Genomic DNA, 144,179 nt, shown 5'->3' with positions numbered 1-144,179 from the left:
ATTCAGAGATTTAGACACACTCTGAAGGGGAGGAATAGGTATTAAAAGCAGATCGAGCGACAGAGTAGAAAAACTACCTTGGCACNTCTTATGTCACACTTTAGAAAGGTCTCTCTCTCTGGCAAACACGATCTATGCCAAGCGTCCTTCTTCATTTCTAGAAATGAAGGTCCTTCCTGCGGCGAAGTTCCCTTGAAGATTAAGTCAGCCGGATTCATCGCGGTCGGGACATAATGCCAACCTTGCGCCAACTTGTGACGTAGTTTCGGCCTGCGTATGCTCACCGCTCCGGGTTCACAGAAATTTGTAGTTTTCTGGACGTGGTAGCTGAAAGAGAATAAAAGAAAATCCTTTGGTTCAAGAATAAGGCTACGGTTAAGCGGTAAAACCGGTAGTATTTACTGTTATTAGGGTTACAGAGTTGGATATTGCACAGGGCCTGGTCTGATGTCTTCATTCGGGGTCGTCCTTCGGATTTGGCTACTCGGCCGCACGTGGCTGTTTGGTTCGTGCTGCGAGGAACACGGAGTGGGTTTTTGCACCAAGAATGCGGAGGACAGTCCCGCTTAGTTTGGCGATGCGGTGGTTTGCTCACACTCCGGGAAGAAGTTGTGATGCGGAGGTATAGATACATTCCGAGAAGAAGTTTCAGTGCGGAGGTTTAGACACTCCGGACAGGTTTTCAAGGTTTGAACACACCCAGGGAGGAGATTTACAGTTTGGCACACTCTGGAGTGGATTACGGGGTTTGGACCCACTCGGGGAGGACATTCAGAGATTTAGACACACTCTGAAGGGGAGGAATAGGTATTAAAAGCAGATCGAGCGACAGAGTAGAAAAACTACCTTGGCACAAAATTTGGGTGTTTATTACTAGGCTATCATCCTTTTATTTCCGTCAATCTGCTGTTGGCGATCCGGATAGCCTAACGCGTTTCTGGTGTGGCAGAGCCACGCCGTTATAAGTGTATGCGTTTTTTTAAATTTTAATATGCTTATTTGATAGGGAACTTAGGAACTTCTGTTGGTTTAATCTCTTCAGCTTTGTCGCCGGCGCACAAGCTGCTTTGTGGCAGCCACTCTATTGGCAACGAGTACGTTAAACTTCGAGGGCTCTTCTTTCATCCATGCGGACACAACCGATGAATCAGACCTGCAATAGAATTTGCAATCTAGTACCTCCATCCTCGAAACCTCGCTAACCAAGTGAGCAAGAAGAGAAGAACAGAGCTCTAGATTTGGAATGTCTATCGTGCTCAGAGGTGCCAGATAAGATTTCGAATAAAGTAGACGTGTATCAACTCCATACGCAGCGAGACTGGCGTCACAAAAAGCATGCATTTCGAAACTGGCGCCAGCTTGAAAAACGTAGGGAGGAAACTCACCGCGGTCATCATCCGCAACTTCTTGGCAGAATTCAGTTTCGTCCCAGTCAAACATGCTTCTCCACATCTTTTGAAGAATAATCTTAGTCCTTGTCAATTTTGGTCAGATTAAACCAAGAGAATCTTAAAATCTTGCGATCACTGCTAGCACAGTCCGCTTTGGGTTTGCCAAGACTGATGTTGAACTTATCCCTGAGCAGATCCCATGCTAGTCCAATAGTCTTTGTACCATCGTTTCCGTCGTCAAACCTTCGAAGTGTTTCCTTGTCAATTTTAGGGACATCGCGAAGCGCCTCGACAGAGCTAGAACACCACTTCCTAAGGCGAAAGTTGCCACGAGGAAGCAGTAGTGTTGTTTGATCCATGACCTTCCGAAGTTTTTTAATGGTATTGCTTCCTGATATCATTTCATCAACATAAAAATCTCGAAAAACGACTTTAGATCATAATGGATATGGCGAAGGCTCATCCATAGCAAACTGATTCATTGCACAAATGGCCAAAAATGCAAGTACAAATCGCCTTACATACTTGCATCACACTTTATCGGCAACCTAACGGAATATTCCGCCGAGGGCAGCTTGCTATGGTGCTGCTTGAAGTGCTCTTCACAGTGAAGCTCTTCTACGGACCTTGAGATTGGCTCAAAGACATGTTCCACCTCCCAAAACTGACGAGCCAACTCATCTTACTGGAAAGCAGGGGTAGACGCAGACGAGGGTTGTTCTTTGTTGCAATGGTAATCCCAAAGCTAAATGGATTTGGCCAACGCACAGTATTTTGAAAAAGAGATCTGCTCCGAAAAGAAAATCAACTAGCTGTGGCACGACGGTACACTCCAACACTCAACGTTGAAGGACTGTTGATGCTGCTGGTCTATTATCGTCGGAACTACAACGTAACTCATGCCCTCAACGGAAGATTGATTCATTGACTGAGCAGGCTGAGTAGATACGGGAGATGGTATATAGTGAAACAGCGTATGGCGCTTTGATTGGCAGGTACAGCAGGGTCCTGATCGCCAATCTAGCGTCTAATGGCCCTTATGCAAACAGTTAATGCGCAGCGGCAATCGCTTGGCCTCCTTATGTCGAGCTCGAGGGGCCTTCTTTTCAAAACTTTTACAGTGCTCAATCATATGTTCTTGTGTATGGCATGAAACACACGATTTTTTGGGGTACGTATTCACGGCCTTTACTGGCTTCTCGACCTGACTGGTCCACATTTTCGAGAGTTTGAAATATTTGTTCAGAAGGGCAGACAGTTTCAGATCCTGGTTCGACTAGCCTTCTTCCCACTTGGATTGAGTCGCCCTGTCCAACTTCTGTATGACTGCGTGGAGGATTAACCAACCCACTATTTCCTCCTTTGTTGCCAGCGCTTCCAACGTGCAAAAGATATGCGGTAACGGTGTCCGTAACCGCCCGGCTTGCCAACCGGGTTAGCCTGGGTCATCTCCCACGAAATTATGGTGTCCAACGCTGCGCCGCTCAAACATGCCCGCAAGTTTTGCAACTTCTCAATAGAAGTCAGATCAGTTTCACTATCAATGACGGCGACGTACTTGAAATAAAAGACGGATCACTCTTTCTACACTCCGCTGAACTTGGGCAGTTACAGCTGCGGCAAGCGCGATCGAGTGTTTGCCCAACTCACGCTGTAAAAATCGCTAGGCGGGTATCCAGCACAGCGGAAAAAAAATTTCTGCCAAATATCATGTAAAAACGAGAAGGGACGTACCCGGTACTCAGTCAGTGTACCTGTCATTATTGTTTCTTTTTACGATACATACCCGGTACTCCAGGAATAAATAGGGTATATTGTATTTGTGTGAATAACGGTTGTATGGAACGCACAGAAGGAAGCGTTTCCGACCCCATAAAGATATATACTTAATCAGCATCAATAGCCGAGTCGATAGAGCCATGTCTGTCTGTCCGTCCGTCTGTCCGTCCGTCTTGTTTGTCGGCTAGTTCTCAGAGACTATAAGAGCTAGAGCCACCAAATGTTGGCTCCGGACTGCTTTATGCTCACACTGAAACCAGTGTATTTAAAAAATTAGACCCTCTTCCGACTCAGCAAAAGGGCGAAAACCTTCCAAACATACAGTTTTGAAGATAAAAGAAAACTTAGAGCGCCTTTCCGTAGGGAATGACCATATCTATCAGATCACCAAATTGGAATCTGATTGGATCATTATTGTAGCCAGAATGAAGAAAATAATTTGCAGTGGCTAAACCCACCCTGTCCCGCAGCTTTTGTTGTTCTTTTCACATTCTCTCATTCACACTCTGCTTCTGCTTCACTCGGCCCCTGCCTCTGGGCTCCCCCTGCCAATGCCTCTTCCGACTTTTAATCCACCCCGTCCCGCAGCTTTTATTTGTTTGGTTTTTTTGTGTGCGGACGGTGATCTGCCTCTGCCTCGAGTCTGCAGTGTGTGAGTCTAGGGAAGGGCGGCGAGCTTGTGTAAAATGTAAAATTGGACAAATAACCGTAAGGTGCATATTTAGTACTGAGTGCCGGGTATAAAAGTTGTGACGCGAAAGAAGCGTGTCCCACGCCCTTCTCGTTCGAATTTAACATTTGACATTTTACAGTTTTTCTTCATCTGTCATCTTTTAGCTCGCCCCCTCGCCAAGAGCCGTACACTGCACGAAGCAGAGTGTGGAATGAGAGAATGTGAAGAAATAAAACAAGATGGACAGACAGACAGACATGGCTCTATCGACTCGGCTATTGAAGCCGATCAAGAATATACTGTGCGCAAAAGCGTAAAAGAGAGTCGAAATAGATTGTCGGAGTCAAAAAAATGCTTCTCCCATGACATGATTGAAAATTAAATCATTTTACTGAAATTAATAAATAAATTATTTATTATTTGTGCTCTTTTGGCAATAATGGTCGTTTGGCAAACCATATGCATTATTGGCATACTATGCAGGGGAGCTTTTCACAAAAAAATTAATAAAGCGAGCTACAGAAACACGAATCATGCTCTTAATCATCAACAACCCAACCAATTGTACCTTTCAACCGAACTTCGACGAAAAATACAAAATAAAAGGAATCTGCGAAAACGCTGGCAAGAAACTCACTACCCTGCTGACAAAAGATTATACAAGAAGGCTGCATCTGAGCTTAGACAACTGCCGTCGAACTTCCGCAATGAATCTCTAGCTGCGTATCTGAGAATCCTAAAACCTAATTCCTGCAACAATGAATACAACCTATGGAGGGCGAAAAAAAACCTAAAGAAACCAGCTAAAAGAAACATAAATATTCGCAAAAGCAATGGAACTTGGTGTAGGTCTAATAATGAACAAGCGGAAGCATTTGCACAACATCTGCACTCTGTGTTTCAGCCAAACGATATAAATAATTATATAACAGAGATTGATGTAGAAAAATTCCTTGAGTCACCCTGCCAAATGAGCTTGCCTATTAAAAGAAATCAAATTATTGAACAATAAAAAAGCACCAGGCCCTGATAAAATAGACGGCATCACCCAAAAAAGTTTACCACCAAAATGCATTCGGTTCTCACTCTTGTATTAAACGAGATTCTCAGACTAGATCACTTTCCAAGTCAATGGAAATGTGTGGAGATCATTATGATCCTAAAGTAGTCTGTTGTCAATATTCTCGACAGTGTTTAAAAAAATACTATTGAAGAGGAGAGGTCACGGGACCACTGTGCAATGTCACAGGGTCATTAATGATATAGTTTCTGCATTTGAAAACAAAAAATACTGCACTGCTCCATTTCTTGATGTTCAACAAGCGTTCGATCGAGTCTGGCACAATGGTTTATTGTACAAGATGAAGAAATGGCTACATGGTCCGTACTATCAAATCATATCTGACTCGATAGATATCGATATCGATAGATCAACACTACTTGTCATCAACGCAGGTGTCCCACAACGAAGCGCATTTGGACCAATTCTCTACGCAATAATCTACATACAACTCCACTGTTGAAACATATTCTGATGATACAGCCGTTTTAGCCACAAGCACATCTATAAATGAAGCATCCGAACTCCTGCAGTGCGAGCTAAGCCTAATTGAAGACTGGTTCCTTCAAAGGAAAATTAGAATTAGCTCCCTTAAATCCGTCCAAATAACTTTTTCATTAAGACCAGGTAGCTGCCCAAATGTTACACTTAACGGCACACCAATTCCACATAGTACCTAGGTGAAGTGGAAAAACCACATTAAAGCAAAATGTCAACAACTCAGAATTAAAACACTAAAAATGTCCTGGTGGATAAGTCCAAAATCAGAAACCACTTTGGAAAACAAAATTCGCCTCTACAAATCCATACTGAAGCTTGTTTGGACCTACGCTGTACAGCTCTGGGGAACTGCTAGCAACTGAAATATTGAGATAATTTAGCGTTACCAACGCAGACTCGTGGCAGAGGCAGAGGCAGCGCACGCACACAAAAAAAAAACAAATTTAGGCTGCGGGACGGGGTGAGTTAAAAATCGGCAGAGGGACGGCAGAGGCAGAAGCCGAGTGAAGCAGAAGCAGAGTGTGAATGTGAGAGAGAGAATGTGAAAAGAACAACAAAAGCTGCGGGACAGGGTGGGTTTAGCCACTGGAAATTAATTTCTTCATTCTGGCTATAATAATGATCCAATCGGATCCCAATTTGGTGATATGATAGATATGGCCATTCTTTTATCTTTAAAATTGTAGTTTTTTTGGTTTGGGGTGTTTTGGCCCTTTTGCGGTGCGGGGCTCATTTTTTAAATACACTTGTAACAGTCTGAGCATACAGAAGCCTGGATGCAAAATTTTATGGTCCCTGAGTACTAGGCGCTCACCAGAACGGACAGACAGACATGGCTCAATCGACACGGCCATTGATTCTGATCAAGAATATATATACTTTATGGGGTCGGAAACGTTTCCTTCTGTGCGTTACGTACATCCACTTTGTGCAAAAATAAAATATACCCTATTAAATCTTTGAGTACCGGGCATAAAAACTGAACCAGAAATTTGTCTTTTCGTTTGTTTAGGATCCAGCAACGTAAACGAAATACACAGATTCTTATCGGCATATCGATACGAAGAGCGTGTGTGGACTGAGAGAACATCTGGTGCACAGGCCCGAAATATATGGTTAACAATTATTCCGGGGGCTGTGCGTTTTGACCATTCACTTATGCGCACCTAGATAGACCCACATGACCGCATGTCACCACCACACACATTCTGTCAGTATTATTAAAATAGTTGTTAACTGATTAAATAAAGATATTCTAAAATCAACTTAAACTAAAGAAAAAAGCATTAAAAAAGAAAAAAAGGAAAATCTCAATCTCAATCTTTTCTCTCATTATACCCAGTACTCGAAGAGTAAATAGGGTATATTGTATTTGTGCGAATAACGGTTGTATGTAACGCACTGAAGGAAGCGTTAAGGAACATTATTATAGACACAATGAAAAAATTAATTTGCAATGGCTTGGTTTCTTGCACATTCTCTCATTCACACTCTGCTTCGCGCAGTGTGCGGCCGCTGCCTCTGCCCCTGCCGTGAGACTGCAGTATGTGGGGCTAGGGAAGGGGGCGAGATAAAGGAGCGTGTTGGTTTGAGCAGTGTTGTAGATGTGACAGATGAAGAAAAAATATAAAATTTGACTAAGGTACAGATGTAGTACTGAGTACCGGTTATAAAAGCTGTGACGCATAAGAAGCGTCTCACACGTCCCTTCTCGTTTTATATGAATTTTGGCAGACATTTTTTGTTTTTGTCGTGCTGGATACCAGCATTAAAATAAAACTAAAAACGTCATTCAGTAGGTAAGAACCATATCTTTTAGATCACCAAGCTGGGATCATTATTATAGCCAGAATGGAGAATTTAATTTGCAGTGGCTAAACCCACCCTGTCCAGCAGCTTTTTTTTTGTTTTTTGCACATTCTCTCATCTACACTTTGCTTCTGCAAAGTAACTCTCTCATCTACACTTTGCTTCTGCAGTGTGCGGCCTCTGCCTCTGCAGTGTGAGTCTCTAGGCGAGGGGGGCGAGCTAAAATAGCGTGATGGCGTGAGAAGTGATGTAGATTTAGATGACAGATGAAGAAAAAATCTAAAAATGTCAAATGTAAAATTCGAAAAAGAAACAATAAGGTACTGACTGAGTACCGGGTACGTCCCTTCTCGTTTTTACATGATATTTTTTTTCCGCGGTGCTGGTACCCTCCTGATCTGACTTTTATCGAGAAGTTGCAAAACTTGCGGGGAGATGACCCAGGCTAACCCGGTTGGCAAGCCGGGCGGTTACGGACACCGTTACCGCATATCTTTGCTCGTTGGAAGCGCTGGCAACAAAGGAGGAAATAGTGGGTTGCTTAATCCTCCACGCAGTCATACAGAAGTTGGACAGGGCGACTCAATCCAAGTGGGAAGAAGGCTAGTCGAACCAGGATCTGAAACTGTCTGCCCTTCTGAACAAATATTTCAAACTCTCGAAAATGTGGACCAGTCAGGTCGAGAAGCCAGTAAAGGCCGTGAATACGTTACCCAAAAAATCGTGTGTTTCATGCCATACACAAGAACATATGATTGAGCACTGTAAAAGTTTTGAAAAGAAGGCCCCTCGAGCTCGACATAAGGAGGCCAAGCGATTGCCGCTGCGCATTAACTGTTTGCATAAGGGCCATTAGACGCTAGATTGGCGATCAGGACCCTGCCGTACCTGCCAATCAAAGCGCCATACGCTGTTTCACTATATACCATCTCCCGTATCTACTCAGCCTGCTCAGTCAATGAATCAATCTTCCGTTGAGGGCATGAGTTACGTTGTAGTTCCGACGATAATAGACCAGCAGCATCAACAGTCCTTCAACGTTGAGTGTTGGAGTGTACCGTCGTGCCACAGCTAGTTGATTTTCTTTTCGGAGCAGATCTCTTTTTCAAAATACTGTGCGTTGGCCAAATCCATTTAGTTTTGGGATTACCATTGCAACAAAGAACAACCCTCGTCTGCGCCTACCCCTGCTTTCCAGTAAGATGAGTTGGCTCGTCAGTTTTGGGAGGTGGAACATGTCTTTGAGCCAATCTCAAGGTCCGTAGAAGAGCTTCACTGTGAAGAGCACTTCAAGCAGCACCATAGCAAGCTGCCCTCGGCGGAATATTCCGTTAGGTTGCCGATAAAGTGTGATGCAAGTATGTAAGGCGATTTGTACTTGCATTTTTGGCCATTTGTGCAATGAATCAGTTTGCTATGGATGAGCCTTCGCCATATCCATTATGATCTAAAGTCGTTTTTCGAGATTTTTATGTTGATGAAATGATATCAGGAAGCAATACCATTAAAAAACTTCGGAAGGTCATGGATCAAACAACACTACTGCTTCCTCGTGGCAACTTTCGCCTTAGGAAGTGGTGTTCTAGCTCTGTCGAGGCGCTTCGCGATGTCCCTAAAATTGACAAGGAAACACTTCGAAGGTTTGACGACGGAAACGATGGTACAAAGACTATTGGACTAGCATGGGATCTGCTCAGGGATAAGTTCAACATCAGTCTTGGCAAACCCAAAGCGGACTGTGCTAGCAGTGATCGCAAGATTTTAAGATTCTCTTGGTTTAATCTGACCAAAATTGACAAGGACTAAGATTATTCTTCAAAAGATGTGGAGAAGCATGTTTGACTGGGACGAAACTGAATTCTGCCAAGAAGTTGCGGATGATGACCGCGGTGAGTTTCCTCCCTACGTTTTTCAAGCTGGCGCCAGTTTCGAAATGCATGCTTTTTGTGACGCCAGTCTCGCTGCGTATGGAGTTGATACACGTCTACTTTATTCGAAATCTTATCTGGCACCTCTGAGCACGATAGACATTCCAAATCTAGAGCTCTGTTCTTCTCTTCTTGCTCACTTGGTTAGCGAGGTTTCGAGGATGGAGGTACTAGATTGCAAATTCTATTGCAGGTCTGATTCATCGGTTGTGTCCGCATGGATGAAAGAAGAGCCCTCGAAGTTTAACGTACTCGTTGCCAATAGAGTGGCTGCCACAAAGCAGCTTGTGCGCCGGCGACAAAGCTGAAGAGATTAAACCAACAGAAGTTCCTAAGTTCCCTATCAAATAAGCATATTAAAATTTAAAAAAACGCATACACTTATAACGGCGTGGCTCTGCCACACCAGAAACGCGTTAGGCTATCCGGATCGCCAACAGCAGATTGACGGAAATAAAAGGATGATAGCCTAGTAATAAACACCCAAATTTTGTGCCAAGGTAGTTTTTCTACTCTGTCGCTCGATCTGCTTTTAATACCTATTCCTCCCCTTCAGAGTGTGTCTAAATCTCTGAATGTCCTCCCCGAGTGGGTCCAAACCCCGTAATCCACTCCAGAGTGTGCCAAACTGTAAATCTCCTCCCTGGGTGTGTTCAAACCTTGAAAACCTGTCCGGAGTGTCTAAACCTCCGCACTGAAACTTCTTCTCGGAATGTATCTATACCTCCGCATCACAACTTCTTCCCGGAGTGTGAGCAAACCACCGCATCGCCAAACTAAGCGGGACTGTCCTCCGCATTCTTGGTGCAAAAACCCACTCCGTGTTCCTCGCAGCACGAACCAAACAGCCACGTGCGGCCGAGTAGCCAAATCCGAAGGACGACCCCGAATGAAGACATCAGACCAGGCCCTGTGCAATATCCAACTCTGTAACCCTAATAACAGTAAATACTACCGGTTTTACCGCTTAACCCTAGCCTTATTCTTGAACCAAAGGATTTTCTTTTATTATCTTTCAGCTACCATGTCCAGAAATCTACAAATTTCTGTGAACCCGGCGCGGTGAGCATACGCCGGCCGAAACAACGTCACAAGTTGACGCAAGGTGTGGAATTTTTGGTTATGTGTTAAGGTTCATCAAAGGAATTAGGTCACGAAAATGACACTAGAGGATATTCGTGAAGGAACCCAATATAATTCCCCGAATATAATGCTTTGACTAATGGAAAGAGAATTTATCCTTCAAAAAGCATTGCATTGCNACCCAAATTTTGTGCCAAGGTAGTTTTTCTACTCTGTCGCTCGATCTGCTTTTAATACCTATTCCTCCCCTTCAGAGTGTGTCTAAATCTCTGAATGTCCTCCCCGAGTGGGTCCAAACCCCGTAATCCACTCCAGAGTGTGCCAAACTGTAAATCTCCTCCCTGGGTGTGTTCAAACCTTGAAAACCTGTCCGGAGTGTCTAAACCTCCGCACTGAAACTTCTTCTCGGAATGTATCTATACCTCCGCATCACAACTTCTTCCCGGAGTGTGAGCAAACCACCGCATCGCCAAACTAAGCGGGACTGTCCTCCGCATTCTTGGTGCAAAAACCCACTCCGTGTTCCTCGCAGCACGAACCAAACAGCCACGTGCGGCCGAGTAGCCAAATCCGAAGGACGACCCCGAATGAAGACATCAGACCAGGCCCTGTGCAATATCCAACTCTGTAACCCTAATAACAGTAAATACTACCGGTTTTACCGCTTAACCGTAGCCTTATTCTTGAACCAAAGGATTTTCTTTTATTCTCTTTCAGCTACCACGTCCAGAAAACTACAAATTTCTGTGAACCCGGAGCGGTGAGCATACGCAGGCCGAAACTACGTCACAAGTTGGCGCAAGGTTGGCATTATGTCCCGACCGCGATGAATCCGGCTGACTTAATCTTCAAGGGAACTTCGCCGCAGGAAGGACCTTCATTTCTAGAAATGAAGAAGGACGCTTGGCATAGATCGTGTTTGCCAGAGAGAGAGACCTTTCTAAAGTGTGACATAAGACTCTGCTTACCTCGACTCGGGTGATCATTTCGCGTACTTTCAAGTACGTCAGATCGTTAGGAACGATTCAGCGAATTGGTTATGTGTTTAAGTTCATCAAGGGAATTAGGTCACGAAAATGACACTAGAGGATATTCGTGAAGGAACCGACATGGTTATTCGTATCGTTCAATCAGACTCGTTGTTCCCCGAATATAATGCTTTGACTAATGGAAAGAGAATTGATTCTTCAAAAAGCATTGCATTGCTACCTTCTGTTCTGGACTTGGTTGGACTAGTTCGCATAGGTGGACAGCTTAATTCCTCCCATTATTTTGCCGAAGGATCATCCGTTGACATGTGCCATCGTTGAGCACTTTCATCGAAAGCATCATCATACAGGCCCTCAGCCGCTGCTCGGCTTGATTCGATTCAAGGATTGGCAAAAATGCATAATCGGTATCAAAGGATCGAGTGGAGAATTCACCTGCATTCACTGCGAACGGAATAAACTACTGTGGATCTTTCTACTACAAGATGGTTTTACGCAACAAAGCCCCACAGAAGTGCTACATATTCGTTATAATTTGATTTGCCAGGATTCCAGGTAGTATGGCTGGAGCTGGTAAAGGATATGACGATAGCTTCGTTATTGGCAGCCCCCAACCATTTCTCGGCCACAAGAGGAGTTCCTACATGCATTTGGTGGGACAGTGAGACCAAAAAGGAAAGGAGCTAAAACGCCTGTTTTTCAGCCAGAAGCACATCGACGACGAGCATGCGCACTGCCTGAACAGTGGTTTCGATTGGCGCTTCATCAAAATGAAGCTGCACCTGTATAGTTCAGTCGGAACGGCATCCTTACTTATGAGTTTCGGACCTTGGTAGGCCAAATACAGGTAATATTTAATTCTCGTCCCCTAGTTCGCCTTTCAAAAATCCTGATCATCTTCGCGTTCTTACTCCAGGTCACTTTCTCATTGGTCGGCCCCTTGCATCATTTTTGGAGCCGAACCTATCGACTTCCCGCATTCAGCTGATGTTCTGGAGAAGGTGGAGCGAGGAGTTCTTGACTCTGCTTCAAAGGTGCACGTAATGGCGGTTCATGGAGCCGTCTGTCAAGATAAACGATCTCATCTGTCAGGGAAGAAGGGCTGCGAGTCGTCGACGTAAGTGTTGGGTCGTTACTGAACGAACAAACCAAAAAAAACTATTAGCTCAAGGGGACGAACTGAATAAGTTCATCTCAATCGATCTTTTTCGTTCGTTCTTTTTTACTCGTTATTTTTCGTTCGTTCCTTTTATACCCGGTACTCGAAGACTAAACAGGGTATCTTGTATTTGTGCGAATGTGGATGTGTGTAACGCAGAGAAGGAACCGTTTCCGACCCCATAAAGTATATATATTCTTATATAAAAGCTAGAGCTAGACCCAATTTTTCACCCAGATGCTCACACTGTTACAAGTGTATTTCAAAATTTCGGCCCGCCCCTTTCCGCCACAGAAAATCTTGAAAATCTGCTGTATTCACAATTGTGAAAATAAAAGAAAACTAAAAACGCCATTCGGTAGGGAAAGACCATGTCTATCAGATCACTGAAGGAATTAATTTGCAGTGGTTAAACCCACCCCGTGCAGCAGTTTATTTTTATTTTTTGCACACTCTTTCTCACTTTGCTTCGTGTAGTATGTGGCGCTCGGCGAAGGCGGTGGGGGGGCGAGATAAAAGAGCGTGTTGGCGTAAGAAGTGATGTAGACGTTGATGTAAATGACAAATTTAGAAAAAATATAAAATTTTAAAAAATAACCACTGAGGTACAGATGTACTATTGAGTACCGGGTATAAAAGTTGTGCCGCGTAAGAAGCGGCTCACAAGTCCCTTCTCGTTTATTGGTTATATTTGGTTTTCCTTTTTTTATGTTTCTTAGCTTATTTTTGTTGCTCTTGTTTGTGCCATGTTAGCGCTTATTGTTTTTCAGCACCGACCATCTGTATGCAACATCGAAGAACATTTAATTCAATCGGTTGGTTGTGTCTCAACGAAATCAAGTATAAATAAAAATAAATACTCGGAGTTAGGTTATTTTAGGTTGAGGCGGTTGTCGGGATTTTGCAATACCGACACACTTAGGCAGGTTTCGGCCCGTTGTGATTCCGCTTGGATCTAATTCCTCTTCTCCTCCTGTTTGTCACGGTGTATGCAGTTCTCCCATCCAGATGCTCTCACAAAGTTTGCTATCTTCCTGGGCCCTACAGTAGACATTTCTGAAATGTCGTTAAGAAAAGGTGAGCCTAGATATCCTAGTCTCCTTCTACTGAGAGCCGGACAAGAGCAGAACAGATGTTCTACTGTTTCCTCCTCATCCTCGTCTCTACAGCTGCGACAGAAGTCGTTATAGGGGGCACCCAGCCTATTTGCGTGGTTGCCTATCAGCCAATGCCCTGTGAGAGAGCGAATGACTACGCTGCACATATGTCTGCTGAGTTTGCATAGTTCAGTGGTGCGTTTTTTCGATATGTCTGGCCACGTTTGTCGGGTGATGCGACATCTTGGGATCATTTGCCCTCTGTTGTTTGTTTGCAGGGTATAGTACTCTTTTATTTTGAGCTTGCAAATGGCCATTGGCATACGTATTTCCTCCTTATCTTCATTAAGGGGGAATGTAGTGCCGGATCTGGCAAACTCGTCTGCTATGCAGTTGCCTTCAATGGCCTGGTGTCCCGTGGACCCATATTAGGCTAATAGCACATTGCATTTCCATCTTATGTAGAGATTTGTGACAATTTGCCACTTTGGTCGAATTCGACGAAATCGCGTTTAGTGATTTCAGTGCCGCCTGGCTGTCACCATAGATATTTAAGTGAGTTGCCGGGACGGAGATCTCTTGAAGGCACCTCAGCGCCTCATCTATCGCAATGACTTCCGCTTGGAAGACACTGCAGTGATCTGGAAGTCGGAATGAATGCCTCATATTTAATTGCCCGGAGTAAATTCCTCCGCCAACTTTGTTATAAAGTTTGGATCCAACTGTGAAGATGTGTATGGCCTCCTTTTGGCCAGGTGTGCCCTCGAGCCATTCCTCTCTACTGGGGATTATAGCCTCGAAGGGGTTGGCTGTGTACTCTCTGAAAACGCAATAGTCAGTTCTATGAGGTACTATGTTAGTGTCACTAAAGATCGCCGAGTGACCATAGGGTCGTGACGTCCATTGTTCCGAGTCTCGCAGACGTATTGCTGCCCTTGCTGCCTGTTCTTTCCCTGCAAGGTCTATAGGATGGCTTTAGCACATCATATGGTGTGGTGCGGAGAGCGCCACTGAAGCAAAGAGTGATTGTTTTTTTTTTTTTTTTTGACAGAGCCGGCTATTGTGGCCTTTCTTACTCTTTCTTTCGTGTTTGTGTTCCAATTTAACTTCCTGTCTATTACCAACCCAAGGTAACTGGCACTGTCGCTAAAGGTTAACCTACATTTGTTTAATGTTGGCGGAGCTTTGTACTTGTTAGTAAATAGTACAAGTTCCGCTTTCGAGGCATTTACACCCAATCCGCACGATCTTGTCCATTCTGACAGTCGCGCTAGTTTTGTGGTCATAAGATCACAGAGTGTTTGGGGAAATTTCACCGTGAACATTAGGACAACGTCGTCTGCATATGCCACTACTTTGCAGATATTCTGTTTCGTGAGGAGGTGCCCCATCGAGATGGCTGGGTTCGGTGGTTGTGCATCCTGGAAAGTGGGTATCGAGTAGGATATGTAGGGACTCCTTGCTGAAGTTGGTCCACGTACCATATGTACTCTTGATGTATCTCACAGAGGTATTCGTTTTAAAAAGGATCTTGCGCAGCCTTGCGGCTTCTGTAGTCTCCTCGTTTTCAGTACAGAATTTTTGCCAGGAGGCTCTTTTCGCTCTCATAGTTTCTTTTTTGTATAGGGCAAGGCTGGTCTTGTAGTTTGCCCATAGTTCGTTCTCGTTGCTGTTTTTGGCTTTATTAAAATTTGCCCTGCAGCTTCAACGTACGACATCAATGTTCTTAGACCACCAAGGGAGTTGCTTTTTCCCTCTCGGTTTTATGGAGGGACACGCAGCCTTGAAGGCTTTGTTGCATGCCTCCGTGAACCTATTTAAAAGACTGTTAAGGTCGTCTTGTGTATCACGGCATGTTGGTGCTGTTGGGGGAAGAAGTTCTTCTAGAGTTTTAGAGTATATCTCCCAGTTGGCTTTCCTGGGGTTGATATAGCTATTAGATATTGGGCATTCGAGAGATGGATTCGTCTCTATGTACCTATGGTCGGAGAAGGACTGCTATGGGACACTAGGGTAAGGTCTATGACCTCCTGTCGGTTCTTTATAATGAAGGTAGGGTCATTTCCCTGAGCTCACCTTTGGCTGCCTCTACCGGGGGCAGCGACTCCTTGTTTTTTACGACAACAGCTTGGTTAGTGGGGCCCAGCGCCGCTTCAACTTTAACAACCTTCCAATCTGCTGTTGGAAGGTACGGGTTGCATCGCTGCAACATTCGCAGGATGCGTTCTGGCTCTTTCATCGAGGCCGGCACCGAAATTCTCGCCCTCGGTCTACTGGGCACTTCGCTCCAGTCGACTGCGACTAGTTTCGCCCCTGGGTATACTTCCCCAACTTGCGCTATCGCTGCTTTGTACAGCTGCACGGAGCGTTCTTCTTCGCAGGCTATGATCTTGGTATTACCCTGGAACCGTCCCATGTCTGCGCAGACTGGAGGTGGCCTCTCCAAGGCGTCAGTATTGGGGGGTGCTGTGCCACCCACCCCAGGATTGGAGTAGGGTCCCAACGGACTCGCACCCTCGCTTTCCGCCGAGCAGGTCTTTCCTGTTGAGGAGCGGGTTAGGCCAGGCCTTTGGGCCGCTGCCTTCCCCTGCTTGGGATTTCTCCCTGTAGACGTTTGGGAAGTGTCTGTCTTATTTTTTTGTTATTATTATTATTTTTTTATTTGTATTTATCTGCTCCATATTTTTCACACGAGATGCAGAGAAGGGGAACGGTCAGCCCAGGCAGAGATCCACGTTGCCCGGGTAAGGCATCATTAGAACAGGGGCTGCCATTTCCCTGAGCTCTCCGTTCACGAGTTGGGTAGTTTTTATACCGGGTCCCCAGCCAGACTGACTCTCGGCACGGGTCGAATGACACCTTAGTCCGGCCCGGTTTGAGGTGTGTGGGTGGGATGTTGGTAGGTGTTGTGTGGGGAGGGGAAGTGTGTGAGCTATTTGTACGAGGCGGAACCACAAGCGCATCGTCAGTGTTGCTACTTCGCGAACACCCGCTGGATGTCCGGGGCTGATTATTTCATTACTTTCCCTCAGAGACCGTGTCAACTGTGTTGACATTCTTTGGGATGCCCGCTTATTCACAGCTGACCTACCTAACAAGGTAGGCCGTTCGATATCCGAAACCTGCGACCCGTCCGGTGGCCTCAGCTAGGCCCCCTTGAGCCACCTCACGCTCTTTGGATTCTTCGGACATACTCGAAGTTAAAAAGCCTATAAATTATATTACATTATATACACATGGTTTTACAAATCGAAATCAGAGCTTAAACTGACCAAGAAACACAAAAGTCTGAACAAGAACAGTAACGAAGAAAAAGAACTTAAAAAAAAGAAAGAGCAAATGGATCGAACGGAAAAGAATGATTAACATAAACAACAACTTAGATGAGCAAAAAAGAACAAACTAAGAGAACGGCTTAGTCATGAAGCAATCATATAAGGAGGTCTTGTCGGAAAAATTTCTTTCCTAACAATGCTGTCAATAAGTTCGAGTGAAACGACAATGGAGTGTGCTGATTAACATGAAGTTTAATGGACTCAGTGCACTGAATAAAAAATTAACGAATGAACTTGTTCAGTCAATTGAACGATGTGTACCCAAAGATAGTGGTCGCTATCCCAGTCAAGATGCAACTATTCAAAGTGGTCAAGTGCGATTGAAAGAGCTCTGCGTAGCCAGTGTGAGTGAAACGTCAGTAGAGTGTGATGTTTAAGCCTTTGATGGCATGGAAAATATTAGTTTAAGTTTTTTATTTTAATTTTATTTTTCAATAAGATACTACTTGAAAGTAGTCGTTATTATTGTTTTTCTGTAGATTTTAGAACCGAACGCCGACGATTCGGCAACCGACGAGACCACCTTGTATAGTTGCATTATGATCTCAGGATCATACAGATCAGAACAAACAGAATGTTCAAACATTAAAACTGAAAACAACTTTCAAATAAATAATAATGAACCTACATATATTGGTAACATGGAACGTTCCTAGCACTATAATAAATCAAAAGTGCATAGCCAAATAAATTGCCATAAAAGGGAATAATAATAACCTAATAAAATTCTATGGCTGCTTCATTCAGCTAAACGAATTTGTCATAACTAATTTAATGTTAGATTTTAAGCAAACATTTTACGTTAGTAATAACATAACTATAATATAACCCTTGTCCTATGTGCACATGAAGGAAACAGTAACAGAACATTCGAAATATAATAAACCAACAAAAGTTGGTTTGAGGTGCGTGATTGCATGTTGATTTTTCTGATTGAATGTGGATTATGATCTTATTTTAATTTTTGTATAGGACCGGCTTGGTTGGTATGCCTGGCCGAAGCCCGAATCCTGGAACATTTGAATTCCATCTTCTTGTTTTACATGACTTGACAAAAATACCCATAAAAAGTGCTGTTCAATGAAAGAGTAGTGAATTTTTTAAATATCTAAAAAAAAACCGAAACTTTAGTTAATACCTATTTTTCAGGCTCTACATGTTTCTTGAAGTTTAATATTTAGTTTTCAATTATGATTTAATTACTTCCTTGATCCCGCCTGGAATAAATCAATAAGTTCCTGCCCAAGCTTCAATAGGATTTTAGCCAATTATTTTTTAAACACTGACTGACTTACTTTGCTCTGGTTGACGGAATTGCATTTATTATAATGCATTTAGCATTTTCCCATAAGATTTTGATGACATCCAGATCCAGGGAATGATTTAAACATGGAAAAACGCCGATCTTTTCAGGTGAAACCCAATTTCTGGCGAGCTTTCTTAAGGATTTCGGATAATTTTCTTGTTGAAAGATCCTTTTAAAAGGTGTTTTTCAACTGGAAAATGAATGTAATGTATGAAAAAGTATGTTGACTCACACAATTTTGTGAAATACTTCAACGAAAGGATAAGAAGTAGCACTTCATATGGGCTGGAACTCATAGGGCTCAACCCAACATTCCCATTACTTTTTTTTTCAAGAATTTGTGCACTAATCTGATGTCTGTGAACTCCAAACATATTCTCTTTGTTATTTTTTTCATATTATACAACTTAACGCTCATCAGTCAAAAAAATATTTTTCTTATCACTGTGACACAGCTTAGATACATGAGTTCTTGTGAACTTTAGCCGTACACCCCTATACCTTTAGAACCAAACGGTTAGCTTTCTGGGACTTCTTGCAATTAAATAATGTCAGTCAGTCGTATACTAACAGTCATAACACTTACAGAGGACAGATAACAGATAACACATAACTTTTGAGGATATTGAAGACCTTGAACTTGACTTCGACCATCTTCGACCAACCAAAAGATAAGTTTTTCGCATAAAAGATCAGTTTTCAGGGATCTTCTTCAAGTTGAAATGATTAATTGCAATAGTAATAGCACATTCAATTTAGTTTTCAATTCCATTATACCTCTTGGCTTTAGTTTTTAGACAAAATCTTAGGTATCCTCTACTCGAGCAAAACAATGATTTTTTCAAAGCTCCAAAAACAAAAATACAGACATGTCCAAACATTTCTTTCATCAAAATATTCAATATAATAGATATTGATGGTTTATTAATGGTGACTTTTGGTATCCGTCAAAAGTTATGAAAAACAAGCTTATATTGTATTTGTGCACAAAGTATGTAACACACAGAAGGAAACGTTTTCGACCCCATAAAGTATATATATTCTTGATCAGCATCAATAGCCGAGTCGATAGAGCCATGTCTGTCTGTCCGTCCGTCTGTCCATCCGTCTTGTTGAGCGCCTGGATCTCAGAGACCATAAAAGGTAGAGCCACCAAATTTTGCATCCACACTTCTGTATGCTCACACTGTTATAAGTGCATTTCAATAATGAGCCACGCCCCCCTCCGCCCCCGCAAAAGGGCGAAAACCTCCCAAATCTACAGGTTTGAAGATAAAAGACAACTAAAAACGCCATTCCGTAGGAAATGGCCATATCTATCAGATCACCAAATTGGGATCCGATTGGATCATTATTATAGCCACAATGAAGAAATTAATTTCCAGTGGCTAAAACCCACCCTGTCCAGCAGCTTTTGTTGTTCTTTTTACATTCTCTCATTCACACTCTGCTTCTGCTTCACTCGGCCCCTGCCTCTGCCCTCCCCCTGCCAATGACTCTTCCGACTTTCAACCCACCCCGTCCCACAGCTTTTACTTGTTTGTTTTTTTTGTGCGGACGGTGATCTGCCTCTGCCTCGAGTCTGTAGTGTGTGGGTCTAGGGAAGGGCGGCGAGCTTACAGAGCGTGTTGGTGTGAGAAGTGTTGTAGATGTAGATGCTGTCATCTGTCATGAAGAAAAAATTTAAAATTTGACAAAACACCGCTAAGGTGCAGATGTAGTACTGAGTGCCGGGTATAAAAGTTGTGACGCGTAAAAAGCGTCTCACACTTCCCTTCTCGTTTTTTTTGGCTTGCTTGAGGCGTTAAGGCGTCTTGACCCAAACACATTGTGGGTTTAGCGTACGTTTTGAAAACTATTAAGCTTTGAAGTTATTTATTGAGTTAGTTATTAGTTTTTAGTTTTTATTGTTAATATTAGTTATTGAGTTATTTTTTACGAAATTTCCACTTTAAAAACTCAGGAAAAATCTAAAAAATTAAATCCTGTGCTCTTATGTTTTGTGTATAGGTGCATCAATTCGGAGTCGTTTAAAGTACTGCTCATCAAAAGCTTTGGAGAGTCGGCTGATGGATGCATTTATTAGCTTTATAGATTTACTTAGTTCATTAAAACCAGATGTAAGATCTATAATTTATGTGGAAAAGAAAATGGCACCTCTAACAAAAGCGTGAAACAAAAATACCAGATTTTAAAAATTGTTAAAAAAATATTCTACGATAGAAAAAGAAAACATAGTTCTTGAGTTCCTTGAGGTTTCGGGTAGTCGAATACTATCTATTCGACCGGAAAATTCCTAGAGTCTATGCATGCAAAGCAATAAGCACGCATTTTGAATTGTTACCTCAGATTGTCCGACGAGCTTGCACGAATTGAATAGAGCCCTGTACCCTTTGAGTAACAGGCATAGTATTCCGCCATTCTAAGTTAGTATTCAAATCTAAAAACAAAACTAGTTGTAATTAAGTCCTTTTTATTCATATTTAATAATATTTTTTTAAATGTTAGCAAAACAATGCAAAAATTATAAGAAACATATTTATAAACTATAATGGTTTGGATTTGTGCTAATTTGATAAAAAAGTGCCTGTTTGATACATTTATTCGTGCTTGCAAATGATGCCTGCCAAGTATTTACGCGTGTAGAGATATCTTCTTTCGAATATTTTAATATATCCCATACATAAATACAAGCAATTGTAATGTTAACATCTCTGCAAACAGGAATTATAGTTACTTAATATTTAAAAATTTTGCTTATTTAATTGATTTTGGGATGGGGTTTCAGCTTCTGCCGATTATTCTTTCACGAAGTTTATGTCCATCACAAAACAATAGTTCAAGGGGCAAGTATGGGCTGATTTCTTGTATGTTCATATGTATGTATGTATGTATGTATGTACATATGTATGTATGTATGTACATATGTATGTATGTATGTACATATGTATGTATGTATGTATTGTTGTCTACTCGACAAAACAAAACTTTTTTTCCTCAATGAACCAAAACGACTTTTCTGACAATTTTACAATTCGGGCATTAACATTTCTTAAAGAAATATGGGTTTCTTGTATGGCAGAACTTTTTTTTACGAATTTTGAATGTTTTGTATTTTTTTGAAGGTTTTTTGACAGGTAGTGGTTTTTTATATCCGGTACTCAAACGGTAAGCACAAAGTGAGTGTATGTAACGCACAGAAGGAAACGTTTCCGACCCCACAAAGTATATATATTCTTGATCAGCATCACTAGCCGAGTCAATAGAGCCATCTCTGTCTGTCCGTCCGTCTGTCCATCCGTCTTGCTGAGCGCCTGGATCTCAGAGACCATAAAAGGTAGAGCCACCAAATTTTGCATCCACACTTCTGTATGCTCACACTGTTATAAGTGCATTTCAAAAATGAGCCACGCCTACAATTTTGAAGATAAAAGAATCTATCAGATCACCAAATTGGGATCCGATCGGATTATTATTATAGCCACAATGGAGAAATTAATTTCCAGTGGCTAAACCCACCCTGTCCCGCAGCTTTTGTTGCTCTTCTTACATTCTCTCATTCACACTCTGCTTCTGCTTCACTCGGCCCCTGCCTCTGCCCTCCCCCTGCCGATGCCTCTTCCGACTTTTAACCTACCCCGTCCCGCAGCTTATATTTGTTTGTGCGGGCGCTGCCTCTGCCGCGAGTCTGCAGTGTGTGGGTCTAGGGAAGGGCGGCGAGCTACAGGAGCGTGTTGGTGTGAGAAGTGTTGTAGATGTAGATGACAGATATAGAAAAAATGTAAAATTTGACAAATNTGCTTGCAAATGATGCCTGCCAAGTATTTACGCGTGTAGAGATATCTTCTTTCGAATATTTTAATATATCCCATACATAAATACAAGCAATTGTAATGTTAACATCTCTGCAAACAGCAATTATAGTTACTTAATATTTAAAATTTTTCTTATTTAATTGATTTTGGGATGGGGTTTCAGCTTCTGCCGATTATTCTTTCACGAAGTTTATGTCCATCACAAGACAAGAGGTCAAGGGGCAAGTAGGGGCGGATTTCTTGTATGTTCATATGAATGTATGTATGTATGTACATATGGATGTATGTATGTACATATGTATGTATGTATGTACATATGTATGTATGTATTTATTATACATATTTATATATATTATTTATATTTATATATTTTATATATATTTATATCTTAACAGTTTCTATTGTTGTCTACTCGACAAAACAAAACTTTTTTTCCTCAATGAACCAAAACGACTTTTCTGACAATTTTACAATTCGGGCATTAACATTTCTTAAAGAAATATGGGTTTCTTGTATGGCAGAACTTTTTTTTACGAATTTTGAATGTTTTGTATTTTTTTGAAGGTTTTTTGACAGGTAGTGGTTTTTTATATCCGGTACTCAAACGGTAAGCACAAAGTGAGTGTATGTAACGCACAGAAGGAAACGTTTCCGACCCCACAAAGTATATATATTCTTGATCAGCATCACTAGCCGAGTCAATAGAGCCATGTCTGAAGATAAAAGAAAACTGAAAACGCCATTCCGTAGGGAATGACCATATCTATCAGATCACCGGGGATCTTATTGGGGAGGGGCGAGCTTTAGGAGCGTGTTGGCGTGAGAAGTGTTGTAGATGTAGATGACAGATGAAGAAAAAATGCAACATTTTACAAAAAAACCGCTAAGGTACAGATGTAGTACTGAGTACCGGGTATAATAGTTGTGACGCGTAATAAGCGTCTCACACGTCCCTTCTCGTTTTGACATAACTTAAGTATCTTAGATCTGGTTGTATTTTAAAATCAGCTAAATGATGCAGCTAAGAAGTGGAACTAAACACTTTGTGGTTTTAGCTTACCGCCTGGAAAATATTTATCTATGAAATTAAAAAATGTTGATTTTAAAAACTCATGAAAAGTCGAATAAAAACGTATTGTGTTCTCTATTTGTTTAGGTGCAGGTGCATTCATCGAGCGTCGTTTAAGGTATTGCTGATCAAAATCGAATCAAAATTACAATTTTTCTTCATCTGTCATCTAAATCACATCTCACGCTCTGTTATCTCGCCCTCCTCCCCTAGAGCCGACACTACACGAAGCAGAGTGTAAATGTGAGAATGTGCAAAAAATCGTATCGGAGTTCGGTGATCAGATACATATGGTCATTCCCTATAGAATGGCGTTTAAGTAGTTCTTGTATCTTCAAAATTGTGGCTGTGTGAGATTCTTGCCCTTTCTGGGGGCGGAGGGGGGCGGCGATCATTTTGGAAATACACTTGTAGCAGTGTGAGCATAAAGAAGTCTGGATGCAAAACTTGGTTGCCCTATCTCTTATGGTCTCTGAGTACTAGGCTCTCATAAGGACGGACAGAAGGACGGACGGACGGACAGACGGACGGACGGACAAACGAACAGACGGACGGACGGACGGACGGACAGACGGACGGACGGACAAACGAACAGACGGACGGACAGACAGAGATGGCTCAATTGACTCTGCTATTGATGCTGATCAAGAATATATATATACTTTATGGGGTCGGAAACGTTTCCTTCTGTGCGTTACAAACATCCGTTATTCCTCACAAGTACAATATACCCTATATACTCTTCATGTACCGGGTATAAAAAAAGGTAGACATGGGAAGCGGGTATTAAGCTAATTCAAAGTGCTGTTGGCCATAACCGATGCCACATCCAAAGGCTATCACAATAGCAGGGAATGTGAAGACTGAATTAGAAAAATAACTAAGGCGGCGCTCTTAGGAACTGCAGTCAATTTTGAAATTAGTTGTCGCAACTGTGTTTGTAACAACTTGTAGGCTTGAAAGGTACATAGCTGATTCTTACTTTGTTTTGTAGTGATTTGAAATTCAAAGACCTTTTAATCCTATTTGACTACATTTTTAAATTTATTCTACTATTGGTTCTTGTATGTTACTTGCTTACGAGTATTTCGTCTCAATTAAATACAAATGTATGTACGTATTCGATCATGTTTGGTTGTATTATTTTTGCGAACTTGTTTCGTAACATTTGGGGGCTATTTGTATAAGTATTCTGCCTAGAAATTCGTTCATACATATGTACACATATACATATGTATCTATGTAAATACATGTAACTTATTTCCATTTTTGTATTTGAATGGCTAGTTCAAATATTTATGTTTTGTAAAATTTGCTAGTGCAAACGCCTTACAATAAAACATAATGCGCTTAACATACATACATACTACTTTATGGTATAGCCCACGTTTCAGAGCGGGAATATATTTAAAAAATTGTTTTGATATACATACATACAGCGTGTAAGTGTTAGGTGTATTTATATATATAAATATTTATTATTTAATTTTTAACTGTAGGCATTGCTTTTATACAATTCTGTGAACTTTTTGTTTTTTTTTTTTTAATTCAAAAGAAATAAAATTGAATTTTTCGATGAAATTAATTTGAGTAAAGTTTGCTCCTTTTAAATTTTGCTTCTGTGTGTGTGGAATTTTGATTTTTATCATTTTTGCATCAAAAAAACTAGACTTCTCAAAACAAAAAGAGAGTATTTTTTGGGTTGAATTGGTGGGTACTTTTGGGTTGTACTTGGGATTACATAATGCTAAAATATTTCGATCTGCCGCAGCTCGAGACAACACATAATACATATCCATGCGTACTTGGTTTCCATCAGAATTCTTTAAATTTACAAAATTGATTTTCTTGGTTGAGTTTATGCTTCATTTGTATTGTCTGCATCTGTATCTGTTTCTGAGCTGCAGTACCTGTTTGATTTTGAATATTCGTGCGTGTCGTATGCTTATCGGTTTAATTACTAAATTCTACATCAGTCGTTTGGCACGCACGTCACGCGAATAGCGTTCATTTCGGAACAACCAAGTGAAAATGGTCACCAGGTGTTTGTGCTGGCAGGAGAATAGGCTGATTTATTTTTGGTTTAGGCTCCAGTTGGCTGCTGCTGCGGGTTTACAGGGCCTTTCCCATTCCAATGCATTGTCGTGTTTATCGTCAAGCTAAACCTCGGTGCCATCCTCGCCCTCGTCGTCAAACAGCTGACTTGTACTGCCCTGCCCCCTGCGCGTCGCCGTCACGGACATCTTCTTCTTGGGCTTCGGTGGTGGCCTTGGTGGTATCTTTGCAATCTTCGGTGAAGCGGAGTTGGCGACGCTGGAGTGAGTGGGGGACCCTGATGCCACCATCGAGGAAGAAAAACAGGTGGAGTTACCCAGGCCAGCTGCACTAATACTGGCACCCGGAATTATAGCAATCCCATGGTTTTTTCCCCCGGATAGAGACTCTGTTTCTGAGGGATACATGTGTGGTTGTTGATGCTGCCGTTGCATATGTTGCTGCTGTTGCTGGATCAGCTCGTGAATGGGTTCGTAGATCTTGGTCCCATTCGCCGCAGAGACCACTGACGTAAGACTGGGAGTGGCGGGAAGGGGACGATCGCGCATCGAGTACAACTGCTGTGCTCCCTGGGCTCCAAGAGCCTTGGGTAGATTCAGCGTGGAGTTCCCCCCGGCAGTGGTGCGTAGCCCTAGGTTGTCATAGACGGGCTCGGCCTGCAGCTCCGCTGTGGTCTCTGTTCCCGTCTNTGTTTCTGAGCTGCAGTACCTGTTTGATTTTGAATATTCGTGCGTGTCGTATGCTTATCGGTTTAATTACTAAATTCTACATCAGTCGTTTGGCACGCACGTCACGCGAATAGCGTTCGTTTCGGAACAACCAAGTGAAAATGGTCACCAGGTGTTTGTGCTGGCAGGAGAATAGGCTGATTTCTTTTTGGTTTAGGCTCCAGTTGGCTGCTGCTGCGGGTTTACAGGGCCTTTCCCATTCCAATGCATTGTCGTGTTTATCGTCAAGCTAAACCTCGGTGCCATCCTCGCCCTCGTCGTCAAACAGCTGACTTGTACTGCCCTGCCCCCTGCGCGTCGCCGTCACGGACATCTTCTTCTTGGGCTTCGGTGGTGGCCTTGGTGGTATCTTTGCAATCTTCGGTGAAGCGGAGTTGGCGACGCTGGAGTGAGTGGGGGACCCTGATGCCACCATCGAGGAAGAAAAACAGGTGGAGTTACCCAGGCCAGCTGCACTAATACTGGCACCCGGAATTATAGCAATCCCATGGTTTTTTCCCCCGGATAGAGACTCTGTTTCTGAGGGATACATGTGTGGTTGTTGATGCTGCCGTTGCATATGTTGCTGCTGTTGCTGGATCAGCTCGTGAATGGGTTCGTAGATCTTGGCCCCATTCGCCGCAGAGACCACTGACGTAAGACTGGGAGTGGCGGGAAGGGGACGATCGCGCATCGAGTACAACTGCTGTGCTCCCTGGGCTCCAAGAGCCTTGGGTAGATTCAGCGTGGAGTTCCCCCCGGCAGTGGTGCGTAGCCCTAGGTTGTCATAGACGGGCTCGGCCTGCAGCTCCGCTGTGGTCTCTGTTCCCGTCTCGCTCGGGTTGGGCGAAGTAGGCGACTGAAAGTCGCTAAGCTGTGTTCCAGGGTATGTTGATGCTCCCGACGTGCTGGGAGCCCAACTGGGAATACGTGGCTTTCGCGGAATGGTCATGTATCCCTGTTTCATTACCACGGCCGTGGTCGGCGAGTATACTACAGGGGCTGGAAGGAACGGGGACGCAGCGGCCTGCTGGTGGTGAAGAGCGGCAGCTATTTGCTGGTGCTGCCGCGAGTTGTTGGAAGCAATTAGCGCCAGGTTACGTGCCTTGGGATGCTGCAGCGTCATGAAGCCGTTTGTGGCCGCCGATATGGTGGTAGTTCCGTAGATGCCGTGCGGCGTCATGTGTGCGTATACGGGGCTAGCTAGTGGTGCCGAGCGTATTCCGTAAAGGAATTGATCCGGTGTGTTGGACTGGGATGACTGCATGGAAGGGGAGGTGGGTGGAACGCGGGCCGGGAAAGATAGCAGATCCGGAGGCAGACTGTTGCCATAGGCGTCGTCTACGTAGGTGTGCCTGGAGCGGGGAGTGGCCGTCTTGTCCGACAATGTCACCGAATGCGTCTCATCTTCTTGCAAACGATTTGATACTAGAAGAATATAGAATATGTTATATTTTTCTTCAGCAGATTTTGTTAATTATTTGAATATCTTATGAGCAACGCGTATTTCATCCTTTTTTCGTAAAACTTTCTCGTAAAACTTGTTTAAGCTTTTTTTTTACCAATTACAAAATAGTTAATTAAGTTAAATACAAAGCTTTTTATACCCGGTATTCTAAGGGAAAATGTGCACAAAGTGGATGTATGTAACACACAGAAGGAAACGTTTCCGACCCCATAAGATATATATATATTCTTGATTAGCCACCAATAGCCGAGTCGATTGAGCCATGTCTGTCTGTCGGTCTGTCCGTCCGTCTTGTTTGTCGGCTAGTTCTCAGAGACTATAAGAGCTAGAGCCAAAAAATTTTGGCTCCAGACTGAATGCTCACACTGAAAATAGTGTATTTCCAAAATTTGCCCGCCCCCTCGCCCTCGCAAAAGGGCGAACCCCTTCCAAACCTATAGTTTTGAAGATAAAAGAAAACTTAGAGAGCCATTCCGTTGGGAATGCCCATATCTATCAGATCACCAATTGGAGTCCGATTGGATCATTATTATAGCCACAATGAAGAAATCAATTTGCAGTGGCTAAACCCACCCTGTCCCTCTGCTTTTGTTGTTTTTTTCACATTCTCTCATTCACACTCTGCTTCTGCAGTGTGTGGCTTCTGCCTCTGCCGCGTCTCTGCTTCTGCCGTGGATCTGCAGTGTGAGGCTCTAGGGGAGGGGGGCTAGCGAAAATATCGTGTTGGCGTGAGAAGTTATGTAGATGTAGATGAAGATGTGAGGCGTAGAAAAAATGTAAAATGTCAAATGTATAATTCGAAAAAAACAATATGGCACAGGTACATTGACTGAGTAACGTCCACCACATGGAACGAACAACAGGCAATGTGTAATGACAGTATTCACCAGCACCAATGCTACTCAAGAGAATAAAATGTCTTTTAAATTTAAAGTTTAATTTTTACATTTAAGCAAACAGTTGTGAATGATGCACAACAATACCGCCAACGCACAGCCGAAAAGAGGTGGCAAGGTGGAATAATTTGTGGGCCCTTTGGATATCAATTGTAAAGAAGCGTACGCTCCCCACATTTTTTTGTAACGGGACTGAGGAGCCACCGACTCCGAAGCTGAGCCGGCAGAGGACCGACGGAGAGAACAGGGAACGCCGGCAGAAAACGAGCAGAACAGAATCCAAGAGACCGGCTGGAAACGGGAGTACAAAAATTGGATGGCGAGAGCAGTAGTAGACGTGAGTAGACGTGTCCGCGGACAAATAAAAGCGAAGGTTAAAAAAGTGCAGTGCACCATGTGTGATCGAGGAACCAAGAGGAAGCAAGCGGAATAAGGCGGCTGGCTATAAGGACTCACAACGGACACATCGAAATCTTGTGTGCGACTACTAACTACTCGTTGTGAAGCTACGTTTGAAGTTTGTCTGACAATTTCGAGACACTTGCCAGTACGCTTAAAGCTTCACTTATGCTGGAAATCGCTGGTATAAGTGGAACCATGCCTCCTCATTCTACGTTTGTTCTAGAAAACACAATAGCTGCTTTTGCCGGTCATGCCTCGTCATAGGCCAGCATAATCTCTACTTCCAATACAGTTGCCAACATTTAGCGGAGGATATGCGGATTGGACCGACTTGTTTACCACTATTATCGACAATCATCCTGACCATGCGAACATAGAGGATCAGCATCTGCGTTATCGTCTGCGTGATACGGCATTAAAGACCAGGGACCGTAATAATTATAAGCTATATTTTAAAAATCATTCAATAATAATTTTGATTAAATGAGTGAGACGCTTCTTAAGCGTCACAACTTTTATACCCGGTACTCAGTACAACACCTTAGCGGTTTTTATAAAATTGTTTCTTTACCTTTTCATCTACATCTACAACACTTCTCACGCCAACACGCTCCTAAAGCTCGCCCCCCCCCCCCCCCCCCCCCCCCCCCCCCCCCCCCCCCCCCCCCCCCCCCCCTCCCAACGAGCCGCACACTGCAGATCCACGGCAGAAGCAGAGTGTGAATGAGGGAATGTGCAAAAAAAAAACAGAAAAAAAATGCTGTGGGAGGGGGTGGGATATTGTATCTATCTTGTATCTTCAAAATTGTAGCTGTGGGAGATTTTCGCCCTTTTGGGCGGAATTGGGGCTAATTTTTGAAATACACTGGTTTCAGTGTGAGCATACAGCCGTCTGGAGGAAATTTGGTGGCACTAGCTCTTATAGTCTTTGAGAACTAGCCGACAAACAAGAAGGACAGACGGACATGGCTCAATCGATTCGGCTATTGATGCTGCAAAGGAATTTATATACTCTATGGGGTCGGAAACGTTTTCTTCTCTGCGTTGCATACATCCACTTTGTGCACAAATACAATATGAGATATTTACTCTTTGAGCACCGGGTATAACGAGAAGGGATGTTTGAGAGTTTTTACCCGTCACAACTTTTATACCCGGTACTCAATAGTACATACATCTGTACCTCAGTGGTTTCTTTTTATACCCAGTACTCAAAGAGTAAATAGGGTATTGTATTTGTGGGGAATAACGGATCCAATCAGATCCCAATTTGGAGATCTGATATATATGGCCATTCCCTACGGAATGGCGTTTTTAGTTTTCTTTTATTTCAAAATTGTAGATTTGGGAGATTTCCGCCATTTGCGGGGGCGGAGCTAATTTTTGGAATACACTGGTTTCAGTGTGAGCATTAATCAGATCAGGGCTCGGCACCCATACAATTAACGAGCCGTTATTGCGTTTGTGTGTGAAGACACACGCAAAACGGAAGATTTCCCTATATTGGTATTGGTAGGAATCACTGTAATACGAGTGTACGTGAGCGGCAGCACAGCAGCAGCGCCTTATCCTAGCCGACAAACAAGACTATTAAAAGTGTATATCAAACATGAGCCCCGCCCCCGCAAAAGGACCAAACCTACAATTTAAAGATTAAAGAAAACTAAACATTCCGTATGGAAGAATCATATCTATCAGATCACCGAATTGGGATCAGATTGGATCATTATTATAGCCAGAATGAAGAAAGTAACTTTCAGTGGCTAAACCCACCCCGTCCCGCAGCTTTAATTTGTTTTTTGCACATTCTCTCATTCCCACTCTGCTTCTGCAATGTGCGGCCTCTGCCTCTGCAGTGTGCAGTTCTAGGGGAGGGGGGCGAGCTAAAGGAGCGTGTTGGCGTGAGAAGTAATGTAGATGTTGCTGAAAGATGTAGAAAAATGTAAAATGTAAAATTTGAAAAAAACCGTTAAGATACAGATGTTCTACTGAGCACCGGGTATTAAAGTTGTGACGCGTAAGAAGCGTCTCACACGTTCCTCTCGTAGTTTGTATACTCGTTCCTGGAAAATTAAATAGGGTATATTGTTTTTGTGGTGGGAGCAATGTGCGTGACTCACAGAAGGAATCGTTTTGCGACACCATGTGTATATTCTTGATCAGCATCAATAGCCGAATCATCCGTCTGTCTTAATGAGCGCCTGGATATCAGAGACTATAAAAGCTACAGCTACAGCAACGAAATCGAGATTGCATCGAGATAGCTGTGATATCACACTGTTGTATTTCAAAATTTCGCCACTGCATCGTGTAGAGTGTGGATCCGGGGGGAGGGTCGAATAATATTGCGTGTTAGCGGGAGGATTGGCGTAGATGCAGATATCAGATGTAGAAAAAATGTAAAATTAAAAACATTAAATTTGTTTGCTTTTAACTGTTCACTTCACAAAAAAAAAGTTCCGACTTCTGTATCCATTTAGCTATTTACGTTTCGGGTACTGGGTATAAAAAGGGTTGTGTTACATGTTACACATTAGCTGCTAGGTTTTTCTTTCATGTTACTTCGTTTGTTTCGTCTACTGATGCGACGTTGCAGCCCTCCGAACTAGTTCGGTAGGGCAACAACATTTTTGCATTTCAAAGCTGAATATTTCCCGAATGGCAAGCTAAAACAATTTGCAACCAGATCTAAGATACTTAAGTTATGTGAAAGAAAGAAAGACTTTAAATAATTCTTTAAAAAAATGTTTTGTCATAAAAATAAACCATAGTGTATTACAAAATTTGTATGCTCGATATCTATCAGAAAAAAAAGTGAGAAAAAAAATTCGATTATTTCGAGTAGTGTTATTAGTTGCTTCTATAATTCTCTAATAACGCGAATTCACAATGCGATAGCGATATGGCATATACAATTGTATAACTCTGTCACAAAATAGTATTTGTACTCACCATAAACTGTTTCGTCGAGAAGAGTCTTCTTGATCTCGTGTCCATCGTCGCCGCCGTCAACGTTCTCGACGTCAGTTCGCCTGGGTGGTTTCTCCACGGGATTTACCTCGTTTAGTAGGCTCTTTTGCATTTCCATAATAACGGAGCCTTCTAGAATAGAGCCGTTGTGGGTCTTGTCCAGCTTTGAGGAAATCAGGCCATCCACACTAATCATGGTGGTGTCCTTTTGGTAGGTTTTAACACGTCGACAGTACCAAAACAGAGTCAGCACAACGATGATTAGCAGAAAGAGCAGAGTGGTTGTGATCAGGCAGATTATCAGAAACACATTGGTCTGGGGATCGCTGGTTGAGGCGCCAATAGCGCCGCTCATGCCTAGACCGCCAAAGCCGTCAGAAGCGGAAGCCGCTCCAACATAGTCGCCATCAACCAGAAGCTGGAACTCGGCCTCCGCCTTTCCACCTTTATTATCAGCAACACAGATATAGGAGCCTTTATCGGATGCACGCACGCCGAAGATGCGCAGCTCGGAAGTCATAACCTGTGATATCTGCTGGAGGGGCAGCTGTTCCAGTGAGTTCAGCACTTGGATTCGGTGATCATTGAGGTTGAGGGGTCGCTTGTTATATATCCAGGTGACGTTTGGGTGCGGGGAGCCCATTATTCGACAGGGCAGAGTTATGTTGTCCTGGTTGGCTTCGAAGAAGGAGCGAATCGTGCCGAGGATGCGAGGCCTGCAGGCGAAGTTTTCTGAGGGCACATCGCTCCACAGTTTTCCGCGTAGCTGAGGCGGATCCAGGCAGTTGGTTGGGGGGGTGTAGAGGCGCTTAGAGATGGCGTAATCGCGAAAAGCCTGCAGCTCGCAACTGCAGTTCCACACGTTGCCCTGCAGTGATAGGTGCATGAGCTTTTGCAGGTCCTTGAAAGTCTCCATGTGCAGATGTGTTAGCTGGTTTTGCTCCAGCGAGATGGCGCTGATTGGTAGGGAACCCACGAAAACGTTAAGCTGCACCTGCTTAAGGCGGTTGTTACGAAACTCGACCCGCGACAGGTAACTAAGGTTGACGAACAAGTGATTTCGCATGACCTCGATCTCGTTATTGTTCATGATCACGTTTCGCAATTTCTCAAGTCCGGCAAAGGTACCAGGATGCAGCTCCCGAATGCGGTTGCTCGAAATGTCTAGCTCGATCAGAATGTGTAGACCCTTGAACGCCTCACGATGCACCTCCTGAATGGTGCAATTGCGCAGGTACACCTTGTGGAGATTCGGAAGCCCCGCCAGAAGAAACTCTTCGCGACGCAGCTCTGGAATTTGGTTGTGGGCGAAGTCCACTACCTGCATTTCGTTGCTCATGTCCTGCGGTATTTTGGCCAGCGACTTATTTTTACAATCGGCGCTTTTCTTACCCGAATTCCAGTGGCAGTGGCAATTGCTGCAACTCTGCATCCAGTCCATGTGTCCCACAGCCTCGTGCGCTAGGGACAGCAGCACCAGGAACAGCGTCATTACTCCTGCGCATATCCTTCCGCATGTCACCGATTGCTGACTTCGCCTTCTCAGTCCTGGGTGATGCCGTTGTCGGACTGTCATTATTGCTGACGACTGGAACTGACCTCAATAATCGCACTTTAATTCCACAGTGTTCTAATTCTTATTTATTCACTTCTCCTCGCTATTAGTGTCAGCGTTTCACGTACTTTATTTAAATGCCACCCTCCCACTCCTGTTAATCGTTCTTTACCTTTCAATACTTTCCAAAAATTGTGTTATGGTTGTTGTTCTAGCGTCTTGCAGTTTCCTCCTGAAAAAAAACACGCAAAAAAGTTCTTTGATTAATAAGGATTTCGAAAGGGATGGGCGGGGGATTCTGTGCTCAAAGGTCGCTTAAAGTGACTCATTAACAAATGGCGGAAGAGCTCTGGCTGAAAGAAAGGTATTATTTTTTCCCGGTTCGAACCAAAACTACTTTTTCTGATAGAGTGAGGGCTTTCAATTTTTTTTAAGATTTTTTTTTTCTATGAAAGATACCTTATACAATGCCTAATTCATGCAGCTATTCAAAAAAAAAACGAGAAGGGACGTGTGAGACGCTTCTTACGCGTCACAACTTTTATACCCGGCACTCAGGACTACATCTAGATGTAGAAGACATCGCCAACCACTAGATATCGTTCACATTACAGAACACGTAGTAAAAAGCCTACTAAATAAAATGCATACAAAAAATTGGATCAGTTAATTTTCCAAGTATTTTCCAATTTATGAGATATTTAAAACAGCAATAAAATTGGTACTTTTCCCCTGCACATTCTGTGCAATAATGACCGCTAGGTTTCACAGCAGATTTTTCGAAAGTGGCGCCATCTATGAACATTTCTTGTACGCAACTTTGATGGTCACTCTTTTTCTAATACAGAGCGTTAAAAACCGTGTCTTGGTGTTAACTTTTAAAAATTAGCTTTTTGCCACTGTTTCCGCAACTCCTCGCAACCAGTTCAGAATCAAAATCTCGAAATAAAAAGCCAAGTGCTGCTGTTCGACCGAGTCGGTATTCAAATCAATTTAATCTCTTCTTCTTTTCAATTTCGATATTCACATATTAAATGCATGTTCTTCCTCTTTCTCTATCGTATTCACATATTACATGTATGTTCTATAGCAACAAACTTCTGTGAGTATGTAGTAAATGCAACAATTCAATAGCTTAATACTACAAATTCATTTTACTTATACAAAATACTAATTGCTCCCGGCCAAAAGCCCTTTGCGCTAATTTGGCGTAAACAGCCACCAAAACTGGTCATTGGGACAATAGTGCATCTGCACCTCAGCGGTGTTTTGTCAAATTTTATATTTTCTCTTCATCTGTCATCTACATCTACAACACTTCTAACACCAACACGCTCGCCGCTCTTCCCTAGACCCACATACTGCTGACTTGCGGCAGAGGCAGCGCCCTCACAAAAAAAAAAACAAATATAAGCTGTGGGACGGGGTGGGTTAAAAGTCGGAAGAGTCATCGCCAGGGGGAGGGCAGAGGCAGGGGCCGAGTGAAGCAGAAGCAGAGTGTGAATAAGAGAATGTAAAAAGAGCAGCAAAAGCTGCGGGACAGGGTGGGTTTAGCCACTGGAAATTAATTTCTCCACTGTGGCTATAATAATGATCCGATCGGATCCCAATTTGATGATCTGATATATATGGCCATTCCCTGCACGAGAATGTCCCTTCCATTCCCAATTCCCATTCCATTTCCCTTCCATTCCCAAAACTGTAGGTTTGGGAGGTTTTCGCCCTTTTGCGGAGGCGGAAGGGGGCGGGGCTAATTTTTGAAATACACTGGTTTCAGTGCGAGCATACAGCAGTCCGGAGCCAAAATTTGGTGACTCTAGCTCTTATAGTCTCTGAAAACTAGCCGACAAACAAGACGGACAGACGGACAGATAGACATGGCTCTATCGACTCGGCTATTGATGCTGATCAAGAATATATATACTTTATGGGGTCGGAAACGCTTCCTTCTGTGCGTTACATACAACCGTAATTCGCACAAATACAATATACCCTATTTACTCTTTGAGTACGGGGTATAAAAACTGAAATACAAAACCATCTTTGTGGCACTCTGCCCATTCTGCGGTTTCAGTAGGAACAACAAGGATGGAGATTGAGATAGGATGTGGCTAAGGTTGCTGGGGGGAAATCCAAGAAGTCCATGCTGGATGCAGGGTCGTTGCCTCAGAGCCTGACTACGTCGAGAAGCTGGGTGGGGAGCACTTGCTCGCCTTTGACGGCTGGGTTTGATTGATCCAAGAAGGCATTGCCTGAGTGGCAGCTGTAGTGCGGCATAGCGGTCAAAGTCAAAGTCAATGCCCATGAAAATTGTGGCTGAATTATTATGCGTTAAGGAAATAGATTTACTCGAAAGGTTGTTGAGTGTTTTAGGTGGGCGATGAGTGTATATATGTATGTTCATATACCCCATTCATTATACCCGGTACTCGAAGAGTGAATGGGGTATATTGTATTTGTGCACAAAAGTGGATGTATGTAACATACAGAAGGAAACGTTTCCGACCTAATAAAGTATATTTATTCTCGATCAGAATCAATAGCCGAGTCGATAGAGCCATGTCTGTCTTTCCATCTGTCTGTCTTGTTGAGCGCCTGGATCTCAGAGACTATAAAAGCTAGAGCCACCAAATTTTGCTTTCAGATGGCTGTATGCTCAGACTGTTACAAGTGTATTTAAAAATTTCGCCACCGCAAATGTCGAAAATCTGCGAAAATAACACTAATCGATAGCTCAGATGCTGGCTGCCCTCTAGCCGCAGCGCTCAAACGTCGTAGATCGCGAGAGTGAGCGAGAGCGCCGAGAGCCAACGCACCCGCTGTTAGCAACAGCCCGCTGCTAACTCTCTGATCACACTGCTGCCACTTTTAACAAAGAGAGAAGGAGCGGGAGCAGCGTACCCATATCAGCTGTCACTCAAATGTCAAACAGTTGAAGCGGAAGTTGGGCAGGACACCACAACCACTACACCACGTGGGAGCGACATAAACTAGACAAGTCAAAAAGTATTCTTTTGATTGATTCGAGTCAATTGAGCTTTGTAAGCGGGTAGAGTCCGTACATTTCGATCACTCTCCGATCATGGGGCATTAAAATGGTCAATAAATTAGCGACTATCTTGGTTATATTCTCTCCGACTGAGCTATAATTTTCTACACATCCTCGATCTTGCTGTCTCGTGCTGCAGTGAGCTTTTAACAGCAGTACGATCGGCTTCTAGCCAAATAGTCTCAATTAAGCGGTTCTAAACTGCTGAGTGAGTCTGCTAGTCGCAAAAAAGTCACTCCGCGGGATCTGCAAGTGCCTAATCAACCGTCTCCGCCCACTCCGATAGTGCAACACCTAATTTGCCACCCCAAGGGCAACGACAGCTGCAGGTGATCCAGTTTCGGCTACAGAATCGATCATATTGGAGAACATGCAGCCATTTACGACTGTAGCGTCTGTTTCCGTCAAATCCACGCCAATGCCTTTATCTTTTCCTTATATTTCGATCCCACCACCCAATAAACGTCCAAAGCCACCGGATATTGCATGACAGGTACCAGATCTGTGAATCCAAAACCACTGGTGGGGGCCCACCAAAGCGGAACATTTTTTTCTCTTGGCTTACCCCTGACCTCACATCAAATGAGTTAACTGCTTTCATACCAAACAAAATAAAATCCGACGGCTTAAGGGTGGAAAAGATTTAAATTCAGGTATGCCAAAGAGGATAGCTTCTTTAAAATGAGCTGTTCGCCGACTCACTTCGAGGCCATGTGCTTTAATTCCCTGGGTCGATTGCTTGATCTGTGCTTTGTCTCGGATCTAACCGTGGCGTTGTTAACACGAGCACTTCCGCTCACTATACCTGAAGATTGCCATAATCCTACTTTCGAAGTGTCGGTAGATATTGGACCTACTCTATCGGATCGGGCAGGTAGGCTATCTGGACGCGCCTACTGCTTCTGCAAAGCCGAGTTTACGAAGCTCAATAATTTAATTATGATTTTGGCACAAACATTTATTACAATGTACTTGTCACAATGTTTGACTTGTGTCTAACTCTCGTGTCCGAATAGATCTGGAAAGCCTCCTCGGTTCACCAAAGAGTTAAAAAATCTCAAGAAGTTGGTTCTCCTTCTCCTCTTTCTAGTTACTTAAGAGCTATGTCAAATTTCTACCTCCTTCGATGCAGGATACGCTTTTCACAGGACCCTAAACAGATTTACAGCTTTGTAAACAGTAAGCAGTAAACAGTAAGAACGTCCGCACATCCATCCTCGTCATCATTTTTGAATATGTCGGCAAACAATGATCAGGCAATCGCCGATCTTTTTGCACCATTTTTTCAAACCACCTATTCCCAGGAAAGCTACTAAGGTCATGTGTATCCATATAGTTTACCAAGGTCGAACGGCATTTTCTACCCTTTGTTAAATGAAAGATCAATACTCCATGATCTTCCATTGGTTAACCCGGTATTTTCCCCGGGTCCTTACGGAGTTCCCGGCTGTGTACTCAGGTTCTGTGCCGAGTCTCTGTGCGGACCCTTGCTTAAACTATTCACTCTACCCACCCATCCTCCTCTCCATAAGAAAGGTAGCAAGTCGCTCTTACTAAAATGTTTGAGGAAATGTTAACTTCGCACTTGCAACATCTCTGCAAATCACTTATATCTATAGCCTAGCACAGATTCATATCAACAACCAATAATCTTTTAGAGTTCACCACCTTTGTCATTAAAGGCTTCCAAGGTAACTTGAAGGCGGGTGTTATTTGCACTGATTTCAATAATGCATTCGATTCTGTAAGCCACTCCCTTTTTGGACAAGCTTAAGATCTTTAAGGGTTTCTGCCAAATCTTTTAAGATGGATATCCAGCTACACACTTTGTTACACTTCTTGATAAAGCCCACTCTTCACGTTCACTTTTGGTTACTTTTTGAGTACCATAGGCCAGCAGAAATTTAGTTCCTTTATCTTTTCACACTCTTAATTAATTACCCCTGCCTTGCACATTAACAAACTCTCGGTGCTCATGTACACATGTATGTATACGGATAATGTTCAGCTCTGGTTTTAGTTTAAGGCAGGGCTCGGCACATTCAATTAACGAGCCGGTTTTTTTTTGTGTTCCGAAGGAATCTTTGCATAGCACATCCGTTTCACGTATTAAGAACCGTTCCATGAGCATGCATAGAACAGAGCTCTTAAAGAAGGCGAAAAGAAACGACATCCATACATACATATGTAAAATATACAAATATATACAAATATACAAATAATATACAAAAAATATACATTTTCAAATGCGTTATTTTTAATATATTAGATAAAATAAAATCATATAGGCATAGCATTTAAATGTAAATGAAACAATACCGTTAGCATGTATAAATGATCTCTTGTTGAGCGCCTGGATCTCAGAGAGGTGGATCTAGAGCCACCAAATTTTGCATCCAGGCTTTTGTATGCTCACACTGTTACATGTGTATTTAAAAAATGAGCCCCGCCCCCTTCCGCCAACGCAAAAGGGCGCACACCTCCCAAACCTATAGTTTTGAAAATAAAAGAAAACTTAGAGAGCCATTCCGTAGGGAATGACCATATCTATCAGAACACCAAATTGGGATCCGATTGGATCATTATTATAGCCAGAATGAATAAATTAGTTTGCAGTGGCTAAACCCACCATGTCCCGCAGCTTTTGTTGTTCTTTTCACATTCTCTCATTCACACTCTGCTTCTGCTTCACTCGGCCCCTGCCTCTGCCCTCCCCCTGCCGATGTCTCTTCCGACTTTTAACCCACCCCGTCACGCAGCTTTTATTTGTTTTTTTGTTGTGTGCGGGCGCTGCCTCTGCCTCTGCCGCGAGTCTGCAGTGTGTGGGTCTAGGGAAGGACGGCGAGCTAACGGAGCGTGTTTGTGTGAGAAGTTTTGTAGATGTAGATGACAGATGAAGAAAAAATGTAAAATTTGACAAAAAAAACTCCNGTTGTTCTTTTCACATAGAGAGTAAGTGTGAGACGAAGACGAAGTGAGCCGGGGACGGAGACGGGAGGGGGACGGCTACAGAGAAGGCTGAAAATTGGGTGGGGCAGTGCGTCGAAAATAAACAAAAAAACAACACACGCCCGCGACGGAGACGGAGACGGCGCTCAGACGTCACACACCCAGATCCCTTCCTGCCGCTCGATTGCCTCGCACAATGTGTGAGAAGTTTTGTAGATGTAGATGACAGATGAAGAAAAAATGTAAAATTTGACAAAAAAAACTCCAAGGTACAGATGTAGTACTGAGTGCCGGGTATAAAAGTTGTGAAGCGTAAGAAGTGCATCTCACACGTCCCTTCTCGTTTTTAATTAATTTGTTATGTTTTTTAACTATTTTGAAAAACTTACACTCAGAACTACTATTTCAATGAACTGCACATTTCAAGGGCATCCGTCAAAAGGTATGAAAAACAAGAAGATGGATTCAAATTTGTAGAGATTTCTTTGGTTTTATAAAGGAATGCGAAGTAGGAATGTGGTACTACAGAAAGGTTCCACTTGTTAAACTTGAAATTCTGGAAGTGTCTCAAAAAAGTTTTTGAATGTGAGGATCCTCTCCCACAAGGATCCCACACAGATCTCACAAAGGAAAGATAACAACTGTTCAAAGTATGCAACACCCAGAACGCCCTCAGCATAACAGGACTGATTTCTGATGCATTTTGCATACCAATTTCTTTTTTTTAGTCATTTTACTGTCACCAATCATCAGCAAACAGGAATATCCTTAATGCATATGCCCATAATCATAGTTATGCTCCCAGGGTATACTGTCCAAGGTTTGGGGGGATAGCGAGACAAAACGGACGAGACGTTGACGCATTTTAAAGTAATTACATTCAAGAAAACTACATATAATAATTAGAGTGATACCCGTAGCTATCATTTACATTCGAAGTCTAATTGTTACATAATCCATGACAGTCAAGTGTCTCCAGTTTTAGCTCCAGCTAAAAGCCGGACTGGGCAACAGTTCCATCCCTGAAAGTGGCTCTCGAAGAGCACAGTTTGAGGGTATGTATCTGCTATGGGGTCTTCCGATAGCTCGGCAAAAATTTGGAGTCGGTTTTACCACAAGAGGCACGGGGTTTTATCTAGTGCGTAACCCTATCCAAAAATGAGGAATTTAGATTTGTGTATGATATCCGACCAGCGAATAGGTAGTACTTGGTCAAAATAGGAGCCACAGGGTCCTCGCTTACGTTCCTTTCTTTACAATGATGTCAGACTAAGTCAATGACAAATAGTGCGAAGTTCTGCGCTGTGTCTGTGTTCCCTTGTCATCTGGGCTTATCCCACTTTATCCTTCATCTCTCCGACAAGGATCCCACACAGATCTCACAAGGGCAAGATATTGATATCAAATCAAATGTTTAAAAATTTGTGCAGAGGTGTTGTCAGAGATTCGGCAAAGTCCGCTAATAAGGCAATTCAGTAGCACAATGAGGTCATTAATAAGGGCAGCGACAGTGGCTCAGTATATTATTCAGGGATAAAATAAAATCTACATTTGCATATTTGTTTTTCATTAAGTAGTTCCATTGAGAATTGGATTTGGATTTGAATTTGTTTTCAGTGTTGTCCCTCATTTACGATATGCACGATTAAGGCTTCATATTTATCTACATAGTTCCACACTTGCCAGGGTGTAGTAATTTCCTGAAATACCTACGAGTACGAGTACGAGTACCCTCGATAGCCCAGACACACATGGTGTAGATTACATTTGACTTGGTAGCGGTCCTGCGACTGTTCCTGTTCTGCCACGAACCACTGCAGCACTGCCACACCCAAAGACGGCCAGAGACTCCTAGACCCATCACCCATCACTGACAACACCAAGCAGAGGGCTACGGTTAAGTGTGGTTTGGAACAGGTGAGGTGAGCGGACACACAGCGAACAGCAACACAAATGCTGGTGTTGATGTAGATGTTGGGCACGTTCAGCCATTGTCTGAGAATTGGAATTCAAATGGGCCGACGAGTCACGGAACAAACATAACGAGCCACTCGCATTTCATTAGCCACATCCAGTAATGGGACAATTATGGAACTTTCCCTCCCAGTGGAACTCTGTGCAAAGTGCTCGACCATTGGGAGGGAGCCGAGGTCACAGATGGAGGAACTGTATCAAGCTCTAAATATAATACTTGTAGTTCTTTCAACTTAGAGAATCTGTATGCAATGTAAATGGGTACTGATATTGAAATATCAAACGAAAAACAGCTTGAAAAACAGCAGTCGCTTTTTATACCCGGTATTCGAAGAATAATAGATAGGGTATATTGTAATTGTGCACAAAGTGGACGTCTTGCTGAGCGCCTGGATCTCAGAATATTTTTTTTATTTTTTTTTGTTTTGAGCCGTGTTTCAACTTTTTTTAAGATTTGTCTTGCGCAGACAATTATTTAATTTCCTCTTTGGGTACTTGGCAAACTTTATTTCAGTTATCTCATCGGTTGTTGAGTCCGAAAATCTTAAGCAGGCTGCTGGACATGCTGTTATGTAATTATCATTACTAGCATTTGAACCACTGACGTTTGTTCGGTTCGGTTTTGGCAGCCAGGTGAGAATTATTAACGCTCAGCCCCATGGCTTGTGCCCCCATACATATAAGTCTTATTCTCGTTATATAGGGGTCATGAATTTCCATGACAACCTCTATATAAACCCAAGCACGGCCATGGACTTATTTATAATGGTAGAAATGTGATCAGAAAAGTTTAACTTGGGGTCTAGTTTAACACTAAGATCATTGTTGTTACCAACTCACCTAACAAAGAGGCAGGGCTTGTGTTATCCGGATATCCAAATCAAAACGAGAAGGGACGTGTGAGATGCTTCTTACGCGTCACAACTTTTATACCCGGCACTCAGGACTACATCTAGATGTAGAAGACATCGCCAACCACTAGATTTCGTTCACATTACAGAACACGTAGTGAAAAGCCTACTAAATAAAATGCATACAAAAAATTGGATCAGTTAATTTTCCAAGTATTTTCCAATTTATGAGATATTTAAAACAGCAATAAAATTGGTACTTTTTCCGTGCACATTCTGTGCAATAATGACCGCTAGGTTTCACAGCAGATTTTTCGAAAGTGGCGCCATCTATGAACATTTCTTGTACGCAACTTTGATGGTCACTCTTATTCTAATACAGAGCGTTAAAAACCGTGTCTTGGTGTTAACTTTTAAAAATTAGCTTTTTGCCACTGTTTCCGCAACTCCTCGCAACCAGTTGAGAATCAAAATCTCGAAATAAAAAGCCAAGTGCTGCTGTTCGACCGAGTCGGTATTCAAATCAATTTAATCTCTTCTTCTTTTCAATTTCGATATTCACCTATTAAATGCATGTTCTTCCTCTTTCTCTATCGTATTCACATATTATATGTATGTTCTATAGCAACAAACTTCTGTGAGTATGTAGTAAATGCAACAATTCAATAGCTTAATACTACAAATTCATTTTACTTATACAAAATACTAATTGCTCCCGGCCAAATGCCCTTTGCGCTAATTTGGCGTAAACAGCCACCAAAACTGGTCATTGGGACAATAGTGCATCTGCACCTCAGCGGTGTTTTGTCAAATTTTAAATTTTTTCTTCATCTGTCATCTACATCTACAACACTTCTCACACCAACACGCTCACAAAAAAACAAAAAAATAATAAATATAAGCTGTGGGACGGGGTGCGTTAAAAGTCGGAAGAGGCATCGGCAGGGGGAGGGCAGAGGCAGGGGCCGAGTGAAGCAGAAGCAGAGTGTGAATGAGAGAATGTAAAAAGAGCAACAAAAGCTGCGGGACAGGGTGGGTTTAGCCACTGGAAATTAATTTCTCCGTTGTGGCTATAATAATGATCCGATCGGATCGGATATGGCTGATAGATATGGCCATTCCCTGTAGGGGAATTTCCCTTCCATTCCCAATTCCCAATTCCCATTCCATTTCCCTTCCATTCCCAAAACTGTAGGTTTGGGAGGTTTTCGCCCTTTTGCGGAGGCGGAAGGGGGCGGGGCTAATTTTTGAAATACACTGGTTTCAGTGTGAGCATATAGCATTCTGGATGCAAAATTTGGTGGCTCTAGCTCTTATAGTCTCTGAGAACTATCCGACAAACAAGACGGACAGACGGACAGACAGACATGGCTCTATCAACTCGTCTATTGATGCTGATCAAGAATATATATACTTTATGGGGTCGGAAACGTTTCCTTCTGTGCGTTACATACAACCGTTATTCCCCACAAATACAATATATCCTATTTACTCTTCGAGTACCGGGTATAAAAAAAAACAACTATATGCTGCGGGACGGGGTGGGTTAAAAGTCGGCAGAGGCAGAGGACGAGTGAAGCAGAAACAGAGTGTGAATGAGAGAATGTGAAAAGAACAACAAAATCTGCGGGACAGGGTGGGTTTAGCCACTGCAAATGAATTTCTTCATTCTAGCCATAATAATGATCCAATCGGATCCCAATTTGGTGATCTGATAGATATTGTCATTCCCTACGGAATGGCGTTTATATTTTTTCTTTTAGCTTTAAAATTGTAGGTTTGGGAGGTTTTCTCCCTTTTGCGGTGGCGGAAGGGGGCGGGGCTCATTTTTGAAATACACTGGTTTCAGTGTGAGCATACAGCAGTCTGGAGCCAAAATTTTTCGGCTCTAACTCTTATAGTCTCTGAGAACTAGCCAACAAACAAGACGGACAGACGGACGGACGGACAGACAGACAAACATGGTCCAATCGACTCGGCTTTTAATGCTGATCAGCAATATATATACTTTATGGGGTCGTAAACGTTTCCTTCTGTGCGTTACATACATTCTCTTTGTGCAAAAATACAATATACCCTATTTACTCTTCGAGTACCGAGTATGAGAAAATAGACTTCAATAGGTAAGTTCCAGGGCGAACAAGTTTTGCTGGCTTGAGAGTTTTGTCCCAAGTTGCTGTCGTTGATCGTTGTTGTCGCTTCAATTAAATAAGTGGAGCGTAGTAGTTGACGTCCGACCTATAACAAGGCATCAGGCCGTGCACCTCCAGCACCCAGCAACATTTCCAGCTCTCGGCATCTCACACACCCGTAACTGTTCGCAACTGTCCGCAACTGTCCGGGTTTCACACAGAGTATATCTGCCCAAGTGAAAATGAATTGAAAATCGATTATGACTGTACAATGACGAAGCTAACTGGAATTACAATCAAAACAAACATATCGAGTTAACGATCCGCATAATGGACAGCACATTTTTATGTGGGCCACACAAACTGGCAGCCCTCTCACAGTCCAATGGAACTGGGAGAGCCTCTGCATCCTTAACCATATCCACATCGCATCGCCGGCTCACCTGCTAAGAAACTGGGGAATTTTTTCAGGTCGAGTGGTCCAAACTTGTTCGACTAATATGGCATGACGTATCGGGGTGATAGGAATGATTTTTAAAAGTTGGGGAAAAACGCATTGAAAAGACGGAGACCCAGTTGGGGAGACCCAGTTGGGGAGACCCAGTTGGGGAGACCCAGTTGGGGAGACCCAGTTGGGGAGACCCAGTTGGGGAGACCCAGTTGGGGAGACCCGGTTGGGGGACCCAGATGGGGAGACCCAGTTGGGGAGACCCAGTTGGGGAGACCCAGTTGGGGAGACCCAGATGGGGAGACCCTGTTGGGGAGACCCAGAGAGGACAGCACTGAATGTTGCATGCAGCTGGTTTTATTTTGACTCCCATTTTCATTCTGCAATTTGAATGGAACAAGAAAACAGGGGTATGAGTATGCGCCCGCATACAGGTAAGGGCATTACGTAAAAGGAATTTTTCATTTACGCATATTTAAATGACGGAGCACATCCGTTCCGCCCAGGTAAGCGGCGTTTCTTTTGGACGTTGATATGCAATGACTGCACCATCAAGTGTCACACCAAACACCAAACAAATACCAACAAAAGAGCCAAGCAAGCAAAATTACAAAAATCAAAAACAAAACAAAATTATAATAAAACTAACAAAGGGAGATTTTGGATAGTATACGTGATTTTAGAAGAGAAAGGGAGTTAGCGGGGGACATAATATAATACAGGGAATTATAATCCGAGCATAGGACCCTAAAGGATTCATGTAAGGTATAATTCGATCTACAAAGTGAAAGGAACAAAGAAATAAAGTGGATCTTAGTGAATCTAATGGGAATCGTAAAGTTTATGCGGCTCAACAAGTCAGGGCAGTCTACATCCCCCTTGATCAAGTTGTTCATAAAAATTAGGCTAAAAAGGCATATAAGAAGTAATCTTCTGCATCACAGTTGAGGCCACGCGTGGCAAAATGTAAAAAGTGTTTCTGTACTGAATAAATACGGTCCTCATGTATGTTGTACTGAAGGCCCCATACAAATGAGTCGTATTCTAAACTCGGGCGAGCAATCGAGATATAGAGAGCCTCGTTATATAGCGGTCATGAAATTCCTATGAAAACCTCTTTATAAACCCAAGCACGGCCATGGATTTATTTATAATGGTAGAAATGTGATCAGAATAGTTTAACTTGGGGTCTAGTTTAACACTAAGATCATTGTTGTTACCAACTCACCTAACAAAGAGGCAGGGGTTGTGTTATCCGGTTCGAACCACCGAATTGTCACTCGCAGGATCATGTTGATCCTACTCTATGTCGTCCAAAAGATTCCAAAAAACACAAATTTATTGCCTTTTAAACTTTAATGACTTCATCTCTTATCGGAGTTTCCTTTCGGGCTGCCAAATCCGATCAACTCAAAAATACATATTTATTACATGGTCATACTTAAGAAGATAAGCTGGTCTCTGAAAATTAAACATTTGGTTTCACAACATTCTCCTCCCAAGTATTACAGCAGACAATTAATACATAATTGATGGCAGTAATGCTTCACATATTTCAGATTACGCATTTATCTTAACGTTAATCTTGATTAACTTTACTATAGGTCTCTTATATAGCTTATCTTGTATCTTTACATCTACGATACGAATGCATCCGTCTGGTGCAGGGTATGTCTTTATAATAATGCCCTTAGGCCAATTATTTCTAGTTAAATCCGAATCCGTTTTCAATACATACTGTTCTTTTGTCCATTTACGACTATACAAAAGATATTGTTTATAATCTTTTTTCCATTTTAACCAAAACATATCGGCAAGTCTTTTCCAAATATTCAACACATTCAAGTCTCCATCAGTTGCTGTTGAATAAAATGAATCCCTAAAATTGGGTCCAATGAAAATGTCATTTGGAGTCAATGGTACCGAATCCATTGAGTCGGATGGTACATACAAAAGTGGTCGGATATTTATCATGTGCTCTATTTCACCAAACAATGTTTTTAATGTGTATTCTTTAGGAAATCTTTCTTTTAATAGGAAAAATAAATATTTTTTAACCGATTGAATAAGTCTTTCCCAGGCTCCTCCCATATGTGGACTCAACGGTGGATTAAGACACCATGAGCATTGTTTTGTTGTCAAAAACTGCCACAGTTCGCCTTTAGGCCAGTCCAATACAGTCTCTTGAATTTTTTTGCTTGCTTTATATACCTGGTACTCGCAGATTAAATAGGCTATATTGTATTTGTGCGAATAACGGTTGTATGTAACGCACAGAAGGAAACGTTTCCGACTCCATAAATTATATATATTCTTGATCAGCATCAATAGCCGAGTCGATTGAGCCATATCTGTATATAGTTCTCAGAGACTATAACAGCTGGAGCCACCGAATTGCATCCAGACTGCTATATGGTCGCACTGAAACCAGTGTATTTAAAAAATTAGCCCTGCCCCCTTCCGCCCCCCGTAAAAGCGAAAACCTCCCAAACCTACAGTTTTCAAGATAAAAGATAACTAAAACGCCATTCCGTAGGGAATGACCATATCTATCAGAGCACCAAATTGGGATCCGATTGGATTATTATTATGACCACAATGAAGAAATTAATTTGCAGTGGCTAAACCCACCCCGTCCCACAGCTTATATTTGTTTTTTTCACATTCTCTCATTCACCCTCTGCTTCGCGCAGACACGACTCTGCCTCTGCCGCATCTCTGCCGTGAGTCTAAAGACCTGACCCGGAACTCGAAGAGTAAATAGGGTATATTGTATTTGTGTGAATAACGGTTGTATGTAACGCACAAAAGGAAGCTTTTCCGACCCCATAAAGTATATATATTTTTGATCAGCATCAACAGCCGAGTCGATAGAGCCATGTCTGTCTGTCCGTCCGTCTGTCCGTCTTGTTTGTCGGCTAGTTCTAAGAGACTATAAGAGCTAGAGCCACCAAATTTTGGCTCCGGACTGCTGTATGATCACAGAGAAACCAGTGCATTTCAAAAATTAGCCCCGCCCCCTTCCGCCCACGCAAAAGGGCGAACCCCTTCCAAACCTATAGTTTTGAAGATAAAAGAAAACTTAGAGAGCCATTCCGTAGGGAATGACCATATCTATCAGAACACCAAATTGGGATCCGATTGGATCATTATTATAGCCAGAATGAATAAATTAATTTGCAGTGGCTAAACCCACCCTGTCCCGCAGCTTTTGTTGTTCTTTTCACATAGAGAGTAAGTGTGAGACGAAGACGAAGTGAGCCGGGGACGGAGACGGGAGGGGGACGGCTACAGAGAAGGCTGAAAATTGGGTGGGGCAGTGCGTCGAAAATAAACAAAAAAACAACACACGCCCGCGACGGAGACGGAGACGGCGCTCAGACGTCACACACCCAGAAGGGAAGGACGGCGAGCTAACGGAGCGTGTTGGTGTGAGAAGTTTTGTAGATGTAGATGACAGATGAAGAAAATATTTAAAATTTGACAAAACACCGCTAAGGTGCAGATGTAGTACTGAGTGCCGGGTATAAATGTTGTGACGCGTAAGAAGCGTCTCACACGCCCCTTCTCGTTTTCAATGTATTTTTGTATCAAATGCGTGATTGATTAGTCTCCAATGACGAAAATATGGCATCCCCTACATTTTCAATTAGGAAAAGCTTTTAGCTAGATAATGCACCAAACGCGATTCCCATGCATTGTAGAGTTTGGTAAACATTGTTCACTTTAATGAACAAGTTTGTTGCTCACTTTATAGTGAGTAAACAACCTCACTCAGTTGCGCAGTTGTTAATTTTTTTACTCAGTTGTTATGTTGGTTCACTCAGCTGTTCCCTGTTTAGGGGGTCTGCTCACTTGCGTAGTGGTTTGATTTGTGGCCACTTTGCGAACAACTGAGTGTAAAACTGAGCAACTGAGTGAACATTTGGACAACTGAACAACTGAACAAAAGATTTGCTGACTGGCTGAACTGCACACAATGCCATCAATCAAATGTAATTATAAACTCCGTTCCTCGACATTTCACCAGAAACCGTTCAATTAGGGTTTGAATATGAGGAAGAGAATGAAAAGCGAATGGCATTTGGCATTAATGTAATTTTAAACGAGAAGGGACGTGTGAGACGCTTTTTACGCGTCAAAACTTTTATACCTCTATATATACATCTACATCACTTCTCACGCCAACACGCTCTTTTGGCTCGCACCCCTCCCCTAGAGCCTTACACTACACGAAGCAAAATGTGGATATGAGAATGTGCAAGAAACAAATATAAGCTGCGGGACGGGGTGGGTTTAGCCACTGCAAATTAATTTCTTCATTCTGGCTTTAAAAATGATCCAATCGGATCCCAATTTGGTTATCTGATATGGTCATTCCCTACAGAATGGCGTTTTTAGTTTTCTTTTATCTTCAAGGTTGAAGATTTGGGAGGTTTTCGCCCTTTTGCGGGGGCGGGGCTTATTTTTGAAATACAATTGTAACAGTGTGAGCATACAGAAGTCTGGATGCAAAATTTGGTGGCTCTAGCTCTTATAGTCTATGAGAACTAGCCGACAAACAAGACGGACAGACAGACAAACATGCCTATATGGACTCGGCTATTGATGCTGATCGTTTCCTTCTCTGCGTTAAATACATCCACTTTGTGCACAAATACAATATACCCTATTTACGCTTTGAGTACCGGGTATAAATTTCAGAGACCGTAACTGTTATAACATTTAAAGTAAAAATTGCTATCTGAGAATTATTTTAAACTTTTTTTAATAAAAGTTACGAATAACACTTATTTTTAATTTTTCCAATAAAAATCAGAATTAAGTTATTTTTAATTTATACTATTAAAATAAATAATAAGAAAAACAAAAGTTATTTTTAATTTTTATTATAAAAGTTGATAATAAGAGTTATTCGTAACTTTTATTTTAAATGTTGAAAATAAAAGTTAAATTGATTATTCTTTGAACTGAGTGGTTTGTTATCATGAATGTATGTATATTCCTGATCCTTGAGAAAATACCTTTCATGTGATACATCGAATGTCCTTCAAGGACGAATTTTAAGGATCTCACTATTTTCCTTTATATTTAGTTTTGAGTTTTCACAACACGTTGGCAAAGGTCAGTCATTGTGTTTTCGTTTCCATAAGTCAGCAATTTGTTTACAGTTAAAAACATAAGTTTTGGGCACTGCGCACTTTACTTAAGCTTTGTTTACCGAATTCGATTACCCATTGCACTATGGGGATATTGAGCACTTGTTGTGGCCAAAGTTAATGAATTGAAAACGAAGCAAAATTGTTCTAGGTAGTGTTTTGATATTAATAAGCTCATATTAATGAGACAATGGTATGCTAAAAAATGGGCGTGGCAACTTGGTCTTCTCTTCAGTGTAAAATCGGAATTTTGTTTTTTATTTTTCTTTATTTTGCCGAACAACAAATTAAGGAAGTTTGTTAATCAATGCAATATTATGCAATGCAATTGCAAGACAAGGCGTGCCTCGATTTTAAAGAAATATTATTCTTTTGCCAAAAGAAATGGTAAAAGTCCCATAGCGCATTGCAGCGACCGTTTTTTCTAGTTTTTTATGTCACCCTCTTCGTTACTGAAGTTGTAGCATATATGTAAGCTCTTATCTCGCACTCTATTCATAGGTCGCGCTATCCAGTCTCAGTTATATTAATAATAGTGTTATCTCTTAATCGTTGGAGAGTCTCAAGGTAAGGCTTACTAACTTACTAAACGCATTGCTTGTGCAGTGTACTTTCGTAACGCGTGGTTTAAAGTGAAGTTTTCGTAATGGGCCGCAAGCAAAATGGTATTCAGGAAAAAATGAGAGTGTTTGCAAGATCTGCCGGCGCGTATTCAAAGGCAATTATTTAAACAATTTAAAGAGACACCTTATTAAGGAGCACAAGTCCCAGTACGAGAGAGAACTGAGGGGACTAGAAAGAATTGAGCCCGTGGAGAAAAAGAAAAAAATGTCGGTTACTTTCGGCTCAAATTAAGTCAAGGATGCGTGTGTTCAGCTGGTAACAAGGAGAAAATGCCATTTGCTCTGTTGGACTCTAAGCCGTTCAAGAAATTGCAAACCAAATTTTTTCCGGCTTGAATATGGGTCCCATTACATCCAGAAATATCATTTAACGTGTGGCGGAGAAATATAAAATGGTCAAGGCGTCCATCATTACGGCAATGAGCCACAAGCTAATTTCCTTCAAGCTGGACATTGCTTCAAGGCACAGCAGAGGCATATTGGGAGTAAATGCTCAGTACTACGAACAAAATTGCATTAAGGTGGCCACACTTGAAATAATCGAGCTGAACAAGAAACACACCGGCGCCAATCTGAGTGCGGAAATTGAAAGCATTCTTGAGGATTTCAGCTTGACGAAAAGTCAAATATATTCCGTCAGATCGGACAACGGTCGCAATATCCTAAAGTCCATTGAGAGTCTAAACGAAGACTCCGATGATATCGCCGATGATGACGAAGAAGAATTGGAGACTCTATTAGTCATTTCTATTAGAGTCAATATTTTTTCCATGGCATCGGTGAAGTGTGCTGCTCACACACTTCAGCTTGCAGTTAAGGATTTCCTTAAAATTGTTGCAAGTGATGCTCTTTTTGAGAAGGCTCGCTAGCTGGTTAAAGTTCTGCGGACACCAACCTACAGGTATGTAAAGGTTAAAGACTTCCAGTTTCCTTTATGACGAATGCTAACGTAATTGTTATTTTTCTTAAAGGCTTATAATGTCAAATGAAGGCTTGCGTCAGCCCATTCTTGACGTTCCTACAAGGAACTTTCACAATGCTTGAACGCCTTTCCTTGTTCAAAACTTTCTGTGAGAAGCACGTTAGTGAGTCGCTTCAATTGTCTGAAGCAGACGGGAAAGATACTCACGAACTGGTCGAAGCGTTACAGCCAATTTATATTGCCACACAAAAACTTCAGATGGAGCAGCTATATCTGGGCGATTTCTATAAGACGTGGTTAGAGCTTACGCTAACAATTAAAGCCATGAAAAACTCACATAGTGCAGCACTACAATAGGCTATTGAGAGAAGAGAAGAGGCTTTAACGTGCAACGAATTTGTTTCTTCAGCCATCTATTTGGATCCCAGGATGCGAAGGGTTTTGCTTACAAATCCATTAAAAATATTACTAGTGAAGATCCATTTGACTACACTTTACAGGCAAATAAATGGAATTGCAAAGAAAGTAAGTAATTTAAAGAATGAATAATTCAATTGTTTTCGTAATTATTTTAATCTATGTTTACACTTTTAATTGCAGGACGATATATTACCAGCCATAAGCTTAGATTCGCCAGAGCCCACTGCGCATGAATTTGACCAGCCTTCCAAAAGCTAATTTTCGAGCGCGTCACAGAGTACTTGCCCATTGCTCAGTGATTTCCTCAATTCCATTGTGGTTGCTTCAGGCAATGAGGAGTCAGATGAAGGGGAGAAACATGAAGTTCAACTTGCCAGCTAGCTCATGCATTCATGTAAGCATACATACAAATATGTACATATGTATATATCTATGCATTAGTAATTTAGGTATCTGCTTTTAGGCTGAGTCAAAATTTGGGCTATATGTCATTCTTCATTGGACCATTTACATTTACATACCATACACCCGGTACTCGAAGAGTAAATAGGGTATATTGTATTTGTGCTCGAAAGTGGATGTATGTAACGCACAGAAGGAAACGTTTTCGACCTACTTCATGGGGTTTGGTATGGTATGCTATGTTATTCTTGATCAGTATCAATAGCCGAGTCGATATAGGCATGTCTGTCTGTCAGTCTGTCCGTCTTGTTGAGCACCTGGATCTCAGAGACCATAAAATCAAGAGCCACCAAATGGTGCATCCAGACTTCTGCATGCTCACACTGTTACAGCAGAATGTGAATGATAGAATGTGAAAAAAATCACAAAAGCTGCGGGACAGGGTGGGTTTAGCCACTGCAAATTAATTTCTTCATTGTGGCTATAATAACGATCCAATCGGATCTCAATTTGGTGATCTGAAAGATATGTTTTAGTTTTCTTTGTGGGTGGGTTTAGCCACTGCAAATTAATTTCTTCATTGTGGCTATACTAACGATCCAATCGGATCCCAATTTGGTGATCTGAAAGATATGTTTTAGTTTTCTTTTATCTTTAAAATTGTAGGTTTGGGAGGTTTTCGCCCTATTGCGGGGGCGGAAGAGGCGTGGTTCATGTTTGAAATACACACAATTTTGAAGACAAGAGAAAACTAAAAACGCAATTCCGTAGAGAATGACTGTATCTGGCAGATCACTGAATTATGATGAGATTGGGTCATTATTATAGGATTATTGTTTTGGTTTGAAACGGAAATTTTTGTAAAATGGGTGACTATCATGCTTACCGAGTATTAGATTTTATCTTGACCTTGACTGCTCCCTCACCCTCTTCCTTACCCTCTATCTCTCTCTTTTGGCCCTCTTCTGGGACACGCCCACAATAAACGTTTTTTTTTTTTAAATGTCGAAGATGTCGTACCCACGGCTTGTGGTGCCGTTTTGACGGTTGATTAACCCATATGACTTCAGTTGTTTTCCACGTCAGTTCAATGCTCATGACACAATTCTTAATCATTTTTTTCTGCCCTGTATTCCGATCCTCTCGAACAAACGTGAGATTTTTTTAAATTTCTAAAACATTTTTTGTTTCTAAGCACGACACCTAGTACACTAGGACACCATTTACCGAGATAGGGCGGAGAATAGGGTTGGGAATGGAGATGTATGTATACACATCTTATGGGGGAGTGCTCTGCGTTGGCTGCGGGCAGACTTTTAAGTGGTTTTCTTGATTAGGCCAAGTCTGAGTAATATGTGGTCTCTGGCACCCGTGAGAGGCGAAGATTTACGCGCTTATTTTTTGGGGTCGCAGTTTTGAGCAGTTACCAATGACCAGTCACTAGATAAACACGTAACAGTGGATATGCGCGTAACTTTTCCCATTGAGAGCGAGCATGCATAGAAGGAAATCTCATCCGCATGTTGAAGCGGCCGCTTTCCTAGACAAGAAAGACTTTTTAGACTGATCGGTACACAGTGCACATTTATATAGTTTACATACATACATTTATTTACATATGTATGCAGAATGTAAAAGATGTAGGGCACTATACTTTCTGCTGTGCAATTGACTGAATGGATCAAGCTTGCTAAATTTTCTGACAGAATGAAAAACACTTAAATTTCAAGCAGTGTCGTAAATTCAACGTTGGGCACTTTTTGAAGTCGGTCTCCACATCAGCATATCGTTCGTCTTTCATCCGACCCCACCCCATTCAAAGCCGTCGGCGGATCTCGAAGCAGATGCTCGATCGTCATCGGTTTCGTATTCCACATCCATTTTGAGCCCATTGTCAGTGTCAGTAGAATGCGAGTTTCTCACCTGAAGCTTTCACAGTATCTAAGTACTTAAACATCCATTTACATATATGTATTTATGTCTCGGCTACAGGTAAGCAAATGAATTGAGCGAAGGTCAAAGGACCTGATTTTAGCATAGTGTAGGATGTTCTGGTGTTATAGCGGTCTCACCAACACCTCGTTACATCGCTTTAGCGGGATCCAGCATGCACCAAAAAAATGAATGCACATATTTATACACATACATATTTACATACCTGCAATTACAGAAATGACATACGAATTTAAATGGGGCTGACATATACATACATATATCTGTACATAATTATTCTGATGGCTGTGGGTTTTTTTGAAATAATCGTCGCACAGGCATTGGAAACCCACATCGGCTGCTCCATTTTCAATGGAGGTGAACGGGGAGGACGGTGGACGGGGACACTGCGCCATCAATGTAATTAATTTTCACGCAAAAGAGTGTACCGAACACGAAAATAAAGGCAACACAAGCGAATGAAAAAACTAAAGAGACAAAAAAAAAACGAGAAGGGACGTGTGAGACGCTTCTTAAGCGTCACAACTTTTATACTCGGCACTCAGTACTACATCTGCACCTTAGCGGTTATTTGTCAAGATTTACATTTTTTCCTCATCTGTAGTCTACATCAACAACACTACTCACGCCAACTTTCGCTCCTTTTGCACGCTCCTTTTGCTCGCTACCCTCTCCTAGAGCCACACACTGCAGAGTCAGGGCAGAGCCGCGGCAGAGGCAGAGACGTGTCTGCTCGAAGCAGAGTGTGAATGAGAGAATGTGAAAAAAACATATATAAGCTGCAGGACGGGGTGGGTTTAGCCACTGCAAATTAATTTCTTCATTGTGCCCATAATAATGATCCAATCGGATTCCCGTGTGGTGATCTTGTAGATACGGCCATTCCATACCGAATGGCGTTTTTAGTTTTCTTTTATCTTCAAAACTATAGGTTTTGGAGGTTTTCGCCCGTTTGCGGGCGCGGAAGGGGCGGGGCTAATTTTTTAAATACACTGGTTTCAGTGTCAGCATACAGCAGTCCGGAGCCAAAATTTGGTGGCTCTAGCTCCTATAGTCTCTGAGAACTAGCCGACAAACAAAAATGACAGACGGACGGACGGACGGACAGACAGACATGGCTCAATCGACTCGGGTATTGATGATGATCAAGAATATATATACTTTATGGGGTCGGAAACGTTTCCTTCTGTGCGTTACATACAACCGTTATTCGCCACAAATAAAATATACCCTATTTACTCTTCGAGTACCGGGTATAACAAGGATAAATGGGTGAGACGCTTCTTACACGTAACAACTTTTACTGAGTCAGCATTATATATGCATATGTGTTTATGTATGTATGTAATAAATATGTATGTATATACAAACTTATGCAACCCTACGTTTTTTAGACCCGGTACTCGAAGAGTAAATAGGGTATATTGTATTTGTGGGGAATAACGGATGTATGTAACGTTAGGTCTGTCTGTCTTTCCGTCCTGATGAGCGCCTAGTGCTCAGAGACCATAAAAGCTAGAGCCACAAAATGTTGCATCCAGACTTCTGTATGCTCACACTGTTAAAAGTATATTTCAAAAATGATCACCGCCCCCTTCCGCCCCTGCAAAACCGCGAAAACCTCCCAAAGCTACAATTTTGAAGAAATTTAAATCTAAATCATTCCCTAGGGAATGATCATATCTATCAGATCTTTGAACTGGGATCAGATAGGATCATTATTATAGCCAGAATGAAGAAATTAATTTGCAGTGGCTAAACCAACCTCGTCCATAAGCTCTTGTTTTTTTTTCTCATTCTCTCATTCACACTCTGCTTCTGCAGTGTGCGACCTCTGCCTATGCCGCGCCTCTGCCGTGAGTCTGCAGTGTGATGCTCTAGGGAAGGGGGGCGAGCTAAAGAAGCGTGTTGGTGTGAGAAGTGTTGTCGATGTAGATGACAGATGAAGAAAAACATTTTTAAAAAACCGCTAAGGCACAGACATCCTACTGAGTACCGGGTATCAAAGTTGTGACGCTTAAGAAGCGTCTCACACGTTCCTTCTCGTTGTCTCCCGGATTGCCCCTGACTAACATCAAATGACTTAACTGTTTTCATACCAAGCAAAACAAAATCCGACGGCTTAAGGGTGGAAAAGATTAAAATCTCGTATGCCAAAGAGGATAGCTTCTTCAAAATGAGCTGTTCGCCGACTCACTTCGAGACCATGTGCTTCAATTCCCTGGGTCGATTTCTTGATCTGTGCTTTGTCTCGGATCTAACCGTGGCGTTGTTAACACGAGCACTTCCGCTCACTATATCTGAAGATTGCCATAATCCTACTTTCGAAGTGTCGGTAGATATTGGACCTACTCTATCGGATCGGGCGGGTAGGCTATCTGGACGCGCCCACTGCTTCCGTAAAGCCGAGTTTACGAAGCTCAATAATTTAATTATGATTTTGATTGGTCCGCTCTGTACTTGTGCACGGACGTTATTGAAGGCACAAACATTTATTAAAATGTACTTGTCACAATGTTTGACTCGTGTGTCTCACTCTCGTGTCCGAATAGATCTGGAAAGCCTCCTCGGTTCACCAAAGAGTTATCCAGTCTAAAGATCCTAAAATCAAGTCTATTTAAAAAATCTCAAGAAGTTGATTCTCCTTCTCCTCTTTCTAGTTACTTAAGAGCTATGTCAAATTTCTACCTCCTTCGATGCAGGATACGTTTTTCACAGGACCCTAAACAGATTTACAGCTTTGTAAACAGTAAGCAGTAAACAGTAAGAACGTCCGCACATACATCCTCGTCATCATTTTTGAATATGTCGGCAAACAATGATCAGGCAATCGCCGATCTTTTTGCACCATTTTTTCAACCACCTATTCCCAGGAAAGCTACTCAGGTCATGTGTATCCATATAGTTTACCAAGGTCGAACTGCATTTTCTACCCTTTGTTAAATGAAAGCTCAATACTCCATGATCTTCCATTGGTTAACCCGGTATTTTCCCCGGGTCCTTACGGAGTTCCCGGCTGTGTACTCAGGTTCTGTGCCGAGTCTCTGTGCGGACCCTTGCTTAAACTATTCACTCTACCCACCCATCCTCCTCTCCATAAGAAAGGTAGCAAGTCGCTCTTACTAAAATGTTTGAGGAAATGTTAACTTCGCACTTGCAACATCTCTGCAAATCACTTATATCTATAGCCTAGCACAGATTCATATCAACAACCAATAATCTTTTAGAGTTCACCACCTTTGTCATTAAAGGCTTCCAAGGTAACTTGAAGGCGGATGTTATTTGCACTGATTTCAATAGTGCATTCGATTCTGTAAGCCACTCCCTTTTTGGACAAGCTTAAGATCTTTAAGGGTTTCCGCCAAATCTTTTAAGATGGATATCCAGCTACCTTTGTTACACTTCTTGATTAGGCCCACTCTTCACGTTCACTTTTGGTTACTTCTTGAGTACCATAGGCCAGCAGAAATGTAGTTCCTCCATCTTTTCACACTCTTAATTAATTACCCCTGCCTTCCACATTAACAAACTCTCGGTGCTCATGTACACATGTATGTATACGGATAATGTTCAGCTCTGGTTTTAGTTTAAGGCAGGGCTCGGCACATTCAATTAAGGAGCCGGTTTTTTTTTGTGTTCCGAAGGAATCTTTGCATAGCACATCCGTGGCACGTATTAAGAACCGTTCCATGAGCATGCATAGAACAGAGCTCTTAAAGAAGGCTAAAAGAACCCACATCCATACATACATATGTATGTATGTATGTTCATATACAAAAAAATTTACATTTTGAAATGCGTTCTTTTTAATCTATATCTATAATATATATAAAAGAAAGTCGCATTTTGTAAAGCATTTACAACTCGAGAACGGCTGGACCGATTGCCATGGTTTTTGATTTGTTGGATTTTTTCCTTCTTGAGTAGCAGAATACATCTTAAAAACAACTTATGGCCTGTTTGTTGCGGCCTTAAAGCCAAAACTTTATTTTTTTCTGAAGACATCATATCATGTGTGTGTTCAGAAATTTGTCTAAAAAGTTCATTTGTTCATTTGTTGTTCATTTGTATTTGTTTAATCATATTTAATATTTGTTTTATTTATTTGATACATCCAATATCAACGATGAATCGAACCCACTTGACCTGTGGAACAAATACAAAGATAACATGTCCGAAGATATTTTACATCGAATTCGCGTCAGCTCAAGAAATTACGATCTTGAGGTGAATGAGGAGATCCATAACCAGACTTTGTTCTTGATCGAAAATATGTGTTACCTCATGTGCGGCAGTTTGTTAGTTAGGTTAGGAATGCCAGCGCCAGATCGCGGAATGAATGACGCATTTAATAGAGAATTGGAACGTGAACATGAATATGATCCACATGAACTAATCCAATCAGTTCAAACGAATGTACCTCTGTTGAATCTTAAGCAGAGGGAAGTCTATGATACACTGATGCAATTTATGATGGAAATGGCGGCTTATTTTTTTTGGATGCCCCCGGTGGAACTGGGAAGACATTCCTCATGTCATTGGTTTTGGCCACTGTACGTGCGAGATCCGAAATTGCGGTAGCAATTACTTCTTCTGGAATAGCGGCCACATTGTTAGACGGATGCCGTACGGCTCACTCAGCGTTAAAATTGCCATTAAACCTTCAAACTAGTGAACAACCGACATGTAACATTTCGAAAAACTCCGCAATGGCCAAAGTTTTAGTAGCATCAAAAATCATCATATGGGACGAATGCACAATGGCGCACAAACGCGCATTGGAAGCACTAGACCGAACATTAAAAGATCTGCGCAATGAATCGAGATGTTTTGGTGGTGCAATGATTTTATTACCTGGCGATTTCCGACAAACACTACCAGTCATTCCAAGATCTACTGCTGCAGACGAAATAAACGCTTGCCTCAAAGCATCAAATCTGTGGCGATATGTAAAGAAACTTCAACTGTCTGTAAATATGAGAGTTGCATTGTTGAACGATCTATCTGCTGATGATTTCTCGAAGCAATTGCTGACTATCGGTAATGGCCGTGTTCCTGTTGACAAATCGAGCGGTTTGATTTCATTTCCTCCAAATTTTTGCAATTTCGTATCATCAAAAGACGAGCTTATCAACAACGTATTCCTGGATATCATTGCTAACCACAAAAATACTAAATGGTTAAGTGAGCGAGCAATTTTGGCCGCTAAAAATAAAGATGTAGATGACCTCAATCTTATAATTCAAAATCAAATCGTAGGTACCCTATATTCATTCAAATCTATCGACTGTGTAACAAACGAAGAAGAAGCTACTAATTATCCAACTGAATTTTTCAACTCCTTGGATGTGCCTGGTTTACCACCGCACAATTTAAAACTTAAAGTTGGCTCGGTAGTCATTATGCTTAGAAATTTAAACCAACTAAAACTGTGCAATGGAACGCGTTTGGTGATAAGAAAACTGATGAGCAATGTGATTCACGCGTCGATACTTAAAGGAAAATTTAAAGATGAGGAAGTTCTTATTCCAAGGATTCCGATGATCCCAACGGATATGCCCTTTGAGTTTAAACGAATTCAATTCCCGATTCGTCTTGCCTTCGCCAAGACGATCAACCAATCACAGGGCCAATCCTTGAATATTTGTGGCCTCAATCTAGAAAATGAATGTTTTTCTCATGGTCAATTGTACGTGGCTCACGTGTCGGCAAACCATCCGCTTTATTTGTTCTTACACCTGACCAAAAAACAAAGAATGTGTTCCATGATCAATGTTTACCACAAAAAGCTTAAATGAAAATCCTATTACCACCGCATTGGATCATTGCAACCTATAGAAGATGCACAGCATAAATTCTTGCAATATGGGCAATATGGAAAACAACTTGACAGGCGTCAAGGGATCAACACAGCTACGAAGAGAGCAATTCTCCAAGATCTACAGCAAATCCTTCATGAACATCATGTATTGGTCAGGCTGTTCAAGACTGCCAAGCGCATGCCAAGTGATTGCAATTCGGTCAAGTCAATTAAATACATTTGCAAATATGTCACGAAAGGGAGCGACATTGCGGTTTTTGGTATCCAAACATCCAATACCAACGATGAAATCATTCATTGACTGTTAGGCGGTGCGAAGTTCACCGGGTCAGCTAGCATTAGATAAAATAAAATCATATAGGCATAGCATTTAAATGTAAATGAAACAATACCGTTAGCATGTATAAATTATCTTTGTGCATATCCATTTTTTTGGCCATGATGCTTCAATCTCTTGTTTGGTATCTGGAAAAAATAAAAACGACATATAAATAATAAATAAACTATTTGAAAACTGCCATCAGATCAGTTTGAATATTATTTCATAATAATTTTTAATGTAACTGTTAAAGAACTGTGCAACCCTGGCTTTGATTTGTTACCTGAAAATATGTTGAAAAGCGTGATCTAAACGAAAATAATTATATAAATAAATTAAAAACTGGCGACAAATATATGCAGTTATACATACTTAAACTTTTTTGTCCTTCTTCTGAAAATTTCTGCGCACCTACCTCACTATACGTTGAAGTTATGTTAATATGTACAAATGTATGTACATATGAATGTGCATGCAATATGTAAATAAATAAATATTTGTTTCTTTGATATTGTGTAGGTGCAGTCGAACTGAAAAAAAACGAGAAGGGACGTGTGAGACGCTTCTTACGCGTCACAACTTTTATACCAGGCACTCAGTACTACATCTGTACGGTAGCGGTTTTTTTTTTCAATTTTTTTACATTTACATGTTTTCTTCATCTGTCATCTACATCTTCAACACTTTTCACGCCAACACCCTCCTTTAGATCGCCCCCCTTTCCTAGAGCCACACACTGCAGAGTCCCGGCAGAGGCAGAGACGCGGCAGAGGCAGAGGCCGCACACTGCAGAAGCAGAGTGTGAATGAGAGAATGTGCAAAAAACAAACAACACTTAGACACTGCAAATTAATTTCTTCATTGTGGCTATAATAATGATCCATTCGGATCCCAATTTGGTGATCTGATAGATATGGTCATTCCCTACAGAATGGCGTTTAGATTTCTTTTATCTTCAAAATTGTAGATCTGGGAGGTTTTCGCCCTTTTTGCGGGGGCGGGGCTAATTTTTTAAATACACTGGTTTCAGTGTGAGCATACACCAGTCTGGAGCCAAAATTTTGTGGCTCTAGCTCTTATAGTCTCTGAGAACTAGCCGACAAACAAGACGGACAGACGGACAGACAGACATGGCTCTATCAACTCGTCTATCGATGCTGATCAAGAATATATAGACTTTATGGGGTCGGAAACGTTTCCTTCGGTGCGTTATTCCCCACAAATACAATATACCCTATTTACTCTTCGAGTACCGGGTATAATTACCACCGCCCCCTTCTGTCACGCAAGGGGTAAAAATCTGCTGTTGCCGCAATTTTGACGATAACAAAAAACTTACGTGTGAGGGGCGTGTGATACGCTTCTTACGCGTCACAACTTTTTTACCCGGTACTCGGTGGTACATCTGTACCTCGGTGGTTTTTTTTTTTAATATACCATTTTACATTTTTAATTTGTTCTGCATCTGTCATTTACATCTTCATCCGTTCTCAGGCCAACACGCTCTTTTAGCACCTCCCCTAGAGCCGGGGGTTCTCGCTCTTATAGTCTCTGAGAACTAGCCGACAAACAAGACGGACATACGCACAGACAGACAGACATGGCTATATCGACTCGGCTATTGGTGCTGATTAAGAATATAGATACTATATATGGTCGGAAACATTTCCTTATTGTGCATTACATACATCCACTTTTCCCCACAAATAAAAATACAAATTATCATCAAACCATTTCTAAGCCCCATATATTTCTGAAAAATCTAGTCTGAATCGAAGCGGCAAAATCGAGTCGAGTAGTGTTATTTATGGTTGTAATTGAAAATAATCGAGTAAATATAGCATGGGAACGTGCAAACAAGGAACGTCCGAAAAGGCTATTACGGGTCATTAAAAAAAAATGGTGGATGGTCGCCAGTGTGAAAAGGTTATTAGGTTACATACCTACATACATATGAATGTATGTATGTGCATATGTATGTATATACTGACTGAATACTCTTTTTACTCTTATTTTTGTCTTGTACTCCCGCAGCAGTTTTTTGCTGTTTTTACAACCACTAAGCAAACAACACATAGGGGCTGCAAATCGACTAAAAACTGGATGCATAATCAGTATAGGGGATTGGCTCCCAGTGCCTTCGGCTAAGAGAGAGTTTTGCATGTAGCTCTCTTGAGCATTTAACGCAAAGCAACTCGCAAAAACAAAGTTTTGTTTTTCCTTTTCAAGTCTGATTCGTAATGTCATGTGTGCGGTGACAGATGATGGTACATGATGGCAATGCGTGTATCTATTCTCGACTTCATATGCGTTTGCATTTTTAGCGCTTGGGACGTTTGGCATTTTTGTGTTGCTTCTGAGCTTACAGACCCTTCCTTCAAACTTGAGACTATGAAGCAGCTTGCCCCAATAAATAAAACATTGATTTTGTGTATCCTTTCTATGCTCATATATTTCTCAAATACATTTAGCACAAAAGGGACAAACGTGTTTATAACCGTTTATAAATATGTATACAACAAATACAAATGAATAACAGCAATTGACTTGGCGTTTGCAAATATTTTCCATTAGAGTATTTAGCGTACACTGTGTGAATAAACATCGAGTTATAAGTGGAGACATGGCAGCTGTGCCGAAAAATAACTTTTTTGTTTTTCCTTTTCAAGTTGGTTTCGTAGTCTCGTGTGTGTATCTCTATGTGTATTCACATAGTGCACCACGGGGCATTTGACCACTTTTCCTGGCCGAAACTCATTTGTCAAAAGTAAAATAAGTAATATTTTTTTATCAGATATACATTGGAATAACATCAGTCCGTAATGTTACGTACCATAAAAATTAACAGTGCGCACCACTTTTAAGATAACAGCTGTTAAAGTCAGCTGTTTGCTACGAACGATAGAAAGTTATCAGAAAACTGATTTTGTTCATGAAGTTTAAAGTGCAATAATTGCTAAATTACCAATATAAGTTAATTTTTTACAATGTTCCCGATTCAGGCAGGTATTAAAAAGGTGTTTGTGAGTTTGAAATTAAAAAAATTACCTCATAATATGTTTAATGGCTAGTTTCTTAACAAGTCCATATTTGTGAGAAAAATTTGTCTTTGAATAGACTTACAACGTGTTCGGTTCCCGCCGGAAGCATTAAACTGCATAGATATTGTAGAGTATTAAATTTTTAATCCAATTTATGTAATTTTTTCTTGCGCTTTTCTGCGTCTTCGCAGATATTTTAGTTTTCGTAACATAACCTTAAGTTTGGATTTTCGGAGTTGTTTGCAATGTTAAACCGCTAACCAAATAGTATACTATACTATAGTATACTTAAACTGAGTAAAGAAGAAAATTGCAGAAGATTCCGATTTGCATTGCATTTAAGTGTTAATACGTGTCACTAGCTTTGAGAACGATAAGGGTTATTTATAGACCCTTCGAAGAACTTTTATTTACAGTTTGTCAATTTACCATTTTAACGGAAAACTTGAAACAAATCGAAAAAAGCTGTGCAGATTGGCTAAATTCGTGCTCAATTGTACAATTAAAATAACGTTGAAACATTTCCAGTATCTCTGCACTGCCGTGCAGTGCTATTGTGTCCCACATTCAACAACTCAACTTTTTAAGTAAAATATGGCATTGCATTACATATTCCCATCATTTTTTGTTTGATTCCATTTAAAAATAAATTAAAAATTCGATTTTACCCTGAAGTAAACGTACGGTGGCACGCCTAATTTTTCAGCAAACCTTCCTTTCACTATTATAGATTCATATCAAAAAACTAAATAACAAAATATTTTTTTCGTTTGGAAGTTATTAATTAATGTGGGCTGGGTTTTGCCAATTGCGATCCCTAGACAAAACACCAAAACGAGCAAGGGCGAATTCGCGTCACTGCGAATTCCAAACAAGAGAGCAAACGCAAAGAGAAGACGAAGGAGAGCGAGATGAGAGCGAGAGCGGACAACCGATCGGCGAGAGAGCGCCGAGGGGGAGTTTCTATCCAACCTCCGACGTAAAAGGTTGTGTGCGAGACCAGACGACGAACGAAGCAGATATCTAATTCTTGTACCGTTATACCATCCTTAATCACTTATTAACCTTTACTTATAAACAATAAACATAAACCCCCACATTTTTGGAGGCTCGTCCCGTGGATTGAAGTAAGATTTAAAGAAGGCCCCACATTTTTTGAGGCTCGTACGTGTGTGAAGGAACATCGTGTGAAGAATAAGTGAAAAACTATAAGTAACTGTACGACGACGACGGCCCACGTTCTTTGCAATAAAGACTTTTGCTGCGCCTATAATTGTTCAAATTTTTTCGTGAGTAATCTAAATAGACGATTTTTTTTTTATCTCAGCAAAATGACGTGTTTAAACGAGTTAATTCCGAAAAGCCTACGAGGAGCAACGAAATCCAGCATTTGTGCATTACACAAATTTGTGTATGAGAGAGAAGGAGACAGATGTAACCGAGGCCGGCTGCGCGAATTTAGGGATTCGAATACGACGAAAACGACGCCAGATTTTTAGCGAAGCGCACATACATACAAGCGGAGCTGACGGACCGTGATCTTGTTTCAGTATGTGTGATATTGAGTATAAATCACAATGCAGAAAATATGATGCTACACATATTTCGCAATCTGATGAAAGGCAAGCTGTTGACAAGCAACAACAACGACGACGAAAACGACGAAGACGACGACAATGATGAAGAGAATGATGAAGACGCAAACGATGAAGACGAAAACGAAGATCAAGAGAACGACGTGTTTCGCAGTGTTTGCGAGATACGCACGTGTGAGGGAGACAACTATAGAAACATGCACACAAGACGACAAGAAAATAGACGCCGAAGCAACGTACAAAGGGAAAACTACGATGAGCAGGTCGCACCCCGATTTGCTATAAGTTTTCGCGATATTGAGGAGTCTATCCGAATGTTTGACGGCTCTGACCAGATAGCTGTCGAAGAATGGATAGCAGAGTTTGAAGAGCAGGCTGAGTTCATGCGTTGGACTAATTTACAGAAACTTATTTTTGCGAAGAAGTCTTTGAAAGGCATTGCCAAATTATTTGTTTTAAGCGAAAAACATTTGAACTCATGGGAAACATTGAAGTTTGCGCTGTTGAATGAGTTTCAGTCGAAGGTAAATAGCAAACAGATACACATGCAACTCAACGAGAGTAAACGACGACCGAAAGAGAATGTNGATTCGAATACGACGAAAACGACGCCAGATTTTTAGCGAAGCGCACATACATACAAGCGGAGCTGACGGACCGTGATCTTGTTTCAGTATGTGTGATATTGAGTATAAATCACAATGCAGAAAATATGATGCTACACATATTTCGCAATCTGATGAAAGGCAAGCTGTTGACAAGCAACAACAACGACGACGAAAACGACGAAGACGACGACAATGATGAAGAGAATGATGAAGACGCAAACGATGAAGACGAAAACGAAGATCAAGAGAACGACGTGTTTCGCAGTGTTTGCGAGATACGCACGTGTGAGGGAGACAACTATAGAAACATGCACACAAGACGACAAGAAAATAGACGCCGAAGCAACGTACAAAGGGAAAACTACGATGAGCAGGTCGCACCCCGATTTGCTATAAGTTTTCGCGATATTGAGGAGTCTATCCGAATGTTTGACGGCTCTGACCAGATAGCTGTCGAAGAATGGATAGCAGAGTTTGAAGAGCAGGCTGAGTTCATGCGTTGGACTAATTTACAGAAACTTATTTTTGCGAAGAAGTCTTTGAAAGGCATTGCCAAATTATTTGTTTTAAGCGAAAAACATTTGAACTCATGGGAAACATTGAAGTTTGCGCTGTTGAATGAGTTTCAGTCGAAGGTAAATAGCAAACAGATACACATGCAACTCAACGAGAGTAAACGACGACCGAAAGAGAATGTTCTGGAATATTTTTATCGCATGAGAGATATTGCTGCAAGAGGAAATGTCGAAGACGACGCACTTATACAATACGTGATTGACGGTGTCGACGAGATGGCATTAAATAAATCTATTTTATATGGTGCGAAAAAGATGTCTGATTTTAAGGACAAATTAAAAGATAATGAGAAAATAAACGAGAAAATAAAAAAGAGTGAGAAGACGGGAAGAGATAAGAAGATGTCGGTTGGACAAAATTATACCCAGACTGGCAAAAAAGACGTCGTGTCTTACAACTGCGGAGAGAAGGGTCATGTGTCTAGCAGTTGCTCGAGCAAAGAGAAGGGAAAAAAGTGCTTCAAGTGCAATCAGTTTGGGCACATTTCAAAGAATTGCAAGGAGAAAAGTGAGAAGGCAAACGAAGAAAAACAAAACTTGCGTGTAATTTTGAATAGAGCGGAATTGACATCCAAAGAAGTTTCGATTAAAAATATGAAATGTATGGCACTATTTGACACTGGCAGTAAATTCAATATTTTGCGCGAAGACTTTTACGACGAACTGTGTATGCCAAAATTAAAGAACTGCAGAGTGCGCTTGGTCGGTTTCGGAAGTGAAAGCAAGGCTGACAATATCAAGCCGACTGGTCAAGTAGAACCTAGTATACGTATTGACGACGAAGAATATGTTTTGACATTTTATGTTGTTGCTGCTAAGTTCATGAATATTAAGTTGATAATCGGGGAAGAGCTTTGTTTGCACGCAGAAGTATCATTTAATCGCCATGGAGTAAAAGTTAATAAAATGCCAAATGAAAATAACGAAGGTGCGTATGACGAATCGTCCATAATGAAAATCGACGTAGCGGTGGACAATTCTGAACTGAACATAAACGAAGCGATAAACGAGATTACACGAAAAGAAGTTCGCGAGATAGTAACGACGTATAAACCGGAAAAATCAAAAACAACAAACATTGAAATGAAAATAATTCTTAAAGACGAAACGCCAATTTTCTCGCGGCCGCGGCGGTTTGCTATGACTGAAACACGTATCATAGAAGACCAGGTTGATGAATGGCTGCAGAATGAGGTAATTGAAGAATCAGAATCCGAGTTCACGAGTCCGGTTGTACTAGTAAAAAAGAATGACGGCAAGCAACGTCTATGTATTGACTTCAGACGCATCAATAAAGTCATCGAAAAAGATCATTTCCCATTGCCGTTGATAGATGACCAGCTAGATCGTTTGCAGGACGCTGTAGTATTCAGTACGATTGACTTGAAAAATGGGGTTTTCCATGTTCCTGTGGCCGAAGAGAGTAGGAAGTACACCTCATTTGTGACGCAAAGCGGACAATACCAGTTTCGCAAGGTCCCATTTGGTTTGTCGAATTCCCCAGGAGTATTCCAAAGACATATTGGCGCAATATTTCGATCACTGACTAGAAAAGGTATAGCACTACCATATGTTGACGACGTAATTATCCCAGCCAAAGACGAGCTAGAAGCCCTAGCAAACCTGAAAGAAGTTCTCAAGACGTGCGAAGAATATGGGCTAGAGCTGAATTTTAAAAAGTGTCATTTTTTACAAACACGAATCCAGTTTCTTGGCCATATTATCGAGAACAAGAAACTATATCCGACACCATTGAAGATTGAAGCCGTTTCGAAGTTCAAGACGCCGCAGACCCTGAAACAGCTTCAGAGTTTTTTGGGTCTTGCAGGATACTTTAGAAAGTTTATCTACAATTACGCGGTGATAGCCAAACCATTGACTGACCTAACGAAGAACAATGCTAAGTTTGTAATTGGCCCAGACGNAAAAAGAATGACGGCAAGCAACGTCTATGTATTGACTTCAGACGCATCAATAAAGTCATCGAAAAAGATCATTTCCCATTGCCGTTGATAGATGACCAGCTAGATCGTTTGCAGGACGCTGTAGTATTCAGTACGATTGACTTGAAAAATGGGTTTTTCCATGTTCCTGTGGCCGAAGAGAGTAGGAAGTACACCTCATTTGTGACGCAAAGCGGACAATACCAGTTTCGCAAGGTCCCATTTGGTTTGTCGAATTCCCCAGGAGTATTCCAAAGACATATTGGCGCAATATTTCGATCACTGACTAGAAAAGGTATAGCACTACCATATGTTGACGACGTAATTATCCCAGCCAAAGACGAGCTAGAAGCCCTAGCAAACCTGAAAGAAGTTCTCAAGACGTGCGAAGAATATGGGCTAGAGCTGAATTTTAAAAAGTGTCATTTTTTACAAACACGAATCCAGTTTCTTGGCCATATTATCGAGAACAAGAAACTATATCCGACACCATTGAAGATTGAAGCCGTTTCGAATTTCAAGACGCCGCAGACCCTGAAACAGCTTCAGAGTTGTTTGGGTCTTGCAGGATACTTTAGAAAGTTTATCTACAATTACGCGGTGATAGCCAAACCATTGACTGACCTAACGAAGAACAATGCTAAGTTTGTAATTGGCCCAGACGAAGAGAACGCTATTGGAGTGTTGAAGAAATGTTTGACATCAATCCCAGTGCTTGCCATTTACAATCAGCAGTACGAGACAGATACGGATGCATCTATAGATGGATTTGGAGCCGTGCTTATGCAAAAATCACCAGACGATGGGCACTTACATCCAGTGTATTACATGAGTAAGAAGACGACAGATGCACAACGAAAATACACGAGCATTGACGAAGTTTCGAGTTTATCTTTTGGGTATTCCATTTAAGATTATAACGGACTGCAACGCGTTCACCAAAACACTATAGAAGCAGAATCTGTGTACAAGGGTGGCAAGATGGATAATGCTTTTGCAGGAGTACAACTACGAAGTCGAGCATCGCGCAGGATCCCGAATGCGCCATGTAGACGCACTTTCACGATATCCCTTTATGTCCATAAACGACGGAAGCATTTTAGTTGGCATAGAACAGGCGCAAAAACGAGACGAACACTTGAAGACGATCATGAAACTTATCAACGACGACAGCCAACCATACGAAGACTACTTTATAAAGTCAGGAATCCTCTATAAATTAGTCAAAGATGTGGAACTGATGGTGATTCCAAAGGATATGCAGTTTTGATAGTAGCCGTTCCGAGTGCTATCTCCTGTGAAACGATAGTTCTTCTGCTTTCTCAATTAGACGTTCCTCATAATGTATGGTTTAATAGACGACAAAATCAAGAAGTACATCGATTGTTGCATACCTTGCATATTAGTAAATCGCAAGCGTGGTAAACAAGAAGGTCTTTTGAACCCCCTGCAAAAATATGACGAGCCGCTGCCGACCTATCACATCGATTTTTGGGTCCACTGGAGTCAACCAGCAAGAGCTACAAACACATACTTGTTGTTATCGACGCTTTCACGAAGTTTTGCTGGTTATACCCTACAAAGTCTACTACATCTAACGAGGTCATATTAAAGTTACGCAGCCAAAGCGTGACGTTTGGCAACCCTGTTTGTATCATTTCAGATAGAGGCTCGGCGTTTACCGCACAAGCTTTCCTACAGTACTGCGAAGACGAAAAAATTAAACTGGTGAAGACGACTACCGGACTGCCACGGGTAAACGGGCAGGTGGAAAGGCTCAACTCAGTGATCATCTCCGTGCTAGCCAAGCTCAGTGTAGACGATCCATCCAAATGGTTTAAGCACGTAGATCGAGTACAGCGAGCAATAAACTCGACGTACACCAGAAGCATCGATACAACTCCTTTCGAGCTTATGATGGGTATCAAGATGCGCACCAAAGATGACCTCGTCGAAGTCTCAAACTAGGTCTTCCTCAGGTAGTAACGTAAACTTCTGCTGGCGTTACTCGATGCCCGATTTCGCTTTTGAGTTTAAGACTTAGACGTTCGGCTCTACAAGAAGACGTATAACTTGCGACGTAAACCACCCAGACATTACGACGTTGGCGACCTAGTTGCTATAAAGAGGACTCAGTTTGGAAGCGGGCTCAAACTTAAGCCAAAGTTTTTGGGTCCTTACCAGATCATTAAGGTGAAGCATAACAATGCTTACGACGTCAAAAAAGTTGGCAATTCCGATGGTCCAAAGCACTCCTCTTCGTGTGCGGAGTACCTGAAGCCATGGTCCACGAGCAATGACGACGATACCGACGATGCATTCGAGGCGAGTGCATAGTCAGGACATAGTCAGTCCCTAGACAAAACACCAAAACGAGCAAGGGCGAATTCGCGTCACTGCGAATTCCAAACAAGAGAGCAAACGCAAAGAGAAGACGAAGGAGAGCGAGATGAGAGCGAGAGCGGACAACCGATCGGCGAGAGAGCGCCGAGGGGGAGTTTCTATCCAACCTCCGACGTAAAAGGTTGTGTGCGAGACCAGACGACGAACGACGCAGATATCTAATTCTTGTACCGTTATACCATACTTAATCACTTATAAACCTTTACTTATAAACAATACACATAAACCCCCACATTAATGCCACAAAAAGTGGTCAAATGCCCCATAGTGCAGTGTACGCTAATGGAAATATTTGCAACGCCAACACGCATTGATACAATTACGAATCAGACTTGAAAGGAAAAACAAAACTTTGTTTTTGCGAGAGTCGCTTTGCGTTCAATGCTCAAGAGAGCCAACGCCAAACTCTCTCAGCCGAAGACTCTCTCACCAAGAGCCGAAGGCACTGGGAGCCAATCCCCTATACTTATTAGGCAGCCAGTTCTAAGTCGATTTGACCACTCTATGAGTTGTTTGCTGGAAGTCAACTTGATTTCGTCGAGAGGGTAACTTACGTATGGCTTACCCAAATTAAATCTGTCAGAAACAATACAAATAGTCTCTTAGATCTCATCTTTGTCAGCGACGCTTCTCGTGCAACGGTTGTAAGAGGCAATCCGATATCTTTTCCTGAAGATCCGCATCATCCTAATTTATCTGCATTTTTCGAGTTCTCTATTACTAAAATCATTTAACCTACAACATTTTAATCTTTAATCTAATTTTATTGATTTCTGTCTACATCTCTCGCCAGTTGATTGGGATTTTCTTCAGTCCTCATCAAATAGAGCCTACTATCAATTTGTTTTACGAAACATTATACTCTGCCCTCGGTATTTACATACGTCTCTGAAGTCACCGTATATGTTTCCTCTCAACCTCCCTGGTTTTCCTAGTATCTGTCTTACCTAAAAAATAAAAATCCCGGCTCTACAAAATGACCAGATAACTGGTTCTTTGTCTGTCTTTGCTCAGTATTCTTCGAAATTATATAACCTATATATTTCCCAATGTGGTACAAATTTCCGTAATGATCTCAAACAATTATTTTCGTTCGTCAACTCAAAACGTAAGTCTTACGCGTTCCATTCTTCCCTTCAGTTACAGGATAAAACAGAAACTTTAGCTCAAGGTATAGCAAATTTATTTGCCACCTTATTTCAATCGACGTACTCCTTGGATACTTATGACTCCTCCACCCCTTATCCATACCATCTACCTCATGTTAATAACGTGTTTCTTCCCTTCTTGAAGAAAGTACGGTCTTCGAAGGGTTCTCATCAATTGACATCTGTTTCTCGGCGGGTCCAGATAAAGTTCCGAGCTGTATTTTAAAATATTGAGCCCAAGCCCTATATCCTCCTTTGACCTTCTGATTTAATAAAGCTGGAAGGAGTCCTACCTTATTTCTCTTCACAGGAAAGGGTCCAGATCAAATATCGAAAACTACCGTTGAATCTAAATCTACCGTCGAATCTAAACTATCTGCCATTCCGAAGTTGCTCGAGCACCTTGTTACTCGTCATCTGCAACACGCATGTTCTAGTTTTATATCCCCGCCGCAACATGGTTTTTATACCCGGTATACCGGGGGGTATAATGTATTTGTGCACAAAGTGCACGACCCCATAAAGTATATATATTCTTGATCAGCATCAATAGCCGAGTCGATTGAGCCATGTCTGTCTGTCCGTCCGTCCGCCCGTTTGTCCGTCCTTATGAGCGCCTAGTACTCAGAGACTTTAAGAGCGAAAACCTCCCAAATCTACAATTTTAAAGATAAAAGAAAACTAAAAACGCCATTCCGTAGGGAATGACCATATCTATCAGATCACCAAATTGGTATACGATTGGATAATTATTATGGCCACAATGAAGAAATTAATTTGCAGTGGCTAAACCCACCCCGTCCCGCAACTTATATATTTTAAAATTTGACATAAAACTGCTAAGGTACTGTAGTACTGATAGCCGGGTATAAAAGTTGTGACGCGTAAGAAGCGTCTCACACGACCCTTCTCGTTTCTTTTACGACTGGTACTTGCGTACTCGCCTGCAACATGACTTTGATGAATTAAGCATTTGATGTTTGAACAACAAACTGTTCTTGAATCATTTTAAGTGCAAACTTATGACCTTTCACCGCCGTGCACAACATTTTGTCTCCTATTCTCTAGGACACCCTGTTCTGGATGGAATCTCCACATCAAATGACTTAGGAGTCTTTTTTGATCACAAGCTAAGTTTTAATAGCCATATTGCTTCAAAGGTTAACAAAGCAAAGGATGTCCTTGCCCTTATTAAGCGTTGGTCAAAAGAGTTTGACGATCCGTATATAACTAAAACACTACGTCTCGTGGGTACGCCCGATTTTGGAGTATTGTTCTTGTGTGTGGAGTCCACAATACAAGGAGCAACACAGTTTTGGTGAATCCGTTTAAGCCAATTTTTAGTATTGCCCCTAAGAAATCTAAACTGGGACTCTGACAGACTCTTTCTACCATTACTATCTAGGCTAAAACTACTGAGCCTACCCTATTTACACCATCGCAGAATTTATAATGGGGTGGTATTCATGCATAAGCTCATTCTCGGGATTGTGGACTCCCAAACTCTTTTGGGACGAATCGATTTTTCAGTTTCCTCCAGACCAACCCGTACTTTCCGCCCCATCCGATTACCCATATGTAGATCTAAGTACTTCCAGCATGAACCTTTCCGGGTTTTATGGAATAATTATAATTACTTGTACAATTTCATATCCCCCGAAATATCCCTTGAAAAAATTGTATTTAAAATTTACGAAAATTTTTAAATTGTATCTTTCCTTTCTCTCTTGTACTTATATTAAATTTATTTTTATTCCTATTAAATAATTAACAGATAATGGTTAATTAAAATAAATAAATAAATTCGATTCTTGTGTCTTGTGTCAAATCGGACCCCTCGGCTTGGAGCTCGTGCTGGCCCTTGTTCTGCAGCGGCTGGTCGCTATCTCCCTCTCGTTTGTACAAATTCCAGCTTGCACGACGCTTAGCAAAACCCCATTTAGCAGCGGATCCGTCCCAGGCCTTTCCTGCCAGAGTAAAAATATTTTTTCATATGTAATAAGCTCTCCGGTGGCAAGGACAGGGAAATAGGCAGAGGCAGGTGCAAGTGCTTTGGCTGTGGCTGGTGGTTTAGGGCCAGAAGGGTTTCTCTGAGGCCACAAATAGCAGATATAGTCGAGATTTCTAGAGCCAGCTAACATGACCATTAGCATTTTAATTTTTTGTGGTGGCTTTGCGGTCTTGCAACCGAACCCGGACCTCCGCCCTGGAGCTGGACCTCTATTAGGTCAACTTTCCCACCCAGCTGTCCCAATCGGAGGGAAAACGGTGACATCGGTTTCAAATAAAAGTCCATTTGGGGCTATCGCCGGCTTCTCTCATGCCAGCCTACATACCGTCAGCAGTACGGGTCCGAGTTTGAGCATATCCACCTTCAGTTGGAAGCATTCTTCTGAAAAATTTACGAGGCAGCAAGGTGTAATCGGCAGCTGTTGCGCCTGCGCATTGCAAGTAGCTTTACTAAAACGAAATCTTATCCTAGTCAATATACGTCACCCCATCTATCTATCATTGCTCACCTGTAGAAATGCAATGAAAATGCTGCCTCCCATAATAATGAGCCACCCTTGACACCTCCCAGGCCCGTGCTTTTCATGTCCTGGAGGACACGTGAAGATGTCAATAAAGGTCTGCCCAGACACGTGGCTAGGAAACTGGGATGGGAGCTGGCTCCAAGCTCCGACTAGGGATCGGGAAGCTGGTTCCTCAGCCCTGGCCCCTAGGCTCTTCCTCCGCTTATCATTTTCTTCTCTGATTGATTCTTGAAGTGACAATGTGGAGGTAGTGCCAGAAATGCTCCCTTCGGAGACTGCCTGCGTTATTTATTACTTTACTACCTAACTGACAGCAATTTACAGGCTGGAGAAGTCTTCCTGCCATACTCCTGCACTCCATCCAGGGGATGGGATGGCTCACAGCGCATGCACTAGACCCAATAAAATGGCAATTACATATGTGCATGGTCCAAGTTCATGTCATCGCGTGACGTCATTCTCCATGATATCCCGCTGTCTGTTGTCCGCTTTCCGCAATATTATATAGTACCTACGGTCCTGTGGTTGAGGTCACCGACTCACTTCATAATTGACAGATAATTTCGCGTATTTATTGCACCGCATCGGCTATAAATATTTATGAGAAGATGAAGATGTCTCGATGCCTCCTAATGGTGAACAGAAATATTACATAGCTAGTGACTAACATAGACGACAAATGTATGTACATACTGTAGCAGGTTATTTGTTTTAAGCATTATATCTTTGAATAAGCGCGCGTTGGTATCGTCCACGACAACGATACATTGAGTGGAGATACCAATAGGTTAAGTAAATCACTAAGGACTATCGAGGGGGGACGGGGAAACGGGACTGCGGGAAGAAAGAGACGGGGATTGTAATCATCATGCAGACCAGTGGTATGCAAAAAGAGATAATAAAATAAAGAACAATTGAATGAGAATGCGAGTGTGTGCCTATTTATTGATTCGCCAAGAGCCTCCTACAATACATACATACAAGAGTTGTGTTCAATGAAATAGTTGTGCCGCACCCCCATCACTTTCACAACTATTTTTGAGACCCTTCCAATCTTTCGAATTAAAGCATAAAGTAAGCATTATAAACCCGATGAAATCTTATTACTGTTTTTCATGATTTTAGTAGAGTACCCAAGAAATCTGCCGTTCAATGAAATAGTAGTGATGGGTGCAAGTATTTAAAAAAAAATTAAAAACAAATCAAATCAATTCAAAAAGAACACCATCAGTAAGCTTAATTTATATGGTGAATAATTTGATGAAAGAAAAGTTTGGACATGGCGGTACTTTTGTTTTTTGGGCGTAGGAAACCTAAGATTTGTATTAAAAACTGAAGTCAGGAGGTATAATAGAATTGAAAACTAAGTTGATTGTACTCTTAAAATTGTAATTAACTATTTTAACTAGAAGAAGAACTCTAAAAATTGACCTTTTATGCGAAAAACGTATCTTTTAGAGGTTGGTCTTAGATTGTCGAAGGCAAGGTTAAGGTCTTCAATATCCTCAAAAATTATGAAAACAATTTTATATCGCTCTGTTAATGTCTTGACAGTTTTTATACGACTGACTAGGCATAATTAAATTGCAAGAAGTCCCAGAAAGAGAGAGGGCTCTGAGAGTATAGGGGTACACAGCAAAAGTTTGCAAGAACGCATGTGGCGGAGCTGTGTCGCAGTGACAAAACAATACTTTTGACTGATGAGTGTAAAGTTGTATCATATGGTAAGAAAAAACAACGTTATTTCATTGTTCATTGAACAGATAAGTGTTCAAAATCTTGAAAAAACGGTATTGAACAATTTGGGCTGATCCTTATGGGCTCCAGTCCATATTAAGTGGTACTTCCTAGCCTCCTAGGAGTATTTTACAAAATGATGTGGGCTTGCCTACTTTTTCATACATTACATTCATATTCCAGTTGAAAAACACCTTTAAAAAGGATCTTTCAACAAGATAATGATCAGAAATACTCAAGAAAGCTCGCCTGAAATTGGGTTTCATCTGAAAAGATCGGCGGTTTTCCATGTTTAAATCAGTCCCTGGATCTGAATGTCATCAAAATCTTATGGAAAAATGCTAAAGAAGGAAAAGTTTCCGACCCCTTAAGGTATATATATTCTTGAGCAGCATCAATAACCGAGTCGAAAGAGCCAGACAGCTGTACTCTCACACTGAAACCAGCGTATTTCAAATATGAGCCACGCCCACGCAAATGGCGCTAATCTCCCACAGCCACAATTTTGAAGATAAAAGATGGGATTGGGATTGGATCATTAGCGTGTCACCCTTCCTTTCTAGTTGAAATAGTAGTGCTGAGTGCAAGTATTTCACAATAGTTAAAAACCACAACAAATTAATATAAACGAGAAAGGACGTGTGAGACGCTTTTTACGCGTCACAACTAATATATCCAGTACTCAGTGCAACATCTTTACCTTTTAAAATTTAAAATGTTATCTTCATCTGTCATCTACATCAACAACACTAGTCACGCCAACACGTGCAGAGTCGCGGCAGAGGCAGAGGCCGCACACTGCAGAAGCAGAGTGTGAATGAGAGAATGTGAGAAAAAACAATATAAGCTGCGGGGGCAGAGGCAGAGACGCGGCAAAGGCAGAGGCCGCACACTCCGCGAAACTGTTTCTGTTTACGTGGACCGTACGCCAAGTTATAGCGGTTCAAACTTGGGTTATGACGGTGTACAAATAATATGTGTGCTTGCTGTATGTATTCTCTCTTGTATTTCCTGGTTGTACTGGACATGGAGTGACCTTTTGCGCCATAGATGTCAGGTATTCAGGGGAACTGCTAATTGGTAATTTCATCCGAATTGAATCTCTCCCAATAAATTTCCTGGTGGTTCGGATCAGGTGGGCTGTTGGCCCTAGGGCAATGGCAGGGGCAGAGGCAGGGGCAGGTGTCCTCTTTCTTTATGTAGCAATAAAAGATTGACATGCAATAAATATCATGCTCAGAGGAGGAGACAAGACACGAAGTGCAGCAGCAAAAAAACCATCAGCAGGAGCGAAATTTAATGTAAACATTTTATTACGACATTCGGTGTTTAAGTATTCGTGGCTGGTTTTATGTACAATATTATGCCAACTGCGACAACTTGTCTTATTTTGAAAACATATGTACATACAATGTGTATGTACATATGTACATTCATACATATTTATATTGGATTGTTGATGGCGGCGCTTCCTGTCTGGGCCTATCTTGCTTCGACGCTGTTGGCATTAAAAATGTAAATGGCCCGAAAACCTATAAAAGATATACATACATATCCACATTTCGTGGGCCTATCGCTCGTCTGCTATTGCAGGCGACAGGTAGTACGCTGAAGAGCAGCCAAAGGAGTCTCTATAGTATAGAGACCACGATGTCGATGGGATGATGAGGACGTGGAATGAAAACCAATCAAGGAAAACAATAACACCGAGAAGGTACGTGTGAGACGCTTCTTACGCATCACATATTTTATACCCGGTACTCAGTAGAAATCTGCACCTAAGTAATTTTTTTTGAACATTTTACATTTTTTCTACATATGTCATCTACATCACTTCTCACGACAACACGCCCTTTACGCTCGCCCTACAGCCAAACACTACACGAAGCAGAGTGTGAATGAGAGAATGCGCAAAAAACAAATATAAGCTGCGGGACGGGGTGGGTTTAGCCACTGAAAATTATTCTTAATTTTCTTCAAATTTCTTCATTCTGGCTATAATAATGATCCAATCGGATTTTTTGATCTGATATATATGGTCCTTCCATACGGAATGTCGTTTTTCGGTTTCTTTTATCTTCAAAATTGTGGAAACCAACGCATTTTTGAAATACACTTGTAACAGTGTAAGCATACAGACGTCTGGATGCAAAATTGGGTGGCCTTAGCTTTTACCGTCTCTGAGATCCAGGCGCTTAACAAGACGGACGGACGGACAGACGGACTGTCAGACAGACATTGCTATATCGACTCATCTATTTATGCTGATCAAGAATATATATACTTTGTGGGGTCGGAAACGTTTCCTTCTCTGCGTTACACACATCCAATTTGTGCACAAATGCAATACACCCTATTTACTCTTCGAGTACAGGGTATAAAAAGCGGGACGGCAAGGACGAATCCACTCGAAATTACATTTGCAAACATTTTAATGACACGGTCTCAAATTCCTCCCCTGCCCTACTCCTATCCTTTCCAGCCATCACTCTTCTAAGTCTTATTTTGCTTTTCTGCTGACAAAAAAATTGGGCACACCGAGCAGTTTGGAGAGGGGGGAACACAAAATAGCAACAAAAACGAGTAGGAACGTTTTTTAAACTTTTCGTAAGCGTCACAACTTTTATAGTCGTACACATCTGGATCTTTGAGGTTTTTTCGAATTTCACATTTTACAGTTTTTCTACATCTATGTACATCACTGCTTCCGCCAACAAGACCTTTTTAAGCTCAGAACGATCCAATTTAACTCCTACGAAATACATTTTTAGTTTCACCCATCTTCGAAGTTGTGGATGCAGCAGATTTTCGCTTTTAATGGGGCGGAAGGAGGCAGTGCTAATTTGTTAAATACACTAGTGATAGTGTGATGTGGGTGAAACATTTGGTGGCTCTAGCATTTATAGTCTCTGGTTCTCTCCCCACAGCTACCGACTTAACCTAACCTAACCTATGGTGTCGAATAGATTTCCTTATGTGAGTTACATGCATCCACTTTCCACCACAAATAAAATTATCCCCTTTTACTCCTCAAGTCAGCAATAACAGCAGGGATGTGAAACACGCACGCAGGAGGAGGAGGACCTACCCGAATCCGGTTGGTTGGGTTGGTTGTTTGCTAGGAGGAATATGCTGCGACTAGTTTCTCGCTCGAACACATTTTCGGACATGTTGTGGCAGACTGCCGGACCCAGAGCTGGAGTCGGATGGGATGGGCTTGGCGAATCCTTGAGATGAGTGTGTGAGAGAGGCGACACGACACGAAACGTTCTACAATCAAAGGAAAAGCCGTGCCTAAGGTGAGCCACGTAAATGAATACATGAATTATGCCTATTCAACACTTCAGATCATTCCAACAGAGCCTGTCGTATATTCAATTTCATTTGAAAGAGTTAAAAGCACAAAAATAATGCCAGCTACTACGCTCAATATTTGCCAAAGAATCCCGTCAAAACGAATTTTTTTCTGTCGTGAGCAGCTCTCCGTTCTCATCCGAAAGGATCTTTCCGTCTCGTCTGTACATCAGGCAATGATTTGAAAGATGGAGTTTACTGACTGACCTGCAAAGATACGAGAAACGGGCAGAAGAGCGATTTAGTCACAGCCTATTTTTCACATGGCTGGGAGCAGAGTCACTGAAGCATTAGAAGAGGAAAGGAAGGGAGGGTGAGATAAAGAGGAGAGCCTACCAACCAAACGTGATTATATGATGTTTTTGTGAATGTAGCTGCATACACCAACTTTCGATATTTCATCTGACAACGGGTATTCGCAATTTGTTGTTATTTTGGTATGTACACATATTAAGTGTCTATGTATTTTTGTGAGGTAAGGCCTGAGGTGTGATTAGAAGTACTAAGTGATTTTATTCCTAATTAATGTCATGGCCATAGTACACCATGTTGCAGCGAGCTTAAGGATAGTAACGGACACGGGTTGGTTTGACGCTCACTGCTCTCTACTTTTCCCCGACAACAATCATCATTCTCTTCCCTTTTCCTGCTGAGAAACGGACTTAAAAACTAATTCGTAATAAACTCGGGACCCGCAGCTTTGGCCAACTGGCGAGTGTCCAGACCATCCTATTCTAATAAATCTGTACGTAAAGGTTTCATCTGGCCATGGCTTCATCTGTCTTCTGTCGAAAACGGCCAGAGCCGAAACAAGAACAATTCAGAGCAAAGCAAACTAAAAGCTTAATAATAAAGTACTCTAAGAAAAACGAGAAGGGACGTGTGAGACGCTTCTTACGCGTCACAACTTTTATACCCGGCACTCAGTACTACATCTTTACCTTCGCGGTGTTTTGTCAAATTTTACATTTTTTATTCATCTGTCATCTACAACACTTCTCACGCCTAGACGCTCCGGCAGAGGCAGAGGAACACGAGAGGCGGAGGCCGCACATTGCAGAAGCAGAGTGTGAATGAGAGAATGTGAAAAAATATAAGCTGCGGGACGGGGTGGATTTAGCCACTGGAAATTCATTTCTCCATGGTGGCTATAATAATGATCCAATCGGATCCCAATTTGGTGATCTGATAGATATGGCCATTCCCTACAGAATGTTTTTAGTTTTCTTTTATTTTCAAAACTGTAGGTTTGGGAGGCTTCCGCTTTTTTGCGTAGGCGGAAGGGGGCGGGGCTAATTTTTTAAATACACTGGTTTTAGTGTGAGCATACAGCAGTCTGGAGGCAACATTTTGTGGCTCTAGCTCTTACAGTCTCTGAGAACTAGCCGACAAACAAGACGGACAGACGCACGGCTATATCAAGAATATATATATTTTATGGGGTCTTCTGTGCGTTACATACATCCACTTTGTGCACAAATACAATTTACCTTACTTACTGTTCGAGTACCGGGAATAATTAATTGTGAAATCGAACCTAAATTATTCACACCCCCTCCCTCTCCCTGTCGTTACCTAACTTAACCTAACATGACCGGACCTCACCTAGCCTAGCAAACCGTGCTTTACTGTCCCCCACGCCGTTCGCTCTTCCATTAAATGAAGTGGGTCGGTTTCGTTATCGTCCCTACCATTAGCAATATTCTCCATATTTTTTTTAATATGGATAATGATTACCTGTCAAGTTATATCGAAATATTTACAATTGATCAGCATCAAAAGCCGAGTCGATGGAGCTATGTCTGTTTGTCCGTCCTGATGAGCGCCTAGACCTCAGAGACAATAGGAGCTAGAGAAACCAAATTTTGCATCCAGACTTCTGTATGCTCACACTGTTACAAGTGTATTTCAAAAATGAGCGCCGCCCCCCGTCCGCCCACGCAAAAGGGCGAAAATCTCGCAAATCTACAATCCGATTGGATTCTTTTAATAGCCAGAATGAAGAAATTAATTTGCAGTGGCTAAACCCACCCCGTCCCGCAGCTTTTGTTGCTCTTTTTACATTCTCTCCTTCACACTCTGCTTCTGCTTCACTCGGCCCCTGCTTTTGCCTTCCCCCTGCCAATGCCTCTTCCGACTTTTAACCCACCCCGTCCCGTAGCTTTTATTTTTTTTTTATACCCGGTACTCGAAGAGTAAATAGAGTATATTGTATTTGTGGGGAATAACGGTTGTAAGTAACGCACAGAAGGAAGCGTTTCCGACCCCAATAAGTATATAAATTAACTTTAAGTCGTGTTGGTCCGAGCTGCGGTATGCGTTGCGTTGGCTCCGGCGGCAGCGATCGGGTTCCCGTGGCCCGCTCTTGCAGCGGGGGACGGTGGTTGCCGTTGGCAACTGGGTCTTCTACAGAAGAACTGCCCTCTATTTCGTTGGCCCTTAAGGCTCAACAATATGATTATATCAATGCACGTTTTACGACTCGTGTCGGAGTTTATGTGAACGCTCTGTTCATTTATTCGTCCAATTCTAAACTAAAGCTTACTTCTAAACCTACACCGAAACCCAGCCGGCGAGCCGTCCGCGCACACAAGAGATAAGAGCCGTCCGCGCGTAAACAAGATCATGCGATCGCTGGCGCCCAATCAGATAACAGAGCCGCCCGCTGCAACGGCATCTACTGCATCGGCGCCCTCCGTATCGGACTGGATAAGTTAGGGCGGCACATGATATTTCACATTTCTTGTGCGCTAAGTTAGGGTGTCCCATGTTATTGCTTATGTGTTAACTACTCCCCCCCTTAAATCATCTCCGTCCTNAAGTCGTGTTGGTCCGAGCTGCGGTATGCGTTGCGTTGGCTCCGGCGGCAGCGATCGGGTTCCCGTGGCCCGCTCTTGCAGCGGGGGACGGTGGTTGCCGTTGGCAACTGGGTCTTCTACAGAAGAACTGCCCTCTATTTCGTTGGCCCTTAAGGCTCAACAATATGATTATATCAATGCACGTTTTACGACTCGTGTCGGAGTTTATGTGAACGCTCTGTTCATTTATTCGTCCAATTCTAAACTAAAGCTTACTTCTAAACCTACACCGAAACCCAGCCGGCGAGCCGTCCGCGCACACAAGAGATAAGAGCCGTCCGCGCGTAAACAAGATCATGCGATCGCTGGCGCCCAATCAGATAACAGAGCCGCCCGCTGCAACGGCATCTACTGCATCGGCGCCCTCCGTATCGGACTGGATAAGTTAGGGCGGCAGATGATATTTCACATTTCTTGTGCGCTAAGTCAGCAATAACAGCAGGGATGTGAAACACGCACGCAGGAGGAGGAGGACCCACCCGAATCCGGTTGGTTGGGTTGGTTGTTTGCTAGGAGGAATATGCTGCGACTAGTTTCTCACTCGAACACATTTTCGGACACGTTGTGGCAGACTGCCGGACCCAGAGCTGGAGTCGGATGGGATGGGCTTGGCGAATCTTTGAGATGAGTGTGTGAGAGAGGCGACTCGACACGAAACGTTCTACAATCAAGGGAAAAGCCGTGCCTAAGGTGAGCCACGTAAATGAATACATGAATTATGCCTATTCAACACTTCAGATCATTCCAACAGAGCCTGTCGTATATTCAATTTCATTTGAAAGAGTTAAAAGCACAAAAATAATGCCAGCTACTACGCTCAATATTTGCCAAAGAATCCCGTCAAAACGAAATTTTGTCTGTCGTGAGCAGCTCTCCGTTCTCATCCGAAAGGGATCTTTCCGTCTCGTCTGTACATCAGGCAATGATTTGAAAGATGGAGTTTACTGACTGACCTGCAAAGATACGAGAAACGGGCAGAAGAGCGATTTAGTCACAGCTTATTTTTCACATGGCTGGGAGCAGAGTCACTGAAGCATTAGAAGAGGAAAGGAAGGGAGGGTGAGATAAAGAGGAGAGCCTACCAACCAAACGTGATTATATGATGTTTTTGTGAATGTAGCTGCATACACCAACTTTCGATATTTCATCTGACAACGGGTATTCGCAATTTGTTGTTATTTTGGTATGTACACATATTAAGTGTCTATGTATTTTTGTGAGGTAAGGCCTGAGGTGTGATTAGAAGTACTAAGTGATTTTATTCCTAATTAATGTCATGGCCATAGTACACCTTGTTGCAGCGAGCTTAAGGATAGTAACGGACACGGGTTGGTTTGACGCTCACTGCTCTCTACTTTTCCCCGACAACAATCATCATTCTCTTCCCTTTTCCTGCTGAGAAACGGACTTAAAAACTAATTCGTAATAAACTCGGGACCCGCAGCTTTGGCCAACTGGCGAGTGTCCAGACCATCCTATTCTAATAAATCTGTACGTAAAGGTTTCATCTGGCCATGGCTTCATCTGTCTTCTGTCGAAAACGGCCAGAGCCGAAACAAGAACAATTCAGAGCAAAGCAAACTAAAAGCTTAATAATAAAGTATTCTAAGAAAAACGAGAAGGGACGTGTGAGACGCTTCTTACGCGTCACAACTTTTATACCCGGCACTCAGTACTACATCTTTACCTTCGCGGTGTTTTGTCAAATTTTACATTTTTTATTCATCTGTCATCTACAACACTTCTCACGCCTAGACGCTCCGGCAGAGGCAGAGGAACACGAGAGGCGGAGGCCGCACATTGCAGAAGCAGAGTGTGAATGAGAGAATGTGAAAAAAATATAAGCTGCGGGACGGGGTGGATTTAGCCACTGGAAATTCATTTCTCCATGGTGGCTATAATAATGATCCAATCGGATGCCAATTTGGTGATCTGATAGATATGGCCATTCCCTACAGAATGTTTTTAGTTTTCTTTTATTTTCAAATCTGTAGGTTTGGGAGGCTTCCGCTTTTTTGCGTAGGCGGAAGGGGGCGGGGCTAATTTTTTAAATACACTGCTTTTAGTGTGAGCATACAGCAGTCTGGAGGCAAAATTGTGTGGCTCTAGCTCTTACAGGCACGGCTATATCAAGAATATATATATTTTATGGGGTCTTCTGTGCGTTACATACATCCACTTTGTGCACAAATACAATTTACCTTACTTACTGTTCGAGTACCGGGAATAATTAATTTACTTTAGCTTGGATTTAATAAGTGTGGGGGAGGGAGAGGGACAGCAATGGATTGAATTGGATTGTACTGGCCTGGAGTGGATCGGATCGTTTGGCACGAAATGACAGGGGGTGCGGCAAGCGAGAAGGTAATTTACTTCACCCAGCCAAAGCAATAGCAGGGATGGTAATCGTTATAAGAGGTATAAAAAAAATTATACGATAATGATTACCTGTCAAGTTATATCGAAATATTTACAATTGATCAGCATCAAAAGCCGAGTCGATGGAGCTATGTCTGTTTGTCCGTCCTGATGAGCGCCTAGACCTCAGAGACAATAGGAGCTAGAGAAACCAAATTTTGCATCCAGACTTCTGTATGCTCACACTGTTACAAGTGTATTTAAAAAATGTGCCCCGCCCCATTCCGCCCCCGCAAAAGGGCGAAAACCTCCCAAATCTACAATTTTAAAGATAGAAGAAAACTAAAAACGCCATTCTGTAGGGAATGGCCATATCTATCAGATCACCAAATTGGGATCCGATTGGATCATTATTATAGCCAGAAAGAAGAAATTAATTAGCAGTGGCTAAACCCACACTGTCCTGCAGCTTTTGTTGTTCTTTTCACATTCTCTCATTCACACTCTGCTTCACTCGGCCTCTGCCTCTGCCGTCCCTCTGCCTCTGCCGACTTTTAACCACCCCCCCCCCCCCCCCCCCCCCCCCCCCCCCTCCCCCCCCCCCCNATACAGAAGTCTGGATGCAAAATTTGGTGGCTCTAGCTCTTACAGTCTCTGAGAACTAGCCGACAAACAAGACGGACAGACGCACGGCTATATCAAGAATATATATATTTTATGGGGTCTTCTGTGCGTTACATACATCCACTTTGTGCACAAATACAATTTACCTTACTTACTGTTCGAGTACCGGGAATAATTAATTGACTTTAGCTTGGATTTAATAAGTGTGGGGGAGGGAGAGGGACAGCAATGGATTGAATTGGATTGTACTGGCCTGGAGTGGATCGGATCGTTTGGCACGAAATGACAGGGGGTGCGGCAAGCGAGAAGGTAATTTACTTCACCCAGCCAAAGCAATAGCAGGGATGGTAATCGTTATAAGAGGTATAAAAAAAATTATACGATAATGATTACCTGTCAAGTTATATCGAAATATTTACAATTGATCAGCATCAAAAGCCGAGTCGATGGAGCTATGTCTGTTTGTCCGTCCTGATGAGCGCCTAGACCTCAGAGACAATAGGAGCTAGAGAAACCAAATTTTGCATCCAGACTTCTGTATGCTCACACTGTTACAAGTGTATTTCAAAAATGAGCGCCGCCCCCCGTCCGCCCACGCAAAAGGGCGAAAATCTCGCAAATCTACAATTTTAAAGATAAAAGAAATTACCATATCTATCAGAACACCGAATTGGGATCCGATTGGATCATTTTTATAGCCAGAATGAAGAAATTAATTTGCAGTGGCTAAACCCACCCCGTCCCGCAGCTTTTGTTGCTCTTTTTACATTCTCTCCTTCACACTCTGCTTCTGCTTCACTCGGCCCCTGCTTTTGCCCTCCCCCTGCCAATGCCTCTTTCGACTTTTAACCCACCCCGTCCCGTAGCTTTTATTTGTTTTTTATACCCGGTATTCGAAGAGTAAATAGTAAAATAGAGTAAAGAGTATTGTATTTGTGGGGAATAACGGTTGTAAGTAACGCACAGAAGGAAGCGTTTCCGACCCCAATAAGTATATAAATTAACTTTAAGTCGTGTTGGTCCGAGCTGCGGTATGCGTTGCGTTGGCTCCGGCGGCAGCGATCGGGTTCCCGTGGCCCGCTCTTGTAGCGGGGGACGGTGGTTGCGGTTGGCAACTGAGTCTTCTACCGAAGATTATGTTGAGAGGGTAATTGCCCTCTATTTCGTTGGCCCTTAAGGCTCAACAATATGATTATATCAATGCACGTTTTACGACTCGTGTCGGAGTTTATGTGAACGCTCTGTTCATTTATTCGTCCAATTCTAAACTAAAGCTTACTTCTAAACCTACACCGAAACCCAGCCGGCGAGCCGTCCGCGCACACAAGAGATAAGAGCCGTCCGCGCGTAAACAAGATCATGCGATCGCTGGCGCCCAATCAGATAACAGCCGCCCGCTGCAACGGCATCTACTGCATCGGCGCCCTCCGTATCGGACTGGATAAGTTAGGGCGGCACATGATATTTCACATTTCTTGTGCGCTAAGTTAGGGTGTCCCATGTTATTGCTTATGTGTTAACTACTCCCCCCCTTAAATCATCTCCGTCCTCGGCGATACCTATCTCTCTGATGACCTTTTGCAACTTGATTGAGGAGTTCCTTCGACTCCAGCATTGATGCAACAGGATAAGGCCACAGAGCTTGAGGCTGACCGCCACTCCTGCAATGAACCAGGTCTTGGGTGACCCACCGGATGTCATGTCGCTTCTAAGTTCTTGGATGGCCCTTAGATTGTGCTCGTTCATCGATTGTAGTCGTGGTAGGCTTAGGATTTCATCGTGCCCCGTTATTGACAGCAAAGGCGAAGCTACGATTCCTGGAACTTTCCTCAATGCTTTGTTGAGGTTTAAGAACAGGGTGCTGTTGATCACGGTTCTGTCTTCGAACGTGATGAGGTGGGCCTCTCTTGTCGTCTTTAGGGGTCCATTGTCAACGCTGACCGTTGCTCGCTGCCCATTTATAATGATTATGCCATCGTCCACTACTACAGCATTGATGCAACAGGATGGTGGTGGCCAGGTGGGTTGCGTGCGTCATGAAGCAGAGCCGCCGGCGTGTACTTCGCGACATAAAGATAATTTTAACCTGGGGGTATTCTACTTAAATATGAAATGAAAAATTCTTTTATTCTTATATACTCCAAACAAATAAGCTACTGGGACCTCTGTGAGCTGTTCGGTAAAAATAGATTTTAGGTCTTAGTGGGATATTCGCTTTGGCAAGTGTGATCGTAATCATGAGATTTGGACTTCCGAAATCAGCATCCTGTTTCTGTGCCTCTGTGTTAATCAGTACTCAGTTAATCAGTCTATTGTTTGATTCTACAAGCTGCTATTTTTTCGAAGCACAACTCGTCGGGGGTACTTGCTACGACCTTTAATGCTGTTATCAGGAAGTCTAGGCTTCTGGCCATGTATCATTAAAGCGGACAACGGATATTTTTATGTTCTATATCTGAATGTGGGAACAACTCCAACATTTTAACGGTATAAAAGGCGGTGATCCGCGCAGTTGTAGTAGAAGGGAGTAGGAAGAGTATTCCGTCAAACCTGCGGGAATGATACCTTAAATCTGTAAAACAAAATTTTTAATTATTTCAGATTGTCCTTATGGACCACCCTCCCCCTAATTAGAACGGCCGTTCCAAGGTCCGCTTGTACTCGTTCTTTTGAGTACAGCGGGGTTAGCTTGTTCCCTAGTCTTTTGTTATTCCTTGGGTAAACCTTTTCGCCCACTTCAAAGACTCTGTTCTGCCTCGAGATGTTAAGCCTGTCGATATTGGCCTTTTGTGCCTTATCAATTCTGGTTCTAATTGCTAACTTCAGATCGTTGTTGCTTACATGGATTGCTTCAACAGGCTTCTAGTCTATGACCGAATGTAGCGTCCTGTTGTATTCTACAGTGGCGCGCATGATTAGCTCGACGGTGTCCTCAATCTTTTGGTCGATTTTTATGCACCTTGCTATCTCTGCCAACGTGCTGTGAAATCTCTCTACTTGCCCGTTGGAGCTACTATGTAGAGGGGGTGCATTTACGATGTCGATGCCATATTGGTTTTTAAGCAAAGAGGTAATTGTTTCGGAGTTGAAGGAAGGCTCATTGTCACAATATATGGTCTTGGTATTCGGGTAAAAATGTATCAATTGTATAAGAAGAGAGGGGCTGTACGATGGCAAACGTTGAGAACTTGTCGGTGCAGGTAAAAAAAAGTTTCTTGTCTGTGGAGAATATGTCAATGTGCAGCATTTCTCCGGCGTATAACGGAACAGGGGTGACCCCCAGCTCTTGTTTTTTTGGGTGTCTGTTATACTTTGTCTGGTGCAGACTCTGCAATTCATAACCACCTCGTTAGCAAGTTTGGTCATTTTCGGGAAATAGTAGTCACGAAGGATCTGCTTAACATTTTCTTGGGCGGCCCTATGGGCGCGATTGTGTTCGGCTGTAATTATTTCAGCCTTCTCGCTTGCGTCTGTGATATCGTTTACGAAGTTTTTGCAATGCCAGAACTTGGTTGCGGGAAACTCCAGCACCAGAGCATGTTGGAGGGTAGCTAAAGTCGGAAGATCACAGTGGATTGCATTCACGACCTTGGAATTGACCACCTCCTCTACTGACTTAATTAGTGAGTCCTTATCGTTGAAGTGAATAATGTGGCGGGTTTTTCCGCCGAAAATTATGAAGTTTCGCGGTAGAGGCTGGCTAGCTTCTTCTAGAATTATTTGGTTTCTGAAACAGTTGAGGGGCTTATCCGTGGTTTCCACTGTGTAAGACAGAGAGAGCTCGCTGTGCACCGTGGCAGCATCGGACTGAGGCTCTTCTTGTAGGTTATTTATGTGTTGTCGGGACAGGGCGTCGGCCACGAAGTTTTCCTTACCCGGTTTATAGAACACCTTAGCGTTATGTTCCTCTATGAAGGCTTTCCACCGTTTTATTTTGGCATTTGTATTCCTATCGGACACAGCAAATGTTAAGGGCTGGTGATCGGTAAAGATTCTTAATTCCTTGGTACCGTATAAGTAATTTTGCAACTTCCCTATTGCCCATACAATTGCCAACAATTCCCTTTCGTTTGTGGCGTAGTTTACTTCACAATCTTTTAGTGTTCGCGAGATTATTGTGATTGGCCTGCCGTTTTGGGACAGGACCGCCCCAATGCCGCTTGCTGAGGCATCGGTAGTTATATCAAAGGGTAGTTTGAAATCAGGGTACGTAAGGATGACGTCCTCTGACGCCAAAATGTTTCGCAGACGGTCGAACGCGTTGCGTTGCGTTTCACCGAACTGAATCGCAACTTTCTTGGACATGTGTTTGCTGACTGTGCCATTTTCTCCTTTGAGTAATGCGGTTAAGGGTCTCGCTATTGTCGCGAAATCTCTGACAAAGCTCCTGTAATAGCTGGCCAGCCCGAGTAAGGACCTGAGGCTGAACAGTGTTTTGGGTTCAATGTATTCCCTTATTGCCCTTACTTTTTCTAGGTCGCTCTTGGCTCCTCCCCTGGTAACTATGAAGCCTAAGAACTCTACGCTTTCTTTAAAGAACTTTGTCTTTTCTGGGGCCACTCTCATGTTTGCATCGCAGAGGCGTTTTAGCACTGTGTCGATGTGTTTAACGTGATCATTTTCGTTTTCGGAAAAAATTATTACATCATCTACATAGACATAACATATTTTCCCAATTTGTTCTCGTAGAATATCGTCGATTGCCCTTTGGAAAATGCTCCCAGCATTCTTTAGTCCAAAGGGTAACCGACAAACTCGTATTTCCCTCCGTTAATTGAAAACGAAGTTTTTTCACGGTCTTTTTCCGCCATGTATATCTGGTGGTACCCTGATTTTAGGTTTTAGAGCGATTGTTCGCTCGTTCAGTTTTCTGAAGTCGATTACCAGACACTTTTTCCTGTTGCCGTTGGCGTCAGATTTCTTTTTGTCTACAACCCAAATTGGGCTGTTGTATGGCGACCTAGATGGCCTGATTATGCCGTCCTTCAGTCTGCTGCTCCCATAGGGTAGGGGTATAATTTGGAGTAGACTGGCTCGTCATTCTCAGTTCGGATGGTGGCGACGACTGAGGTGTTAAAGGAAAGCGCCTCGTTAGAGGTCGAAAAAACATGAATTCTCTTCAGTATCATCTTTTTGAACTCGGATTTTACCGAGCCTGGGACCACCAGGTCATCGACTTTGGTGAAATTTACGTTGTCACAGTTGTGGAACCTAAGTTGTTCAGTTGCGTTTCCGTATCTGATTGTTCTGCTGCGCAGGTTCAATGCCGCTCCCGCTCGCGTTAGCAAATCGGAACCTATAATGGCATCAAACGTACTTAGAGTGTCTAACAAAAAAAATGGGGCGCTTAGCCCGAAAATCTGCATTAGGCACTTGTTTTTTATTTCACTGGAGCCATGTATCGAGCTCACGGTGAAGGGGGTGTCGACCGAAGTTACGATTTTCAGCTCCTTTATGGGCTTTACGTAATTTTTAGCCGCACCAGTGTCGATTAAAATTTTTAGTGTTTTGCCAGCCAACTGTCGCTCGACGAACGGCAATTGGGAGCGCTCCCTAAAAAATTCTTGTTCCCCTTGGTTAGGGGCCTGCTGTATTATATTATTTATCCGTTGGCGTCTTTGCCCAGATATACGATCTGACGTGTTCCGCCTTTTCTGAGCTTCGTCCTGTGTGACGTCGCTCTGTGGTTTCCCCCAATTGGTCTGTTGCCTAAACCTAGACATCGATGGGTCAACTTCCATAGGCTGCACTTGGTTTTGTTGTGGGGCCTCTTTACCGTTTGGCTTTGGCCAAGGATCACCCTGTTGCTGCCTATTTTGATTACTTTTTCCCACAAAATGTGGGTTCTTTTCCTGACCTCTACCTTGTCTGGCCTGGGCCCGACGACCCTGTCTATTGCCGTCGCCTGAATGGTTTTTATCCTCGATCACCTTTGCATACTTAGCGGCAAATGCGCTTCTCTCAATGCTATTTTCGGCCTCGCGAGCTAGAGCTAAGGCGGATGGCAAATCCTTGGGCTGTGCCGGGAGAACGAACAATTTTAGCGGCCTCTTGAGGCCCGCTATGAATGCGTGTAAAGCATCATTCCTAATTTCCTCGTTGAGAATGGTAGCTGCCTCCTCATTATGAGTCATGCCCACTTTGTTAGTGACGAGCGTGAGCTTTCTCCCGACTTCGTCATAATATTCCATTAGATCGGTTTCTCCCTGCCTAACCATTTCCAAGTGTTGACGTAATACTCGTAGGGATGTTTTGTCCGCATATGTGCAATCAAGTCTAGCTATGATTGCATCAAAATTGAGCACCGTGTTGTGCGATGTGAGCAATGCTCGAGCTGTTCCACAGATTTTATTTTTTATGATGGCCACAGCCTCGTGTGTGTCTGACTACCAGAGTAGTTTTTGAAAACTTCGTACGCATCTATAGCAGATTGTCTCCAAGACACATATTCCTCATGATTCCCGTTGAAAGTTGGTACTGATTTTATGATATCTAGTTTTACTTCACATTTTATACTAGTGTCAATGGTCACTCTCTTATAAGTTTCCACCTGAGGGACACCTACAGTTAGAGCGCTCACACTATTTTCGAGTTCCCTGCTAAATTCTGGACTCAGTCGTCGTTCCTGTTCGACGAGGGCTGTGTTGATTGCGCCTTCTACTAACGCTTTTATCATGGCTGGGTCCATTTTAAATTGATTCTGCACTGTTCTGACTGGTGGCTGGTACAATAAGTCTAGGCTCTCGTCGCTGTCGTATTCGACCTTGTTTCTATATCCCCAACTCATGAACGATCAGCGAAGGGGAGATAAAAATTCTCTCACAAGCTTTATTTTTTCCGAACAGTCACTTACATGTTATTTTTCTTGGGGACGTGGATCCTAAATCCCATTGGGCGCCAATTAACTTTAAGTCGTGTTGGTCCGAGCTGTGGTATGCGTTGCGTTGGCTCCGGCGGCAGCGATCGGGTTCCCATGGCCCGCTCTTGTAGCGGGGGACGGTGGTTGCCGTTGGCAACTGGGTCTTCTACAGAAGAACTGCCCTCTATTTCGTTGGCCCTTAAGGCTCAACAATATGATTATATCAATGCACGTTTTACAACTCGTGTCGGAGTTTATTCGTCCAATTCTAAACTAAAGCTTACTTCTAAACCTACACCGAAACCCAGCCGGAGAGCCGTCCGCGCACACAAGAGATAAGAGCCGCCCGCGCGTAAACAAGATCATGCGATCGCTGGCGCCCAATCAGATAACAGAGCCGCCCGCTGCAACGGCATCTACTGCATCGGCGCCCTCCGTATCGGACTGGATAAGTTAGGGCAGCACATGATATTTCACATTTCTTGTGCGCTAAGTTAGGGTGTCCCATGTTATTGCTTATTGATTATTTATATTATATTATATATATTATTGATCATATATTATTATTGATCAGCATCAATAGACGAGTCGATAGAGCCATGTCTGTCTGTCCGTCTTGTTTGTCGGCTAGTTCTCAGAGACTATAAGAGCTAGAGCCACCAAATTTTGGCTCCAGATTGCTGTATGCTCACACTGAAACCAGTGTATTTCAAAAATGAGCCACGCCCCCTTCCGCCACCGCAAAAGGTCGAAAACCTCCCAAATCTACAATTTTAAAGATAAGAAAAAACTAAAAACGCCATTCCGTAGGGAATGGCCATATCTATCAGATCACCAAATTGGGATCCGATCGGATTATTATTATAGCCAGAATGAAGAAATTAATTTGCAGTGGCTTAACCCACCCTGTCCCGCAGCTTTTGTTGTTCTTTTCACATTCTCTCATTCACACTCTGCTTCTGCTTCACTCGGCCTCTGACTCTGCCGTCCCTCTGCCACTGCCTCTACCGACTTTTAACCCACCCCGTCCCGCAGCATATATTTGTTTATTTTTTTGTGTGCGGGCGGTGCCTCTGCCTCTGCCACGAGTCTGCAGTGTGTGGGTCTAGGGAAGAGCGGCGAGCGTGTTGGTGTGAGAAGTGTTGTAGATGTAGATGACAGATGAAGAAAATATTTAATAGTTGTAAAAACACCGCTAAGGTGCAGATGTAGTACTGAGTGCCGGGTATAAAAGTTGTGACGCGTAAGAAGCGTCTCACACGTCCCTTCTCGTTTACAATGAACTTAACACTATTTTTGGTACGTGTGTCCCACTCTCTTGTCCGACTAGATCTGCGAAACCTCCTTGGTTCACCAAAGAGTTATCCAGTCTAAAGAACTTAAAATTAAGACTATTTAAAAAATCTCAAGAAGTTGGTTCTCCCTCTTCTCTTTCTAATTACTTAATAGCTCGGTCAAATGTCACTGTTCTTAATGCTCAATGCTATAGGAACTACCTATTTCGATGCAGGATACGTTTTTCACAGGACCCTAAACAGTTATACCGCTTTGTAAACAGTAAGCGTAGAACGTCCGCACATCCATCCTCGCTATCATTTTTGAATATGTCCGCAAACAATGATCAGGCAATCGCCGATCTTTTTGCAACATTTTTTCAAACAACCTATTCCCAGGAAAGCTACCCAGGTCATATGTATCCATATAGTTTACCAAGGTCGAATGGCATTTTCTGCCCTTTGTTATATGAAGGCTCCTTACTTCATGAACTTCAATTAGTTAAGCCGGTATTTTCACAGGGCCCTGACGGAGTTCCCGGCTGTGTACTCAGGTACTGTGCCGAGTCTCTGTGCGGACCTTTGCTTGAACTATTCACTCTATCCATCCACTCTTCTATCTTTCCCCCCATCTGGAAGGAATACTTCATAATTCCTCTCCATAAGAAAAGTAGCACGTCTGACGCTAAAAACTATAGCGGTATGTAGTATGTATATCATAGTTATCCGCTATTCCTTACATGTTCGAGAAAATTTTAACTCCGCACTTGCAGCATCTCTGCAAATCACTTATATCTCCAGTTCAGCACGGATTTATACGGCGACGATCAACAACCTCTAATCTTATAGAGTTCACCTCCTTTGTCATTTAAGGATTCCAAGGTAACTTGCAGACGGATGTTATTTACACTGACTTCAGTAAGGCATTCGATTCTGTAAACCATTCTCTTCTAGCACAAAAGCTCGACCTTCTAGGGTTTCCGCCCAATCTGTTGAGTTGGTTTTTTAGCTACCTGTATTCTAGGTCTCAAAAGGTCCTTTTTAAAAACTCCTGATCTTTACCTGTTAGGGTTACTTCTGGAGTACTAAAGGGTAGCCATTTAGGCCTCTTACTTTTTACACTCTTTATTAATGACCTGACTTCTGTATTAACATATTCTCTAGTACTTATGTATGCGGATGATGTTAAGCTCTGTGTCCAGTAAAAGGACATTTCATTTCACTCTCGCTTGGAATCTGATCTCAATAGCTTTCAGTCATATGTTACACCTTAATGCCTGGAAATGCAATGCAATGACTTTTTATCGCTCCAGCCCCTCCCTGGATCCTTACACCCTCTGCGGTAGTTCTCTTGAGAGAATTACATTGGTTTATGATCTAGGTGTTCAACTAGACCCCAAGTTAAAGTTTTCTGAACACATTTCTACCATGGTAAATAAAGCCATGGGTGTGCTTGGGTTTATAAAGAGGTGGTCAAAGGAATTTGATGGCCCCTATATAACGAAGACTCTTTATATCTCGCTCGTTCGTCCGATTTTAAAATACGGCTCATGTGTATGGTGCCCTCAGTACAAAATACATCAGGACCGTATTGAATCAGTACAAAAAAAACTGTTTATTATTTTCCCTACGGGGCCTCAACTGGGATGCAACTGTGAGACTGCCATCCTACCGTGTAGACTTCTTTTAATAAATCTTCCATCTTTAGTAAGTCGTAGAAAAATGCTTGGTGTAATTTTTATGCACAACTTGATCAAGGGGGGTGTAGACAGCCCTGACTTGTTGAGCCGCATAAACTTTACGATTCCCATTAGACCCACTAGAAACTATATTCCTTTGTTCCTTCCACTGTGCAGATCGAATTATGCCTTGCACGAACCCTTTAGGGTTTTATGCTCGGATTATATTTCCCTATCACATTATATCCTCGACTAACTCCCTTCCTCTTCTTAAATCTCTTATACTAGCCTACCTCTCCCGTAGTTAGTTTAATTTTAGTTTTGTCTTGTTTCTGATTTTGGTAATTTTTGCTTGCTAAGCTATAGTTGCTCTTGTTTAGTTGTGTTTAGCTCTAATTTTCCTAGAATATTAGCCTATCTTTCCTGCATGCTCGCGACCGGTTCGGTTAATCGCGCCGCTCGTCATGCGGCAGCGCCCCTCGGTCGGTTGGGCGGGAGGAGGGCTGCGTTCTGCTGGGTTCCGCGCGTAACAGGCTTTGGCTTGGTGTAGCATGGGCCACTTGATGGTGCAGTCATTGCATCTCAACGTAAAGACAAAAAAAAAAAACATTTATACAGCTCGAAGAAAATAAGGTATTAGCAGGATACAAGAAAGTCAATGTAAATATTCAATTATCCAATTATTATAATAAAGCATTGCTTAAAAAATTCCCGTAAGTTTTTGTTTAATCACTAAGCAAACAACATATATAGGGTTGAAACTACTAAAAAACCTGCTGCCTAATCAGTATAGGGGATTGGCTCCCAGTGCTTTCGGCTCTTGGTGAGAGAGCCTTCGGCTGAGAGAGTGCACGACAAGTGCACGGTGCAGGCAACACGTTCTCTGTGTTTGGGTGTGTTAGCAAACATTACACTATGGGGAATTTGACCACTTTTTGCGGCAAAAATAAATAACTTCCAAACGAAAAAATATTTTTGATTTTGCATTCATTTGCATTTCGCAAATGTGCGTGGCAACGCCTTTTCTTCAGTGTAAAATCCCTTCTATATTTATACCCGGTACTCGAAGAGTAAATAGGGTATATTGTATTTGTGCGAATAACGGTTGTATGTAACGCACAGAAGGAAACGTTTCCGACCCCGCTCTTGATGAGCGCATTTGTATATACATATGTACACACATACATATATCAGCGCCTATACAAGCTACAGCAACCAAATTTTTCGTCAAGATTGCTGTGACATCACACTGTTACAATTGTATTTCAAATTTTCCCCTCGCCCTTTTCCGCCCCACAAAAAGGCGAAAATCAGCAAAATCCACAATTTTGAAGATAAGATAAAACTAAAACGGCAGTTCTGTAGCGAATGGCCTTATCTATCAGATTCCCGAATGAGATCGGATCATTATTAGCCAGAATAAGGAAACTCATATTCAGTTCCTACCCCTCACCACCTTGTGAGTGGCTCAGTGGGGGCGAGGTAAAAGGGCGTGTTGTCGTGATAAGTGATTTAATTTATGATGTAGATAAGATGTAGAAAACATGTAAAATATGTAACTCTAAAAATGCATAGGGCTGCACTATGTACATACATACATGCATACATACATATGTATACAGCACCCTAAGGTTACATGCATACATACATATATATATGTAGGTGCATTTGTATGTACGTACATAAATATGAATATACTGACTGATACCTTTCGCTGGAACGTTTCTCATAACGTTTCTCAAAGCATAGACCAAGTTGTCGCTAAGAGACATCGGAGTTGGCAGCCTGGTGCTCAGGCTGTCACCCAGCGGCTCTCTCCGTCGTTGTGCGTAGCGCGTTACCAAAATTGCATGTGTGAAAAGATCAGGCCAACTTGTCGGCATCGCTTCAAATTGGGTAAGACTGTTAAACTACCAACTGCTGAATGTGACCATGCAGATAGACTGCACTAGTTTAAACCTTGGATGACCTTGAGGAGTCAGAGGATTGAAGTACATAGAAGCTGTGTCCAAAAGTTGTCAATGTGTCCAAAAGTAGGAGGATTGAGGATAGAGGATAGAACACTGTGCGGAGGAAATACGATTATTAATCAGAGTATTCATTACGAAGTGCACCTTTACAACGTGGACATATTTCTCCTTTACTCGCATTCCAAGAAGAGACTTGGTGTGAAAAGCTCTGAAACGAATTAAAGTTTAGTGACAGACCGAAAGGAACTCAGACCGACTCAGCGTCCTTTTGCCACCCTAACGGCACTTTCCAACCCGCTCCACCACTCTGAATGGGACTCGTATGCAGGCCAGAAGAATCTTCGTACATAGGAACTAGCCTGGAAAGGCAGAAAAATACAGCATAAAACGCGAGCAACGGCAGTACTGCAGCACCTACCTGTGTACCTCATTTATTGGCGCAACTTGCTTTTCCAGGTGTCCTGTGCTTATTTTGGCCAATCACTGTAAGTGGTGTTAGGAAGCGACTGCAAAACAGTTGCCAGATCGCACAATCGACTAAGGATTGTAAAACGATCGCAGCGCACACTTTTGACGGGTCGAAGTGTTGCCAGATCGATAGGAAAATGCCTGGGATGAAAAAAATCTCTAGGAGACGAGCCACGCTATCCAGATCGGCAACGCAGCCGACGGAAGTAATAGAAACGCTAGATGCTAGACCAAGTTAATCGCTACAATGCACGCAGGCTATGTACAAGGTCCACACGCTAGAACTGGACATGGGACGAGCCATGTTCGAAGGCTATGAGACCAACGGAACTGCAGCAGAAAGAGCAAGCCAATTGGCCATCCAAATGCTGGCAGCATGTGACGCATCCATGCTACGCACAACTGTACAGGAAAATCCACGAACTGTTGTGGAACTGTTCAATGCGTGCATGTCCGAAGGAATCTTCCCAAGCCTATGGAAGCGACTACGGCTGGTCCTTATACCCGAGGAAAACAATCCGACCGAGGAGCCATCCTCCTACAGACAACTCTGCATGCTAGACAAAGTGGGACAACACGAGGCTGGAGGAAGTGGTAACCCGATGGATGTATGGGAGCCAAGAGTACTGCATAGTGGCAACTCTCGATGTCCAAAATGCGTTTAATGCGCATAGTAGAAGAACTTGGAGGTTTTCAAGTACCGCCGTACCTGCAGGTGATCATCTCTGACTACCTAAGAGATCGGGTGCTCATATATGGGACAGACAAGGGGACACGTGAGCACCAAATCAAGGGAAGTGTTCCCCACGGATCAGTACTCGGACCGCTACTATGGAACATCTTGCACGATACAATTGTAACGAGAAGGGACGTGTGAGACGCTTCTTACGCGTCAGTACTACATCTGCACCTTAGCGGTTTTTTGTCAAATTGTACATTTTTTCTTCATCTGTCATCTACATCTACAGCACTTCTCACGCCAACGCGCTCCTTTAGCTCGCCCCCTTTCCTAGATCCACACACTGCAGAGTCATGGCAGAGACAGAGACGCGGCAGAGGAAGAGGCCGCACACTGCAGAAGCAGAGTGTGAATGAGAGAATATGAATAAAAAAAATATAGGCTGCGGGACGGGGTAAGTTTAACACCGGCAAAGGCAGAGGCAGAGAAACGGCAGAGGCAGAGGCCGCACACTGCAAGGCAGAGTGTAAATGAGAGAATGTAAAACAACAAATATAAGCTGAGGGACGGGGTGGGTTTAGCCACAGCAAATTAATTTCTTCATTCTGGCTATAATAATGGTCCAATCGGATCCCAATTTGGTGATCTGATAGATATAAGGGGGCGGGGCTCATTTTTGAAATACACTTGTAACAGTGTCAGCATACAGAAGTATGGATGCAAAATTTGGTGACTCTAGCTATATATATATATATATATATATATATATTATGGGGTCGGAAACGTTTCCTTCTGTGCGTTACTTACAACCGTTATACGCACAAAAAGAATATACCCTATTTACTCATCGATTACCGGGTATAAAAACGGATATGGCTATGGGGGCCACGGTGATTGGTGTTGCCGACGACATTGCTGTAGTCGCAGTGGCCCTCAGCAGAATAATGGCAAAAACTCCTAGCGAGTGTCGTTAGCGGCACCTATATGGCCTGATGCATTGAGGCAAAAAACATACATATGTACATATGTATGTATGTCCGTAAATGCAACGCTGCCCAGAGACTGTGCACCCTGAGAGTGTGCTGTGGCTTTAGAACATTATCCCAAGACGCCGCAGTAGTGGTAGCCGGACTGATCCCTATCCACCTGTTGGCAACAGACCAACGCTAGGCCACGAACTGTACATCAAGGCAGTAGTGGGACAGTAGAAGCAGAGGACGTTGGACGCATATGCTAATCCTTGAACTGCAGAGGGAGCTGAGCCGACAGCATGGACAAGTGAATTACCACCTGACCCAATTTCTGACAAGACATGGGTGCTTTAAATCCTGCCTGCATAGGTTAAGGCTGACGGCTTCTTCGAGTATCCGAGATATCAGCAAGGCCGGGAAGTCCTCAGCAATAAGCTTGGAAGCTTGACGACGACCGTCGCAAACCGGACACAATGTCTTCTGGAGTCAGAAGAAAACTGGTCTGATATAAGAAACATGGACGCAGTCATGACTACCACACTACGCCGCGACGAAAAGGCACGCAATGAAGGGAGATAGTATTATCTAACAATATATAGATGAGCCTAAGGGCGTCTCCCCCCCCGGTACTCGAAGAGTACGGAGTAGGTACGTTTGTGTGCGTTCGGTACGAAAGGTAATCAGTAAATACCTTATTGTTTTGCTTTTCGAATTTTACATTTTACATTTTAGCATCGACTACAAAACTTTCAAGATCAATGTTTTTCGGATACATTGCAGTTAAAACGAGAAGGGTCGTGTGAGACGCTTCTTACGCTTCTGCACATTCTGTGCAATAATGACCGCTAGGTTTCACATCAGATTTTTCGAAGGTGGCGCCATCTATGAAAATGTCTTATACGAAAATTTGATGGTCACTCTTTTTCTAATACAGAGCTTTAAAAACCGAGTCTTGGTTTTAACTTTTAAAAATTAGCTTTTGGCCACTGTTTCCGAAACTCCTCGCAACCAGTTCGGAATCAAAATCTCGAAATAAAAAGCCAAGTGCTGCTGGTTCGACCGAGTCGGAATTAATATCAATTGAATCTCTTCTTCTTTTCAATTTCGATATTCACCTATTAAATGCATGTTCTTCCTCTTTCTCTATCGTATTCACATATTACATGTATGTTCTATAGCAACAAACTTCTGTGAGTATGTCGTAAATGCAACAATTCAATATCTTAATGCTACAAATTCATTTTACTTATACAAAATACTAATTGCTCCCGGCCATAAGCCCTTTGCGCTAATTTCGCGTAAACAGCCACTAAGACTGATCATTGGGACAATAGTGCATCTGCACCTCAGCGGTGTTTTGTCAAATTTTACATTTTTTCCTTATCTGTCATCTACATCTACAACATTCTCACACCAACACGCTCCGTTAGCTCGCCGCCCTTCCCTAGACCCACATACTGCAGACTCGTGGCAGAGGCAGAGGCAGCGACCGCACACAAAAAAAAAAATATATAAGCTGAGGGTCGGGGAGGGTTAAAAGTCGGTAGAGGAAAAGGCAGAGGGACGACAGAGGCAGGGGCCGAGTGAAGCAGAAGCAGAGTGTGAATGAGAGAATGTAAAAAGAACAACAAGAGCTGCGGGACAGGGTGGGTTTAGAAACTGCAAATTAATTTCTTCATTCTGGCTATAATAATGATCCGATCGGATCCCAAATTGGTGATCTGATAGATATGGCCATTCCCTACGGAATGGCGTTTTTAGTTTTGTATCTTCAAAATTGTAGATTTCGGAGGTTTTCGCCCTTTTGCGGGGACGGAAGGGGCGTGGCTCATTTTTGAAATACACTGGTTTCAGTGTGAGCATACAGCAGTCTGGAGCCAAAATTTGGTGGCTCTAGCTCTTATAGTCTCTGAGAACTAGCCGACAAACAAGACGGACAGACGGACAGACAGACATGGTTCTATCGACTCGGCTATTGATGCTGATCAAGAATATATCTACTTTATGGGGTCAGAAACGCTTCCTTCTGTGCGTTGCATACACCCGTTATTCCCCACAAATACAATATACCCTATTTACTCTTTGAGTACCGGTTATAAATATATGATTTTCACTTTTGAAAAATGAAATTTGGGCAGAAAAAAGGGTAAAATTCCCCATTGTGTTGATGCCGAAACATACCCTTTTCTTTATATGTAAGTTATGCACCTTAGGAACACGTTTGCCCCCATTATTAAAACACTATTATTTGGTATAGGACCTTTTGGTATCCTTTATTATAGAATATATTCGATATACATTATACATATGTACATACGTACGCAAAATATTTCATACGTGATATTTTACTCATGCGAGTAAATGCATTAGGGTAGGGTATTCAGCATGCGTCATGTCAATAATCTTTTTTTTTAAGCCCGAATGCGTACATGCATAAGTATGTACAGTAAGCACACATGTTATTCGTACACCAACATCACCCTAGTTTGAATACCTATGTATGTATAACTTGGCGTACGGTCAACGTAAACAGAAATAGTTAATTTTGTATCAAAGATCAACATATCTACTATATGTTTATGAAAAAAGTTTTTAATTTTCTTCTATGGTAATCTTATTAAAATTAACTTATGCAAAAAAGACTTTTTCTTGTGCATATAAATTATTCGTAGTGCTGACTGAGTCTTTAAGTAAAATTAAAATGTTAAAGGTAACAAGTACAATGAAAATATATGTTTGGTATATTTAGTTTTTATGATGACTAAAAGCACTAGAAACAATCCTCCCCCAAGGTATTGGTGCTCCATGAATTAATATTGACCCCCTCCACAAGCAGTACCTGGTGCATTAGCTTCCTCGTGGAATGTTGTACTTCAGTATTCTTTTTTACAAATTTTACAGGCTTCATGGAACTTAAGTTAACCGTAGTGAAATTTTCAGCTGGTTGCAATTTTAAATGAGCCAGATTTGAACTCCGAACTATGACCAAATGGAATGACACATGGATGCCAATTGTCACTCAAAATAAAATTTAATACTTCCTTGTTCATATTTCCATTAAATAGGACCAATCGTAAAACTCCAGTTAAAAAAAAACAACACAGGTGAAACACTAGGCATATAGCAAATATACCAATAGCAATATGGCAATATAGCAAACAAAAATGTATTTTGATATAAAGAATCGGTCGGCTGTACGAATAATTTATGTGCGAAAAAAGGGGTATTTTTGGCTTAAGTTAGTTTTTATGAGGATAACATATAAGAAAATTAAAAACTTTCATAAACATATATTAGATATATTGATCTTTAATACAAAAATTAACATATTCTGTTAACGTTGACCGTACGCCAAATTATATGTGTTCAAACTAGGGTGATGTTGGTGTACGAATAAAATGAGTGCTTACTGTATGTACGTGTGACCATGGTGAAATTACTAATAGGTGACGTTGTCACCACAGTGCCCCTCATTCGAGGAATGAGTTGACGAAAGAGGTTGTGTAGCGCACGATGTTTTCATTGTCTTCTTCCTTTTCTTCATTGTTTACGAATGAAGACGTAAGCTGAAGACAATGAAATATGCATGCAACTACTATTTTATTTTGGATGTGTTTTTTTATTTTTAGAAATAAGCATGTCTACAGCATATTGTTTGCTATGCCGATGCAAAACTTTGCATGGAAGTATTTTAGTTCCAAGAGACGAAAGCAGAAGGGAGGTGTGGTCGAAGATACATTGTGTTATTATTACAAATGTTATTATTTGTTTTAAACTATTTCGTTTTATTTATTATCGAACATATTTTCTTTGCTGTCAGCAGAAACAATAAAAGCGAAGAGTGCAAAACGTAAAACGTTTGCTATCTCTCTCTAGCGCTTGCCTCTCTGAGAGTAATGACGTTACCTATTAGTAATTCTACCATGCGTGTGACCAGCAACGAATTAGTCAACATTAAATTGGGGGCAGGGAGAATCTTACACTTTTTCGAAAGTAGGTTACAATTTCATGTTTCGAGTAATACAAGTACTTAATAATGAATAAATTTAGTACGAATACAGATAATTAAAATTTGTTTTCCAAACAGCCAATCAGCAAATAATTTTTGAAGAATAAATTTTATGAAAGTATATTCGTCTTGAAAATCGTCTGCTTGGATTGTGCGTACTCACACATGCATTCTACTTTTAGATTTATACGCTCTCATACATTTGTGAGCGACCGAAACCGGGGTAGGTTCTTGATTGCGCGTCGTCCATCTTACTATTATATGTATTTTGTCTTTGGTATAGCTTAGTCGGACTCTCACACGTCAGTGGTAGAAGGAGCATCATAAAAAGCGAGATAGAAGCGAAACCAACAGCAGCGGCGCCACCCTCACGTGGTCCTTCCCATCTACCACAGTGTCTGATTTAGATGATCTAACGAACGCCTAGTGTGGGAAATCAAGCATTTACAATGAAATATGCAATTCGATTTTTACAGAAGGATGTAGAAGAAATTATAACATTTTTTAAGCAAAGATACATATATGTACTTGTTTCTGTATACATTGTTACATATAGTTCTCAAAAGAAACAGTCAAGTAAGAAAAAAAAACATCTCAAGTTCAAGTCTGGATGTTTAAAGTGAGTTTTCTTCCCACCATACGAACAATATGGCAGCTGAGATATATGTATGTACATACTCACATATGTTAATAAGTTTTGACTGTATATCCGCTTTGTTCCGTCGTTTCACATTCGAACACGGGCGGCTACCGGCCGGATACGAACTCCTTTCGATGCAATTCCCTTTGTGGAGTGTCACCTTGGCATTGCCTTCTGTGTTGCTTGATCCCTGCCCTGCCTCCGCCCCGCCCAGCGCTAACTTTTAGTACCAGCACCATTGTAAGTCCTTTAGCTAATGAGAGGGCGTGGTGAGTCTGTCGGACTGTCGATGATTTATTATGTGCAGCAGAAAATGTGTGTGAAAATGTGCGTCCCCCAATCGAATTTATGTATGTATGCAACACGCATTTTGTGCTTTGTGGTCGGGTCGACAGAATACTGGCTGTCTGCATGGCAGCGATGATTATGCCCAAAGGCGACTCAACTCGACTGGACTCGACTTAAGAATGGAAAGGACGAGTGTCTATGCTGGGAAAAGTGTCACAGGCGGCTTTATCAAAGGAAGAGAATGTCCCTGGTCCTTGGTCTCTACTCATTGGATGGACTGATTCGCATTCAACTATGAATGCCCCCCATTTGGTGGACACTCCCATCCTCATCCCAAAAATGCCCTTAATTCGCTCCCCTGCACTATGGGGCATTTGACTACTTTTCCTGGCCGAAACTCAATTGTCAAAAGTCAAAAAAGTAATATTTTTTTAACACATTGGGATAACATCAGTCCGTAATGTTACGTACCCAAAAAATTAACAGTGTGCACCACTGTTAAGATAACAGCTGTTAAAGTCAGCTAAAAGTCTCTTTGCTCTTTGCTACAAACAACAAAACATTTTTGCAAACTGATTTTTTCATGAAGTTTAAAGGGAAAAAATTGCTTAATTTACCAATTAAAGTACATTTTTAACAATATTCTTAAAAAGGTGTTTGTGAGTTTGAAAATAAAAAATTGACCTCATTATATGTTTAATGGCAAGTTTTTTAACAAGTCCATATTTGTGACGAAAATTTGTCTTTGAATATACTTACAAAGTGGTCGGTTCCCGCCGGAAGCATTAAACTACATAGATCTTGTAGAGTATTAAATTTTTAATCCAATTAATGTAATTTTTTCTTGCGATTTTCTGCGTCTTCGCAGATATTTAAGTTTTCGTAATATAACCTAAAGCTTGGAAATTTAAGTGAAGAAGTGAAGTGAAGTGAAGAAGAAAATTGCAGAATAAGATGCCGATTTGCATTGCATTTAAGTGGTAATACCTGTCACTAGCTTTGAGAACTATAAGGGTTATTTGTAGGCGCTTTGAAGACAATTTTAAACAGTTATTCGATTAAAGTGAAAAATTGCACGGAAAACTTGAAACAAATCGAAAGATAATGTGCAGATTGGCTAAATTCGTATATAATCAATCGTACAATTATAATAACGTTGAGACATTTCCAGTATCTCTGCTTTGACGTGCAGTGCTATTGTGTCAAAAATTTAACAACTCAAAGAAAAGAATCTGCATGCAGTAAACAAGGAAGTCAATGTAAAAAACCGATTATATCTACTTTTCCATTTTTAAAAATCCGGGCACAACTTTTTAAGTAAAATATGGCTTGCTTTACATATTCACATCATTATACCCGGTACTCGAAGAGTAAATAGGGTATATTGTATTAGTGCACAAAGTGAACGCATGTAACGCACAGAAGGAATCGTTTCCGACCCCATAAGGTATATATTCTTGACGAGCATCAATAGCCGAGTCGATTAAGCCATGTCTGTCTGTCCGTCCGTCTGTACGTCTGTCCGTCCGTCTTGTTGAGCGCCTGGATCTCAGAGACTATAAAAGCTAGAGCCACCAAATTTTGCATCCGGACTTCTGTATGCTCACACTGTTACAATTCCATTTCAAAAATTAGCCCCGCCCCCTTATATCTATCAGATCACCAAATTGGGATCCGATTGGATCATTATTATAGCCAGAATGAAGAAATTAATTTGCAGTGGCTAAACCCACCCTGTCCTGCAGCTTTTGTTGTTCTTTTCACATTCTTTTATTCACACTCTGCTTCTGCTTCACTCGGCCCCTGCCTCTGCCTCTACCGACTTTTAACCCACCCCGTCCCGCAGCTTATATTTGTTTTTTTGTTTTGTGTGCGGGCGCTGCCTCTGCCTCTGCGGCGAGTCTGCAGTGTGTGGGTCTAGGGAAGGGGGGCGAGCTAAAGGAGCGTGTTGGTGTGAGAAGTGTTGTAGATGTAGATGACAGATGAAAAAAATATGTAAAATTTGATGTAGTACTGAGTGCCGGGTATACAAGTTGTGACGCGTAAGAAGCGTCTCACACGTACCTTCTCGTTTTTTGTTTGATTCAATTTAAAAATAAAATACAAATTCGATTTTACCTTGAAGAAAAGGCGGTGGCACGCCCAATTTTTCAGCAAACCTTCCTTTCACTATTATAGACTCATTTCAAAAAACTATATACAAAAATATTGTTTCGTTTGGAAGTTATTAATTAATGCCACAAGAAGTGGTCAAATGCCCCATAGTGCCCTGGCCGTCGACAGTATGTATACACACAAACACACACACACATATTCGCTTTTATGCTTAAATTTGTGTGTGTAGAGCCCAAGCGTGTATTTTCGCATAAATATCCCACAAAACTCGGGTAATAATATTTGTGCTGATAGCATGAAATGTGCTGTATGAATGTATCCGAGCTCCTGTTTGGTTGCTTTTATGGCCATAAAACAGGGTAAAAATAAGTATTGGCGTGGACAGGGAGGGACAGGGTGACACAGGGCAGGTAGTGGAAGTTGGCGGTGGTTTGGAGTCGGGAATGTCCTTCCTGACAGTACTATAGAAAATGTTCTTTTAGGATCGAGAACTAAGCGACTCGACTAAAAAAAGAAATTGAATTCAAATGTTGTATATATTTATGTCTCTTTGGGAACGGGGTAGACGCTGAATAATGATCGTGGCCTGAACAAAGTCCTTCGCTTGGTTCCTACGCAGCTGCGTTTCTGGGTCTGCTACTATGTCTGCTTGAGCAAAGGGAAGGAAACTGAGGGCAGAGAGAGCTCCATCAAGGCACCGCACAACAGCAGCAGCACTGCAGCCCTTTCCTTTTCCAACTTATCGCACACTTCTCTCCCGCAGCCTGTCCTGTAACCTGTCGGTTACAATTTTAGGTCTGTATCAAAAAACAATTTTAGGTTTGTATCAAAAACACGAGAGGGGTGGGAACCGAAAGAAGAAAGTTAAAAGCCACCAAGCCAAGTTAAAAGTTACACCACCTAGATCCCTAGATCTAGATCGATTCGCCTATTGATACTGATCAAGAATATAGCCAGATATACTAACTGAGTACCAGGTATAAAAGTTGTGACGCGTAAGAAGCGTCTCACACGTCCCTTCTCGTTTTGGTACACTGGTATTAGCGAAAGCATACAGAAGTCTGAAAGGCGTTCCTTCCCCCAGCCGATGAGGGACTCTATAGAGAGCATCCGTGTGATCTACGAGCTCCATATATCTATCTATGGTGGCAATCCAGCTCCAGGACGAAAGAGCGAAGGCGGCGATTCGCACCCAGAAGTATTCCCAAATGGAAGCCAAAGACGACTCCGATGAACGAAAAGCTCCAGGGACTAGGCGAGGCAGTGGCCAAAATTCGCCGTACCCAGATAGGGGAACTCCTTCTTCAGCTTAATAAGACAGGTCTGTCTCGCGAGCAGGACCTCAGAGCATGCTCTGCAAGAGGAAAACGGTGACTGGAGGCACATCGCAGGCAGCTGCAGGTGTCCACTGTTCAAGGAGTCTTTAAGGACACGGCGAGCATGAGGTGCATGCAAATTAACCTTAGCCATTGCGATGCGGCCGAGGCACTCCTGATCCAGGCCCGTACCAGGCAGCAGATTAATACAAAGCGCCTACTTTGTGATCAAAAGGCCGCCAAGACTTCGAGAACAGTCAGGTAGAATTGCGCCGGGAAAAACATGACCTGACAGTGGCCATCAAGAGGAGCAAGAGCGACAACTTCCGCCGACCTGAACTCTTTGTCGATGCTTTCAGCAGCTGTCTGGGCGAAGGACATTTCCCGAAATAGTCGAAGGGGCAGCGCCTAATCTTGCTGCTTTAAGGCAATAACCCCCGGACAAACCGTATGGTTACCGGCCAATTTACCTGTTCGACATGGTGGGAAAGATTCAGGAAAGAATTCTGTACAGCCGGCTCCTAGAGTTCGAAGAGGAGACTGAAGATCTATCCGAGGCACAATACAACTTCCGGAAATCCCCCTCGACGGTGGACGCTATCGTGACGGTGTTCAACACTGCAGTTAAAGTCATAGAGGGGAAATGATGGAGTTGGGGCAGTAGATGGAACTGCGTTCTAGATTTGGTCTAGACAGCGCCAGTGTAGGTGGCAGCGGTACTTCGCAACAAGAGCCTGCTAAGGAAGCTAGCGGCACTATATAGACTCATGGCTCTGAGGGTCAAATCGGGCTTTAGGACTGCTTCCGAGGATGCAGCGCTCACACTGGCGTGCCGTACGCGGCACAGAGTCTACCCACACCACAGAGAGACAAGTCTGCAATGGAATATGGCAGGAACGGTGGAACCAGAGCCCCATAGGGAGATGGACGGCCAAATTGATTCCATCGGCGGAGTCGCTGGTGGAGCTCCTAACACCATCGGAAGAAAGCTATTTGCACATGTACCGTCTCATCAAACGCATCTAGGAGCTAAGACGATGCGAGAAAGAGCGTCATGTAGCGGCTTAGAACAGGTCCCCCTTCCAAACGAATCAATACCTAGCGGTGAACGGTACAACCAATGTGACAGTGCGGGGCAACTGCATAAGGGCGGATAAACTATACTGCACTAAACTCTGCTGCACTACAATTTCATGCAAGACCAGGTGCATACATAGAAAATATGTACACGTATATATGTATGTATGTATTTGTTTGCAGTGGCTATCCCCCACCCATTCCAGCAGCTTTGCTTAGACTTATTGTTGTCATTCTTTCTCGCTAGCACACATTGCCTCATGCAGTGTGTGTCAGTGGCGACCAAAAAGAGCGTTTTGGTGTGAGAAGTGATGTAAATGTAGATGTAGAAAAAATGGAAAGTGAAAAATGCAAAGTTCGAAAAAAAACCTAGGGTTACATACATATGTACATACATATGTATGGAAACACTGAAATTGTCGACCTTGCAACTGGCATGGCGGATACGACGCGATGGGAGATGTGAAAGATGGAGGTGGGGGTGGAGTGCTAGGCCAGTCGGAGTGAGAGTAAGAGGGAATTATTAATTTCTAGGTCCAACTCGGAAAGCCATTTGATATGATTGGAATATCTGTCAGCGCCAATTGGCTGGCTGGCTGGCTAGCTGGCTGGTCGGGAGTGAAATCTGAAGTAGGTCCAACCAAAGCAGGCCAGAGTCGTAAAATCACCGAAGAAGGAGACAGAGTCGGAGCCTAGGGACTGAGAAAAACAGAAAAAACGAGAAGGGACGTGTGAGACGCTTCTTACGCGTCACAACTTTTATACCCGGCACTCAGTACAACATCTGCACCTTAGCGGTTATTTGTCAAATTTTACATTTTTTCTTCATCTGTCATCTACATCAACAACACTACCTACACCAACACGCTCCTTTAGCTCGCCGCCCTTCCCTAGACCCACACACTGCAGACTCGCGGCAGAGGCAGAGGCAGCGACCGCACACAAAAAAAAAACAAATATAAGCTGCGGGACGGGGTGGGTTAAAAGTCGGCAGAGGCATGGGCAGAGGGAGGGCAGAGGCAGGGGCCGAGTGAAGCAGAAGCAGAAGCAGAGTGTGAATAAGAGAATGTGAAAATAACAACAAAAGCTGCGGTACAGGGTGGGTTTAGCCACTGAAATTTAATTTCTTCATTAGGGCCATAATAATAATCCAATCGGATCCCAATTTGGTGATCTGATAGATATGGCCATTCCCTACGGAATGGTTTAGTTTTAGTTTTTTAGTTTTCTTTTCTCTTCAAAACTGTAGCTTTGGGAGGTTTTCGCCCTTTTGCGGGGCGGATAGGGGCGTGCCTCATTTTTTAAATACCCTGGTTTCAGTGTCAGCATACAGCAGTCCGGAGCCAAAATTTGGTGGCTCTAGCTCTTATAGTCTCTGACAACTAGCCGACAAACAAAACGGACAGACAGACATGGCTCCATCGACTCGGCTGTTGACGCTGATCAAGAATAAATATACTTTATGGGGTCGGAAACGCTTCCTTCTGTGCGTTACATACAACCGTTATTCACACAAATACAATATACCCTATTTACTCTTCGAGTACCGGGTATAAAAAAAGAAATGACTTGATGCTCGGCTTGCATACAAATTTTCCATTAACTCCAGAGGCAGCGATTCCCTCTCCTCTGTGTGGCTTTCAAGGGTGGGTGACAATGATAGAAACCGTTACGTTCATGTTCCTTTTCCGTTGACGCTCCGATGCTCATCATGTGCGTAATGGGAAACATATTGGTTCTCTCAGGGCCCGTTGGGCAGTTTTCGGGATGGATTGGGATGGGATGGAATCGAATCGAATCGAATTGTATGGAAGGGCATCCAACAAAAGGGGTTGCATGCACATCCACTCCACTCCCATCCGCTCAGTCCTTTATTCATAGAGACTTGGACTCGTACCCGTAACCGTTCACCAGGTTACGATTTTATTCATTTCCTATCGTGTGGAGACTGCAACCACTCCCGAGCAACCGACCGACCACCACACCATTCATCTTGGCGACGCATTTTCCATTGTTATACCCGGTACTCGAAGAGTAAATTGGGTATATCGTAAGTATTTGGTCACAAAAGTGGATGTATGTACACACATGTATGTAACGCACAGAAGGAAAAGTTCCCGACCCCATAAAAGATATATATTCGTTATCCGTCCGTCCGTCTGGTTTGACGCCTGTTTCTCAGAGAGTAAAAGAGCTAGAGCCACCAAATTTTGTGTGAAGACTCATGTGATATCACACCGAATCAAGTTTGTTTCAAAATTTAGCCACTCCCCCTTCCACCAAAACGAAAGATATGAGAAACCCAAAACCCCAGTTCGGTAGAGAATATCCATATCCTTCAGATCTCCGAAGATGGATCAGGTTAAATCAAAGAACGAAGTGATTAATTTGCAGTGGCCACCCTAACCCCTTTCAACAGCCAGCCATTACTCTCTCGGGAATTGGACTACTTTTTCTGGCTAAAACTAATTTTTCAAAACTCGATTAAATAATCTTTTTTTAACCGATATACATAAGAATAAAACCAGTCTTTAATGTTACGTACCCAAAAAATTAACAGTGCACGCCACTGTTAAGATAACACCTGTTAGAGTCAGCTGTTTGATAGGAACAAACGATTCAGCCAGGCATTTAAAATGTGTTTGTGAGTTTGAAACGAAACTAGAAGTGACGTGTGAGACGCTTCTTACTTGTCACAACTTTTATACCCAGTATATACTAGTATTATACTCAGTACTACATCTCGACCTTAGCCGTTTTTTTTTTTTTCAAATATCTTCATATGTCATCTACATCCACAGCTATGTGCAAAGAAATAGTAGTGCCGCACCTCAATCCATCTTCTTGTTTTACATGACTTTGCTAAAAAAAAACCATGAAAAGTGCTGTTCAATGAAAGAGTAGTGAATTTTTTGAAAATCTAAAAAGAAAAACCGAAACTTTTGTTAATACCTATTTTTTATGCTCTACATGTTTCTTGAATTTTAATATTTAGTTTTTTATCAATTATGATTTAATTACTTCCTTGCTCCCGCCTGGAATAAATCAATAAGTTCCTGCCCAAGCTTCAATAGGATTTTAGCCAATAATTGTTTAAACACTGGCTCTTACTTTGCTCTGGTTGACGGAATTGCATTTATTATAATGCATTTAGCATTTTCCCATAAGATTTTGATGACATCCAGATCCAGGGAATGATTTAAACATGGAAAAACGCCGATCTTTTCAGGTGAAACCCAATTTCTGGCGAACTTTCTTAAGGATTTCAGATAATTTTCTTGTTGAAAGATCCTTTTAAAAGGTGTTTTTCAACTGGAATATGAATGTAATGTATGAAAAAGTTGGGCTCACACAATTTTGTGAAACACTTCAACGAAAGGATAAGAAGTAGCACTTCATATGGGCTGGAACTCATAGGGTTCAACCCAACATTCCCATTACTGTTTTTTAAAGAATTTGTGCACTAATCTGATGTTTGTGAACTCCAAACATATTCTTTTTGGTATTTATTATCATATTATACAACTTTACACTCATCACTCAAAACTATTTTTTTTCGCTGTGACAGCTCAGTTCTTGCGAACTTTAGCCGTACGCCCCTATACCCTCAGAACCAAACGCGTAGCTTTCTGGAACTTCTTGCAATTAAATAATGACAAGTCAGTCGTCAACGAGCTGTCATAACACTTACAGAGCGATATAAAATTGGACCAACCTCTAAAATATACGTTTTTCGCATAAAAGGCCAATGTTAAGGGATCTTCTTCTTGTTAAAATGGTTAATTGCAATAGTAAGAGAACATTCAACTTAGTTTTCAATTCCATTATACCTCTTGGCTTTAGTTTTTAATCAAAATCTTAGGTATTCTCTACTGGAGCAAACAATGATTTTTTCAATGCTTCAAAAACAAAAATACTAATACTAATACTAATACTAAACTAAGTCCAAACATTTCTTTCATCAAAATGTTTAATATAATAGATTAAGTTTATTTTTGGGAACTTTTTCGAATTTATTTGTTGTGTTTTTTAATTATTTTGAAGTACTTGCACTCAGCACAATTATTTCAATGAACAGCCTATTTCAAGGGTATCCGTCAAAATTTATGAAAAACAAGAAGATGGAATGCAAATGTGTAGGCATTTATTATACCCGGTACTCAAAGAGTAAATAGGGTATATTGTATTTGTGCGAATAACGGTTGTATGTAACGCACAGAAGGAAGCGTTTCCGACCCCATAAAGTATATATATTCTTGATCAGCATCAATAGAGTCGATAGAGCCATGTCTGTCTGTCCATCTGTCCGTCTTGTTTGTCGGCTAGTTCTCAGAGACTATAAGAGCTGGAGCCACCAAATTTTGGCTCCAGACTGCTGTATGCTCACACTGAAACCAGTGTATTTCAAAAATGAGCCACGCCCCTTCCGCCCCCGCAAAAAGGCGAAAACCTCCCAAATCTACAATTTTGAAGATAAAAGAAAACTAAAAACGCCATTCCGTAGGGAATGTTATCTTTCTGTTATCTTTAAAATTGTGCTATGAGAAATTTTCGCCCTTGCACTATGGGTAAAAGCCCGTTTTTTGGCAAAAACCCAAAAAATAGAGCTAGAGCTTTACAAAATGTCAGGATTGTTTGGACCCCACCTACTACCTGTCGCCCCCATACGAACTGGAACCCATTTACGTCGTATTTATTATAAAAATAGGTATTCAAAAGATACATTATGATAAAAGATCTTTTACAACATTTTAGAACTTTACAAAAATATATTTGATTGTCTGATTGAATGATTGTTTGGTTAAAATTAATTTGATTGGAATCGCTCCAACGTGCGATTTCAATTTCGCTTTGTACTTGTTCAACTAAGCAATAAATTGGATAATTTTCTAATATTTTAATATTTGTACTTTAATTTAAACTTTGAAATTGAGTTACAATTAAAGCTGCAAGTTGCTCAATGTTTCCCGCCCTTTTTTACAAGTCGAAGTCAAAGCATCTCAAAATCAGCCGACTTTGAAAGCGCGCAAAAAATGTACGGTACTCCGTAAAAATCTTCTAAACCCAGTTTTATTCTATCTTGATATACAGGAATCATATATAGGTCGCATTCAAATATTTAACCCAAAAAAAATTACATTAATGCCAAAAATTCGGGCTTTTACCCATAGTGCCTTGGTGGGGCGGTGCACACTTTTTAAACAAACTTGATTCAGTGTGATATCACAAGAGTCTTCACACAACACTTTTTGTCTCTAGCTTTTATAGCCTCTGAGATCCAGGCACTCAACAACGTCGCCAACGTATCGACTCGGCTATTGACGCTGATCAAGAATGTATATATTTTATGTGGTCGGAAACGTTTCCTTCTGTGCGTTAGAGACATCCACTTTTCACCACAATTACAATATACCCTATTTACACTTCGAGTACCGGCTATAAATAAAAATAAACTTTTGCGAACTAGCGCTTATCACTGTTTACTGCAGTTTGCAGCGGACCATATTTACATATATATACATATGTACATACCAAGCATATGGCGATTGTACACTCGCGTATTTTGAAAAAGATTCTTTTGGGAGTCGCGAAGAAAATGCAAACGCTTACCCATAGTAACTAAAAACTAGCAACTAAAAACGAGAAGGGACGTGTGAGACGCTTCTTACGCGTCACAACTTTAATACCCGGCACTCAGGACTACATCTAGATGTAGAAGACATCGCCAACCACTAGATATCGTTCACATTACAGAACACGTAGTAAAAAGCCTACTAAATAAAATGCATCAAAAAATTGGATCAGTTAATCGTATTTTCCAATTTATGAGATATTTAAAACAGCAATAAAATTGATACTTTTTCCATGCACATTCTGTGCAATAATGACCGCTAGGTTTCACAGCAGATTTTTCGAAAGTGGCGCCATCTATGAAAATTTCTTATACGACACTTTGATGAATACCAATTGCTCCCGGTCATAAGCCCTTTGCGCTAATTTCGCGTAAACAGCCACCAAAACTGGTCTTTGGGACAATAGTGCATCTGCACCTCAGCGGTGTTTTGTCAAATTTTAAATTTTTTCTTCATCTGTCATCTACATCTATAACACTTCTCACACCAACACGCTCGCCGCCCTTCCCTAGACCCACATACTGCTGACTCGCGGCAGAGGCAGAGGCAGCGCCCTCACACAAAAAAAAACAAATATAAGCTGCGGGACGGGGTGGGTTAAAAGTCGGAAGAGGAATCGGCAGGGGGAGGGCAGAGGCAGGGGCCGAGTGAAGCAGAAGCAGAGTGTGAATGAGAGAATGTAAAAAGAGCAACAAAAGCTGAGGGACAGGGTGGGTTTAGAAACTGCAAATTAATGTCTCCATTGTGGCTATAATAATGATCCGATCGGATCCCAATTTGGTGATCTGATAAATATGGCCATTTCCTACGGAATGGCGTTTTTAGTTTTCTTTTATCTTCAAAACTGTATATAGGCGTGGCTCATTTTTGAAATACACTGGTTTCAGTGTGAGCATACAGCAGTGCGGAGCCAAAATTTGGTGGCTCCAGCTCTTATAGTCTCTAAGAACTAGCCGACAAACAAAACGGACAGACGGACAGACAGACATGGCTCTATCGACTCGGCTATTGATGCTGATCAAAAATATATATATCCTTTATGGGGTCGGAAACGCTTCCTTCTGTGCGTTACATACAACCGTTATTCGCACAAATACAATATACCCTATTTATTCTTTGAGTACCGGGTATAAAAATGGAGACACGCAGCTTTTGGGATTTATCAAAAATAAATTGCATTGCCTTGCTTATTAGAAGAGGAGAATAAGATAAAAGCGCGTAAACTTTACTTTTTAATGATTAAATACAGCAGGAGGCACATCAGCACAAGCATCAACATCCGCAGAGGATCCAGGTAAGTAGTGTCTCATGGTTCTAATTGTGTTAGTTTTGTAATTTATACAAATTTAATGGGATCTATGTATGTATGAACTTGTCCTATTTGAATTAACCAACAAAAAATTCAAAATTTTTGTGTATTTAGAAGATTCTTCTGTGGGTCTTCTGGGCGACGTACATTTAGAAGACTCTTCTACGATTCATATGGGAGAAACCTTCCAAAAGGCTCTCAAGCGACACTTCCGACACTCTTCGGCGACTCTTTTGGAAGTCTCTGTTTCTCCCAACGGAAGATCAGAATGCGATGTCGCTGGCGATCAAATGAATCTTCTTGACGAGAAGTGTGACTCTTCCGCGATAGAAATTGTGTTCTGGGTGCATGAATGACCTCATCGTTTCGGGTCACACAACCATCTCAAAAATATCGTAAGGCTTGGGACACGGAACAGGGCCGGACCGGACCTGCAGCTAGGCGCCATGATAAATTATTTGGGTGCCCTGCCGCTTCCGCTGGCAGGCAAAGGCTCCAACCAGGACCAAGCAGCTGATAGCATTTCGTGGGTGGGAGTGGGAGGTATCGACACACTCACACTCCAACATCTGCTATGGCAGTGTACATGATAAACAGATTAGCGATCAGCAGTAACAGCAGCGGTATAAAACATATGAAAAAAGGAACGGAGACGGGAAAAATTAGCTCAGCGCACATCCTGTTAGTTGCTGGTTAGGGTAGATGGGTAACATAAATGAATAATGTGCACTAAGCGTAAAACCAATGGGAATTGAAATTAAAAGGACAATGGATAAAACACACGGACAGTCCAAGAGGGAGAGGAGGGACAGGCGGCACCCGCCGCTAACCGTAAGCAGTCCCCCTCTCGCCATCCTTCTTCCTCAACGATTCAGAGCAGCAACGCATTATGAATGAACCATTCGTATTTACATACATATGTGTGTGTGTGTTGGTTTGTGGTTTTGAATATCTCTGCAGTGCTTGAGTCTTGCGTAAATACATACATACTTTTATACCCTTATTGTTATACCCGGTACTCGAAGAGTAAATAGGGTATATTGTATTTGTGCGAATAACGGTTGTATGTAACGCACAGAAGGAAGCGTTTCCGACCCCACAAAGGATATATATTCTTGATCGGCATCAATACCCGAGTCGATTTAGCAATGTCTGTCCGTCTTGTTGAGCGCCTGGTTCTCAGAGACTATAAAAGCTAGAGCCACCCAATTTCGCATCCAGGCTGTATGCTCTCACTGCTACAAGTGTATTTAAAAATTTCGCCCCTCCCCCTTCAGCCCATCAAAGGACGAATATCTGCAGTATCCACAATTTTGAAGATAAATTTTTTAAATTTTTGACCATTCTCTCATTCTACACTCTGCTTCGTGTAGTGTTCGGCTCTAGGGGAGGGGGTACTTGAAAGAGCGTGTTCACGTAAGCAGTGATGTAGATGTAGATGACAGATGACTACTGACTGAGTACCGGGTTTAAAAGTTGTGACGCGTCCGAAGCGTCTCACAAACGGTCTACTCGATTTACAGTGCTGTCGAAACATGCTGTCACGTTACTCAATACCAGAAACCCCCTAAGTTAGTGTATCCTTTATATGAATGCTATTTGTATATTATAGAATATATATGATATATGTACAATTCACAACATACATATGTACATACATATGTAAAATATTTCATACATGATTTCACCTGCGAGTAAATGTCAAAAACTAGTCAATCGGAAAATAATTTTTGAAGAAGAAATTTCATGAAAATATGTTCGTCTCGAAAATTGTCTGCTTGGCTTGTGCGTATTACACAAGCAGGCGCATTTTGAATTTAGATGTATACGTTCTCATATGTGAGGGACAGAAACAGGGGTTGATTTTTAGTAATTTCGCCGCTTGTCCAAATCATGCTTCAGTACTGCAATTCGACTTTTTTTTACTTTTACTTAGTTTACTTTTCCTATTATTATATTGTCTTTGCATTGACCAGGTCTGCATTTTGTCTTTTTAGGACCCAATGGAAATTTTCCAATGTATGTGTTATAATGAGTGATACTTCAAACGACGCCAAACTAATGCTCCTATACAAACAAAGTTGAAAGACACACGAACTATATTTGTTTTCACTGCTCCTAACTGTTTAAATACAAAATATGAACCATTTCATTTACACAGAGTTTGTGTCCAATAGTTGTAAATATCAGCTTCTCAGAATGCCAAGTTCATTCCAACCATACGCAAAAAGCTCACGTATGGGAAATAAGCGTTACCTCTGGCAAAAACCACGTTAAATAAATATAGTCTTTTTTAACTGTTTAAAAAAAGCCCTTGGCATAGAAAAAAAGAGTCAATTCAAATGTTTAAGCTAAAATCAGTGTTCAGTCTATTTATAATAGCTAATTGGTTTAAATGCAATGGTTTGAGTGCATCCAACCTAGTTATCTATGATATTATATATCCTACCTTTAGTATTTAGTCTCCTCTTTTGCAAGCACTGCTCTCTACTGTCTGCACACAGTAAATACATATTTATTTATGCAACATGTATATTCCTACTTTCTGTATCTGTATCTTTGTTTGTTATCAGGTCTGTGGGTGAGATAAGCACTATGTAGCTTGCAAAATTCCGCAAGCATTTTTCTCATGGGGAGCGTCGAAATTATTGCGTAGAGGAGTGTAAACTGAATCCAAAGGGGAACAATATTCTTTCACAGGCAGAGCCAAGCGTGTCTGTCGTTTGCTGCTGTCATCATTGCCGTTTAATGCGTTTGTCGTTCCGATGATGGCAAGAACATTTTCATTGCGATTGTCAATTGGAAACCGAGTCGAGTGAACGGAACGGGACAGAAAGCAAAGGAATATAACGGGAGCATGGTTCTTTCACTTTCGTGTTGCCGATATGACAATGTGTTTGGAGGGGGGCCTTAACAGAAGGCAAACAAAACGGACGCAACGCAGGGGTTAGGGCGAATCAGGGTAATTAAAGAAAACAAAATCCAACCACGAGAGCAAACACACACTCCCAAACGCAGACACAGGCATAGAGAAAATCGATGGTTGACTCGACTCGACTCTGTGTTGTTGGCCAAAACCTAAATTATAAAAGTTAAAACATAAACGCGATTTTTTGAATTCTGTATTAGAAAAAGTTGCGTGGCAGAAGTTTTCATTGATGACACCTTTGCAAAATCTGCTGTGAAACATATCAGTCATTATTGGAAAGCGTGTGCAGTGACATAGGACCAATTTTAGTACTGTTTTAAATATCTCATAAATTGAAGAATACGAGTAACTTATCCAATTTGTTGGATGCATTTTAATCAGTAGGGTTTTTACTACATGTTTTGTAATGGGAACTGTTTTTAATGTATATAGTGCCACATTTGACCACAACTCTTATCACTAGCATTTATAGATCAACACCTCAAATAAGGAGTTTCAATGTTTTTTTGCCGTATGGAATACAAAGAACAAAATTTTAAAGTAGGGTGCCATTTTGCATTGCATTTAAGCCACAGTACTAGGACTAGCTATTTTGGAGGGCAAGAGTTTGAAATCAAGTATAATATTATTTTATAAGGAAAACTCCTAAAGAGAATTCTTTGTGGAACAAAAAATCCTCTTATCTTGGATTTTAAATTTGTTTTAATTCGTGCTACGACTTTTTTTTATAGAATCTTGCATTGCTACACATATCCAATCATTTTTTTGCTTTTAAAATTTTTAGTAAACCTCTACATACACAAACTATATTGTATTTGTGGGGAATAACGGATGTATGTATCGCATAGAAGGAAACGTTTCCTACCCCATAAAGGATATATTCTTGATCAGCATCATCAGCTGAGTCGATTGAACAATGTCTGTCTGTCCGTCTTGTTTGTCGGCTAGTTCTTAGAGACTATAAGATATAGGGCAACCAAGTTTTGGCTCCGGACTGCTGTATGCTCACACTGTTACAAGTGTATTTCAAAAATGGGCCCCGCCACCTTCCGCCCCGCAAAAGGCGAAAATCACCCAAAGCTACAAAGCTACTTTGAAGATAAAAGAAAACAAAAAACGCCATTCCGTAGGGAATGACAATATCTATCAGATAACCGAATTGGGATTTGATTAGAAGAAATTAATTTGCAATGGGTTAACCCACCCTGTCTAGCAGTTTTTGTTGGTTTTTTCACATTCTCTCATTCACACTCTGCTTCTGCAGTGGGCGGCCTCTGCCTGTGCCTCCGTCGTACTTCTGCCTCTGCAGAGCCTCTGCCTCTGTGGTGCCTCACAACTTTTTTACCCGGTACTCAGGAGTAAATCTGTACCTTAGTGTTTTATTTCAAATTTTACATTAAACATTGTATATTTTTTCTACATACATATGTCATCTACATTACTGCTCACGTCAACACGCTCTTTTAACTCTCCCCGTCCCCTAGAGCCCCTCGCGTCAGCAGAGTGTAATGGGAAGAGCTAAAATAGAATTTAAGTTTTCTTTTATCTTCAAAATTCTGGCTACAGCAGATTATCGCTCTTTGTAGGGGCGGAAGGGGGTGGGCGAAATTTTGAAATGCACTGTGAGCATACGCAGTCTGGATAACAATTTTGAGGCTCTAGATCGATTCGATTATTGATGCTGATCAAGAATATACTGTATATATTTTATGGGGTCGGAAACGTTTCCTTCTCTGCGTTACGTACATCCACTTTTCCCCATAAATACAATATACCCTATTTACTCTTCGAGTACCGGGTACAAAAATTGATTTGTTTACCTACATAAATACATCAGAAAGTTACGACTTGTGGAAACTTCGAACGAAGCTCCAAACGAAGCGGATTCGAGCAGGATTTCCATTCCATTGATGGACAAATCAGATTGGATTCTTCTCTTTGTGTATCGGAATGGGCATGGCGCAGGGGGAAATGATTATGGGCGACAAGCACCGCCGCGAATGTCTGGCCAAATACAAATTTGCACAAGGCACAAAGCACAAGCTGATAACTGTCCACTGGTGGAAAGAGCAGCAACATGAGTCTGAAGGATGATGAAGCTGAAGCTGTGGCTTCCGGAATGCCTTTCCGAGCTCCACTTGAGACAACGCACTATGGGGCATTTGACCACTTTTCCTGGCCGAAACTCATTTGTCAAAAGTCAAAAGAGTAATATTTTTTTAACACATTGGAATAACATCAGTCCGTAATGTTACGTACCCAAAAAATTAACAGTGTGCACCACTGTTAAGATAACAGCTGTTAAAGTCAGCTGTTTGCTACGAACGATAGAAAGTTATCGGAAAACTGATTTTGTTCATGAAGTTTAAGTCAAGTTTAAGTTAATTTTTTACAATGTTCTCGATTCAGGCAGGTATTAAAAAGGTGTTGCTTGTTTGTGAGTTTGAAATTAAAAAATTGACCTCATAATATGTTTAATGGCTAGTTTCTTAATAAGTCAATATTTATGACGAAAATTTGTCTTTGAATAGACTTAGCATTAACCTTCATAGATATTGTAGAGTATTCAATTCTTAATCCAATTAATGTAATTTTGTCTTGCGCTAGTTTCTTAATAAGTCCATATTTATGACGAAAATTTGTCTTTGAATAGACTTAGCATTAACCTGCATAGATATTGTAGAGTATTCAATTCTTAATCCAATTAATATAATTTTGTCTTGCGCTTTTCTGAGTCTTCGCAGATATTTGAGTTTTTGTTACATAACCTAAAGTTTGGATTTTCGGAGTTGTTTTCAATGTTAAACTGAGTAAAGAAGAAAATTGCAGAAGAAGATGCCGATTTGAATTGAATTTAAGTGTAAATACCTGTCACTAGCTTTGAGAACGATAAGGGTTATTTGTAGACCCTTCGAAGAACTTTTTTTTACAGTTTGTCGATTAAATATAACATTTTCACGGAAAAACTTGAAACAAATCGAAAAAAACTGTGCAGATTTGCTAAATTCGTGCTCAATTGTACAATTATAATATCGTTGAGGCATTTCCAGTATCTCTGCACTGCCGTGCAGCGCTATTGTGTCCCACATTCAACAACTCAAAGAGAAGAAGCTGCATGCAGCATACAAGGAAGTCAATGTAAAAACCCGATTATCTTCTACTTTTCCATTTTTAAAAATCCGGGCACAACTCCCATCATTTTTTGTTTGATTAATTTAAAGATAAAATACAAATTCGATTTTACACTGAAGAAAAGGCGCTGGCGCGCCCAATTTTTCAGCAAACCTTCCTTTCACCATTATAGACTCATATCCAAAAACTAAATAAAAAAATATTGTTTCGTTTGGAAGTTATTAATTAATGCTACAAGAATTGGTCAAATTCCACATAGTGCAACGGTCACTGGCCCTCTGTTTGGGGACGCGCAGTAGCGCAGTTTTGCTACAGTTTTGTGCACTTGATATATGGCAGACAGCCTCTATGTCTCCGTGTCTCTATGGGTGGCTTGGCGGGGAGGGGCGAGGCGAGGCAACGAGGGGATGCGCCAGAGGCTCTCGGTTGGGCGGCAACAACTGTGGATGGGGTCGTGCTCTTATCGAGAGAGCTGAGGTAGGGGTGGGCGGTCGGCCAAATGGGTTGGTTGACTCCCTATAATGGAGAAAAGTATACATGCGGTGATGTGGTTTCATTGTTCCCCCACAACAAATAGGAAGATCGGAAAGTTTCAGTACATTGTACATTCATTATTACTTATGTGTGTATGTACATATATACATAAGTGTGTACATAGGATGTACATACATACATACATATGAGTGTACAATTCATATGTACATACATATGTATGCACGTTCCTCATCAGAGTCTACAAATGTGGTTTTGAACACCTAATTGCTGTCTCTACTATCAACTTTGCCGTGGAACCAAATTGCAGCCATCAAATTTGTTCGAGTTCGAATATGCCGCTTCCTGCCGCCCCTGCGGTTGCCATTGAACCAGAGGACTGTTATACCACTCCAATAATAGGAGCAAGAAACGACTGTATCCAGGATCCGGGCCAGATGCCTGACATATGCAGTTTCATTTAGGTTTCTTTGTCCTTCTCTCTTCCCAATGTTTCGTGACCCGACCCATGTTTGTTATTATATTTAAACATTACAACAATGATTTTTGGATCAAAGAAAGCAATCGTCGTGCTCCGGCTGCCTCCCTCCCCTTTCCGACCTAAAACAGCTATCACCCTACATATGTATTTGTCATATAACGTTTCAATATGTACGTATGAGGTAACAACGCAGAGATTTCACTGTTGGCACAGTGGGTCGAATGCATGAATAACCGATTTGAATCGAATTGAAACAGCTTATAACAATTCCCCTGTAAAGTTATGAATATGTGTCTATGTATATAAATTATTAATTTTCTCTAAGGTACCGGTGGCTTCGGCCAACGGAATTGAGAGACGAAGTTAGCGTTCAGATATTTATTGCCGGCACGTCAGGCTCGGTTGAATATGAGTGTAAAACCAAAGTACAAAAGTATGAATTATAAATTGGTACGCCACGGACGGCTCCATCGCTTGAGCAGTGCTGCCCGCCAGCGCTCTCCGATTCTGCCGCGTCAGCTCCACGTGCAGACGTTCTTGGCGGATGTTTATGCAACGGACGAAATATGATGCCAGTTCAACTCGATGCCCGTCCACTGCAGCGCTGTATAAGCATTCTTACAAAGTAAGAACATTGCCGATACCCTGCCGTTGGTGGGGAGTGTTAACTTATATGTAGATACAGTAAGCACACATATTATTCGTACACCATCAGCCTAGTTTGAACACCTATAACATGGCGTACGGTCAACGTAAACAGAAAAAATTAATTTTGTATCAAAGATCAACATATTTACTATATGTTTATGAAAAAAGTTTTAAATAATCTTCTATAGTATCCTTATAAAAATTAACTGAAGCAAAAAAGTCCTTTTTTTCGCACATTAATTATTCGTACAGCCGTCCGACTCTTTAAGTGAAATTAAAATATTAAAGGTAACACGTACAATGAAATTTTTTTTTCTATATTTAGTCTTTATGAAGACTAAAAGCACTAAAATAAATCTTTCCCCCAAGGTGTTGGTGTCCCACGAATTAAAATTGACCCCCTCCACAAGGAGTACCGGTTGCAATAGCTCCCTCAATAACATTTTGGGCTTCCGTATTCTTTTTTTACAAATTTTGCCACACAGGCTTCATGAAACTCAAGTTTATTAACCGTAGTGAAATTTTCAGCTGGTTTCAGCTTTAAATGAGGCAGATTTAATCCAAAAGATATTAATTTGTGTGTCATTTTTCTTACTGGGTCAAGTTTGGCTTCGAATTATGACTAAATATAATCACACATGCATGCCAATTGTTACTCAAAATATAGTTTAATACACTTTTTTTCATATTTCCATTAAATAAAACCATTCGTACAGCTTCAGCTCAAAAACAACACAGGTGAAACATGCCGTTTTCCGGCATTCAGTATGAAATTGCCATATCTATCAGATCACCAAATTCGGATCCGATCGGATCATTATTATAGCCACAATGGTAAAATTAATTTCCAGTGGCTAAACCCACCCTGTCCCGCAGCTTTTGTTGCTCTTTTTACATTCTCTCATTCACACTCTGCTTCTGCTTCACTCGGCCCCTGCCTCTGCCCTCCCCTTGGCGTTGACTCTTCCTACTTTTAACAAAGACTCGGTTTTTAACGCTCTGTATTAGAAAAAGAGTGACCATCAAAGTTGCGTACAAGAAATTTTCATAGATGGCGCCACCTTCGAAAAATTTGCTGTGAAACCTATCGGTCCAAGAATGTACCAATTTTATTTCTGTTTTAAATATCTCATAAATTGGAAAATATTAACTGATCCAATTTATTTGATGCATTATATTTAGTAGGCTTTTACTACGTGTTCTGTAATGTGAACGATATCTAGTGGTTGGCGATGTCTTCTACATCTAGATGTAGTCCTGAGTGCCGGTTATAAAAGTTGTGTCGCGTAAGAAGCGTCTCACACGTCCGTTCTCGTTTTATTAATAGGAAATACTCATTTATATGGAAAAATTTAAAAAAATCGCTACAGTAATTGCTTATTTTTTTGTCAAGAACAAAGTGTGCTGTAGTGGTGCTATTATATTTTTCGCAACTGTATGTATGTACATCTTTCCGTTGTGAAACTAACCAAATAGTATAGTAGACTCTCAACTCCCTACAAGCGAAACGTCAACGCATCAATGTGCGTCTCGGAGTCCCAGGCCTCTGCCAACGTCGCAGCTACAAGTATTAATGCGTGCAGAACACGCAGCTAGAAGTCCCAGTTACATTTTTATTAGTGCGTGTAGAGCACGCAGCCAGAAATCCCAGTTACATTTGGATAAGTGAGTGTAGCCAATGATTTTTTAGCGCTCCAAACCGGGTTTGTCTTGATTCACACGGACACTGCAAGTAATGTATGTGTTGATGCGCTAACTTTCTGGACTGCGATGGAACGAAAATTTGTTTTCATCTTTTGATTTTGTTTTCGGGGCTTGGCGTATGAACCTGACCTGCCGCAACATTTGCAGAATGAGGGGTGGGGGTTGGTGGCCGGACCCTTGGGGGTTGGAAAAAATATATATACCAATAAAAGATGTTATTGTATTTGAATGCTGTAATAGTTTTAAATGCAGATTTTATACTGCTTTATTCAAAATTGTATGCATATTATGGAAACGCCGCCGTTTCTCGACTTAGTTGCTGCCGTATTATCAACATTGTTACCAAATCCATTTTTTACAGACAAATCTTTTCAGATAAATATAAAAACAAATCTATGTATATATGCATATACATGTGTACACACATATGCATATATATGTACATATGTTTATACATATTCATTTTTTTCCAATTTCTGTTTTCGTCGTCGGTTATGTTCTCGACTTTATGTGCGCTTTAATTGTTAGCGCTTGAAACTGTTTGCATTTTTATACCCGGTACTCTAAGAGTAAATAGGGTATTTTGTATTTGTGCGAATAACGGTTGTATGTAACACACAGAAGGAAACGTTTCCGACCCCATAAAGTATATATATTCTTGATCAGCATCAATAGCCGAGTCGATAGAGCCATGTCTGTCTGTCCGTCTTGTTTGTCGGCTCCTATTCAGAGACTTTAAGAGCTAGAGCCACCAAATTTTGGCTCCGGACTGCTATATGCTCACACTGAAACCAGTGTATTTCAAAAATGAGCCAATCCCCTTCCGCCCCCGCAAAAGGGCGAAAACCCCCCAAATCAACAAATGAAAATACAATAAATCTAAAAACGCCATTCTGTAGGGAATGACCATATCTATCACATCATCTAATTGGGATCATTATTATAGCCACAATGAAGAAATTTAAATTTAAATTTTTCAGTGGCTAAGCCCACCCCACCCCACCCCGTCCGTCAGCTTATATTTGTTTTTTTCCACATTCTCTCATTCACACTGCTTCGCGCAGTGTGCAACCTATGCCCCTGCCGTTCCTCTGCCTCTGCCTCTGCCATTAACCCTGAAGCAACTATTTAAGGAGGTCTCGTCGGCAAAAATAAGGCAGGCTAACAATGCTGTTAATAAGTGCGAGAGCTCTCGCTGTAAGTGTGAGTGGAAGGACAATGGAGTGACCGCCCAACCTTCCGCGTCGGCAAGCGAATATTAGGAAATAAGACGAGGAACGCTGCCGCCGACGAGACTTCCTTTTAGTTGCTGCATGGCTAAACCCACCCCGTTCCGCAGCTTATATTTGTTTTTTTTTTTTCACATTCTCTCATTCACACTTTGCTTCTGCATTGTTCGGCCTCTGCTTCTCGCGTTCCTCTACCGCTGCCTCTGCAGTGTGTGGCTCTAGGAAATTGGGGCGAGCTAGAGTGTTGGCGAGATAAGTGTTGTAAATATATATGACAGATGAAGAAAAAATTTAAAATTTGTCAAATAACCGCTTGAGTACAGATGTAGTACTGAGTACCGGGTATAAAAGTTGTGAAACGTAAGAAGCGTCTCACACGTCCCTTCTCGTTTTTTGTTGCTGTGAGCTCACACACCATTCAAAATGAAAATCCTCAAGAATTTATGAAGAAGCTAGCCCCTCAATATCAAAATAAATGTATTTTGTGTGACTTTATATGCTTTATATAATTTAGGACGAAAGGGATAAACGGTTATAAACATCTAAATACATATGTATACAAATAATGGATAACGGCAATTGACTTTGCGTTGCAAATATTTTCCATTAGAGTAATCAGAGTCACGGTGTGAACAAGCATGGAGTTGTGACGGAACGGGACATGGAGACATGTTTGCTGGCAAGGCGGCTGCCTTGCACATGTACACACACATTAACTCTTGCACATTTTCCTCCGACTCCCATTGGCAAATCGAGATTTGGACAACTGACTTCAAATTTGATGCCCAAGCATGGCACTAAAAACTGCATAGACCCACCGCGTACCTATTTATACCCGGTACTCGAAGAGTAAATAGGGTATATGGTATTTGTGGGGAATAACGGTTGTGTGTAACGCACAGAAGGAAACGTTTCCGACCCCATAAAGTATATATATTCTTGATCAGCATCAATAGAAGAGTCGATAGAGCCATGTCTGTCTGTCCGTCTCTCCGTCTTTTTTGTCGGCTAGTTCTTAGAGACTATAAGAGCTAGAGCCACCAAATTTTACATTCAGACTTCTGTTTGCTCACACTGTTACAAGTGTATTTAAAAAAAGAGCCAATTGGGATCCGATCGGATCATTATTATAGCCACAATGGAGAAATTAATTTCCAGTGGCTAAACCCACCCTGTCCCTCAGCTTTTGTTGCTCTTTTTACATTCTCTCCTTCACACTCTGCTTCTGCTTCACTCGGCCCCAGCTTTTGCCCTCCCCCTGCCAATGCCTCTACCGACTTTTAACCCACCCCGTCCTGCAGCTTTTATTTGTTTTTTATACCCGGTACTCGAAGAGTAAATAGGGTATATTGTATTTGTGGGGAATAACGGTTGTATGTAACGCACAGAAGGAATCGTTTCCGACCGTATTCTTGATCAGCCATGTCTGTCTGTCCGTCTTGTTTGTCGGCTAGTTCTCAGAGACTATAAGAGCTAGAGCCACCAAATTTTGGCTCCAGATTGCTGTATGCTCACACTGAAACCAGTGTATTTCAAAAATGAGCTACGCCCCCTTCCGCCCCTGCAAAAGGGCGAAAACCTCACAAATCTACAATTTTGAAGATAAGAAAAAACTAAAAACGCCATTCCGTAGGGAATGGTCATATCTATCAGATCACCAACCAAGATCAAACACACCCTGTCCCGAAGCTCTTGTTGTTCTTTTTAATTTCTCTCATTCACACTCTGCTTCAGCTTCACTCGGCCCCTGCCTCTGCCCACCCTTTGACACTGCCTTTGCCGACTTTTAACCCACCCTGTCCCGCATCTTATATTTGTTTTTTTTTTTTTTTTGTGTGCTGGCGCTGCCTCTGCCTCTGCCACGAGTCTGCAGTGTGTGGGTCTAGGGAAGAGCGGCGAGCTAAAGGAGCGTGTTGGTGTGAGAAGTGTTGTAGATGTAGATGACAGATGAAGAAAATATTCAGAAGTTGTAAAAACACCGCTAAGGTGCAGATGTATTACTGAGTGCCGGGTATAAAAGTTGTGACGCGTAAGAAGCGTCTCACACGTCCCTTCTCGTACTTAACACAATTTTTGGTACGTGTGTCCCATTCTCATGTCCGACTAGATCTGCGAAACCTCCTTGGTTCACCAAAGAGTTATCCAGTCTAAAGAACTTAAAATTAAGACTATTTAAAAAATCTCAAGAAGTTGGTTCTCCCTCTTCTCTTTCTAATTACTTAATAGCTCGGTCAAATGTCACTGTTCTTAATGCTCAATGCTATAGGAACTACCTACTTCGATGCAGGATACGTTTTTCACAGGACCCTAAACAGTTCTACAGCTTTGTAAACAGTAAGCGTAGAACGTCCGCACATCCATCCTCGCTATCATTTTTGAATATGTCGGCAAACAATGATCAGGCAATCGCCGATCTTTTTGCAACATTTTTTCAAACAACCTATTCCCAGCAAAGCTACCCAGGTCATATGTATCCATATAGTTTACCAAGGTCGAATGGCATTTTCTGCCCTTTGTTATATGAAGGCTCCTTACTTCATGAACTTCAATTAGTTAAGCCGGTATTTTCACAGGGCCCTGACGGAGTTCCCGGCTGTGTACTCAGGTACTGTGCCGAGTCTCTGTGCGGACCTTTGCTTGAACTATTCACTCTATCCATCCACTCTTCTATCTTTCCCCCCATCTGGAAGGAATCCTTCCAGGAAGCACGTCTTACGCTAAAATATATAGAGGTATGTATATCATAGTTATCCGCGATTCCTAAAATGTTCAAGAAAATTTTAACTCTCCACTTGCAACATCTCTGCAAATCACTTATATCTCCAGCTCGGCACAGATTTATACGGCGACGATCAAAGGATTCCAAGGTAACTTGCAGACGGATGATATTTACACTGACTTCAGTAAGGCATTCGATTCTGTAAATCATTCTCTTCTTGCACAAAAGCTTGACCCTCTAGGGTTTCCGCCCAAACTTTTGAGATGGATTTCTAGCTACCTGTGTTCTAGGTCTCAAAGAGTCCTCTTCAAAAACTCCTTATCTTTACCTGTTATGGTTACTTCTGGAGTACCACAGGGTAGCCATTTAGGCCCCATACTTTTCACACTCTTTATTAATGACCTGCCTTCTGTATTGACAAATTCTCGAGTACTTATGAATGCGGATGATGCTAAGCTCTGTGTCCAGTATAAAGACATTTTATTTCACTCTCGCTTGCAATCTGATCTCAATAGCTTTCAGTCATGGTGCTGTGCAAATATGTTACACCTTAATGCCTCGAAGTGCAATTTAATGACTTTTTATCGCTCCAGCCCCTCCCTGGATCATTACACCCTCTGCGGTAGTTCTCTTGAGAGAATTACATTGGTTGATGATCTAGGTGTTAAACTAGACCCCAAGTTAAAGTTTTCTGAACACATTTCTACCATGGTAAATAAAGCCATGGGTGTGCTTGGGTTTATAAAGAGGTGGTCAAAGGAATTTGATGGCCCCTATATAACGAAGACTCTTTATATCTCGCTCGTTCGTCCGATTTTAAAATACGGCTCATGTGTATGGTGCCCCCAGTACAACATACATCAGGACCGTATTGAATCAGTACACAAAAACTTTTTATTATTTCCCCTACGGGGCCTCAACTGGGATGCAACTGTGGGACTGCCATCCTACCGTAGTAGACTTATTTTAAAAAATCTTCCATCCTTAGTAAGTCGTAAAAAAATGCTTGGTGTAATTTTTATGCATAACTTGATCAAGGGGGATGTAGACAGCCCTGACTTGTTGAGCCGCATAAACTTTACGATTCCCGGGAGGAGGCGGGAGGAGGGCTGCGTTCTGCTGGGTTCCGCGCGTAACAGGCTTTGGCTTGGTGTCGCTTGGGTGTTTTGATGGTGCAGTCATTGCATATCAACGTCCAGACATTACGAAAATAAAAGACATTTTCAATCATCCATATTAAAAAGGTGATACCTTTTTAGAAATCCTGAAATGTACACATTAGAAACCAGAAGGAATCCTGGAACATTTGCATTCCATCTTCTTGTTTTACATGACTTTGCAAAAATACAAATGAATAGTGCTGTTTTGAAAATCGAAAAAGAAACCGAAACTTAAGTTAATACCCATCTTTCATGCTCTACATGTTTCTTGACGTTTAGTACTTATTTTTCTATCAATTTTGATTTAATTTCTTCCTTGCTCCTTGCTGAAATAAATCAATAAGGTCCTACCCAAGCTTATATGGGATTTTAGCCAATAATTGTATAACCACGGCACTATAACAACTCACCTTGCTCTGGTTGCCGGAATTGTTGTAGTGTTGTAGATGTAGATGACATGTGAAGAAACAATTTAAAATTTGACAAAACACCGCTAAGGTGCAGATGTAGTACTGAGTGCCGGGTATACAAGTTGTGACGCGTAAAAAGCGTCTCACACGTCCCTTCTCGTTTTCACTGTGACACAGCTCAGCCACATGCGTTCTTGCGAACTTTAGTCGTACACCCCTATACCCTCAGAACCAATCGCGTAGCTTTCTGGAACTTCTTGCAATTAAATAATGTCTAGTCAGTCGTCAACGAGCTGTCAGAACACTTACAGAGCGATATAAAATTGTTTTCATAACTTTTGAGGATATTGAAGACCTTGACCTTGCCTTCGACCAACCTCTAAAAGATACGTTCTTCGCATAAAAGAACAGTTTTAAGGGATCTTCTTCTTGTTAAAATTGTTAATTGCAATAGTAAGAGAACATTCAAATTAGTTTTCAGTTCCATTATACCTCTTGGCTTTAGTTTTTAATCAAAATCTTATTCTCTATTGGAGCAAACCATGATTTTTTCTAAGCTCCAAAAACAAAAATACAACCAAGTCCAAACATTTCTTTCATCAAAATGTTTAATATAATAGATTAAGTTTATTTTTGGTGACTTTTTCGAATTTATTTGTTGTGTTTTTTAATTATTTTGAAGTACCTGCACTCAGCACTTATATTTCAATGAACAGCCCATTTCAAGGGTATCCGTCAAAAGTTATGAAAAACAAGAAGATGGAATGCAAATGGGTAGGGATTTCTTTGATTTTCTAAAGCCTACATTCCACTCTATTCAAAAAGCAATAATTTCTTTAAATTGAAAGAAGTGTCTCAAAAAAGTCTTTGAATGTGAGGAGGTCCGGCACTACTATTTCATTGAACACAACAATATGTATCTCTATCGATTTAAAACTTTTGATCGGTGCAGCAGTGCCCTTTCTGCTCTGGCAACAATAACGGAACTTCCCTAGAATGTGTCTTCGTTGAGCACGCCTTACCTTTCTTTCCTCTCTATATTGCTTTGGCCAAGATGCAACCATGAAGGAGGTCTCGTCTGCAAAATTAGGGGAGCCTAACAATGCTGTCAATAAGTGTGAGTGAAACGACAATGTCGTGTGCGCCCAACCTTTCGCGTCGACAAGCGCACAAGCACTGAATTTTTCCGACACTCTTATGCGCAGGGAAAGCAGCAAGAAAATTCGAATTTTTGTTTGAATTAAGAGCCTACACAAAAAATCTGTGGCTATTGAAAAATAAAATTGTAAAAACTAGCTTCAACTATTTTTCGTGTAATGAGCAACTCTAAACCCCAAGCCATCTGGGTTACTCAGCACACTGTACCTTAGTTTCAGCCACACTTTCTACGTTTAACCTTTTCAATCCCACTTATAAACGGCATATGTAGGTAGTCGACTACTTTTGCCGACGAGACCACCTTGTATAATTACGTCATGAATGTATGTGTGAATACACCTACCGAAATAAGATAACAAAGACAGCAAACGTGAAGCAAGTCTTCATTTGGAAATTATTTCCTTTATTAGATGCGGATACGGAAGAAGGCAATGGTTGTGGGAACTTTGTCGCTTACCTGATAAAAGTTCTGTCGCACCACCGCCACAGTTTATGGATAGCCCATCGGTAGGTGCCTGTCAATGGCGATGGGGAGCTGTAAGAGAAAAGCGATGGAACGGTTAAAAAGAGCATTGTGTTCATGATAAGTTTGTCGAACTGGGTTCAAATTTGAGTTTCGGTTCGGACGAATCCTTTTGACATGTTAACCTTATTAACCCCCCATATTAGGCATATGCGCGCTGAAAATGACTTAAAAATATTTGCAGCAACTCAATTTGGGTTATTTTTTAATTAAGATGCTAAACAAAAAGTGTCTGGGCACACTGCAAGCACGTGGGGAACATAACCTCTACGCCAGGTAAGTATTGTAGCAAAGCTGTAACAAGTTACATATTACGACGTGGCGATTTCCCCCTTGTAAAGGCGGGTGGCCAAATAATTCCCCTCTACCTAAGGGTAGAGCGGTAACTTATAACCTAAAAAAACAAAAAAATAAAAATAAGATGCTAAACAAAAAACGAGAAGGGACGTGGGAGACGCTTCTTACGCGTCACAACTTTTATACCCGGCACTCAGTACTACTTCTGCACCTTAGCGGCGTTTTCTCAAATCTTGCATTTTTTCTTCATCTGTTATCTACATCTACTACACTTCTCACACCAACACGCTCCTTTAGCTCGCTCCCTAGACCCATAAAGTGAAGGTTCGCGGCTGACGCAGTTGCCGCACACAGCAGAAGTAGAGTGTGAATAAGAGAATGTGAAAACAACAACAACAGCTGCGGGACTGTAACAAGTTACATATTACGACGTGGCGATTTCCCCCTTGTAAAGGCGGGTGGCCAAATAATTCCCCTCTACCTAAGGGTAGAGCGGTAACTTATAACCTAAAAAAACAAAAAAATAAAAATAAGATGCTACACAAAAAACGAGAAGGGACGTGGGAGACGCTTCTTACGCGTCACAACTTTTATACCCGGCACTCAGTACTACTTCTGCACCTTAGCGGAGTTTTCTCAAATCTTGCATTTTTTCTTCATCTGTTATCTACATCTACTACACTTCTCACACCAACACGCTCCTTTAGCTCGCTCCCTAGACCCATAAAGTGAAGGTTCGCGGCTGACGCAGTTGCCGCACACAGCAGAAGTAGAGTGTGAATAAGAGAATGTGAAAACAACAACAACAGCTGCGGGACGGGGTGGGTTTCTTCGTCGTGGCCATAATAATGATCCAATCGGATCCCAATGGTGATCTGATAGATATCGTCATTCCCTACGGAATGGCGTTTTTCCTTCTCTGCTGTGTTCAAAATTGTAGATTTGGGAGGTTTTCGACCTTTTGCGGGGGCGGAAGGGGGCGGGGCTAATTTTTTAAATACAATTGTAACAGTGTGAGCATACAGAAGTCCGAATGCAAAATTTGGTGGCTCTAGCTTTTAAAGTCTCTGAGATCCAGGCGCTCAACTCGCATCGACTCGGCTTGCAACTTACTAATTATTGGCACAAAAAGTGGTCAAATTTCCCATAGTTCAATGTGTACATGTAAACATACACACAAGTGTACATAATACATGTACATGTGCGTTAACGAGTTTTGGCTGTGGTGTTTTTTACGTTTTTTATGGCTGCTGTCTGCGTTTGGCTTAACGAAACCCCAAAACTAAACTCCTCAAACGCAAACACGAAAGAAGTGAGACTGGAGAGATACATGATCACTATTTTCAGGGAAATAGCCAGTCGGCTTGTGGAAGTGGTTGCGAAAAAGAAGCGTTTTTTTATCCCTCCCTGGCAGACTATGCAGAACCGGTTCCCCAAAAGAAGCGTTCTTTCATACATATTTTCCACCAAGAAGGAGTAAATGTAACCCGAACAGCTTCCCGACCTTTCTGGTTTTTTCCGAAGGCCAACATACCTCCAAAAGAATGCATAGAAGAGGTATCGGTTGGCGGTAGGATGGAAATAGACCCGAAGCGGAAGCGGTTCAGGTTCGTGCGACCGACAATGGGACAATGCGACCATTAAGAAATTATAAGGAGGCCTTGTCGGTGGCAGAGTTACTCGCTGGTTCTGCCTTTGATCAGTGCTCGTTTGCTTGTCGACGCGGAAGGTTGGTTGCGGACAAATGTTTTCTTCATGATCAGCACACTCCATTGTCGTTGCCCTCTCACTCGTACTTTTCACTCGCCCCTTCTGCTTAGTGTTGCCGACGAGGCCTCCTTATAGTTTCTTCATGGGTGAGGGTGAGACCATGAAGCAATTACAGTTGCGGCGAAAATAAAAGCACCGTGTGGAACAACAGTCTTTATTTTTTCAAAAATGTGATCCATACAACATTTTTTGCAATAATATAAAGTAGGTTGAGATGTCTCCTACCTGAGAGATGTGTTATTACTCTTACAATTTTGGCGGTTCTCAATATTTTAGGCAATTTTTCGAAAAAGAAACGAAATTGAACGGCACTAAAAACCACCAAAAGTTGTATTTCATATAAACTTTTTCTTTTCCGAGCTTTTTGATATATTAAGTTTTTAATTGATATAATAATCGGTAGCTTATCAAAGTATCAAAATTTTAACTCCAAAAGAAGAGAAGGAAAGAAAGCTTTCCTTATGGTGAGGTAAATAGTAGGTTCCTCATATAAAATGATTCGTAATGCTTTAAAACATGTTACCAACAAGAAAATCGTGAAAGAATGGGCGTAATATCCACATTTCGGAGCAAGCGGTTTCCGAGAGCAAGAGGGGTCCTTTTAAGCCGGCTTAAAAAGGATCTTAAAAAATTTCCAAAGATAAGCAAAGCTAGATCTAACTTAAAAGAATATAAATTAAGAATATAATATAAATTAATTAAATTAGTTAATACAAATTAAATTAATTAATTAAAACAAACCCCTTTAACTGACATTAAAATGTAACAATCATGCTGAGGCAAAAATCATGGTATGCATGATTTTCGTATTATGGAGGTGGTATGGTACCCGTGCTGGAATCGATGATGAATCCACATGTCTTTGTTATTATATAATAACACAATAATGCAGGGAAATTACCCAAAACAGACCAACAGGTTTTAATACAGTGACTTTTATGCAATTTTTTCTCTTGCTTAGTCCTCAGACATGAACTATTGTAAAAATCTTTGAGGCAGTTAAATAATATGTTTCTAATACGAAATCAAGGAAATCTCTTGCTTAGTCCTCAGACATGAACTATTGTAAAAATCTTTGAGGAACAGTTAAATAATATGTTTCTAATACGAAATCAAGGAAAAAGCTTTCTATGTGGGGGTCTTGCCAGATTTGTGGAGATGAATCCCCCAGGAAAGACGCGAAAATAAGGTTACATTTTATGACAGGACTTTGAGCCTTTTTTTTCCTGCCAAAAGCCCTAAAACAAATTATTAAACAATTAAAGTAAACTATATTAATGAACAATTGAGAAGAATTCTTTTTTGAGTTTTTATGAAATTGGTGCTAATTTTGTTGCCGCCCAAATACCGGTATAATTACTTTTCTTTACAAATATTTCCAAAGCATTTACAAAGCAACTTACCATTGCTCTCGGATAAGTTGAATTGAGCCTAAAATAATAATGCCTAAAATTGATATAATAGTTATAAAAACGTTCATTAGGACCATTGTTTTAACAAAATATTTCAAAGGAGGTAAATTAGTGTCATGGTGCTAAACGCAGCAGCTGTATAAAGGGAGGTGCCGTCGGGACCGTTTGTCTCTTATAGATGCTGCTTGTGAGTGCGAGTGAAAGGGCTCTACGCTGTTAGTGCGAGTAAAAGGACAATGGAGTGTTCTGATTAACCCTTTAATAGGGTTAAAAAAGCGAAAAAATTCGTCCGCACACAACCATGAACAAGCGAGCGCGCACTGAACCTCTAGAGACCGAACAAACCCGAACGCCAAGCGACAGCACCTCCTTATATAATTGCTTCATGGGTGAGACAAGGAAAAAAGAAAACGGTTTACTTGCGTTTTGGAAACCGTGCACAGCGTGGATATGCACAAGGAGAATTTATACATGCTTACAGATTTCTTTCTCTTATTTGCAACACAGCCTTTTTATCTTATTTAATAAACTCAATGAATTTAAAAATGTCTATTTTTGTGTACATATGTCATATGTTCTTTTCGTTCTTTGAGAACGCTCTTTTATTCATGCCACGGATGTGATATGGAATGAATCCATTGAACAGTTCCGGAACGGTTCTTAATAGGTTCCTGTGGCACTATATTATATGCATACCACCATACATTCCCAAGGAACGCATCTAGGTGCATGTCAAAGACGTGTTCTGTAATCCTTCTTCCGAAAAATACACTGGAAGGGAGACCAGAGCGTTTCACCACCAGTTCTACCTAGAACAAAAAGGACTGATTCCCGCGTGTTTCACCCACTGTAAATTGGAAGCGAAAACGTCACGCATAGTGTACTCATGCTTAGTGGAAAAGGGATCGATACAGAAGTACTGTTTGGAAGCAACTAAGTCCGACTGGGTATTGATGGGCCCTGACTGAGGCACATGCATATGTATGTATGTGTGTATGTATGTATGTATGTAGTATGTATGTATGTATGTAGTATGTATGTATGTATATATGTATGTATGTAAAGTCCATTTAATTGGGACGTACCAATATGGAATAGCTGGAAGCGGAAGAGTATAAGCAGATGGTAGGTATGCTGTGTGGCTGAGTCTTTGGTTGCACTTGCTGGCTTCCAGAATAACAATGTATTCTTGTACACAACTGCACGCATGCACACGCAAACAACTGTGTAAGGGTGTGCGTGCGTATTTTATGTGGGCTGCAAGCAGCGACTTCTTTTTGGCATTTGCTTCTCAGAAGCGCTGTCGCCGCCGCAGCAACCACCACGCTGCATTGCCACTCATCCATGAAGAAAAAAAATAAACGAAATTTTTTTAAAACTTTTTTCAAAATGTTTTTTTTGTTTCAAAACAAAGACTACTATCATGTCGCAAACTATTAAAAATTCAATTATGAAACAATTATTATGTTTTTTCACATTGCCTTCAAATGATTAATGAGCACACTCCATTGTCGTTACCCTCACACTTGCAGCGAGAGCCCTTTCACTCGTACTTTACACTCGCCCCCTTCTGCTTAGTGTTGCCGACGAGACCTCCTTATACTTTCTTCATGCACTCATCCAACAGTCCCCATGTTCGTATCTGGGTTTCCTCTCTTTGCAGCTTTAATTCGCTCGCAGCAGGAAAACGCTCGAGAGCCGCTTAAGTTTTGACTGAGCCCTAAATGGCTACGCTGCACAACTTCACTCAACTCAGAGACTGTGTGTCAATGCGTATTTTGTACACTTGGACATGGTCAGTGCCCGCAAAAATTGAGTTCAGAAGAGACATAAAGAGAGAAAGGGGGGCACTGATTGGTAAAGAGAGGGATCGTCATACTCTCCGATTTGGAGCAGTCTGTCACAGGCATGATAAAGTTATATACAATTTCGATTCATTGCAAGAGCTAATGCAAAAACGAAGCGAGGACAGCCGAAGAGACCACCTTGTATAATTGCATCATGGTCGCAGGAACAAGCTAGTCGTTTTGCTCACCGCTCTTGCTCTTTGTTTCTTTCCCTGCACATATTTTATTATCAAAATAAAAAGCGCCACAAAACAATATATGCAGCATATACGTATGTACATACAAATATATGCATATGCATACCGAGCTTACGATATGGACTAGCTACCTACATTTGAAGATGAAAATTACGGTTTTCGAAGAGTTTTTCCTCATACATGGTTTGAACACCTATAACTTAGCGTACGGTCAACGTAAACAGAAAAAGTTAATGTTGTATCAACATATTTACTATATGTTTATGAAAAAAGTTTTTAATTTTCTTCTATGGTGTCCTTATTAAAATTAACTTAAGCAAAAGAGAAATTTTTTTATCACATAAATTATTTGTACTGCCGTCCGATTCTTTAAGTAAAATTAAAATATTAAAGGTAACATGTACAATGAAAATTTTGTTTTTGTTTTCCGAACAAATTCTATCGTGGATGGCCTGTTTTGATAGTCGGTCGAGTCAATATTTCGTCACAACAGATTCACACCGCACCAAAGACGGAATTTTTTGCTTTCGGTAATGTTTTTTTGTCGATCGTGTGGTCGTGGTCACTGCTGATGCTGGAGTTTTCGTGCAATTTTTATACCCGGTACTCGAAGGGTAAATAGGGTATATTGTTTGTGCACAACGTATGTAACACACAGAAGAGAACGTTTCCGACCCCATAAAGTATATATATTCTTGATCAGCATCAATAGCCGAGTCAAATGAGCCATGTCTGTCTGTCCGTCCGTCTTTCCGTCCTGATGAGCGCCTAGTACTCAGAGACTATAAGAGCTAGAGCCACCAAATTTTGCATCCAGACTTCTGTTTGCTCACACTGTTACAAGCGCATTTCAAAAATGGGCCCCGCCCCCTCAAAAGGGCGAAAGAAAACAAATAGCCATTCTGTAGGGAATGGCCATATCTATCAGATCACCAAATTGGGATCCTATTAGATCATTATTACAGCCACAATGAAGAAATTAATTTTCAGTGGCTAAACTCACCCCGTCCCGCAGCTTATATTTGATTTTTTCACATTCTCTCATTCACACTCTGCTTCTGCTGTGTTCGGCCACTGCGTCTGCCGCGAGTCTGCAGTTTGTGGGCTAGGGAAGGGGAGCGAGCTAACGGAGCGTGTTGGTGTGAGAAGTGTTGTAGATGTAGATGATAGATGAAGAAAAAATGTTAAATTTGACAAAACACCGCAAAGGTGCAGAAGTAGTACAGACTGCCTATAAAAGTTGTGACGCGTAAGAAACGTCTCACACGTCCCTTCTCGTTGTTGTTGCTTACAGGAGGCAGAGGCATGATGCAATTATATAAGGTGGTTCCGTCGGCAGCCTAATCGCTTCGCGTTCGCACCATTAGGTTTCAGTGCGGGCTTGTCGACGTGGAAAGTTGTGTGCGGACGATTTTTTCTACAAATATTAACCCTTGCCTACGAAAGAATGATTCTTTAGGTTTTGCAGCAAGAAAGTAACAATATATTTTAGAATTAAGAGCTTACTCAAAAAAATTGTGTTTTATAAAAAATAAAAAATAAAAAAGAAAAACTTAACTATTTTTCTTGCAATGGTCAACGTTAAGCCACATGCCATCAAAGGTTCAGCACACTTCATTGTCGTTTCACTCACACTTGCTACGCAGAGCCCGTTCACTCGCACTTATTGACAGATTTGTTAGTGGTGCCGTTTTGCAGACGAGACTACCTTATATAATTGCATCATGGACAGAGGTGAGTGTCGGACCGGTTAAACGGGTTGTCGTGCATTATCCCAAACACACACACACACACACACTGCATGTTGACTTCTGCATTGCTTTACCTATTCGCTGTGTCGATCCACTCCGTTCGTTCTAAATGGCACCGATTGAACTCCACTCAACGTGCCGAGTGGTTTTCGCTATCTTTAAGCGCGTCAAGGAGACTTGGTTTCGAATGATTATTTTCGATCCAGAAGGAAAGTTCACATATAAAATCACACTCACTAGAAAACAACTAAAAACAAAATACAAGCCGAAACACGCGCTTGATCCACGCCTCGAAGCTGGCACTAGATTTGTGCTATGCAGCTGGACGCGACTAAGAGAAAACACACAAGCACTCGATTCTTGCGACCTCGCAACCGGCTGTTGTATCAATGGAACAAAAACCGACGCTCTTTCTGATGTTTATTTAAACATGCATTTCTTGACTACACGCTCGCAGAACAACTCGATGGAAAAACTGTTTGGCCGACGACCAGTGTGACCGCGGATGTATCGATCAAATATACCGTCTGACCCTCAGAAATATACCAAAGGCACCTTATATTATTTTAAATATGTCGTAAAGATACCGAAACGTAAGTAGTTTTTCTCGATTTAAATTCTGATGATTACATATTTTAAGTGTTCGTTCGGCAAACAACTCGTTTTTGAGCTCAAAATTTTAAGTAACATTTGTACCTGGTCAATGCGGACTCATCGTCTGCAACCAACCGATTTCGCTGTAGCGATTAAATAAAAAAATTGTATATATGTATATTTTGATGAATAATATTGGGTAGGATGGACTCTCAGCACTAAAACTATAATTTCGTTCGATTCACCAATTGGTTCTCCACAAAATTGTCCAGTTCTCATGCCTTCTTCTTATTGGGTTGCTTACAAAATAAGGTTCACGCCATGAAAGGATATACAAAGCCCAGTACTCAGACACGCAAACTATTCTTGCGGCAGAATCAGGGATGATTTTCACAAACAAACGGTAAGAAATCAACCCTGTTTTTCGTTCGACAGAATATTTTATCGCAATAACTTTTCAGTTGAGTACTCAGATCAGCAGAAAATATACCGGAAAACTTAGCCGATTCAATACTTTAATCGCTAAAGTCTAGTTCTCTGGTCCAAAAACACGTTTGCTAGCAAACTGTACAATACATTTTGCTAAAAGCAGAGTGTGGCCAGAAAGTAAATAAAAGTATCAGTATAAAAAGTAAATAATAAAACGATGAATGCAAAATGGATCAATGCAGGAGATTACTTTTAGTGGGATTAGCGGCTCTTGCATTAACGGAGGAGGAGGAAAATTCACGAAATAAGCGCCGAAGACCTTGATTAAACCCATATCTGCAGGAAAGAAACCAGAAGGGTCGATTTTCTATACTTGTAAGTATTATAAATATGGTTTATGAGTGTGGAAACCATCTAACAATACCCTTTGCACATTTCGCAGTTTTTAAATGTGACTCAAAGGCCATAAGTAATTTTTGAAAATGTGCATATGTCTGGGAATAACATCTACAGGAATATTTACGCCCTTTAAATTTAAAACTGTGAAGTGTCGAGTCCAAATCGTCGCCTTCGCCTCTTCTCGGCATGCATTGTTGTCCTCCAAGCTCCATATCTATATTCATAGCACACTCCTCCTGCTCTCATACAAAATTTAAATTTTTAACGGGTTTCGTTTCGTAATCAAACACAAAGCAATGTAACCAGAGAGCATTCATTTTGGTCATATTTGGTCAAACTGGGAACAGAGCACTTTCTGTCGCAAGAATATTTTGCGTGTCTGAGTACTGGGCCTAAGGCCTAGTACTCAGATCGAAACGAGAAGGGACGTGTGAGACGCTTCTTACGCGTCACCACTTTTATACACGGCACTCAGTACTACATCTGCACCTTAGCGGTGTTTTGTCAAATTTAACTTTTTTTTTTCATCTTTCATCTACATCTACAACACTTCTCACACCAATACGCTCCTTAAGCTAGGTCTAGGGAAGGGGGGCGTTCCCTAGACCCACACACTGCAGACTCGAGGCAGAGGCAGAGGCCGCACACTGCGCGACGCATAGTGTGAATTCGAGAATGTGAAAAGAACAAAAGAAGCTGCGGAACAGGGTGGGTTTAGCCACTGCACATTAATTTCTTCATTGTGGCTATAATAATGATCCAATTGGATCCCAATTTGGTGATCGGATATATATGGCCATTCCCTACGGAATGGCTCTCTAAGTTTTCTTTTATCTTCAAAACTATAGGTTTGGAAGGGGTTCGCCCTTTTGCGTGGGCGGAAGGGGGCGGGGCTAATTTTTGAAATGCACTGGTTTCTCTGTGATCATACAGCAGTCCGGAGCCAAAATTTGGTGGCTCTAGCTCTTATATTCTCTGAGAACTAGCCGACAAACATTTTCCACATACGATTTTTTAATGTTCTTTTAAATGTTTATTAAAACATTCGCAAATAGATGCTTTTCGGTGTGTATATGTATGGTAATGGTTTATGTTATTTGTTTTCATAAGATCAGTGAAGGAAGCATTAAAAAACTCCTTTCCTTGATCAGATTGAATATTTTTAGGTTTATGGTTAGATAGTTTTAATATTTTCTTCATTGCTGATAGCACATCTAATGCTATTTTCGACTTAACGGGAGCAGCATATGCATACTTTGAGAATGTATCAATCCCGGTTAGTAAATGTCTAAATCCTTTATTTTCCCTACAATGGGGTATCATTTCAACTAAGTCGATTTGCCAAGTATCATTAATGCCATTTTGAACGAATTTATGTCGGATAAAGTTTTTTCTGGCAGGCTTATGTATTTCATTTACAACTTGTTGCTTACTCATTTTTATTTTTATTTTTTATTATTGTTTCTGGATGATTGCGTATCCAAAAGTGATTGATTATACTCAAGAACATCGCGTTTTATTTGAATATACATTTTTTGTGAAATTTTAAAGCATAAACGCGTTAAATCTATTTGAACATTTTTATCATAAGTACCGTATAAGTCAGAGAGTTGAATATCAAATTTTTGTAAAGCAGCACATTTAGGAATAATATTATTATAGTACAGGAATGTAATTTGTTGTTTAAGTATCGTATTCCAACATAAAAATGTTGTAAAAATATACCTAATCTTAAAAATTATCTCCAGGACTCGCTATCAAATTCAGTGTTATTTCCAAACTAATTTATTATAAAAACATACTGCTCATCGAATTTTCTGAATCTAAAATTACATTTAATAGTGCTCAATAGGGGATGATTTATAATTGTATCAGGCATCAAGAAATCAAACTGATCAAGTTTTGATTGAATATACTCCTTGTAGGTAATCAACTGCATCAATTCATCTTTGTCTAGTCCAATGAAATCGTTTTTGCTTGGTTGCATCCAGATCATTGGTGTGAATTTTCTTGTAGTTGAAAACCCGCATTTTAGTTTTAAGTTATGTACTACATAATATTCGAGCCCGAAAATGACCTCGCGGTCTTGCTTCTTTCTGGTGGACCTAATTATTTTTGATTGCAGCGTGACCATTAGGGTTGAATGATTTTTTTAAACTAAGAACTCTTGCGGAATTGGGCGGTATATAAATGGGATAGATATCACTGACTCATTCAGTTTCTTACAAAATCTTAAGCCGACATGAACTTGATCGACAGGAATTCAAGCGTGATAGTTGATTTTCAATATATCTTTGGGAATAATAAAAAACTTTGTATTAAAGAACTAGCGTTTATGCAATCCGGAACAGTAACGCCAAACTTCTTTTATTTCAAACCACCATATCATATAAATGAATTGGAACATGAAATGATTAAACAGCAGAACATGTACCGTCAGACCATAAATGGATTGGACTGGTCAAATGATGAAATAACGTATTTAAGTTTAGGTGAAATACTATCCCCACTTAACAGATTTAGCACCGTAATAGTACGTGGTGGAATTAAGAAGAAGTTCTTGTCTAAGTATTTAACAAATAACATTATTGATATTGATATAGGAAAAAGTCTGACCTTATTTCCAAATTATTTTACCAACTGTAGGATTCACAAAAAAGTTCCTCTTAGATGTGCACTAAATAATGTATTCAAGCTTTTTGTTATCTTGGAAAATTCGAACTATGATGTATACTGTAATGGTGAAACATATGTATAGAATATAAAATCCCAGTATGGATTAAGCGCTTGCATAAAGTAGCATAAATGGACTCTTTTAAGCGTCTGTTTGGAAGTGATCAACGCAAAAGAGGATACACAGAAGTTGTTTACTGCAATTATTGCGGTTCTGATACTCATTACGAAAAGAACTGTCACAAAAAACGCGATCAGAAGAAACCTAAATAAATTGTTTTAAAGGATAGAAAATATTATATAAATCTTCAATAAATAAAACTTATTAAAAAAAAAAAAACTTTAGCTGCTACAGTTACACAAAACATATTTCATAAATCATCACATACACGAGATATTTCTCTAAACACAAAATCGTTGTATTCAAAAACCCCAGAGATAAACTGCAATATCAATGCTTGGCAAGACAAATTTATCCTGAGAACTCTCAGGAACTATTTAGAATATATAAGGAGGTCACAGGTGAGCCACATGGTTATTTACTTATTGACCTTACTCAGGGAATAAATGATCTCCTGAGATTTCGAACAGATATTTTTTATTCTGTGTACACAATTTGCTTTGCTGATGAAAATGGTTTACAAAAAGAATCTAAATCGATTGAAAGCGAACAAACATTTATTGTATGTGCTCAAAAGGGCCAACCACAAACTTCGAAATGCAATTATAGGTAATTGTGATATTGAGTTGGTGAAAGCATTAGTGGAAATAGTGTTGAAAACATTACAAGGAAACCATAAGATATCAAAATCTCAACTATATGCTCTCAAAAAGTATAAAAATGCATTACGTTATATTTCATGCCCAAAACGTTCAATCAATTCCAAGAGAAAAGTTCTCATCCAAAAGGAAGGATTTTTACCAATTCTAATCAGTTCATTGCTTTCGGCGATATTTGGAAAAATATTAAACAGTACTTAGAAATACGCATCAATTAAGCAAAGTAATTTTAATGAGTCCGAATGCTTATCAAAAACTAGTAAAAGGTGAAAATGAAAACGATTTAATAAATATAACATTTTTACCTATTT

General features: G+C 41.5%; 2 protein-coding genes across 4 annotated transcripts; both read right to left on the bottom strand.

The window, feature by feature from the left end:
• Positions 1-24,738: 24,738 nt before the first annotated feature.
• Positions 24,739-25,977, bottom strand: LOC117591346. Its single transcript, XM_034284571.1, has 2 exons — positions 25,964-25,977; positions 24,739-25,757 (listed from the first exon to the last, which is right to left on the bottom strand). Exons 1-2 carry the CDS (start codon positions 25,975-25,977, stop codon positions 25,154-25,156), a joined length of 618 nt encoding a protein of 205 aa, XP_034140462.1. The 3' UTR covers positions 24,739-25,153.
• On the bottom strand, positions 25,743-139,478 carry LOC117591349. Of its 3 annotated transcripts, XM_034284576.1 has the most exons (6): positions 139,068-139,478; positions 131,654-131,731; positions 60,143-60,215; positions 33,220-33,279; positions 31,475-33,086; positions 25,743-27,184 (listed from the first exon to the last, which is right to left on the bottom strand). In XM_034284576.1, exons 5-6 carry the CDS (start codon positions 33,066-33,068, stop codon positions 26,007-26,009), a joined length of 2,772 nt encoding a protein of 923 aa, XP_034140467.1. In that variant the 5' UTR covers positions 33,069-33,086; positions 33,220-33,279; positions 60,143-60,215; positions 131,654-131,731; positions 139,068-139,478; the 3' UTR covers positions 25,743-26,006. The 3 variants fall into 3 exon arrangements, with proteins under 3 accessions (XP_034140467.1, XP_034140466.1, XP_034140468.1); XM_034284575.1 differs by lacking the exon at positions 60,143-60,215 and having other exon boundaries at positions 31,475-33,279; XM_034284577.1 differs by lacking the exons at positions 60,143-60,215; positions 131,654-131,731; positions 139,068-139,478 and adding an exon at positions 41,860-41,874 and having other exon boundaries at positions 31,475-33,279.
• Positions 139,479-144,179: the final 4,701 nt, after the last annotated feature.

The sequence above is a fragment of the Drosophila guanche genome, unplaced genomic scaffold (genome assembly GCF_900245975.1).
Source record: "Drosophila guanche unplaced genomic scaffold, DGUA_6, whole genome shotgun sequence".
NCBI lineage: Eukaryota > Metazoa > Arthropoda > Insecta > Diptera > Drosophilidae > Drosophila > Drosophila guanche.
Note: the sequence above shows the minus strand (reverse complement) of the source record. Positions and strands in the feature narration are given on the sequence as shown.

What these genes read in the sequence shown, in the direction of transcription:
- LOC117591349 (XM_034284576.1), bottom strand. Translation starts at nt 33,068, where the DNA reads ATGACAGTCCGACAACGGCATCACCCAGGACTGAGAAGGCGAAGTCAG. An exon ending in TCTCGACGAAACAGTTTATG is followed by an intron (nt 27,185 to 31,474) that starts GTGAGTACAAAT and finishes ATATTCTTCTAG; the next exon opens with TATCAAATCGTTTGCAAGAA.